This window comes from Neovison vison, chromosome 14 (genome assembly GCF_020171115.1).
Source record: "Neovison vison isolate M4711 chromosome 14, ASM_NN_V1, whole genome shotgun sequence".
NCBI classification, from domain to species: Eukaryota; Metazoa; Chordata; class Mammalia; order Carnivora; family Mustelidae; genus Neogale; species Neogale vison.
Genome location: NC_058104.1, coordinates 6,527,422 through 6,649,317, shown reverse-complemented (window position 1 = coordinate 6,649,317; position 121,896 = coordinate 6,527,422). Strand labels below are relative to the sequence as shown.

Below are 121,896 nucleotides of genomic sequence, written 5' to 3'. Positions count from 1 at the left end.
GGGCCCCGCGTCCGCCGCGCGCCTTACGGTCCGCTCCCGCCGACGGCCTGGGGAAAAGACCGCCCCGGCCCGCGCCGCGCGGCTCGGCTCAGCCAATCAGCGCGGCCTTTGCGCCGCGCCCCGGCGCTCCAGTGACGCGCGCGCCACTTTGCGCCCGCGGCGCTTTGACGACGGCCCCTCCCGCGCTCGCCTGGCCCGTTAGCTGCGTGCCGCGCCTCTTGTGCGACGGCCCCTGGGCGGCGGCGCGTGCGGGCGCTGCCCTGGCGCGCCCCCTGGCGGCCCGGCGGGGCGCTGCGGGCGCGGCGCTGACCCGGAGGCGGCGGCGGCGGTGCCCGGATGGAGGCACGTCATTGTCCCCCGCCGGGCGGCTGGGCTGTGTGCGGCGGCGGCGGCGGCGGCGGCCGAGGGGGATGGAGCGAGCGCCGAGCCGGGTCAGGTAAGCTCCCGCCTCCTTCCCGCCCGCCGCTGGCCGGCGTGGGGCCCGCGGAGCGCCCCGCTCGCCTCGACCGCAGCTGGCCGGGCCGCCCCTGAGCCGGCGCGGCCCGCGGGGGACTGGCGCGGCCCCTCGCCCGCCGCCCCCTCCGCAGCCGCGGGCCGCCCGAGACCCCGCGGCGCCGGTGGCAGCGCCGCTACCTCCGGCCGGGCCAGGCCGCTGGGGGGGGGGCGGCGGCCGGGGCGGTCGGGCGCCCCGAGAGCCAGGCTGCGCGGGGAGGCCAGACCCCCCTGGTTGCCATGGACACTGCCCTCCCACCCCCACCCGGCCCCAGCCCGCCCCCTCGGCCCGTGGGCCGGGCCGGGCGGGCGGCTCCGGGGCGGCCTGGCCCGCACGGGTCTGCCCGCGGTGGGCGTGTGCCGGCCGCCGGCCGCGGAGTCCGGCGTCCCTGGCCCGCCCGCCGCCCCCCGCGTGGCTGCCACCTCCCGCCCCCGAGCGGCCCTCGGAGCCCGGGGCTCGCCTCCCCACCCCCACCGCACCCCCCAGAGAGACAAACTTTCCCACCCCGCCGCCCCTCCGCGGCACGCCGGTCCCCCTCGCGGGGCCGTCCACCTGGCTCCTCCGCCGAGTGTCCGGGTTCCCCACGCCGGCCGCTGGGGCGGAGCGGGCACCCTCGAGGGGGGAGAGGAGGGGCCAGCCGGCCCCGGCGGCGCGTCCCCAAAAGCGTGTGCGCCTCGGTCCAGTTCTTTATCTTCGGGGCAGGAAGAGCCAACTTACCTGGAGGGGGTCGGGGGAGAGGGTGATCAGTTTCAGATGTTTGAAATGAAAATTTGACGGGACAAAGTTTTACAATCTAGGACTTTAACCTTGTTATAATGAATGCAGTTGAGATTACTTTTGTTGAATAGCGCTTTTATATTCAGGGAGGCCTCAGCGTTTACTTGTTTATGGGAAAACATGTTAGTGATTTAAAGTAAATATACTCAGATAACAGTAAAACGTGTTGAGAAACTGTTCAGTTAACACCTCTTCCTCAAGGTAGCAACAGTATTACAGGTTCTCATATGTTTTTGTGGCGTCTCACAATTTTTTAGGACTGCTAAATTTTAAAGATAATTTCACTCTTGGCTCATTCAAAGTGCATTGGGGATATGAATAATCGGTTTTACTTATTTGTTTTTATCTAAGTTTCACTTTCTTTTCCTATCATTGAATCGAGTCCTCACTGTTTGGTTTGTAAAGGTTTAAGGCTAGTCGTTTTATTTACTTAAAAATAATTGAAATCAAGGCTGTATCTTTTTAACGCTTGTGTGTTTTCCACTTAAACAAATGTTGCAAGAACTTGGATTACATTGTTTATGAAGAAGCAGAGTGTATCAGTTTATTTTCTGCAGGCACTGATAGTGTTACCTTTATGTGCAGTGCCACAATGTTTAAAACAGCTGTATGCTGATTTTTAAAATGAGAAAGAATATTGCATTCTGGTATTTGATAGAACTATAAGGGACTAAAAATCGTAAAACTTCTGAATAAACGATTGCAGTTAAAGCAAACATTTGTGAAGTCCATTAGTCTCATTCCTCCACACACCTCCAGCCTTGATACATGTACTCATTTTTTCCAAACATGTTTTTGTAACTTTTTGTGCATCATTAGAAGATGCTGAGAGAAATTTTAACTTTTCATTGAAGTAATTTATTAAAAGCCAAATATAATCATAACTGTGATGTTTGGAAGCTTTATTAACAGTAAAGAACATGTAACTTTACTAAGAATCTTAGGTCCCATATAATGTTTGGCTTGTAGAAAGTGTATCTCTGTAGCCAACGCAATTTAGTTTGATCCTCAATGGTTTTAGGATAAGTAGTCATTGGCCAAATATACAAACGAAGACGAGTGGATGGTTTTGGTTTGTTTTCCCAGAATTATAATGTTATATGGCTATTGATGATTGAGTTATATGCTTTCCTTAATTTTTTTTTTTTTCATTTAAAAGCCCCCCCCCCCGCCGGCCCCTAAAGGCAAATGGAACAAGTAAAATGGTTTTATTTGGTTGGTTGTTAATGATTGTCCTGAAGAGATGTTTATCCTAGGAAAATTGAGGTTTTTGCTGTTCAATGTTATTGTAGATGAGGCCAAATTAACTTTTTCTGGGGTCTCTGTTTTGGCTTGCTTCTTCCTTTTGCTCCTTCTTCTCTCCCTTCTTCTCTTTTGTTTCCTTATTCTTGCTTACCTCCCCTGTGTTTCATGGTGCAGACTTTATTTGGATAATACAGCTCAAGCTATCTTCTTGAATAAAGATCCTATATCTTAGATTGACTTAAAACAGTTTAACTTTTCCTATTTTATTAAGCTTTAATGTCAACTTTTTTTTATTTCTGCATAAGATCCCCCAAAATTCTTAAGGTTGTGCTTTAAGGTCAGGGGGCTATAATCATGTTGTAATTTAAAATTACAACAAAATTGTAAGAATTTTGAAAGAACCTTACTGTGAGCAGACTTTATCACAACATTTGTTGAGGTGACACGAATGTTGGTATTTATTCTCTGATAGTCTGTATTGAGTATTTTTTATTTTTATTTTTCTAAGATTTTATTTATTTATTTGACAGAGAGACAGACAGCAAAAGAGGAAATAGAAGCAGGGGCAGTGGGAGAGAGAGAAGCAGGCCTCCTGCTGAGCAGGGAGCCTGATGTGGGGCTCCATCCCAGGACCCTAGGATTATGACCTGAGCCAAAGGCAGTCGCTTAACACTGAGCCACTCAGGCGCCCCTGTATCGAATATTTTTTTAAAAGCAAGTTTTAAAGGCTGTTCCTACATCAAAGTAGGAATGAGATACTGTATACAAATGAGATACTGTATATAAATCACTCAGCACAAGCCAGTGCTAAAAGCAAACCCTGGTTACTTCCTGTCTTCGGGATTCATTCATTTGTTCAGCACATGTGTGGCCGGCTTTCTGTGTGCCAGGTCCCGGCGTAGAAATACAAGTGTGCTGGAGAGCAACAAGTGAAACCGGCCGCGGAGTAGGTGCCCCAACGCTACCATAGAAATCGGTGGCAGGGCGCTGTGGGAGCCTGCGGATGGGTTCTGACCGGGTCTTGGGGGAGGGATGTTGTCAAGGAAAGCGTCCCAGAGGAAATGAATTCTAAAATGAGAAGTGATCATTGTGACTGGCTGGAGGTGGAAGGCTGGAAGAGTGTGAGGTGAAAAAGAACAGCATGTGAAGAGCCCAGAGAGCGCAGGTAGGAACAGAAGCTGGGGAGTGTGTGAAGTGGTTCCGGGGCCAGGCCCTGCCAAGTCTGGGTGTTGAGACGTCCTGGGGGGCAGTCGGGGTATGCCTGGGAGAAAGGTTATCTATAGAGTAGTGGCACGTTCGCTTTGGTTTTCACTGGGCAGTTTACATTCCTAAAGGAACCCCAGTGACTAGGTCAGCAGCCAGAAGGAACCCTTGCTGGGAATGTTGGGCCCGGTGACTGGTTCCAGTTGCTGACTAGTTTGGGTTATAATTGCTCCATTTTATAGACCCTGTGGATTCAATGCAATTTCTCATAGGTCTATTATGAAAATGAAGTAAATTAATCTATGTTCAGTGATTAACACAGTGCCCAGCATATAGAAAATGCTTAATTTTCATAATTAAGCATTTGAGAGAGAGTGGTAGCCCCAAGATTTAAAAATAGGATTCTGAGAGAAAATTATAATTACTTTTTTAACACGTATTTATGTTCAAGTTTGGTATCGGTAATGTCTTACGGGCTTCATTTAAAAAATCATATATACCAAATAAATGAGCCTCTTCAGAAAAACTTTTCAAATGTGAGACTTCCTTTTTTTTTTTTAAATCTATTTCAAACAAGTCATTTTGGACTTTAAGCTCAAAATTAAAACTAGATTTTTCTCTTCATGTAGTTGAGACTTTTCCCTGATGAATTCTGTGTGAATTGAAAATTGAGTCAGATGTATTAGTGCATTTCACATTCTAAGTGATAGAAGAAAATATAGGGGTTCTTCGTAAATGTTATAGATTTGGAAACTGAGGTCCCTGATTATAAACTGAAATATGAGACTTTTAGGGGGCTTGGAATAGAATGACAACATCCAGTCAAAAATTTTTATAATTGAAAGTTTTATAATTAAATATTGTTGGCATGTCAGGTGAGCACAGTGCTAAATGTTCCAAGGAAATGATTTCAAAGTTAAAAAATATGGCTGTTTTTATTTTACAGCAACTTCTTTGACAGTAATTCAATATGGGTAGGATAATTTTCCAAGATCTAATGGTAGATTAAATAGAATACTTTTCTGAATTTCTAAAACAACTGCATGTGTTTTGTCTTTTGCAGAGTTGAACAATGACCATAGTTGACAAAGCTTCTGAATCTTCAGACCCATCAGCCTATCAGAATCAGCCTGGCAGCTCCGAGGCGGTCTCACCTGGAGACATGGATGCGGGTTCTGCCAGCTGGGGAGCTGTGTCTTCGCTAAATGATGTTTCAAATCACACACTTTCTTTAGGACCAGTACCTGGTGCTGTAGTTTATTCAAGTTCATCTGTACCTGATAAATCAAAACCATCACCACAAAAGGACCAAGGTACTACTTTTTAAAGACAGAATCACTCCAAGAAACTCTTGTATACATGCTGTCAGTGGTTGGCATTTTGGGAAGGCGTCGTCTTTTGCGAGATCTGTTGACACCTGAGTGACCAGCAGTGACGTTGCCCTACAGGCTTCATTTTCCTGTGCTGCTTGGTCATGATTAGCATGTGTTCTAACAGGGTGGATTACTTTTGGTTATTAAAATATTTGTAGTTTCTTTTATTCTAAATTTTTTGAGGGATGAACTTCATCTCGGTGAGATTGAGATGGGCATTTTGTTAACTTGTCAGTTAACTGTAGTTCCCTAAGTAGGGAAAATTTTGAAGATTCTTTTTAAGTATTTTATGTATTTATTTGACAGAGAGAGAGATCACAAGTAGGCAGAGAGGGAGGTAGGAAGCAGGCTCCCCGTCGAGCAGAGAGCCTGACTCGGGGCTTGATCCCAGGACCTGATCATGACCTGAGCTGAAGGCAGATGTTTTAACCCACTGAGCCACCCAGGCACCCCTTGAAGATATTTTTAAAAAACTATTGCCTACTGGGCACCTGGGTGGCTCAGTTGGTTAAGCAACTGTCTTTGGCTCAGGTCATAATCCTGGAGACCAGGGAACACAAACAAAAATGATGGTCTTTTGACAAATGGCTCTACCCAGCTGTGAGTTGTTTTTTTAGGTTTTGGGTTTTTGGCCAGTTAAAATCAATCTGTGGTAATAAAGGTCTTTGAAAGACAGCAGATAATGTAAATGTTACATTTGTTAAAGCTGTGTAAATGTGGTTACATTTTGTTAACTCATCTGGTTAAATGAAACATTGACACTTTAGTTGGTACTTCTGAGATTTTTGGTTTGAAAGCTTTGAAATGCAAAGAAGATATATTAGTTCCTACTCAGAACGTCATTTGGCTTAGAATAGTTTGGCCCTCATATTGTTTTGCATCCTCACAGTAAATGTGGTATTGTGATGTGGTGGCAGGTGGTGTGATCCGCTGAAGGTGTTTTGGGTAGGAGGAGAGTTATATCACAAAATAAACAATTCAGTTGAATGTTACACATGGAGTTTAAAGACCTTCACCACCAAGACTTTCCCACAGGACTTCTTTTCACTGACTCCAACTTCCCGTTACTTGCTGGGGTTCCTTTCTCTCTCTCAGGCCTTAACTCACATCACCCTGCCGTGCCCTTTTTGGAGCCCTTGTCCCATTCTCTGCGCACTCATTTCTTTTTTCCTAATTTTTCTTTCTGCTCCCACTGAGCCGAAGCCTACCTTTGCATACTTAAACCCATTAATTTCTCTGTTAAAATAGAGAACCATCCATTAAGGCGTTTCCATCTCCAGCAGCACCAAGGAACTGGCAAACTTTTGAAAAGGTCGTCTTCATACGGATGATTGAACTTTCCTCCCTAAGTTGTTTTTGAGCTTTACCTGAGTTCTGTTAGCATAGTTATCATTAATAATCTGTTTATAAGTCTTGAAAATAGACATCTTTTTAGGCAACATAGAAATATGCTTATGAACATGGATAGTGGTGCCCAATAGCCGTGAGTTCAGAGCCGGTTTCCTTTCTGGTACAGTGGGGATGATGTCTCTGCCCCCTCTTCGACTGAGACTGGCCGCTAATAAGGACTGTAGACGTGCAGTGCCGGTGAAGAGGATGGTGAGTGCGGTGGTACTGAGAAGCATCCACAGCAAATGTTCTAGAGAGTGAGCTCAGCCTGCATTCTCTGTAGATTGTGTTGAAAAAGTTTTAAGTAGGTATGAAAGAGTAGTTAGAATGAACTCACATGTAGTCATCAGTCAGCTTTATTGACTCAGAGCGGATTATGCCTTCACCCGGGACTCCCCTGTCCATCGTTGTAAAGTAAATCCAAGATTTTTTATTTCTTCTAGACGTATTTTAGTTTGTATACCTAAAAAACTCTTTTCTAAAAATTTAAGCATCTTTATATTAACATTCTAGTCAATGTTAAAATTTGGCCACTTGTCAAAAAAATTTTTTAACAGTTGGTTTGTTGAAGTCAACATCCAGACAAGGTCTATACTTTGCATTTGGTGGGTGTCTCTAAGTTTCTTTGAACACCCGCTTTGGTCATTGCAGTTTACTTACTGAAGAAACCAGATCTTTTCGATTTCCCACATTCTAGGATCTGTCCTTTAAATTTTCCCTGTAGTTCTTTCTTTCTTTTTTTAAAGATTTTATTTATTTGAAAGAGATCACAAGCAGGCAGAGAGAGAGAGGGGGAAGCAGGCTCCCTTCTGGGCAGAGAGCCCAATGCGGGGCTCCGTCCCAGGACCCTGAGATCATGACCTGAGCTGAAGGCAGAGGCTTTAACCCACTGAGCCACCCAGGCGCCCCTCTTCCCTGTATTTCTGGTTAGCTGCTAAAAACCCAATTTTGACCAGATTCAGTTTGATGTGTTGCTGTTTATTGAGCTTGAGAAGCATGCAAAGCTTTGTTTTTAAATATTTCTTGTTTATTTTTCTAGCCCTAGGTGATGGCATTGCTCCTCCACAAAAAGTTCTTTTCCCATCTGAGAAGATTTGTCTTAAGTGGCAGCAGACTCATAGAGTTGGAGCGGGGCTCCAGAATTTGGGCAATACGTGTTTTGCCAACGCAGCACTGCAGTGTTTGACTTACACGCCGCCTCTTGCCAATTACATGCTATCTCATGAACACTCCAAGACATGTAAGTGTTCTGCGTTACGTTAACTTCTGTAGTGTGCTCTGTGCTAACCTACTCTCATTTTCTTCCTCTGCAATGAAGGTGAAGAACGAAGCCAAGAATTCTATGATCACTAGGAAATTGCTTTATTCTTTTAGAAACGATGGAGGAAGGCTCTTAAGATTTGTATTCAGGCTGCATAAAAATCATTTTGCACCTCATTTGACCTGTGAAGTTATTGAAAAAGAGACATATTTTATCAGCATTTGGCATTTCTGAACCCCCTGCTGGCTTTCTATACACTTGCTAAAAAAAAGTGACATAAATGTCTGCCGCCAACAGCTTGGGACAAGCAGAGTTAAGAAATCCTGTCTCTCCTGCTTCCATCTCTTGATTCATTTGGAGGCTTATAAGTCTTAGTGGAGAGGAACCTCTTGTTATGGCCTCCAACCTCCTGAAAATTCATATAGGACTTTCTTTTGAGTGTGTGTGAGCTCCCTTTTCAACCTAAAGGCCAGGAAATCAGTTAAAATATGTCTTTAATAGGTGACAGCCAGCTCAGTGGTTGACTTGTGAAATTCAGAATGCATCTAATTTTTGTGGTTTGAGCTTCTAAATATATTGTAAGTATCCTTCGTCCTTATAAATGAAATTTCCCTGTTCTTTGATCTACAGTAACACTGAGGGTTTGTGTGTGTGTGTGTGTGTGTGTTGTGTGTTGTGTGTGTTCGGGTGCTTTTCATTAATTATCAGGATGAAAACTCCTTAGGCTTCTTCTTGAATAGTTCTTTACTTAATGGAGAAATTAAACTGGATCTTTTAAAACTGCCCCATACCCCCTTGCCCACCAAAGAGCAAAATAATGCTTGTGAAGAATTTGGAAAGTACAGAAAAATTTAAAGAAACCAAAGGAAAATCACCTAGAATCTGTTTGGTATGCCAATGGCTTTTACATTACAGAATGAATGTTTGTTTGCCTTCATTTCCCCGCTAAGTTCATCATTCATTCCCCACAGAAAGCCTTCCTATCACTTCTGTGCTTAATGTAGGTAGGGTGTGGGTGAAAACCCAGTACTGGCACCTGGGCCGTGAGAGAAGGGACCAACACAAAAATTCAGAAGCTCCAGGTGCCCAGAATTAGGAATCTACTATGCTGTTTGTAGCTTTTGTACTTCCTATTTTTCCTTCATTTAGCTATATCAAGGCATAATCATTTATATATAAGTTAGGTACATCTCTTTATTATATGTGCAATTTTATATATGTACATAACTCAGGTATATTTCTCTTAGCTTTATTGAGGTATAATTGACACATAATAAATTGCACATACTAAAAATGTATGTTTGGTGCATTTTGACATTTGTGTACTCCCATGAAACTACTACCGCAGTTAAGGTAACGAATATATTCATCTCCCCCAAAGTTTTCCAGTGGTCCTTTGAAACCTCTTCCTTCTACCCCTCCTGCCCTTCATCTCCTCCACCCCAGACAACAACTGGTGTGCTTTCTGTCTACTGTAGATTAGTTTGTATTTTTTAGAATGTCATATAGTGGGATTATACAGGCATATATTCTTAAATTGCCTGGCTTCTTTGACTTAGTGCATTTATTTTAACATTATTCCATGTTGCGTGTATCAGTAGTTAGTTTTTTGCTTTTTTGCTTTTGTTTTTTAAGATTTTATTTATTTATTTGTCAGAGAGAGAGAGAGAGCGTGCGCGAGCACGCTCAAACAGGCAGAGGCGGAGAGAGAAGCAGGCTCCCTGCCAAGTAAGGAGCCTAATGCGGGATTCGATCCCAGGAACCTGGGATCATGACCTGAGCTGAAGGCAGCAGCTTAACCAACTGAGCCACCCAGGTGTCCCTCAATAGTTAGTTTTTACTGTTAAGTAGTATTTCATTGTATGACTATACCACATTTTGTTTCTCCATTCACCCACCTATTGATGGACATTTGGGTTTTTCTCATTTGGGGCCATCATAGATTAAGCTACTATGAACATTTTTATATACGTGTTTATAAACAGGTTTTTGTAAGGACATGTATTCTTTTGGGTAAATATTTAAGGGTGGAATGGCTTGGTCCTGTAATACATGCGTGTAAAGTTTAAGGTAAAGTTCCAATCTGTTTCCCAGAGGGATTCTGGTATTTTACATTCCCAGCAGAAGTGACTGAAAGTTCCATTTGTTCCGTATCTCACCATAATGTTTGGTGTGGTCAGTCTTTCCAACTTAGCCATTCTAGTAAGTGTGTGGTATAGCAAGTACTACCCTACTGTGGTTTTAATTTACAGTTCCCTAATGAGTAATGATGTTGAACATTTTTCCGTGTGGTTAATTGCCATCTGTGTACGCTCTTGGCTAAAGTGCCTGTTCAAAGCTTTTGCTTGATTTAAAATTGGGTAGTGTTCTTGTTGTTTGGTTTTGAGAGTTTTTATATATTCTGGGTACAAGACCTTTATTGGATATGTAATTTGCAAATATTCTCTTCCAGTCTGGAGAAGAATATTCTTTTCACACTATTTTTTGAAGAGCACGTTTTTAGTTTTGAAGAATTCAGTGTTATTACTTTTTTTTAAAGCTTTTAATTATTTATTTGACAGAAAGAGGGGAGAGAGAGCACAAGCAGGGAGAGCAGTAGGCAGAGTAAGAGGAAGAATCAGGCTCTCCCCTGAGCAGAGAGCCTGAAAGCACGGCTCTAACCTAGGACCTGGAATCATGACCTGAGCCAAAGGCAGACCCTTAACCCACTGAGCCATCTGGGAGCTCCATTGCTTTTTCTTTTTATCAGTTATGTTTTAAGTGTATTAAGAAATCTTTGCCTTGGGGCTCCTGGGTGGCTCATTCAGTTAAGTATCTGCCTTGGGCTCAGATCGTGGTCTTGGGGTCCTGGGATTGAGTCCCATATTGGGCTCCCTGCTCAGTGGGGAGTCTGCTTCTCCTTCTCCCTCTGCCTCTCCCCCACCTCCCCACTTGAGCTCTCTGATCTCTCTCTCAACTTGAATGGGTAAAATCTCTAAAGATTTTATTTATTGATTTGACAGACAGAGATCACAAGTAGCCAAAGAGGCAGGCAGGGAGAGAGCCTGATGTGGAGCCCTGCTGAGCAGAGAGCCTGATGTGGGGCTTGATCCCAGGACCCTGAGATCATGACCTGAGCTGAAGGCAGAGGCTTAATCCACTGAGCTACCCAGGCTCCCCAAGAATGGGTAAAATCTTTCCAAAAAAGAAAAGAAAAAGAAATCTTTGCTTCACCAGACATCATGAAGATTTTCTCTATATTCTTTTACAAGATTTATAGTTGTAGCTTTTATATTGGTCCATGATCCATTTTGAGTTAATTTTTATGTGTGGTGTGAAGAGTGAATTGAAGGTCAGGTTTTTCAGTATGGATATCCAGTTGTTCCTGCTCCGTTTGTTCAAAGATAGTCCTTTCTCCACTGAATTGACTTTGTTTCTTTGTCAAAAATCAATTGACCCTATCATATGGATCTGTTTCCAGACTCTGTTCCGTTGCACTGATCCACGGTCTATCTTGACACCATAACACAGCGTCTTGATTACTATATATTTAAAAGTTTTTTAAAATCAGGAAAGTCTTCCAGTTTTTCTGTCCTTTTTCAAAGTTGTTTTGGCCATTCTTGGTCCTTCGCATTTCCAAGTGAATGTTGGACTCAGTTTGTCAACGTCTACAAAAAACTTGCTAGAATTTTGATTGGTATAGTGTTGAATCTATGAATTAATTTGGGATGATTGACATCTAGAGGGCTGTTCTGTCCCCCAAACAAGGTACACATCTCCATTTATTTAGGCTCTCTTTAGTTTTTCTTGGTGTAGTATTGCTTAATTCTCAAAGTACAAATACATTGTGCACATTTTTTTTATCAGATTTATCTCTGAGTATTTCCTATCTTTGGAAGCTATCATAATTGGTAATATTTTTGAATTTGAATTTCTAATTGTTTATTGCTGGACTATAAAAATGCAAGTGATTTTTGAATATTGATCTTGTATCCTGCAATCTTAGTAAATTTATTAATTCTGGTAGGTTGTTTTTTTTTTTTTTAAGATTTCTTAAGATTTTAAATGGAATCAGTCATGTGATCTGTGCATAAGGACAGTTTTACTTCATTTCCAGTCTGCATGCTATTTCTTGCTGTGACGCACTGGCCAGGACCTCCATTCTAGTGTCGGATGGATGTGATAGTAGATATGACATCTCCTTCTTCACCTGAGGGGGAAGGCATTTTAGTCTTTTACTTTTACGTACATTGTTAGCTGGAGAGTTTTCCTAGGTGCCTTTCACCCTGCCGAGTGTTTACTTGAATGCTAGGCCAAATTTGCATTCCAGAGATGAGCCCAGCCTGGTCATGATGTGTTATGATTTCCATGTATCATTGGATTTGCTAAGAATTTTAAAAATTTGACAAACCATAAGTGACTCTTAATCTCACAAAATAAACTGAGGGTTGCTGGGGGGAGGGGGGTTAAAAGAGGGGGGTGGGGTTATGGACATTGGGGAGGGTATGTGCTATGGTGAGTGTTGTAAAGTGTGTAAACCTGGCGATTCACAGACCTGTACCCCTGGGAATAAAAATACATTATATGTTTATTAAAAAAAATTTTATAGAAAAAAAGAATTTTAAGAATTTTACATTGATGACGAATATTAGTTTATGCCTTTTTCTGATTTTGGTGTCAGGGTTCATGGCGTCATCATGAACTATGGTGAGAACTATGTTGGGATTATTTTCTTCTATTTCCTGGAAGACTTTTTGTAGAATTAGTGTTATATCCTACTTAAGTGTTTGGTAGATTTCAGGGAAGCCATCTGGCCCTTGAAGTTTTCTCATGGGTAGGTTTTTCACTACATATTTAATTTCTTTAATAGATCTAGGGCTCTTCAGGTTATCTGTTTTTTTATCAGAGCGCTTTGGTAGTTTGTGTCTCTCAAGGAATTTGTCTTCCATGTCGAATGTACCAGCATAAAGTTGTTCATAATGTTCTGTTATCCTTTTTTATTCATCTTATCATTGATATTCTCAGAAAATCAGCTCTTGGTGTAATTGTTATTTTGTTTTCTGTTTTACTGATGTTTCTTCTTCTTTTTACCACTCTTTTTCTCCTGCCTACTTTGGATTTAACGTGCCCTATTCTAGTTTCTTAAATGGGAAGTGTAGGTCATTTAATTTGAGATCTTCTTTTCCATTTTGTTTAATGCCATAAATTTCCCTTGGAAAGCTGCTTACTTGTGTTCCAGACATTTCAGTATTTCATATGTTCATTTTTATTCAGGTCCAAGTACTTTCTAATTGCCCTTGTGATTATTTAGAGGTATGTTGTTTAGTTGCCAAATGTTTTGAGGGTTTTCCAGAAATTGTCCTGTTACTTATTTCTAATTTAATTCTCTTGTGGTCAGAGTCTATTTTTTTTTTTAAGATTTTATTTATTTATTTGACAGACAGAGATGACAAGTAGGCAGAGAGGCAGGCAGAGAGAGAGAGGAGGAAGCAGGCTCCCTGCTGAGCAGAGAGCCTGATGTGGGGCTTGATCCCAGGACTCTGAGATCATGACCTGAGCTGAAGGCAGAGGCTTAACCCACTGAGCCACCGAGGCGCTCCCAGAGTCTATTTTTTATTGTTTGAATCCTTTTAAACTTGAGACTTGTGTTATGCACCAGAACATGGACTGGTTTGGTAAATGTCCCATGTGTACTTCATAAGGATGTGTGGTCTGCTCTGTTGTTTGGAGTTTCTGTAAATGCTGATGATAGTCAGGTTCTTCATAGTTAATTCTGTAACTAACTACCCAGGTAGTTGTCGTTTTGTTGAGGCTGTCTTCTGTGTCCTTGCTGCTTTTCTGTCCACTTGTCCTATCAAATTTGGGAGTGATCTGTTGAGATATATTTGTAATTTGTTTTTTCTTTATCAGTTTTGCCTTGTGTTTTGAAGCTCTGTCACTTAAGACTATTGTGATGCCCTTATGAAATGACCTATTCATAATTGATGAGATTACCCTCTTTATCCCAAATATGCTTTGTTCTGAAATCTACTTTAATATAAATGGAGTCCCTCCAATTTTCTTATGATTGTTTTTCCAGTTTTATGATTAATGTTAACATGGTATATCTTTTTCCATCTTTTTACTTTTAACCTATTTGTGTCTGTACTTAAAGTGGATTTCTTGTATAGATGGCCCATAATGTAATTTTCTTTCTTTCTTTTTTTTTTTTTTTAACGGTCTCTGTGTTTTATTTTGGGGTGGAAGCCCATTTGTATTTAATGAGATTGATTAATTGATATGGTTGGGTTTAAACTTAACCAACTTGCTGTTTCTTTTCTCTTTGTCCCATTTATTCCTTACTTCCTTTTTCATCTTTTTCTGCCTTTTTTTTTTTTTAAGATTTTATTTATTTATTTGACAGAGATTACAGGTGAGCAGAGAGGCAGGCAGAGAGAAGAGGAAGCAGGCTCCCTGCCCAGCAGAGAACCCCATTGCAGGACTTGATCCCGGGACCCTGAGATCTTGGCCTGAGCAGAAGGCAGAGGTTTAACCTACTGAGCCACCCAGCGCCCTTCTGCCTTCTTTTGAAGTGAATAATTTTATGATAGTTAATCCTTTTGGTATATTTTCTCTAACTTTGTTTTTCTTTTTTTTTAAGATTTTGTTTATTTTTCAGAGAGAGATACGGTGAAAGAGGGAACACAAGCAGGGGGAGTGGGAGAGGGAGAAGCAGGCTTCCCACGTAGCAGAGAGCCCAATGCGGGGCTCGATCACAGGACCGTGGGATCATGACCTGAGCCGAAGGCAGATGCTTAATGACTAAGCCACCCAGGTGCCCCTGGCATACATCTTTAAATGATCAGTTTGCCTTCAAGTAATATTCCATTTGTGTACCGTATTGTAAGGACTTGGTGACAGTGTACTTTCATCTCCTCCCTCCTGGCATTTATTTGTGCCATTGTCATCATCTACCTGTGTTATAATCACACAATATATTGTGTTATTTTTGCCTTAAATTAAAAAGGTTTTGCTTTAAATAGTTAAGGTGTGGGGCACCTGGGTGGCTCAGTGGGTTAAAACCTCTGCCTTCAGCTCAGGTCATGGTTCCAGGGTCCTGGGATCGAGCCCCGCATCGGGCTCTCTGCTCAGCGGGGAGCCTGCTTCGCCCTGCCTCGCTCTCTGCCTGCCTCTCTGCCTACTTGTGATCTCTATCTGTCAAATTAAATAAATAAAATCTTAAAAAAAATAGTTAAGGTGTGTTTAAAAATCTTGGTTATTTACCTGTTGAGTTATCATTTCCACTGCTTTCAATTCCTTTAGTGGATTTAGATTTCTATGTGCTCTTTTTCATGATGGCTAAAGGACTTCCCTTAACTTGGCTTGCTAGGGATGAACTCTGCTTTTTGATTTGTTTTATTCTCAGTCTGAGATGTCCTTGTTTTGCCTTTTTAAAAAGTTAACATTTTGGGGGCGCCTGGGTGGCTAGTGGGTTAAAGCCTCTGTCTTCAGCTCCAGTCATGATCCCAGGATTCTGGGATCAAGCCCCACATCTGGCTCTCTGCTCTGCGGGGAGCCTGCTCCCCTCTCTTTCTCTGCCTGCCTCTCTGCCTACTTGTGATCTCTGTCAAATAAATAAAATCTTTTAAAAAAATAAATAAAAAATAAAAGTTAACATTTTTGTTTTGAGGTAATCGTAGATTCCTATGCAGTTGTAAAAATGACACACAGACCTCCCGTGTTCCTTACCCAGTTTCCCCAGTGGTAAGACTGGTTGTTGGCATGAATACAGTCCGCTTCAGAACTTTTCATCATTACGGAATACCTCATGTTCGCCTTTTATAGTCCTGCCTACTTTCTTTGTGCCCTGATGTCCTCCTTTAACCCCTGGCAACCACTAATCTGTTTTTCATTTCTATAATTTTGTCATTTCAGGAATGTTATTTATATATATTAAGTTGTGCAATGTGTAATGTTTTGGGATTAGCTTTTTCATTCAGCATAATTCTCTAAGCATTAATTCTCTGAAGATTCATTTAGGTTGTGTGTACTAATACTTTGTGGGCTTTTTTTTTTTTTTAAATTGTTGTGTAGTATTCCATGGTGTGGATGGGATGTGCCATGACTTTTTTTAACCAGTCATCCACAGAAGGACATCTGGGTTGTGTCCACTTTGGGGATATTCTGATTAGAGCTACTGTAAGCATTAGCGTGTACAACATATGTGTGAACATATCTTTATTGCTCTGAAGTAAATGCCCAAGATTGCCATCACTGGGTCATATGGTAGTTGCATGGGTGATTTTATAAGAAACTGTCAGTTTTCCAGTGTGCTGACATTTTACAATCTTACCAGCAAGGTATGGGAGTTCTGGTTTTTCTGCATGTTTGCCAGCATTTGGTGTTGTCACTGTTTTTCATTTTAACCATGCTGATAGGTATATAATGATACCTTGTTGTGGTTTTAATTTGCATTTCCCTAATGCCTAAAGGTCTAGAACATATTTCCCTGTGCTTATTTGCCATCTGTATATCCCGTTTGGTGAAATACCTCCTTGCTATCTTTTGCTCATTCTCTGTTGCATTTTTTGTTTTTATGCCATTGAGTTTTGAGAGTTGTTTATATAGTTAGATAAGGCCTTTGTTGGATATGTAGGCTCCGAAGAATTTCTCTCACCCTGAGGCTTGTCTTATTATTATTAATGTTGTTGTTGTTTAAGATTTTGTTAGAGTGTCTGAGAGAGAACACAAGCAGGGGAGCAGTAGAGGTAGAAGCAGACTCCCTGCTGAGCAGGGAGCCTTATATGGGGCTGATCCCAGGACCCTGGGATGATGACCTGAGCTGAAGGCAGATGCTTAAGCCACGGAGCCACCCAGGTGCCCCGGGGTTTGTCTTTACATTCCCTTAACAAGGTCTTTCACAGAACAAAGTTTTTTAATTTTGGTGAAGTCTGACTTTTCCTTTTATGAATTGTGCTTTTGGTGTCGATTTTAAGATCTTTGCCTAGCTCTTGATCTTGGAGATTCTCTCATATTGTTTTCTGAAAGTTTTATAGTTTTACAGTTTACACTTAGGTCTGTGATCCATTTTAATTTTTGTATAGTTTGAGATTTGGGTGAAGTCAGTTTTTTGTCTATAAATGCCTTTTGCTCCAGCACCATTTGTTGAAAAGGCTATCTTTCCTGGGGCGCCTGGGTGGCTCAGTGGGTTAAGCCTCTGCCTTCGGCTCAGGTCATGATCCTAGGGTCCTGGGATTGAGCCCCGCATGGGGCTCTCTACTTAGTGGGAGGCCTGCTTCGCCTCCCCCTCTGCCTGCCTCTCTGCCTATTTGTGATCTCTCTCTCTCTCTGTGTCAAACAAAACAAAAAAAAAAAAAAAAAGAAAAGAAAAAAGGCTATCTTTCCTGTATTGAATTGCTTTTACACTTTTATAAAAAAAAAAAAAATCACTTGGGGGGCACCTGGGTGGCTCCGTGGGTTAAAGCCTCTGCCTTCGGCTCAGGTCATGATCTCAGGGTCCTGGGATCGGACCCACAGCGGGCTCTCTGCTCAGCGGGAGGCCTGCTTCCTCCTCTCTCTCTGCCTGCTTCTCTGCCTACTTGTGATCTCTGTCTGTGTGTCAAGTAAATAAATAAAATCTTTAAAAAAAAAAAATCACTTGGGCATTCTTGTGTGCGTCTCTTTCTGGGTTTCCTGATCCAGTCCATTAGGTGTGCGTTCGTCCCTCCACACAGTCTTGCTGTTAGTTTTGTAGTAAGTCCTGATATCAGATAGAATGATTCCAGCCACTTACTGTCTTTCAGAATTATTTGAGCTATTCTTGTTTGTCTGTCTTTCCATATAAACTATAGAATAGTGGTATAATACCTACAAAAAGTCTTTCTGGGATTTTGTGATGTGTGAAACCTGAATTTCAGTTTGGAGAGGGAGAATCAATGCCTTTACTAAAGTTTACATTTTCAATCTGTGAACTTGGTATGTCCATTTATTTAAATCTTCGTTATTTTTATCCCTGTTGTGTAATATCATGACGTTTTGTCTTGTTAGGTTTACACGTAGTTTTGTTTTGTTGAGGTATTGTTAGTGACATTATATTTTTGATTTTGCTGTCCATGTGTTTGCTGCTGGTTGTAAAGATACATTTTATTTTCATATGTTGATCTTATATCCTGTAACCTTGCCAAACTCAGTTATTAGTTGAAGACTTTTTTTTTTTTTTTTTTTTTGGTAGACTCCTTAGATTTTTCTAGTAGACAGTCATTTATATGCAAGTATGGACGGTTTTACTTATTCCTTACTGATTGGTATGCTTATTTCCTATTCTTATTTCACTGGCTAGAACTTTAAGGAGAGTGGACATTTTTGCCTCATTTCTGGTATTAGGAAGAGGAGCATTCGTTTGATGTTAGTGGTAGGTTTTTCAGTATATGCTCTTATTAAGTTAAAAGAGTTAAAAGAGTTTTCTCTGTTTCTTAAGTTAAAAGAGTTTCCTCTATTTTTTTGCTGATTTTTGCTTTCTTTCATGAATGAGTGTTGATTTTTGTTAAATGCCTTTTCGATATCGAATTGATATGATCATGTGATATTTCTTCTTTAGTCTCTTAATATGGCAGATTATACCAATAGCTTCCAGTATCAAGTCATCTTTGTATCCCTGGAATAAATTCCATTTGGTCATAATGTGTAATTGTTATTTGAAGTTTTTATTTTAATCTCCTGGTGCTTGTCAAAACAGGTGCATTCCTTAATCCCCATCACCTGTTTCACCATTGCCCCACTCAGCTCCCCTCAGGTAACCATCAGTTTGTTGTTTGTAGCTGAACAGTATTTCTTGGTTTGTGTCTCTCTTTTCCCTTTGATTGCTCAAATTACACATGTGAGTGAAATCATATGGTGTTTGTCTTTCTGACTGACTTTTTACACTTAGCATTATGCTCTCTAGGTCCATCCATGTTATTGCAAATGGCAAGATTTCATCCTTTTTTTATGGTCGAATAATATTTCCAGTATATATGCCACATCTTGTTTATCCATTCATCAGCCAGTGGACCCTTGGATTGCTTCCATATCCTGGGTATAGTAAATAATGCTGCTACAAACATAGGGGTGCATGTATTCCTTTCTTTAAATTAGTGTTTTTGTATTCTTTGGGTGTATACTCAGTAGTGCAGTTGTGGGACTGTAGGGTAGTTCTATTTTTATCTTTTTGAAGAACCTTCATACTCTCTTACAGAGCGGCTGTGCTAGTTTGCATTCCTATGAATAGTGCAAGAGGGTTCTTTTTTCTCCACATCCTTGCTAACCCTTGTTGTTCCTTGTGTTGATTTTAGCCATTCTGTGTGAGGTGATCCCTCATCATAGTTTTGATTTGCATTTCCCTGATGATGAGCATCTTTTCATTTGTCTGTTGGCCATCTCTATGTCTTCTTTGGAGAAGTGTCTGTTCATGTCTTCTGCCCATCTTTTAATTGGATTATTTGTTTCTTGGGTATTGAGTTTTAGAAGTTTTTCTTTTCTTTTCTTTTCTTTTTTCAAGATTTTATTTATTTGTCGAGAGAGAGAGTAAGAACAAGCGGGGGGAGAGGCAGGCAGAGAGAGAAGCAGGCTCCCCTCTGAGCAAGGAGCCCGATGTGAGACCCAATCCCAGGGCCCTGGCATCATGACCTGAGCCAAAGGTAGATGCTTAACTGACTGAGCCATCCAAGCATTTCAAATTTTATAAGTTCTTTATAGATTTTGGATTCTAGCCTCTTATTTAGTCATTTGCAAATAACTCCTCTCCTTCTGTAGCTTGGCTTTTAGTTTTGTTGGTTGTTTCCTTCACTGTACAGAAGCTTTTTATTTTCACGTAATCCCAATGGCTTATTTTTTGCTTTTGTTTCCCTTGCCTCAGGGTACCTGTCTAGGAAAAACGTTGCTATAGCCAGTGTCAGAGAAATTACTACCTGTGTCCTCTTCTAGGATTTTTATAGTTTCAGGACTCATATTTAGGTCCTTTATACATTCTGAATTTATTATCACATATGGTATAAGGAAGTGGTCCAGTTTCATTCTTTTGCTCGTTGCAGTCATGTTTTCCCAACACCCATTTGTTGAAGAGACCATCTTTTTCCATTCTTTCCTGCTTTGTCAAAGATTAATTGACCATATAGTTGAGGGTCCATTTCTGGGTTCTCCTATTCCATTGATCTATATGTCTGTTTTTGTGCTGGGACCATACTGTTTTATTTATTACAGTTTTGTAATGTAACTTGCAGCCTGGAATTGTGATGCCTCCAGCTTTGCTTTTCTTTTTCAAGACGGCTTTGGCTATTCAGTGTCTTCTGTGGTTGCACACAAATTTTAGGATTGTTGATTCTAAATTTGTGAAAAATGCTGTTAAGTTTTTTTTTTTTTTTTTTTTTAGGATTTTACTTATTTATTTGACAGGATGGGAGAGATCAGATCACAAGTAATCAGAGAGGCGGGGGGGGGCAGGTGCAAGGGAAGCAGGCCCCCTGCTGAGCAGAGACCCTCCCCACCCCCCCACCCCCCCACCCCCAATGCGGAGCTCATCCCAGGACCCTGAGATCATGACCTGAGCCGAAGGCAGTGGCTCAACCCACTAAGCCACCCAGGTCCCCTTTTTTATAGGGATTGCATTAAATATGCAGATTGCTCTGGACAGTATAGACATTTGAACATATTCGTTCTTCCATTCCATGAGCATGGAATGCCTTTCCATTTCTTTGTGTCCTCTTCTGTGTCTTTCATCAGAGTTTTATGGTTTTAAGAGTACAGGTCTTTTTTTTTTTTTTTTTTAAGATTTTATTTATTAATTTGACAGAGCGCACAAGCAGGGGTAGCAGGAGAGGAAGAAGCAGGCTCCCTGCTAAGCAGAGAGCCTGATGCTGGGCTTGCTCCCAGGACCCTGAGATCATGACCTGAGCTGAAGACAGAGGCTTGACCAACTGAGCCACAGAGGCGCCCCAGAGTACAGGTCTTTCACCTCTTTGGTTAGGTCTTTTTCCTAGGCTTGTGATTTTTGGTGCAGTTGTAAATGGGTTTGTTTTCTTAATTTCTCTTCTGCTGCTTCATTATCGGTGCGTAGAAATGCAGCATGTTTCTGTAGATTGAGTTTATGTCCTGCGGCTTTACTGAATTCATGTATCAGTCCTAGCAGTTTTTTGGTGGAGTCTTTTGGGTTTCCTATATATATAGTATCATGTCGTCTGCAAATAGTGAATGTTTTACTTTTTCCTTACTGATTTGGATACCTTTTATAAATTCTTTGTGTTGTCTGGTCACTGTGGCTAGCACTTCTAGTACCGCGTTGAGAGTGGACATCCCTGGCTTATTCCTGACCGTAGAGGGAAAACTCTGTTTTTTCCCATTAAGGATGATATTAACTGTGGGTTTTTCATATGTGACCTTTATTATGTTGAGTTATGTTCCCTTTAAAGCTACTTTGACAAAGTGCTTATCATGAATGGATGTTGTATTTTGCCAAATGCTTTTTCTGCCTCTATTGAAATGATCATGTGGTTCTCATCCTTTCTCTTATTGATGTGCTGGATCACATTGATTTGCAAATACTGAGCCACTCTTAAAACCCAGGAATATATCCCACCTGACTGTGGTGAATGAGTCTTTTGATGTATTGTTGGATTTGGTTTGCTAGTATTTTTTTGAGGATTTTTGCATCTGTGTTCATTAGAGATACTGGCCTGCCATTCTCTCTTTGAGTGGTGTCTTTATCTGGTTTTGGTATCAGGGTAATGCTGGCTTCATAGAAGGAAAACTTCCGACTTCATTCTTTTCCTGTGTTTTTGGAATAATTTGAAAAGAATAGGTACTAACTCTTTAAATGTTTGGTAGAATTTGCCTGTGAAGCCATCTGGTCCTGGACTTCTGTTTGGGAGTTTTTCGATTGCAGATTCAATTTCTTTGCTAGTAATAAGTCTGTTTAGCCTTTCTGTTTCTTCTTGATTCAGTTTTGGGAGGTTGTTATTTCTAGGAACACATCCAGTTCTTCTAGGTTGTCCAATTTATTGGCAAATAGTTTTTCATAATGTTCTCTTGTGATTGTTTATATTTCTGTGTTGTTTATTGTTTTTCCTCTGTCATTTGTGATTTTATTGATTTGGGTCCTTCTTTTCTTCTTGATAAGTCTAGCTTAGAGGTTTATCAGTTTTATTGATTTTTTTTTCCAAAGAAACAGCTTCTGGTTTCATTGATCTGTTTTATTATTAGTTTTAGTTTTTATATAATATATTTCTGCTCTAATCTTTATTTTCCTTCCTTCTGCTGGTTTTAGGTTTTGATGGTGGTTCTTTTTCTAATCCCTGTAGGTGCAGGGATAGGTTATTTATTTGAGATTTTTCTTGCTTGAAGTAGGTCTTTATTGCTAGAATTTTCCCTCTTAGAACTGCTTTTGCTGTATCCCAGAGGTCTTGAGCCATCTTTTTTCATTTTCATTCATTTCTGTTATTTTTAAACTTTTTCTTTTATTTCCTTGATGACCCATTCATTTTTAGTAGCATATCATTTACCCTCCATGTATTTGTGGTCTTTTCAGATTTTTTCTTGTGGTTGACTTTAGTTTCACAGTGTTGTGGTCAGAAAAGATGCATGGTGTAACTTTGGTCTGTTTAAGTTTGCTGAGGCTTATTTTGTGGGCTAATATGTGATTTGTTCCATGTGTTCCATGTGTATTTTGTGTTCCATGTGTATTTTGTTTTAGGATAGAATGTTCTGAAGATATCTATTAAATCCATTTGTTCCCGTGTGTTATTCAAAGACATTGTTTCCTTGTTAATGATCTGTTCATTGATGTAAGTGGAGTGTCTCCTACAATTACTGCTTTATGTTTATTATTGCTTTATGTTTATTATTTACTGTTTTATATATTTGGGTGCGCCCATGTTGGGTGTGTAAATATTTACAATTACTATATCTTCTTGTTGGATTGTCCGCTTTATTATTACGTAGTTTATATATAGCTTCTTTGTCTCTTTTTACAGTCCTTGTTTTAACATCCATTTTGTCTGATATAAATATTGCTACTCTGGCTTTCTTTTGACATCCATTTGCGTGATAAATATTTCTCTATCCCCCCATTTTCAGTCTTTAGGTGTCTTTAGGTCTAAAATGAGTCTTTTGTAGACAGCATAAGATGAGTCTTTTTTACATTCCAAGTAATTATTGATAGGTGTGTGTGAATTTTATTGCTTGTTGTTTCTGAAGACTTTTCCTGATTCTTTCTTGTCTTTCTCTCTTTCATAGTTTTCTGGTTTTCTTTAGTGATATATTTGGATTTTTTTCTTTATTCTTTGCATAATTATTAGTGGTTTCTGATTTATGATTACATTTAGGTTTGTATATAATGTCTTCTACACATAGCATTCTATATTAAGTGGGTGATTAAGTTTGAACCCATTCTTACCCCTCCCTACGTTTTAGGTGTATGGTGTCATATTTTACATCCTTTTGTTTTGTTAGATCTTTGACTGATTTTTTTAATAGAAATATTCATTTTTACTGCTTTTATGTTTCCTAACTTCATATTGTCATTTTTGGTCTTTCTTTTCCACTCAAAAAGTCCCCTTTCAATATTTCTTGCAGGACTGGTTTAGTGGCCACAAACTCCTTTAGTTTTTGTTGGGGAAACTCTTTGTTTCTCCTATTCTGAATGATAACCCTGCTGGATAGAGTATTCTCCGCCGCAGGTTTTTCCCATTCAATGCTTTGAATATATTATGCCACCGTTTTCCAGCTTGAAAAATTTCTGCTGAAAAATCTGTTGATAACCTTAAGGGGGTTTCCTTTGTATGTAACTGTCTTCTTTTGTCTTGCTGCTTGTAATGTTTTTTCTTTATGACTATATTTTGCCATTTTAATTATAAAGTTTTGGTGTGTATCTGCTTTTGTGGATTTTGTTGGGGGCTCTATGTGCCTCCTAGATCTATCTGTTTACTTCCCCAGATTAGGGAAGTGTTCAGCTATTGTTTCTTCATATAAATTCTCTGCCCCCTTTTCTCTCTCTCCTTTTTCTGGGATCCCTATAAATATGAATGTTACTATGTTTGATGGAGTCACTGAGTTCTCCAAGTCTATTCTTGTTTTGGATAATTCTTTTTTCTCTCTTTAGTTCAGCTTGATTACTTTCCATTACTTTGTTTTCTAGGCCATTAATTTGTTCTACTGCTTCTTCTAGCCTGCTGTTCATTCCATTGAGTGTGTTTCTCAGTTCATTTATTGAGTCCTTTATCTCTGCTTTTATTCCTTATCTCTTTGTTAATGGTCTCACTGATGTCCTCCACTCTTTTCTCAAATCCAGTGAGTATCCTTTGATCATTGCTTTAAATTCTCCATCAGCCATGTTACTTAGAACTGTTTTGCCTAGATCTCTGGCCTGTGGCCTTCCTCTTCCTTCATATGATATAAATTCCTCTGTCTTCTCATTTTGTCTAAGTCTCTGTGCCTGTTTCTGTGTGTTAGGAAAGTCACTTATGGCTCCTGGTTCTAGAGGGTAAGCTTTATGAAGAAGAGGTCTTGTAGTGCCTGTGCCCTGCAGTGTAGTGTCTTCTGGTCCCCAAGGCCCGGTGCTTCTGGGATATATCCAGTGTGTGCTACGTGCACTCTGCTGTTGTACTTTAGTCCCTTTATTTTTCATCCAATTGTCTGCAGAGGCTCTCTTTGCCTGTGTTGGACAGTGTTTGGTCCTGGCTTGACTGTGGCAACTTTTAACTAGCTGTGCTCCGGTCTGCTAGTAAAATGAGACCTGTTACTGCTGCTGCGTGGAACCAAGGCCTCGCAGAATGTCCTGTGCAGAGACAGGTGTTGGCGGGGGTTTGGGGCCAATCTTCTTGGGGAAGGACCTGCTGTAGCGGGACTGAGGCAAGTGTGCCTGGGAATGGTGGTTCCAGAGCACAGGGGAGCTTGGCATTGTTAGTGCTGCGCTGGTTCCCGCAGGTAGGTTTGTGTTTATGCTGAGGTTGGGAGAGGGAAATGGCACCAGCCAGTTCCTTTGTTTCTTATGCGGGGGCCTTCCCGTGAATGCTGTTTTTCTGGAACACTCTTTGAGATGAGCAGCTAACCTCCCCACTGTGTGCCCTAGCTCCTCTTCAGATGGCTGTTTCCATGCTGTGTGTCTGGAGGCTGTTTGCCCTGCCGTTTTTCCAAGAGCAACACCAGTGTCTTCTGAGCTCTACCAGAGCCAAACACTCTGACCTTTAACACTTCAGGCTTTAAGTACTACTGATTGTAAGAACTCATGAAACTTGGATCCTTTCACTTTCCAAGCCAGTTGCTATGGGGATTCATCTTCCCTGTGCGCTGGCCTGTGTGCTGGTTTGTCTTGCACTCTCTTCTGTGACTACAGCTCCCTCCCCACTGCAGTTGCCACATTTTCTCTTCCAGTCTGTATCTCTGCACTTCCTGTCGCCTTCATTTGGCCCCTTCTGTACCTTCCGTTGTGGAGTTTGTTCTGCCAATCCTCAGATCGATTCTAGGATATTTAGGGTGATTTGATAGTTATCTTCTTGTATTCAAGGAACGAGATGAGCCTAGGCCCCTCCTGCTTGGCCACCATCTTTTCTTCTGTCCTCTAATGTGTAATTATTTTTGTATTTTATTGAGTTTTATTTGAATATTTATTGACGGTTTTTGCATATTGATGAGAGATGTTTGTCTATAATTTTCTGGTTTTATACCATTTTTGTTTGGTATTAGGGTAATACTAGTTTTACAAAATGAATTTGGGATATATTAATTCCTGTGTTTTTGAAGAGATTTTATAGTATTGATGAAAATCCTTATTTAAACATTTGGTAGAATTTATCAGTGAAACTGTATTGGCCTGGAGATTTCTTTTTTGTGAGTTTTTAAATTACAGATTCAATTTTTGGTATCTGCAGGGTCTGTATTGTTACCCTTGGTTTTGTTTCTGATATTGGTAATTGCTGTAAATTTCTCTTTCAGCACTTCTTTAGCTGTGTCTTCACATTTTTAATATGTTGTCTTTTCATTTTCATTCAGTTCAGTGCATCTTTTAATTTCCCTTGAGACTTATTCTTTGATCCGTGGATTATATAGAAGCATGTTACTTAGTTTCCAGGTGTTTATTGTTTTTCTTGTTATCTCTCTCTAATCTCTAGTATGATTCCAGTGTGGCAGAAAACACACCGTTTATTATTTCAATTCTCTTAAATTTTTTGACGTTTGTTTTGTGGGCCAGGATATGGTCTATCTTAGTGTATGTTCCACAAATGTTTGAAATGAATTTGTATTCCACTGTTGTGTGAAGTGTTCTATAAACTGCCCATATCCCATGGGCTGATGATATTGCTCAGTTCTGTACCCTTGTTGATTTTCTAGTTCTTCATTTATTGACAGAAGGGTGTTGAGGTTCCCAGCTGTAATTGTGGATTTCTCTATGTCTGTTTTTAGTTCTGTTAGAATTTGGTTTATGTATATTGCCGCTTTGTTGTTTGGTACAAACACATTTAGTATCGCTACACACACACACACACACACACACACACACACACGTACATCATGGATATGTAAAAACCCTTAATAAATATTACAAATAAAACTCAACAAAATACAAAAATAATTACACATCAGAGGAGAGAAGAAAAGATGGCGGCCAAGTAGGAGGGGCCTAGGCTTACCTCATTGCTTGAATACAGCAAGATAACTATCAATATCTATATATGGATTTTTGATAATGTCCCTATGTCTTGTAGCTTTCTTTCTTCTGAAGTGTGCTTTATCTGCTATTAGCGGAGCTGTTTTTACTTTCTTTGAATTAATGTTTGCATGACTTATCTTTTCTCATCCTTCTTTCAGCCTGCCTATACTGTTAACATTTGCAATGAGTTTCTTGTAGATATCATATGGTTGAGTCAGGTTTTCAATCTACATTGTTAATATGGGTTTTTAATTGGTGTATTAGAAAATTCAGCAGATCAGGATTTAAGCCTGGTTTCTTTTCTTTCTTTCTTTCTTTCTTTTTTTTTTTTTTAAGATTTTATTTACTTACTTTATAGAGTACAAGTGGGGAGAGGGAGGGGGTGAGCAGACTCCACACTAGTGTGGAGCCTGATATGGGGCTCAATCCCACGACCCCAAAATCACAACCTGAGCTAAAACTAAGAGTGATGCTCAACTGATTGAGCCACTCAGGTGCCCCTTTTCTTCCTTTTCAGTGTTCTAGGGTTTCTTTCTTTCTTTCTTTTTAAGATTTTATTTATTTATTTGAAAGAGTCAGAGAGACAGTGAGAGAGGGAACACAAGTAAGGGGAGTGGGAGAGGGAGAAGCAGGCTTCCTGGCGAGCAGGGAGCCTGATGCAGGGTTCAATCCCAGGACCCCGGGATCATGCCCTGGGCTGAAGACAGATGCCTGACTGACTGAGCCACCCAGGTGCCCCTAGGGTTTCTTTTTAAAACAAATCATTTCCTTCTTGTTGAGAGAGCTTCCCTTAGTCATTCTTTTAGGGTATGTCTACTGGTGACAAATTTTTCTAGTTTTGCTTCATCTGAGGAGGTCTTGATTTTGCCTTCATTCCTGAAGAGTATTTCCACTGTGCATAGGATTCTGGCTTGACAGTCATTTTCTTTCAGACCTTGAAAATTGTTTTGCCACTTCCTCTGGCCTCCATGGTTTTTGATCTGAAATCTTCTCTCGTTTTTTCTTTTCTTTATTTCATACACTTTGTTCATTTCTTCTAATACTTTTTTAGCCCATCTTAGTCTCTCCTTTCCTTCTGGGACTCTGCTGACAGGTGTGCTAGATGTTTTGTTAGAGTCCCCTAGGTCCCTGGTGCCCTGTTCATTTTCCCTCTGTTGTTCAGAGTACGTAATTTCTGTTGTTCTGTCTTCATGTTTACTGCGCCTTTCTTCTGTAATCTCTATTCTTCTGTCTAGCTTATGCACTGAGCTTATTTTGATTATTGTATTTTTTATTTCTAGTGTTCCCATTTGGTTTTTTTTTTTAATCTCCCGTTTCTTTGCTGAGTCTCTCTATGTTTTTCATTTGTTTCTAGTGTGTTCATAACTATCTGATGAGCCATTTTTATCACGGTTTTTAAAAATTCTTTGTTAGATAATTCTAACATCTCTGTCTGCCATCTTAGTGTTGGCCTCTCTCTATTTTTTTTTTAAAAGAGTTCATTTATTTATTTGACAGAGAGAGAGAGATCACAAGCAGGCAGAGAGCCAGGCAGAGAGAGGTGGGGGAAACGGCTCCCTGATGAGCAGACAGCCCCATGCGGGGCTCAATCCCAGGACCCTGGGATCATGACCTAAGCCGAAGGCAGAGGCTTTAACCCACTGAGCCACCCAGGCGCCCCTATTTTTTTTTTTAAGATTGTATTTATTTGACAGAGATCACAAATAGAGAGCAGAGGCTTTAACCCACTGAGCCACCCAGGCGCCCCTATTTTTTTTTTTAAGATTGTATTTATTTGACAGAGATCACAAATAGAGAGGCAGGCAGGGGGGGGGGAAGCAGGCTCCCCACTGAGCAGGAGGCCGATGTGGGGCTTGATCCTAGGACCCCGAGATCATGACCTGAGCCAACGGCAGAGGCTTAACCCACTGAACCACCCAGGTGCCCCTTTTGTTGCCCTTTATTTATTGTCTTTTTTCACCCCAGTTGAGAAATTCTTGGTGTGATGAGTGATTTTCAGTTGAAATCTGGATATTTTAGTGTTAGAAATTTTATGTGGGTATTATCTGATGATTGTTTTAGCTGGCTTTCTGTGATACCGCTCTGGCAGAGGAAATTGTATTAGATTGAGGTAGAAGTCCAGCTTCCCTCCTCAGTCTCCATTGACACGGATGACACAGGGGGTTGGGGCTCCTCATTCCTGCTCTCCATCTGGTCTCCACTGGCACCGCAGTGGCTTTGTACTACAGGGTGATGGTGAGAGTCCTGATTCTGAAATTACCCCAACGGAGAATTGGGGGGAGTCGTCCTTACTACCGGGCGGTGGGGTAGAAGTCCAGGCTCCTGATTTGATCTTGACTGTGGGATGGGGTGGGTGGTGTGTTACCACCCAGCGTGGAAGAAAGTCCCACCTCCTAATCCATCTTCTCTAACACTGCTCTAGTGGGTGGCTTGGTCTGCCTCATTACAGCCTGATAAGTGGAAGTTTAGGCTGCCCGGTTGGCCTTTGCTGACCTAGGGGGCAGTGGGGGTGAGTCATAGTTTTTCTGAAGCTTATAGCCAGTGGTATAGAGAATTACTGTCTAAAAGTTTTCTGTCTTGCCATGTTCCCTTTTCTTGGTCTTTTGGCTAGCGAGAGCAGGCTTTCACTGGGGCTTTGTCCCGTTTGGTGTCTCCAGGTTCTTGGCTTCTTTGGCTCTGGACTATATGAGGCGCAAAGAAAACCCAGGGAACTCACCACAGTGTCATCCCTTGGGTTCCAGAGTTGTTGGGTTGTCTTTTACTCTTAACCTTGCACAGCATTCTTATGTGTGCTTCATATATGGTGTCTAGGGCTTTTTTACTTAGTGGAAGGAATAAGGAAAGGAACTTCCACATCATCTTCCCAGAAGTGAAAGTCTTGTCTTTGTTTTCGAAAGTTTTTTATGGGGTATGGAACTCTGTGTTGACATTTTTATTCTAAAACCCCAAAGATGTGACTGCACTGTCTCGTGTTGTTTCTGACAAGAAGTCTGTTGTCAGTTTTACCTTTGTTTCTATGTATATGTTTTTATTACTAACTGCTTTTTTTTTTAAGATTTTATTTATTTATTTGACAGAGATCACAAGCAGGCAGAGAGGTAGGCAGGCAGAGAGAGAGAGAGAGAGAGGAGGAAGCAGGCTCCCTGCTGAACAGAGAGCCTGATGTGGGACTTGATCCCAGGACCCTGAGATCATGAACTGAGCCGAAGGCAGAGGCTTAATCCACTGAGCCACCTAGGCGCCCTTACTTACTGGTTTTATGATGCTCTCTTTATCTCTGTTCTCAGCAGTCTGACTGAGTGATTCTTTGTGGAGTTGTTGCTTGTCTTCTGTTTGGGATTTGTTGAGGTTCTTAAATCTGTCAATATACTGTTTCAAATTTGTGTGGCTTTTAGTCATTAAAAAAGCTTTTATGCTTGTAACTGGAGCACCATTATTAACCTTTTCTGGTACATAGTTCTATGAATTTTAACATAGGTCTAGATTCATGCACACCACCACCTCCTCAGGACACAAAACTGTAGAATCACTCTAAAAGTCTCCCTTGCACACTCTGTACACAGTCATTATTTCCTGAGATATTTGTTCTGTCCCTTCAGACTCCAATTACGTGTGTGTTTAGGGACTAACTTGGAGTCCCGCTGCTCACTGATAAGCATATCTGTTGTTGTTGTTGTTGTTTTGACTTTGTGTGTGTATGATTCATTGTGGAAGATTTCTGTTGCTAAGTCTTCAAGTTCACTGATCTTTTCTCCCCTCCTGTCTAATCTATTGTTAATCTTGCCTGGTGTGTTTTTCATCTCAGAGATTCTACTTTTCACTTGTAAAATACGTTTGACTCTGTTTCCATGACTGTCCCTAACATGCTCTTGTTCTCTTCTACCTCCTTAAACATGTGATTGATTATATGTACAATGTCCTTTTTTAATGTCATTGTCTTTTGATTCTGTTATTTGTACCACTTCTGGGTCTGTTTCTGTTTATTTTCTCCTTGTTGTTGGTCATTCCTACATCTTTGTATGCCTTGTGGTCTTTGATTAGAACTTTATGTTTTGGGGTGCTGGAGGGTTTTTTTAAATCCCTATAAATATTTTTGAGCTTTATACTGGGACACAGTTATAGCATTTGGAAATGGTTTGAGCCTTTCAGTGCTTTTAAAGCTTTGTTAGGCAGGTTCTGAGCGGCCTTTAGTTTAAGGCAGAGTTTCTCAATCTCAGCACTATTGATGTTCAGAGCCAGATAATGCTTTGTTGTGGGGGCTGGCCTGGGCTTCTTGTAGGATGTTTAGCGGCATTTGTGGCCTCTGCTCACAGGATACCAGTAGAACCAGTTAGTCGTGAGCTAAGAATGGTTTTCACATTTTTCTAAAGTTGTAAAAAGGAAGAAGAAGAAGACTTTGCAGCAGAGACCCCATATGTGGCCAACAAGACCAGAATATATATGGAGAGACTTTCAGACTCTTGTAGAGTGACATTTTTTTTTAACTCTTTGAGACAAATGCTAGTATAAGAGAAAACTTCTTTTTCCAGTAGAAAGAGTAGTTAAGAGTACAGGCTTTGAATATGAAGGAAATATTTGAGTCCAGGATGTGTCTTCCACTTAGTACTATTTGACATTGGGCAAAATTTTAACTCTCTGAGCCTCAGTTTATTCTCTTATAAAACCAGTATGAACCAGTACATACTTATCACTTGGGTTTGTTGGAGAATTAAATGAGAATGAATGAAAGTATGTAGCTCAAGGCGTGACCTGCAGTAGCTGTAATTACTTCACTTCAGGCGTGGGGCCCGTATTTAAAATATTCTGTGATGTCTGTATGGGGTCCTATTTTGCTAATTCGGTGGATTATGGTCTTATCTTTCAGGTCATGCAGAAGGATTTTGTATGATGTGTACAATGCAAGCACATATCACCCAGGCGCTCAGTAATCCTGGGGATGTTATTAAGCCGATGTTCGTCATTAATGAGATGCGGCGTAAGTATCATCTGTAGTAGTTTATGTTAGTATTTATTAGGTAATTGGTCTTAATGGCCTAACTGGTAAAAGATGAGCTCGTGGTATATTATGGAAAACAAACGTGTTTTATCATACATGGGTATGGGTTTAATTAGTAACAAGTCTTTAGTAAAACATTTAGTATAGAAATACACACACTTTGAAACCACAAAAGATAACTGTGTAATAAGATATTCGGTTTAATATAAGCAAATTAATTAATATTTTTTTAAGTAGGCTCCACGCCCAGCGTGGAGCCCAACATGGGGCTCAAACTCACGACTGTGAGAACAAGATCTGAGCCAAGATCAGGAGTCAGACACTCAACTGACAGAGCACCCAGGCGCCCCGCAAATTTAAAAATTTTAAAAACTCACTTTGTTAATAAAATCATTGATAAATTTTACAGTGATTTCCATGCCCCAGATATTTGGATTACTATGCTGAGTTATATTATAACTATTATATATATTATATATATATATATATGTCTCTAACTATTATAATATATTATTATAATATAATAATATATAATATATATGAATAATATAATATTGTCCCACAGGTATCTTTTTTTTTTTTTTTTAAAGATTTTATTTGACAGAGACAGAGATCACAAGTAGGCAGAGAGGCAGGCAGCGAGAAACAAAGGGAAGCAGGCTCCCTGCTGAGCAGAGAGCCCAATGTGGGGCTTGATCCCAGGACCCTGATATCATGACATGGGTCCTAAGGCAGAGGCTTAACCCACTGAGCCACCAGGCGCCCCTTGTCCCACAGGTTTCTTTAAATAGTTTTGAATTGGTTTTAATTCAGTGAATGAGTCTTATGCTATGTATAGCACCAGATATTATCAAACTGAAATTAATTATACTCTTTTTTTTTTTTTTTAAAGATTTTATTTATTTATTTGACAGAGAGAGATCACAAGTAGGCAGAGAGGCAGGCAGAGAGAGAGAGGAGGAAGCAGGCTCCCCGCTGAGCAGAGAGCCCGATGCGGGACTCGATCCCAGGACCCCGAGATCACGACCCGAGCCGAAGGCAGCGGCCTAACCCACTGAGCCACCAGGCGCCCAAATTAATTATACTCTTAAAGCAACATTTAAACTCATAACAGCAAATTTGTGGATAAATTTCACTTTTTCTATTCCATTTTTAAATGACTTGAAAATTTTCTTTTGCATTATAACGACCCCGATAGGGTATGTGAACTGCTTTAATGCACTCTTTGTGTGTTTTTGTAATAAACTTTTACATCATCTTAATTGAGTTAGAAGGAAAAAATGTGTGCAAATAAAAAAGAAACCCTAACTGTTAATCTGGAATCTAGCAGGGTAATTACAGGGCTAGATAATTATACAGCAACAATCTATAATCCTTTTGCCTAAAAAGCTGCCGAAGTTTAAGAGGTGTTCTATTGGCCCTCGGTAGTATTAACAGGTCGGAGGAGACAACACACACATTTTATTTTTTTAAGATTTTATTTATTTGTCAGAAAGAGAGAACAAGCACAAGCAGGGGGAGCAGCAGGCAGAGAGAGAAGCAGCCTCGCCGCTGAGCAGGGAGCCTGATGCAGAACTCTGTCCCAGGGCCCTGGGATCATGATCTGAGCCAAAGGCAGACTCTTCACCGACTGAGCCACCCAGGCTTCCCAACACAAACATTTTTTTAAACAGTTTTGGATCCTGGCAGAATTTCAGCCAGGGGAAATTTTGTTTGTTTAATTTTGTATATATAAAGAATGATTAATTATTTTTAAACCTAGACTTTAAGAAAAGGTCATTGCTGTTTGTGTGCATGTGTATTCATGAGCTCACATAACCCCCGCACACGTGGCGGGAGCATGAGATTGACATTTTTGTAGGCAGAACTGGCAGTTTCATATGGCTCAAGCTAATATATGTTTCTGTATATTCATGTATAGAAATTGGTCTGTTCATGTTTTAGTGTGACATTGTCTAGGCACTTGTTTTTTATTCTCATTTTGTCTTGTAGCCATTTAGTCCATTAGAAACAAGGCTGCTGGGCGCCTGGGTGGCTCAGCGGGTTAAGTGACTGCCTTGGGCTCAGGTCATGATCCTGGAGTCCCGGGATCAAGTCCTGCATCGGGCTCCCAGCTTCATGGGGAGTCTGCTTGTCCCTCTGACTTTCTCCCCTCTCGTGCTTTCTCTCTGTCTCTATCTAAAATAAATAAAATCTCTTAAAAAAAAAAAAAAAAAGGAAAGAAAGAAACAAGGCTGCAGAGATTCTGAGGACACAGTGTGTTCTGTGGGTTGTTGAGACAGAACCAAGATGCACTCAGACAGTTATGTTTGCTGTGGAGTCTCTTAGGGTAACCTGGCACTGAATTTAAGAGTGTGTGCGCTGACATCTCATCTCAAACAAACGTTAACGTTTTGAACAAAGTTTTGAGACAATGCAGCTGAAGTTGAATTTATTCAAGTATAGTTTTGTTAGCTGCAGACCTGGAGCCTCTGGGCTCTCTGCAGCTCTAGGCCACGTGTAGTAATGGTCTACGGGGTGTGGGCCTTGCTGTTCTTAGGGTAGTGTGTGTGAGTGCTGTGTTCTCATAAAATAGTCACCTGCTTCCTAGCTGACAGATGGCCATTAGGTAGAATGTCTGGGGGGTACAGCTGGGGTGTATCCTGTGTGAAGATAAAACTTTGTCTTTACTGAAACTTCACAGGTATAGCTAGGCACTTCCGCTTTGGAAACCAAGAAGATGCCCACGAATTCCTTCAGTACACTGTTGATGCTATGCAAAAAGCATGCTTGAATGGCAGCAATAAGTGAGTACAGTGAAGCATCGGTCACTTCTTCCCTTGGCATTGCTGGCTCACTGGAGTTCAGTTGTGCCTTTTACATGAATGTCCTGAGCTCTGTGTTTGCTTACCTTTGACTTTGCACTGCCTCTTCCTCAAGCGATTGCCATCATTTTAAAATGATGGAAAAATTTTAAGGATATGCTTACTATAACAGTGTGGATTTAATTACGGAAGTCAGGAATTGGGGGTCGGTTTTGCCCTTACTCCATTTCTCAGCATCAGCATCCCTTTGCAGATCTAAAACTATCCACTTTTCTTTTCTGATGTGTTTTCTGCTCCTCTCCAGCCTCTGAAATCTTTGTGTGTTCCCTGCATTTTTCTTACTCTGGTCAGTTACCAATTCTTACATTTTCTTCCTTAAAATCTAAATGTAGTCTCAAGAGGAAGATTGCAAGTACAACTAGATACCAAATCCCAACCCACTTGCATTTCCCGAACACACCTGGTAGATCTCCTGTGCTGCTCCCACCGCTGCTGTCCCGTGGCTGGGCTCTGCTCATTTGGATGACGGAGCCCAGGGCAGAGGAGAACGCCCTGCGCTCCCTGCCTTCAGCAGCTGCTCCGCACGTCCAGTGTCACAGCCTTGCTGCTCGCTTCCCGGCCGAACTCCTGCCTCAGTGACAGCTCCCTTCTCAGTACTGTCCTGTCTCTTTCTGCCTCTCCCCAAACCCTCACAGTGCTTTGGTCCAGGTGAGATGACTCTGGCTGCCAAGCATGCTGCTGTCTTTTTATTTCGTGGCTTCCTATTTGAATTCTTGTTCTTTTAGAGATGTCACAGTGTCTGTAATTATTGTAGAACTCTTGTCTCATGTCACCGTTTATTTTTCAGATTAGACAGACACACCCAGGCTACCACCCTCGTTTGTCAGATATTTGGAGGATACCTAAGATCGAGAGGTAAAGTTTTATTTAAGGTTGATAAAGAGGTACATGCACGTGGTTAAAGAAGTGCAGTAGGAAAGGATTAGCAATGGACAGTGGTCTCCCTTCCCCCCAGTTTAGAGTATAGCCTTCCAGTACTTTCCTATGCACGAGCAGACTGAAAGTGTCTTAGATGGATCTCTTCCCTTTTTCTCTTACCATGAGAAATCTTTTTACATCTCGGTACATGCAGCTAACACAGTCTCTCACTGCTGAAGTAGAATTCCATTCATTTAAGTCCCCTAACAATGGATATTGAAGCTGTTTGTAATTCTTCGGTGTTACTACCATTAGTCATTCATGGAACATCCTTCTACAATGCCTTTCTGTTCACGGAGAAGTGTCTAAGTAGGATGAGTTCTTAGTTATTAGAATTTCTGCATTGAAGGGTGGTGTGTGTATTTTAAATTCTGATGCTCCAGATCGTTCTTCCAAGAGGTTATACCCATTCGCATTCCAGCCGGCAGCACCCGTGGGCTGCACCCACGACACCTTGGCTCACACTGTGGTTCATATTAACACTCTTGTGCAGTCTGAAAAATGTACTTTAAGTTTTTTATTTGAAAATCATATTTTTGTGTTCTTTTGTGTCAGTAGTTGGTATTGCCATAAGGGTTACACTTTGCTTATTCTTTGCATTTTATTTTCATTTCAGTCAAGTGTTTAAATTGCAAAGGTGTCTCGGATACATTCGACCCATATCTCGATATAACGTTGGAGATAAAGGTACGTTTGCTAGCTGTGGTGGTGAGGTTAGAAAAAAAACAGACTTCGTGTGACTTTATCTGTGGTTCGTTTATAACTTCACTTGCTAGAGAATATGAATTGAAACTGTTCATATGCCGAGACTGTATTTAGAGGAAATAATGTAAGATTTGTAGCAGGGAGCGTAGGGACTTTTCTTGCCCTTTGACTTTTCACTTAATTGTGATAAAATCAGAATTTGTTGCCTGCATTAGTTTAATTTAGATGATTGTCACTGTTTAGAAACTCTTTTGTTTCTTGCGGTCTCTAAGCTCCTATTTTCTGTTAATCTCTTGCTTTTCCGATTACAAATGTAATACATGCTTAGGATGGAAATGAGGAACATTGCAGATGTGTAGAGGGTCCCGTCCCTCAGGATGAACCCTTAACAATCTGATACAAACTGTTCCAGAACCTCTTATTTACCGACTCGAACTACACAATTGCACCTTAGGCCTGTTCGGGCACTGGCCACCTTCATGTACTTCCGCTGAGCGGCCTCTCTGAGGGCATGTGGCTCGGGGGTGCTGCGGCCCCCTGAGCGTGGGCACCACCAGGCACAGGCCCTCTTCCTTGCTGGTGTGTGTTGGGGTTTTTTTCCCGTTTTATGCTCTTTGGAATAACACTGCAGCAAGCAGCTTCTTCACACGTTGTTCACTTTGATGTGCGCGGCGTTTAACGAAGGGAGAGTCACGGGATGGGTACACGTCTCAAAGTCCATGTCTAATAAAAGAGAAATTTCTACATGAAAATTCACATTGGCTTTTAGACCTTTGAGTCGTGTTTTCTCTTTCTTCTGTCGAGTGGCAGGGAGCGGTCCCGTGTGCTGATGCTGTTCTTCTCTTCCCAGGCCGCTCAGAGTGTGAACAAGGCGTTGGAGCAGTTTGTGAAGCCGGAGCAGCTCGACGGGGAAAACTCTTACAAGTGCAGCAAGTACGCGGGTGTGGCGGCGGGGCTCGGGCGCGGGTGGGGAGCCCTCTTAGCTTCCGTGCTGTCTAGGAGGACGTCGGGTCTCCGCGCTCCCGGGGCCGGAGTGCTCAGTGTCTGCCTGCACCCCTGCCCCCGGGAGGGTCCGTGCCCCGTGACTGGGCGGGTTTGCGGGGGGCCGTCCACGTAGCTGCTCGGCCCGGCGCGGCCCGGCTGACGCGTCTGTGGTGCTCGGCGTTTTCGTGGACTCCTTGTTAGAGGCGCCGATGGAGTGGGGCTCGCCTTCTCTGCTTCTCACCCAGGATTCAGGGTGGTAACTGCTGGAAACGTCCAGTGTTGAGGTTTCATTGCTGTGTTGCCCTGTGAAGTCAGGAGAGCCTCTATTTGAAGAAAGTCCTGTTTCACATGTTTCAGTAGATTTTCATTTTTTTAGAAGCTGGTACTATGGGTGATCGTTACCAAACACTCACGTCTTGGGGGGAAGCTCCCACAGCCGCAGGCACCTCTCCTATTCTGAGTTCCACAGATGTTCAGTTTGAGTTGAGAGAATTCTGTATTTAACCTAATTTTAAAATTATCAGTGTCTCTGGGGCTTCTCAGAATCTGTCCTAGGCTTCCTTTTTTCTTTCATGCTAATTGAACAGTCTCCCCCTGTCGTAAATTTTAGTGGTTTTTTTTTTGTTTTTGTTTTTTAAAGATTTTTTTTTTTTTTAATTTATTTGACAGAAAAGACAAGTAGGCAGAGAGGCAGGCAGAGAGAGAGGGGAGGAAGCAGGCTCCCTGCTGAGCAGAGAGCCCAATGCGGGACTCGATCCCAAGACGCTGGGATCATGACCTGAGCCGAAGACAGAGGCTTAACCCACTGAGCCACCCAGGCGCCCCAAATTTTAGTGTTTTCACTATTGGCTGAGAGGAGGGGTGGTGTTTTTCACTAGTAGCTTTCTTTTGGTTTGGTGGGAAATGTTTCAGAAAAACAAGGCAAAGACTTAAAAAATACATCTATACTTTTCCGCCATCTTGGGGCCTGTGGAGGCCTGCTGGGAACAGGACTCCTCTAAAACGCCGAATAATGTCTGGAAGGCTGTGGTCCAAAGCCATTTTTGCTGGCTATAGGCGGGGTCTCTGCAACCAGAGGGAGCACACAGCTCTTCTTAAAATCGAAGGTGTATATGCTCGAGATGAAACGGAATTCTATCTAGGCAAGAGATGTGCTTACGTGTACAAAGCAAAGAACAACACAGTGACTCCTGGTGGCAAACCAAACAAAACCAGAGTAATCTGGGGAAAAGTAACTCGTGCTCATGGAAACAGCGGCATGGTTCGTGCCAAATTCCGAAGCAACCTTCCTGCTAAAGCCATTGGCCACAGGATCCGTGTGATGCTGTACCCCTCAAGGATTTAAATTTAATGAAAAGTAAATAAAGGTGTAGATTTGTTCTCTTGTAAAAAAAAAAAAAATACATCTATACTTACACACATCTTCTTAATCCTTTGTTTCTGTTTATTTCAAGGTGTAAAAAGATGGTTCCAGCTTCAAAGAGGTTCACTATACACAGATCCTCTAATGTTCTTACACTTTCTCTGAAACGTTTTGCAAATTTTACTGGTGGAAAAATTGCTAAGGTAGGTAGATAATATTAATAACCTTTTATGTGGTCTTTCTCAAGGCTTATGTGTCAGTAGCTATCAAGGGTTATATGTGACCTAACTGAACAGTTTGTTACCTTGATTTCCTGGGTTCTAGTACTTAGTGGGGAGAAACGTGTCCGAGCATTGAGCTGGTGTAGCGTGCCGTGTGCGTTCCTGAGTGCAGTTTTTCTGTCCTTTAGCTGGTTGGACTCTACTGATGACAGAATTGGTAACTGTGGTCTGCACTTGGGCATCGTGGTCAGGGAAAGCAGGAGACACAGGGAGAGCCTGTGTCATTCGCAGTCCAAAGAGGGCGGCCCTGCGGGATCTCACACTCTTTTGTCAGAGTTGGCTTTCTTTGTTGAGGTTTTCTCAGGGTAGCACACTGAATTTTCATATTTTCTTTCCACTTCCTGAAGACTGGATGTATCAGAAATCAGAAGTATGCAAGAGATCTAAACAGTCCCTTCCCAAAGTAGTAAAGCCACGTGCGACCGACGTCCAGAATTAGTGTTCCATCCCGTGGCCAATTCAGAGGGTTTGCTTAATGCAGAGCCGTGTCTGCTTCAGGGAAATCAGGAAGGGGGGGAGCACACGAAGGACGTGCGGGCTCAAGGTGGCTCCAGGCTGACTGTGCCTTTTGACGTGTGGTTCAGCGTGTTAGGTTTCTGCTGGAACATTCGAGGGCACAGAGCCCGGTGGCGTGTGGGCCTCCGTGGGGATATGCGGAATGATCTGGGCCTTCAGAAGCAGCATTCCTGAGCCTCTCCCCGTTTCTGTGCAGGATGTGAAATACCCTGAATATCTTGATATCCGACCGTACATGTCTCAGCCGAATGGAGAACCGATCATCTATGTTCTGTACGCAGTGCTGGTGCACACGGGCTTTAACTGCCACGCTGGCCACTACTTCTGCTACATCAAAGTAAGCCGTGCAGGTTTTGCTGTCTTAATAGACTCTAAGGTAGCACTGGCTCTTGGGGGGCAAGGTGGGGCTTTGCCAGTGAAAATACGAAGGCCCATTTTTCTTACTTTCCTGTTTGGTTGGTGTTCCGTCTTCGTGCGATCGTATCTAATTCCTCCTTTGTTGCCTTTCTCTTGCAGGCGAGCAATGGCCTCTGGTACCAAATGAATGACTCCATCGTATCTACCAGTGATATTAGATCGGTACTCAGTCAGCAAGCTTACGTTCTCTTTTATATCAGGTACTGGCAGGAAAACGGATTTTCACATTTTCTGTTATGTCCTTTCTTTTCCTCTCAGCAGCATTTTTTTTTTTTCAGCAGCATATTTAAATTCCGTATTCGGTTATTGAAATATCAGCTTACTGGGGCCAGCAGAGTAAGGGAGGTAGTTTTTGGGTGTGGATTAGGAGTCGGATTTAGCTTCCAGCCCCGTGGCCAGCTGACAGGGAAGCATGCAGAGAAGGTGCCCAGTGATGGTGGAGGAGGGTGGGCTGCCGTGGGTAGCACATGGTAGGATCCTGGAGGCCATGGTAGGGCCAGGGAGGCAGGGTGTGGAGGCCTCAGGAAGGGGCCTCTGAGGGCCTGGGTGGGGTTACCTCTCAGCCACTGGGCTAGGCAGCTAGTCCTGTTCCGGGCCGGGCCTGGCTGGGCACCGGCTCACGGCTCCCTGTTGCTGCTGTGAGCTCCAACTCGCTAATTCCATTTCTGGAAGCGTGTGGTCTTAGGAAAACTCTGATGTGTGCTTTGAGGTGTTCATTTATAGTAGCTGAAAATTAAGAACAAATTAAGGAGAATGAGTGTGTACATTGTAGCATATCCGTGTGTTGGACTATTGTGCAGCTGTTAAAAATGATTTTTATGATGACCCTTTTTTTCTCAAAGTGATACAAGAGAGTGTTCTGTATATATGGAGAAAAAGCAGTTTGAAATCTTTCACAGTGGAGTTGAAAAAAACAGTACAGGCTAAAGCCTGGAGGGTATTCCAGTAAATCGGAACAGTAGAAGCCTCTCGTGGGTGCGATGAGGCATAGTGTTTGTGTGTCTCACTTCTGGATACAGACTTTCTGTAAGAGCACGTACTTACATTTAGAAAAATAAAAGTAAACAGAAAAGAATTGCTTTCAGGTAGTGGCATCTCTGGAACACACAATCAAAAATACCACTTGCACGGTTACCTTTGTGCCTCCCCGTGGGGGCACCTGCCACTAACCTTGACCCAGAGGGGATCCTGTGCGAAGCTCCATGCACTGCAGCTTCTCGTTCTGGTCCCTGGGGGACTCCAGATGAATCTCTCCTAAGGACGTGCCCTGTGAAGCCTTAACTGCTGTCCTTCTCTGTCCCCAGGTCCCACGATGTGAAAAATGGAGGTGAACTCACTCATTCCACTCACAGCCCCGGCCAGTCCTCACCCCGACCTGTGATCAGCCAGCGCGTCGTCAACAGCAAACAGGCTGCGGCGGGGTTTATCGGACCGCAGCTGCCCTCTCACATGACAAAGGTAACGTTCCAGAGGAGGGTGCGATCTTTGTGGCAACTTGGGGATTGTTCAGAGCTGCCGGTGAGCGCCGCAGGAGCCACCGTGTCCTCGTACCACCGAATGCCTTGTCAAAAAAGTTCATGCAAGCCATCAGTTATAAAATATTTCAAATATACAGAATATCTCAGGGTATGACTGTAACGAACAAAGGCCTGGGTATGGGTGTAGATGTAAATGCAAGAGCGTAAGTGAGTGAGCACAAGAGCACAGGAAGAGGGAGAAGCTGACTTGCCGCTGAGCAGGGAGTCCGACGTGGGCCTTGATCCGAGGACCCCAGGATCATGATGTGAGATGAAGGCCGCTGCTTAACTGACTGAGACACCCAGGTGCCCCAACACTAGAGATTTTAGCTCTCACTTTGGACTTTTTTATTCAGAGTGGACTTAATATTTTGGGGATTCTTTTGTTGTTGTTGTTGTTCTTTCTTAAGATTTTATTTATTTAACAGAGAGAGCGAGTGAGAGAGGGAACACAAGCAGCAGGAGTGGGAGAGGGAGAAGCAGGCTTCCCGCTGAGCAGGGAGCCTGATGCGCGGCTCAATCCCAGGACCCTGGGATCATGACCTGAGCTGAAGGAAGAGGCTTAATGACTGAGCCATCCAGGCGCCCCAATATTTGGGGATTCTTGATGAATGCTAGAAACAGGAAAGCGACTCACAAAAAGTTTACTTTCAGTGTATCCATGTAGCCCTTTCAGGAGTGTGGTGTGTCCTGTCGGCCGTCCAGCCTGTCCAGCGGCTCAGACGCGCCCCCTGGTGGTCAGCGCCTGTGTCACGTGACACACAGACCTTCAGGAGGGAAGGCCTGGCGTTCGCTGGCCTGATGCAGTGATTATGGTCACCGTCTGTGTGTGAAAGCAACCCCCCCAATACCATAGTGCTGTGACAGCCTTTCCATTGGAGTGTGATATGTTTGAGTCAGCAGATGGTCTAGTTGTGTACTGTATTTTGTGGACATCGGATAGTGTTTGATTGTAGCCGGAGTCACAAATCCAGTGCCTCTCGGAGCTGGGCGGATGCTGGGCTCTGCCTTGGCTCAGCTTAATAGTGACGCCAGCACCCCGGGCAGCTAGAAGCACGAGCGCCGGGTGGAAGGGTGGCGAATACGGGTTCTTTTCCAAGTTTTTTGTTTTCCTTCACGGGAAACCTTCAGATGTTAAGATAGCAGCTAATTCAGGTATCTGACAAAACTCTGTGAAGGCCACGCAGAGCACCTCTGTGAACTGCGGTCTCACCCACGGCCACCAGTTTGCCCTCTAGAAGAGAGCAGCATAGGTGGGGTATGGAGCAGAACAGCTCAAGAGTAGGACTCAGGGGACGTGGAGGGAGGGGACGGCGTCCCAGGCCGTGCTCTATGTCTGCCCACACCGCCCATCTCCCCGCTAGCTGGCACTTCCTCCTGCTGTACGGCAGCGGGTTTCCAGGAAGCCCGGCCAAGGGAAGCATGCGTGACTCTGTGCCCGAGGGGGCTTCTTCATTTCTGTCAGATTGGAGCAGAAAGAATCGGGGCTGGGGTTTGTTCTGGACAGAAATAGTTGTTGATTACTTACCAAAAAACAGGGACCCATGGAAGGTTTATGGTCAAAGCGGACAGGAGGAGGAGGTGATTCTAGGTGTGGGAAACTTGATATTCTAATAAAGAAGATGATGAGCAGAAAGGGAAGGGCCCCCAGCCAGACTGGATTCTTTGTGACCCTTCCTGGGGCTCTCACCACCCGGGGTCTTCTTTCTTCCAGAATCCACCTCACTTAAATGGGACCGGGCCACTGAAGGAAGCACCGAGCAGTTCCATGTCGAGTCCCGGTGCAAATTCCAGTGTCAGCCGGGCTGGTTCTGTTAATGCTTCGACTTCTGTTCAAAACTGGTCTGTTAACAGGCCATCAGTGATTCCAGAACACCCCAAGAAACAAAAAATCACGATCAGTATTCACAACAAGTTACCTGTTCGCCAAGGCCAGTCTCAGCCCAACCTTCACAGTGGTTCTTTGGAGAACCCAACCAAGCCTGTTCCCTCTTCTACCATTACCAACTCTTCTGCAATACAGCCTACCTCGAGCGCGCCCACGACGGCGGTTTCTAGTAAAGTCACAAAGCAGATGACCCCAAGCGAGTCCTGTTCTCAGCCCGTGATGAACGGCAAGTCCAAGCTGAGCTCCAGCGTCCTGGTGCCCTATGGCGCGGAGTCGTCCGAAGAGTCCGACGAGGAGGCAAAGGGCCTAGGCAAGGAGAACGGCCTCGGTACGATCGAGAGCTCGGACTCTTCTGTGCAGGATGCGGAAGACGACGAGGCCTGTCCGCTCGAGCTTCGAGAGCCCCTTGCTCTGAACGGTGCTGACAGTACAGACAGCGACCTGAAGGAAAACGGTCTGCCTTGTGATGGTGCCAGTTGCCAAGTCCCGCCTACTCTACACTCAGAAAATCCCTTTTCTAAGGCGAATGGTCTGCCGGGAAAGGTGAGCGTCGTGGGGTGGCCCGGGGGTCGGGAAGGGGGCTTGGCTTTGATTCCCACGTCCAGCCGCTCACCGGCTGCGGATCAGAGATAGGGAGGCACCCGGCAGCAGTAAGGGTTGAAAGAGCTTTGTTTTTTATCGTAGTTGATGCCTGCTCCTCTGCCGCCTCTCCCAGAAGACAAAGTCTTAGAGACCTTCAAACTCAGCAACAAGGTGAAAGGTTCGACAGAAGAAACCAGGTAAGATGATGACGGGCGAGGGGACCGTGATGGTGCCCGTGTGCCGTGTGCCGCTGTCGACTGCGCACGTCTCATTGTGGACCTCTTGAAGCCCGTGAATCTATTCATGAGCTAGAGAAGTTGTTAAGTGCCTCTTAGAAAAGGAAAGAAAAAACTTACCAGATGAATTGCCATTTTTCTGTGAAAACGATGTCCTTGAGCTAACGCTTTGTTCAGCCTAGCCCCGTCTCTCTGGCTTAGGGACGCTACGGCCTGCTTCCAGGTCTGACACGTAGCCTTCCAGCGACAAACGTGAAGACTCGATAAGGTTGTAGGACAGGGCTTCTCAGCTCCCATCAAGTTACAGATACTCTGCTCCTTCCAGAATCCTGAAATTTCATTCGTAGATAAGACAGTCTATCTCCACATTGAATGCTTTGTTTGCTTTTTTAAATGGTCCAATTCCTGAGTGTAATGTAACGGGAGTGAGAGACAGGAGGAATATACCAGCTGGTGGCGTTTTGGTTTGCCCACGAGTGCGTGACGACGCCCCAAGTGGGTTCGCTGCGAGCCTTGCCGTGTGGGACGTGGCCTCGTGTCCTGAGCACAGTCCCACGCGCACATTTCACCATCAGGGGTGTGATGTCCTCATAAGGGACAACTTTTGGTGACATTCTGGTTGTCTCTGGATTTACACAGTAGTTGTGTCCCTGGAAAATGTCACGTCCATGAAGACTGCCAATAGTCTCATAGCCGGGGTGTTCGCCCACATGGACGTCGGCTTGTGGGACGTGCGGCCCTTCCTTACTCCCTGCATGCCACTGCCTGCTTGTCCCTGGGCTCCCCCATCTCTGGGACAACCAGAATGCACCCCACATCTCAGAGTGGCCCCCGGCAGGGGGTCTGCCCTTACTGAACAGTGGTCTGGAAGGTTTAATTATTAAAATGGAGCGGAGCCAATCTGGAGGCGAAGAACTCTCCCTTCAGATTACCTTCAAGAGGGGACGGCATGACTCCCCAGTCACTTGGTAATGGCCTTCTTTTCATCCCTTCCCCAGTCTAGCTTAGTTTCTCCTCAGATGTCACATGTGTGAGGATGACCGTGGACGGTTATGTGACAGAACCACGCGTGGGCTGTGACCCAGCGGGTGTTGCTCTCACATGCGGGTATGAGACTCACGGCCGGGCCCGAGGTGCCTTGTCTGTTCTGATCTCATCTGTGCTCTCTCCCCCAGGGATTTTCCCACTAAAAAGTGGGGCCCCTGGAGGGTGGTTAATGTTGGCTGGCAGTTTTCATTAACCTCAAGCAGACCTCGGGGACCCTGTAGCAGACAAGGGCAGACAGAGTTCATGTCCTCCAGGAAGGCTTTCTAAAGCCTCACTGTCCTACTAGAGCCTCCCGGTTCCTACATTCCGAGGGGCCGTTGGCTGGGTTTGGAGGCAGTGATTCTGTTGGAGGCTTGGGAGAAACGCAGAGGAAAAGTTAGAGCCTCTGGTCGCCAATCTGACTTTTCTGATCATTCACAGTTATTAAGAATTAGAAGTATATCTGAAAACAGAAAGAGCCTACGACTGCAGGATTATTGTAGCTGAAAAATGGGATAGTAGATACTAAGCCTGATAGAGAATTTCGTGTTTTTGTTTAATGAGAGAAAGAGAATGTTAGTTTCCAAAAATGATAAATCCAGTATTCAGCTCCAGCCAGATATGTTAAGGGCACAGATTATTTAAAGTTAAGGAATGTTTTGAAGTTTTTGTCCTTGTGAGCCATAATGCGATCGAGCCACTGACTGATTTATTGATTTCTTTGTTTTGATGGGGCTGCAGTGCTCCTGGAACAGAGGAAGGTCCTGCAGACGATCTTGGCGCGGAGCTGGAGGCCGGCAGTCCCTCTCCCGAGTCCCATGAGAAACCGGAGACCCTCACGAGCCTTAGCAGCAAGTTAAAGAAGGCTTTGCCATCCTTAGACCCCAGTGTCAAATCTACCAAAGAAGAAGTCTCTGAAAACATTTTAGCAAAACCCGAGGAGTCTTTGCCCAGTGCCAACACCCTTTGCAGCAGTACTAAGAATACCGTGGGCGACGATCCACTCCCTAAACTGTGCAGCCCCGGGGACTTAACAGATGACCAGAGCAGAACACCCCAGGCCGGATCGGGGGTGTTACTAGAGAGCCCCCGGGCCTCGGCCGCAGTGGAGGCTGCGGGGAGTTCCAGCCCAAGTGCCCCCGTACACTCTGAGGGTGCCTGTGAGCACGAACTCTTAGTCTACATCAGTCGAGACACGTGCTCGGACTTGGAGGACCCTCCTCGGAGCGGAGGTGCGGCGGTCGAGGGCTTGCCCTCTCCTCAAGCAGACAAGATCACAGAAAATCATTCAGAAGGGGGCCCCGAACAAAGTAACGGGGAGAAATGTGAAGAAAACATGGTTGGACAAAAGGTTCCAGATCATTCTCCAGTTAAGGAAAAAATCAGTATCCTCAGAAAAGTTGATCGAGGACATTATCGCAACCGAAGAGATCGTTCCTCCAGCGGAGAGCGTGCGCGGGAGAGCAGGAGCAAGACCGAGGAGCGCTACCACAAAAAGCGGCGCTCGTCTGTGCGGGAGCGGGGCCCCAAGCAGGACCGTTACAGGACGGAGCGCGGCAGCGGGGGCCAGCACCACCCCTGTCACGGCGAGAGGCTCAGCCCCGGCGAGCGCCGCTCCCTGGGCAGGTACGGCCCCCACCACTCCCGCGGCAGAGGCGGCTCAGACCAGGAGTGGAGCAGGTACCACCCCCCCGAAGGCGAGCACTCCTGGGCCCGGGAGAAGTACTACCCCGACAGACTGCGGTGGGACAAGTGTAGGCATTACCACGACAGGTACGCCCCGTACGCGGCCCGGGAGGTGCGTGAGTGGAGGCCCTTCCCCGGCGCCCGTGAGTACGCCAAGGCGGGCCCGTCCGGCGGCCGGCCCTACAAGGACTACTACAGGGGGCGGAAGGGCCACGAGCTGCTCGCCAAGGGGAAGGACCGGCACCGCTTCGGCAGCCCCCGGGCAGGCCCGCCGCACGCCCTCCTCCCGTACCCCGACAAGTACCCCCACGAGAAAATTGCACTTGCAGCCGAAGACACCAATTGTAACCTCGCCGATCGCTTCCACGAACACGAGAATGCCAAGTCCCGGAAACGGAGATACGACAGCCTGGAGAACAGTGATGGTCACCTCGAGAGAAAGGCCTGGAGGGGCTTCCAGAAGGATCCCTTGGAAGAGCCTAAAGTGAAGAAGCACAAAAAATCAAAGAAGAAAAAGAAATCCAAAGACAAACACCGAGGCCGAGATTCCAGGTGAGGGTGAGGCCCAGTTCCGGTTCCGTGCCCGGGAGCCGGGCCGGGCCCCCCACCCCCGCGCGGGGCCGGCCGCGGCACTGACGGCTGGATTCCTGCGGCCCGCTCTGCGGGGCGTGAGCTGCCGCCGCGGTCGACTGCCGAACCGCAGCTCCGAGCCGCCGCCCCGGCGCGCTTCACGGTGCCGAGAGCGGCGAGTGTCGCCGCCGGACCCCGCGCTGCAGGACGGTGATGCCGCCGCGGCCCGTGCCGCGGCATGTCTGGGAGCGTGTGTGCCACGGCCCGTACTGAGACCTCGAGTTCCGGACTGTGTAACTGTGTTCCTCCTCTCCCTCGTCAGATGCGGTTGTGTTTTCGTGCCTGTTCGTGTTTTCTCGCACCTCGGGGCCCGCTGCCCCTGTGCTGCTGGCCGGCCCGCCCGTGGCGCGGGTCCGAGACGACCCCGGGTTGCCTCAGCCTTGTCTGTTCCTCGGGCTCCATTTCCTAGTTTGAGATCTCGTGGGGAAGTTTGTTTTTGTATTTCTAAAAAGCGAAATTGGGCAGAAATCGATTGTCTTAAAAATGACTTCTCCACGATGAGGTGCCTGACATCTGACCTGTCTTGAGATGGAAACCCTGGGGAACGGTTACAAAAGCCGAAGGGACACAGACACGGTTACCCGAGGGGGAGCCTCCTTCCCTCCCGTGTGCCGGAGTCTCCTGGCGAAAGCGTTCTGTCCCTCAGCCCCTCATTTTCCTTCTGGACGTGGGGCCAGCAGTCTTCGCTCCCGAGCTCTGGAGTGGGGTGGGGGGGGGTCCAAGTGGGTGACCTCACACCCTGGACCCAGGCACCTCCTCCGGCGAGCACGCGCACTGGCGCCCAGCTGGGGCCTGCCCCGGCGCGTGCGAGCGGAGTGTCTGCCGGGGGGTGGCGGAAGCCGAGGACCAGGCCGCTCGGAGGCGAGTTTGGTTTGTTGGTGGTTTGAGTTCTGGCTTCTTCTCCGCAGGCATCAGCAGGACTCCGATCTTTCAGTAGCATGCTCTGATGCTGATCTCCACAGACACAAAAAAAAGAAGAAGAAAAAGAAGAGGCACTCCAGGAAGTCCGAGGACTTTGTTAAAGACTCAGAGCTGCACCTGCCCAAGGCCGTCAGCCATGAGACTGTTGACCGTTTCCGGAGAACGGACGGCGCTTTCCCCCTCACCGACGGCCTGCCTCTGGAAGGTGCTGGGCCTTTCCGTGAGAAGAGAAAACACTTAAGGATGGGAAGCAGGGATGACAGGGGTCCTCTGTCTGAGTGTGGCCAGGGTAAGAGGAGACACTTGGAATTAAGACTATAGAAATGATTCTTGTTAACACCGGGGAAGAAACCCTCACTTGGCGTCGAAGGGGGTGCGTGTTCGCGGGAGCCCGTGCGCCCCGTCAGCTCCAGCCTCGGCCCCCGGGTGTGGCGCGGGTTTCAGCTGCCCAGTGGGGCGCTGCAGGCCGACCCCGTAGCATGTGTGTGAAGCCGCAGGGACTCGGACCTGGGCTCGGTGGAGCCTCCGTGGCAAGACCTCTGGTCTGGGGCCCTGGCTGTGTGGGAGTCTCCTGAAGGACTGGGGCTTTTATTCTTAAGCCATTTCTGATCGAAGTAGTTACACAGCGTGTGCTTTCCCTCCGGAGTCGTTAAACCTCTGGCATTCTGAGTGGAAGCTGAAGCTCCGTGGGAGGGATGTCCCCTGTCGGCCCCTGGCCGGGCCAAGGCCTTGCGGGCACCTGTGTTGTGGGGCCTTGGCTCCCGCTGAGCAAACCCCTCCAGGTTGGGAGCGTGGGGGGGCTTGGGTTCTTACCCACTTGGCACTGCTGTCTTCCGATGTCACCTTTTAGCCCTTTCTGCTCTGACCGCACTCGAAGCAGCCCCTTGGCGCAGAGTGCGGGCCTGGAGCGGGGTGGCGGGCTCGGCGGCCTCTGTGCCCGGTGGGGTCAGCCTGCTGCAGCCCGCGGGTGCCGCCCGTCTCCACGGGGCCTGCGGGTGAAGAAGGCCAAGGCCTTTGCAGGTTTGAAATGGCTGGCGGACCCCAAAGGAGACGTCGCGGCCCGTGAGACACGCCCGTGTCCGGAGCCGTGCGGGGGCGAGCCCAGCCTTCCCGCCTGCACCGCACTGCGCTGCCCTGGCAGGTCGCTGCCGAGAGCCTGTGTGGCCCCAGAGAGGGACGGGGTGCTCCTCTGGCCTTTTGTACGAGGAGCTTGCTGAGCCCTGCCCTAGACGTTCGAGGGGCTCTTTCGTGACTTTGATATGGCGTCTTGGTTGCCCACAGTCCCTTTGTGTTGTGAACTTGGAGACGCACGTGTTTTGGGGGCAGGCCCGTCTGCCCCGCGGCCCGCTGTCCGTGCGGCTGTGGACGGAGGAGGGCCACACGGCCCGGAGCGCGGGCTTTAGAGGAGCAGACGCCGTGAGGGGGGCGCTGTCCAGCGGGGGTGCTGTGCAGCGGGACATGCTGTGGGGAGCCTGGGTGGCACAGGGTAGAGGACGAGGGTGGCCGTGGCCGGCTGGAAAGTGACATTGGCTGTTGTCTGCTCTGGGTTTTTTAGATCAATCATGTGAATCTTTGGTCTGTTTCCCACGAGCATTTTGGTGATTTAGGGAAGGGCTTGGCTTGGTGCGGATTGAGTCCCTTCTACCTCTCCTTGGTGTTTGGGAGGAAGCAGTGGGCGGTGTCTGAGGGAATTCTCTGTTGCTAGAATGTTCCCCGCCCGGCTGCAGTTCCGTAAGGGGCACACTCAGAGGCTGCCAGAGCAGAGTGGAGGGCAGGTCCCCCAAAAACACGGCTCTGGAGGGAAAGCAGGCTGCTGTGAACCTCGGTGGTTGGCCTGTGGGGCTCCAGACGTGTCTCTAAGGGCCGCAGTCAGGCTTTGGGTCGAGCAGTGGCCGTTGTCTGTCTTGTCCGATTGCGCTCGATGGGCGTTGTACAGCCGGCGTTGCCAAGGGGAGCAGGTTGAGGAACCCGTGTGTCTGTACCCTCCTGTCCTCAAGGATAAGGGGCCACCTGCTTGGGCTTCCATGCTAAGCACGCCTATCTTCTGGCCAAGGATGCTAGACCCCTTTGCCTGCCTGCCACGTGTCCCCTATTTCTGATACCTTGACCACTCACCTCTGAGACTCCTGTCCTCCGGCTGCATGAAACCCTCACGTCAGTGTCTTTGGCTTGAGTTCTGTTCTGTCCTGCTGTTAAAATGCTGATCAGTTTGATGGGCTGGGAGCGAACTGTTCCCGCAGGCTATGGCTTTTCACTGGGTCGCAGGCGTCGCGTCAAGTCTTGTTTTCAGTCAGACGCTGGGAGCGATCGCCGTGCGACAGGGTACGCGTGCCCAGTCTGTGCGGGACGGGTTTCAGGCCGCGAGCATCCGGCCAAGAACGGGTCCTGAGTGTCCTCACGCGATGCCCATGCACAGCACAGGCATGAAAAATGCTGCAGAACTATCATTAAAATTTCTTTCCTGATTCTTTGCTTTCTAGGTGATTGAAAACTTGGCCTCAAAACAAAAAATTCACTAGTTATGGTAAGCAGTTTTCCTGTCTGTATGTTTCATACTTGTCCATAGAGGCACCGAGGGGACCCAGATGAAGGAGTTTGGGGCCTCGGGGAGACACGCGGTGCTGCGGGGAGCAGGTGCGGGAGGCTCCCCGGCAAGGGTAGCAGACTCCTCTGACCCCCAGGCCCGCCACTGGAGCTGTGCTTGGATCCCTCCTCCTCCGTTCTGGCTCGGGCACATGGTGGCCCTTACTTCAGGCACCGCCACCCTGCTCCCCCCTCCCCTTCTTCTAAGAAGGGGAGGGAAAGCTGCAGGCCCCAGACGGCCAGGACTAACACAGAAGGAAAAGCCCCTTTCCTCCACCCAGATTTATCCAACTGGCCTAGGAGAGGAGCCCCCGGCAGCCCCATTCCCACACACAGCCACGGGTCCCCACGCTGGGAGAACAAGGGGTTCGCGTGTCCCAGGCCTGACCAGTTCACCTGCAGGCCCGGCGGCCTGGCCGGGAGCCCCGGGTCCCTGTGCAGCCCTAGAGAACACATTGACTTCTACTTCTGACAGAAAGGACTTGGCCTTCCTGGAATGAGGTGTGGGTGCCTTAGGACAGATCCCGACTTTGACGGAGTCTGGTGACTTACTGCTCGCCTTTGCTCCCATGGCCCTGGAGCTAGCGCCTCACGTTTGGGGCCCGCGTTTGCCGAGGTAGACAGGAGAGTGTGCCGTCGTGGTCTTGAAGGGACTTGTGTCCAGCGTGTGACTTGTAGGCAGCTGGGGGGGATTTGAAATGGATTTCCCCGAATTGTCTACGGAAGATTAACGTGCAGCTAACTAACCTCTCTCGGTGTGTCTTAAGGAAAACTCCTAAGCCTAAGTAAGGACTTAGATTCTCTAGCGAAAGGGAATTAAAGGACTGAGCCGATTAGCCGCGGCCGGCTGAGCTGGCGGCCCGCGCCCAGCAGGTGGCTCCCTCCGCACTCGCGGCCTGCCTGGCGGAGCAAGCAGCCCCTTCCTCTCCTGCTCTTCCGGAAGGCAGAGTGATCTCAAAGGGACCTTTGTAAGGAAGAAGAGCTGCCCCCAGAGATCGGGTGGAACCGTGCCGAAAGGAAGTCCACGACTAAGTTGACGGTGTTAGGGACGGCCAGGCCCCGCCTGGGGCCCCCCAGCCCAGCGGCGCCCACTTGCCTGCCTCGGGAGGTACTAATGCCTGCTGCTTGCTGCCTCTTGTCTTTCAGATTCAACGTGTTCAACAGAAGCCATCCCCAACCCAGCTTAAATTATAAATATAGAAAATAACTTTGTTCAAATCTGCGTGGTGCTTCTTTAGTAAATACTGTACAGATTTTACCATGGAGAACTTTTTTTTAGTTTTTACCTTTTCTTAATTACCCTTATTCCAAATGGACGAACACTTTCTACAACTGCTGACCATTGTAAAACACCGTGTATATAAATCCCACGGACAGTGACGCCCTGGACTGGAACATCTCAAATGCTGCTTAATCAGACTCAGGTGGACCGCTCGCATTCCATGGAAGCTCCTCCACGGCAGACATCCGGTGCAAGACCCGCCGGGAAACCATGGAATTATTAAAAGTACAAACAAACTGACAGTATGTATATTTAATTTAAAGACTTATTTAAAGATTCACAAGCTCTCAACTCGACTTGAGAGCAGTCTGTTTTCTGTAATGTCTGATACTAGAAACTAATTTGCTTCATATTTTAGTTGTATTCAAGATTTGAAAATGTATTTTATAGACAAGTTCTGTTTTTGAACTTTGTGGAACTATTCCAATCAATTTACCAGTTATGATGAGTATTTACATTATGAATGTATAATCCAAACATTATTTGTAAAGCCTACAGTATGTTTTTATTACTTAACACTTTTTTATACAGTGTCTCTTGTCTTGACTATGATATTGGAGTCTGAGTTGTCAGCTTGGTCCCTTAAAGTTTCTAGTTACAGACAAAATCATACTGTGATTTTATTTTTAATATGGATATGCTATCAAACTGTGATACACTTATAATTCACTGGTCCTGCATCAGGAGATGGAGTGGGGAAAACTGTATTTAATACAGTTTGTATCTGAATAATCTGTATGGTTTATACAGTTTGTGTTGTTCAGAGATGTCTAAAGTTTGATCTTTGTTTTTTTAAAGATTAAAAAAGCACTTGCCCCACTGTAAATATACAGCATGTAAAATTTATATAGTATATAAATGGCAGCAAATTAAATGTTTTGTGTCTTATTCTTTAGTGCTGGTTTCCCCCCTTTGCTTACCAGAACCTTCTTACCAACATCGTCACGCTGCCTTCACCATCTCAGAATCTGTGGAAGCCCAAGCCACAGGCTCCCCTTCAGCCCGGAGGTTGAGCCTGGGCCCAGGTAGGGACAGGGAGCAAGTTCCTTAAAGAACCAAGTCCTAGACAATCTTCTTTGAACAATGCACTTTTTTATTTTGTGAACACAGTTATTTGCAATTTGATGGCCATACACCTTCCAATTTTGCTATTCATTTTAACAACAAAATATCAATAGATAATAGGGTATTTCTTCATGCAGCTCGTGGGAGTATATACAGTGAATAACAAACACTCCAGAAATCTCTTTGTACATTATTTACATATTAACTATATTTGCTGTAAATAGAAATGTCTAAGAAAAAAATAAGAAAATGTGAAATCACAACATGTGGTTTCGGGTCTACAACAGACCTAACTTCTCAGCAAAGCACATCTATGTAGATAATATGCATTTTAACTTTTAAAAATATGCATTGCTTTATATGAAGCATTAAATGCTGCTTCATCTATAAATAGCTCCTATCTTGATTCAGTTTGGTACCACATTAAACTGTCGAAAGTTGTTCCGTGATCCTGAAGACACTGTTGCCTGCCTGGGTCCAGGGTCGTCCAATTAAACCTCAAGTGTTAAGTGAGGCTGGCAGGGCCTGGGCCGCCCGCCCAACGCAGCCCTCCCGTTGCCTCCTGCCCTTGGCCTCCGGAGGAAAGCTTGTCTTTGGCCAGAGTTGGGACTAAATTCAAACACTGAGCGCAGATGGGGCGGCGGGGGGTCAGGGGAGGAGGAACACGGCTGTGTTGAGGTCCAGGCGGGGGGGCCAGGCCTCACAGCCCCCTGCTGGGGCTGGGCCTCCCGGACAGGCTGGCCTGAGGTGGAGCGGGGGTGACGGCGCGTGTGCCCATCAGGTTAATACTGTCACAACAAAACCTGGAATTAGAGGATCTCACGGAACATGGACAGCAGGTTACAGAGTCTAAGCACCGCGGCCTCTGCCTCGCTCCAGGGAAATAGCCAGCACGGGAGGCGCCTTCGCCCACAGAAACCACTCCTGCGGGGCCTGCCCTAAGCTCGCTTCTCCCGACCCCACTGAGGCCAAACCCCAAAGACCAAAAGCCCCATCTCCCCAGGGGCCTGCCTGGGGCAGACAAAGGAGAGAGGGAAGGTCCCCCCGTGTGCGACACGGACGTGGCGGGCGCCGCAGGGGTGCTTGGGCGCAGTGCTGGGCTGTGGGCTCCAGGCACCACCCTCTGCTCGTGGAAGACTGGAGGCCAGAGTTGCATATATACCAGCCGGGCATTTTGCGAATGCCGACTTGCCTTTCTCAAAAACTAAAAGTTTCGATTTTGAGGTATCAGTACGGTAACGAAGCCTAAAAGCTTGGAAATGAAACAAAAACTCCATTTGATGCAAGGTGGAGAGCCCTGGGCTCAGACCCCTTTGCATCTAGCGTGACTTAAAGCTACGTCAAGGTCAGCGGTGCTGAGGCCAGGGGCCCGCAGCCGGTCAGTTCCAGCACCAAGGCAACTCACAGGAACAGTCACTTGTACTTAACATCTTCACACAGGTGCCGACGCTCTGAAGCCTGCTTTCTGGGACTTTCCTCTTGCGGGGGGCAGTCCGTGACCTCCCAAGGCCGCAGAGGCAGGGCGTGCCCACGCAGTGTGGGCGAGGGGGTCCGTCCCGGCGGCCTCTGTTCCCGGGGCCCATCCTGAAGAACCAGCAGCAACGACCCAGCACACAGCACCCCAGCCTCGGCCCGCCGCAGCCCTGTGCTGCCTGAGAGCCATCCTCCCTCCGGCAGACGTCCTGAGCACCTACTATTAGATCAACAGCAACCTGACAGCCGCCGGTGGGGGATCGTCTCAAGGTCCGCCACCTGCACGTATCCGGGGCTTTACACTATTTACAGGAAACCCTAAGTGCCCGGCGCCTCCATCCCACAGCGCGCGCTCTCCCTGCTCACGGCGAGAGAGTAAGTCTCTGAAAACATGGAATGAGATTTGTTCTAGTTACTGGTCTATGCGTTACATCAAGAGATCGGGTCCAGCTACCATCAGGTCAGTAAAAGAAACACTGGTTTCCCAACAGGTTGGAAAGAGCGAGGACTGGTCGGAAGCCTGGTTCCGCTGAACCGCATGGAACTGCTGCTCGGGGTCCGCACGGGCCAACAGCAGCCGTTTCATGGGGCTCCACACCCAGACGGTGCCGGGACCACAGGTACAAGAGAAACACCCAGAAACTGTCGCTTGTATTTTAACGATCTGCCTTTTAAGAAAGTTATCTGAGCTGAAGAGGAGCCCTAGGGGACCTGGCCGCCTGGAGCCCGGCCCTGCCCAGGGAAGCGGGGGACTCTGCCGCACACCCGCACCCCCTGCCACCGGCGCCGCCCACCGCCCCCATTTGGTGCTGCGCGTGTCTTGTAGACAGAATTTTTCTTCAGTGCACAGTAGAGACTTGTGTCCGGGAGTTATTTATAGCTGCCATTCTAAAAATACTACTGTTAGAAAGTATCTTTCATTATAATTTGAGAATATAAAAAGGCATATAAAAGCTATAATCCTATATATCTGAGAAAAAACTCTGAATAAAAAAGTGGTAGCTTTTCCTTCCTCGTTCTGATAGAAAACAGCGGCTTCTAGGACGGTGAACGCAGCCCCGGGTGAGCACGTGCGGCACGGCGGGCCCGAGGTCCCCTTGGCCACGGCAGCAGGTGCGGCCGGGCCGGAGCCGGGAAGAGGGCATCGGGACACCAGCGGCGGGGCCTCGGCGACCACCCCCCAAAGGCGCCAAGCGGCCAGGGCGGGGCAGGCACTGCCTCCTCCGGGGAGGCTGCGGGAGAGCGAGGCGGGGCCCAGGGTGTCGGGGAGGCTCCCAGTCACTTTCTGCTGTGGGGTTTTGGTTTCTACTTTCACCTGTTGAGGCCGGGAGGGATCTATTTCTTATTGGCAATCCTCCTCTTCCTCGTGGCCAGCATGTCATAGAAAGGATCCCTGCTGATGCTCGCTCTGTGGAGAGAGGAGAAGGCTGAGGTCCGGCGGCACCTGCATTGCCCCCGAGCAGAGAGCTCAGGGCTGGCCTGTCTCCGCAGTCAGGGGCGGGTCCCGCACGCAGAAGTGCGCCTGCGCTCAGGTGCAGTCCGGTGCACGCAACCCACACGGGCAGGTGCCCTCCCGCAGGGGCCCGCACTCTCGCGCGCACAGGGAGGCCCTGGAGCCCTCGGGGGCTCCGAGCCGGGACCGGGGCGCACCTGATGGACTTCATCCACTCCTCCTTCTCCTCGGGGCTCGGGGCAGAGATGCGGTACACCACGTGGTTCCCCTCCACCACCCGGCCGTCCGCCTCCGTTTTGCAGGCCTTGATGACCTGGCCCTTGTGGCTGGGGTTATAAAGCTCGAAACAGTTCTGGCGGAGACAGACAGACGGCCGTCACCGGGCGCGGAGACCGCCGGAGGGCAGGGGCGGCGAGAAGGGGCCAGCTTACCGGTTTGCGCGGGTCCTCCACTTCCCTGATGCTCAGGTTCTCCAAGGGGATGATCCCCCTGGGCTCCTTGTCCTGCGAGAGAGGAGCGCACGGCCAGCCTGGCTGGGGCCCGCAGTCCCGGGCCCAGGCACCCCCCAACCCCCAGGGGCCCTGCGCCTCCCCGCAGCCCCGCCGCCCTTACTGTCGTGTACTCAAAGTAGTAGAGGCAGTTGTCGGTGAGGATGAACCAGCGGCGCTTCCAGGTCTTCACCCGCCCTCCTGGAAGCAGAAGAGCTCATGAGTCCGCGCCTGACACGCTAGGAACCCGCGGCCCGGAAGGGGGGGCCCGGGACTGACAGAAATGACTTATTTTCAGAAATGCCACTGGGAGCCAAGCTCGGTCTTAAGCTCCCTTCCTCGTGGAAACGTGGGACATTCTGCCCACACTGAGCCAAGTCCCGGCCGAGCCCTGGGGCCTGGCGCCTGGCCCCGAGCGGGCGCAGGGTGCTGCCGGGCCCCCCCATGCACCCCCACCCGGGCCGGCACCAGCGCCCCCGCCACGGCCACCTACTGAATTCCACCTTTCTGGAAATGTTAGTCGTGATGAATGGGCTTAATCCCCCCCCCCCATGGAAATGACCACAGGATGAAGTCAGTGCCGATCCCCGGCTGTCCGCCACCTAATCCTGTCACGGCAGGGCTCCGCCTGGCCCTGCAATCCGTCACCATCAATCACTCCTGGGGTCCGGGAATTACTCGATTGAATTAATCTCTTAATAAGATCAGGGACACACACGTAAACACACAAATGCACACACACAGCTCATCTGCGTCTCAGACCTTTCACTACAGAAAAGGAAATCTTTTACCCTTAGCTATTCACAAACGGGCTTCAACTTCCAGTCTTTGCTTCTGACATGAAGTTTAAACAAAACAGAATCAAGCAATCTGTGGCCACAAGCAGCAGCTGGCCCTGCTCTGTCACTCCCCGACGTGACATTCAGGGCGGACGGAGCTCACCCGCCTGGCTCTAAGACACGGAGGGACCAGGGTGTGGGAGGAAAGGTCGTGGGGGTCACGTGGGGGCAGGGGTCACGGAGAGACAGAAAGGCACACTAGCGGGCGTCCCGTGTCCCCATGGGACTGAGGCAAGAGGGCTACCCGGCAGGGAGTCTGCAGAAATCCAGGCAAGGAAGACCTCCCACTTCGGGGGGAGAGTCACGACCACTGGGATTCGGAGCCACCGGCCAGGTCCTCAGGAGACCCCGCTGGGACCCCTCCCCCCCGCCTCACTGATCAGACACCGGACCTCCCTCGGGTGGCCTTGGGCCGGCCCGAACGCGACTGGAGAGGCTGGTGTGTGGGCACGCTGGGCGCTAAGAAGGGGGCCTCAGCTGTGCGGAGAAGGAAGGTCCAGCTACGTCTCCCTCCTCCCTGACAGACACCCCCGGCTCCACGCACCTCCCTTCTGGTCCCTGTCCGAGGGGTCTGACCGTGTGCCTCCCTGATTCCTGCCGCCCTCTCCGCGGCCCTCAGACCGCACCGCATGTCCGTCCCCAGGGGTCTTTGGGCCTAGAGCCGCATCCCCCCCATCTCTCCCGACCCCCAGGCACCCCCCCCTCCCGGAACTGTCCGCTCCCTCTGGACGGGGCCTCACTGGTTCCTCCGAAGACCCGACACAGGGCGGAGCACCAGGAGCCCTGCTCATGCCCGGACCTCCGCTGCGGCGTCCTGGGGAAGCCCACGTTCACCGGGAGGGGGCCCAGGAGACCCTTGTCCCCAAGCCCTCCAGTGATGGGACAGCACAGATTCTCTCCAGGTACACCCCCACGGCCAGGTCCCTCTACCGCTCGCCCACCAGGGCTGTCTCAGGCCGCACCGGTGCTGGGCTTGGCCGCCAGCCGCCCCCACCCGTGCCAGCCTCCCTGCCCCCGACTCTCCTCCAAACAGCAGCCACAGGCAAGCCTCGAAGAGGTAAGTTCATCCCGGCTCTCCATGCCCGAAGCTCGCAAAGGCTCACACCGTCAGCCGAGGACCCCAAGCCCTCGGTGGCCTCCAGGGCCTCCCCAGGGCTCCCCTCAAGCCCCAGCCCTTCCTTCTTGCCACCACGCTGCCTGAGTGTGACCCCCCTGCCAGCAGCTTCCCTCCCCTCCGCCCCGCAGGCAGGTTCTCAGAGAATCGTCCCACGAGCCCACACGCGCTCCGGCGGCAGCCCGCACGGGGTTGCGAGGCGGCCGTCTAGGCTCTGCTCACCCGCAGCCCCATCGCCCACCCTGCCCCGCCCCACACCAGAAGCGGGTTAGCCAGGAAGGCTTCTCAGCGTTTAGCCCCTGGGGGCTCCTGAGTTCAGTGGCGCATCTTGGGGAGCCTAATCCCCGGACTGGTGGTCACGGCCAAAGGCCTCCCAGCCCAGCCCGAGGTACCCTTCCAGATTGGGGGCCAGGCCCAGCAGGGGAGAAGGGGGGAGCAGGGGTCCCACCTTTGGTGTCGGAGCCACCACAGGTCTCGCGGCAGGGGAACAGATGGGCTCTGCCTACACACGCTCCTGGCTGAGCTTCATGAGCCAGGGACGGACAGACGGACAGATACGGACGGACAACACACACACACAGCACTCACACCTGTGGAAAGCAGCCTGGCTTCTCCACTCGGAACTTGCCGCTGGTTCCACGGCTCTCCCAGGCACACCGTGCCCGCACAGCCTGCGACACCCCCTGTCCTGCAGGACAGCTCGACTCTGAGCCACGTGCCTGCCTGTTCTGAGCACAACTGACCCACTCTCAGAGCTCGGCGGCTGTAAGGCACTTCTCCTTGATGATCCCGAAGCAACACAACACTCCTGTGCTCTCCCAAAGCACCCAGGCCTTCTGGAAGCACCACCTGGCCCGAGACTAAGTTTACGATGAAACACAAGGAAGCAAGGTCACGTGGTGACCTCCGTTGTTTAACTGCGTGTGTAAAACACACGTTGTCTCCCACGCTTGTGTTGTAGGCCCCGGGTCAAGCACCTCCGTGTGCAGGCCTGTGTCTGCCCTGTGCTAGAGAAGGGCCCGGAGCTAACCCAGGCCAAGCTAACACATCTCTGGCGTTGGCTTCCAGTAGATTTACTGCCACCTTGGCCCTCGGAGCCCGACGCCAACAAGCTGTCCCTAGGGCCCAGGCCAGCGTCAAGACTCCTGGGAGGCTGCCTGTGGGCAGGACTGTGTCTAGGCCCAGCAGCTGTGGAGAGCGGACCTGCCTGCTGGAAACCCACTCTCTGGACGGCTACAGCTGTGTGCAGAGAAGGTACGGAGGCGGCCTGGGCCGTCACCGGGCTGGCTGGTGGGCCCGAGGTCTGAGTGGCACCATCACCACCAGCTTTGTGACAGCTACCGGGAACGCCGGCGCGGCAACTTGCCCTCTCACACCCGTACATGTGGCGGCGGAGCACGGAAGGCGCGGACCCCGGGCCGCCCACTGTGCTGAGGCCCGTGACTGACTGCTGGGGGCCCTCGGGCACCCACTCAGCACCCCACCAGCTCTGTAGCTCCTCGGGGTGCTCTGGGCACTGCTTACATGTGGGGGAACACAAGCCCCACTCGGCATTTGTCTCCCTCATCTCATTCCCGCTTTAGAAGCAGGTGTGTCTCCCGCCGGCGCCAAGGCCACACCAGCTGCCAGGCAGGCCTACACGGTCATTGTCATGTGAGGGACCCTCCTTGGCAATGCAAGGACGGGAGGGGCCCAGGTGCTGCTGCTGGAGCGTCAGACACGTCCACCCTCTGCGCTGACCCCGGGGCCACAGGTCTGAGGGGACCTGAGAGATGCATCTCCAAGTCCACGGCTATGGCTCTGGGTTTCTAGACAAAGATCTAGAACAGTCCCAAACCTCAGCTAAGCCAGAAAACAAAACATTGGAAGACCCCAAATCACACCTGCCTCTTACCCTCCCCCTGATTAAGAACACAGAGCCGCAGGGACTCACTCAGGCCCGGTGTCTTACAGTGTGTTCTACAGAGACCACACCTGCTTGGAACACATGGTCCCATCTCACAGGCTCTCATGTCCCAGGAATGCAGAAATCCCCCCACCCCAGATCAAAACAAGACAAAAAAGAAAAAGAAAAAGAAAACAAAAAACCACCCTATCACTTCTTGTAATTGCCCCAAATATACCAACGCTACTCCACTTGTCAGTGGTTAGGAAGCCCGCTGAACATTCCCGCGCTCCATCCGGGGGAGCAGACATGCGCTGCTGGGTTAGTATGAGAGGCAACCGGTGATGTACGGGGATGGAGCAGGCGACCAGCAGTCCCAAGGCTGCTCGGGCCCCGAGGACACGGAGGGCAGGCTCGTTCCCACACGGCATTCCCATGCGCTCTGGGCGCAGAGAGGCTGGCGTCCCGGCCACGCCTCGCCCGGCCCCGCGGGAGCGGGTGTCCCGTTCGCTGCGCCCTACGTGAAGCTGACCCAGCAAGTCCAAAGCCACATGGGTCGGATGAATGGCAGCCACAAATCAGAGCTTCACACAGACCAACAGGGGAGAGAAACCCAGAGAGGAACGAGCAGCTGGGGGAGAGGCGGGAAGCCACTGGGTACGTACCTCCTAACGCAGAACAAGCAGGGACAGCCCGTCACAGAACAGAAAGGTGGGAGCCACAGGCAGAAGGAAAACAACAAGAAGGCACATTTAAACCACTCATCAAAAATCAGCCACACCAAACCAAGAGAAAGGCACGCAGGTTCTCGCAGTAAATGCACCTGCCTCTGGTACAGAAAACTGCCTTGGGTCTATCAGGACGCTAACTGAGCAGTTTTCTGGGACGCTCGTGCAGCCCGGGCGTCATTCTCTGCCGTGGACACGGACGGGACGGCCTCGCTCGCACAGGGCAGGGCTCAAAGCAGCAGCCATCGAGTCGGGGGCGTGCGGCCGGCTACCGCGGGCAGACGCGGCCCAACGGCCTTCGCTTCTAGCGGTTCTGCCTCTGGTCGGGGGCCTTGGCTGCCGAGGGCTGGGGGCTCCGAGCGCGGGGCCCGCCCGCCGGCCGCCACTCACCCAGCTTCAGGAGCCAGCCCTCGCGGTCGGGGTTGAAGAATGTGTGCGTCAGGTCGTTGCCGTCGTCCTCGGGGATCTTGAACGGCTCGTTCTTGATGCTCTCGTACAGGTTCTGCGAGCAGCACAGGCGGCGGCGCGCTCAGGGACCCGGCCGGGGCCACGGAGCCCGTCCGCTCCACGTCCCCGAGGGCCCCCGCAGGTGCCTGGCGGGCCCCGAGGCCGGGAGGCTCACCCGCAGCAGCTCTTCCGGGAGGTCGCCCCCCTCGTTGATGCCGCGGTTCATGGTGACGAAGCGCTCGGCCGTGGGCTTGTCCCGCACGTTGTGGTTGTGGAGGCTGGTGTTGAGCATGATGATGGCGAAGGACAGCACGTAGCAGGTGTCTGCGGGAGGCCAGGGGGCGGGGCCGTCAGCCGCCCGCCCGCGCAGGCGCCCCCAGCGCCCCGCCCTCACCCACCTGTGGACTGGAAGACGCCGGGGTTGCACAGGCAGTAGCGGGACGCGAACGCCTCCATCATGCGGTCGATCTTCTGCGCCTCCCCCGGGAGCCGGAAGCTCCACAAGAACTGCCTGTGGAGAAACGAGCACCGGGGGACGAGGGCGGCCCTGGGGTCCGGGGCGGGGACGCCAGGCTTTCCGCCGACAAGGCAAGGACTCGCGGACAGACTCTGCCCGTGGGCGGTGCCCGTGTCTCCTGGCCCACGCCGGGGCACCTGCGAGGCTGGCGTCTGCGGCCAGAGGCGGGGGAGAGGGGCTCAGCCTCGGAAGCGGGAGAACAGCCCAGACCCAAGGGCCAAGTGCTGGGCGGGAAGCAACACATGCCCCACGGTCCATGAACGCCTCTCCAGGCCTGTCTGCAGCTCTGGGGGACCGCAGCCCGGGGGCCTGGGGCGGGGGGGCCTGTCTCCTGCTCCCACACTTCCCGCAGCCAGCCTGGGCTCCGACACTTACCTTAAGGCTTGCACGAGGTTCAGATCAGCAAACTCATGGAGTTCGACAAATGCTTGAAGAACTTTAATATTAAAGTCGTCCCTGGGAAAGAAAGCAAGTGCCGTCCAAGGCCACTGCGCAGAACGTCCGTCATTTCAAAAGAAAGACCTTTACTACGTAGACCAAGGGTCTGGTTTCTCGTCTTGCACAACTAGAAGTTAAGATCTACTGTGCTGCACGCTCGTTTTCAGGCTTACGACAAAGGAGACTCGGTCGGATGTTAGGAATTTACTTCATAGTTGGTGCTGATCAGGGTACAGGGGCCATCGGAAGATTTCAGATGCCGCCACGGCTGGGCACGAGCCACACAGTCCCAGAGGGTCCTGAGCGCCAGGCGCACGCTCTCCCTCTGCTCTCCCAACCAGCGCCGCCAACAGCGCTCCCCCTTCGCAGGCGGGGCTCGGGAGCCCGGTGCCAGGGCAGAAACCCAGCAGTGTGCAAGAGTTTTCAAACCAAACTACACGTGAGAAGACCATCAAAGGCCTCAACTTCTACATCACATGAAAGAGGACAACATGCTTCACTGGGGTTTCACTCCATGCTCTTTCCCCGGGTCCTGGCCACAAGGGACAGTAAGGACAGCCCGAGACAGCGAAATGCTGCTGTCACCACGGGTGCAGGCCAGGATGCAGAAGTTTCCCTTCCCCGAGGCGATGGCGGTCCCTGGGTCTTCCCCGGACCACGGAGCAGACCAGACCTTGCTGAAGACAAGGGTGCTGCTGCCCCACAGGCACATGCCTGCCACTGTCAACTGTGAGGAAAGGCCATGGCCCAGGGGCACCTACAAAAGGACGCCCGCCAGCTGCCTGTGGGGCTGAAGGATGACCACGGCCTCAGGAAGGGGCCCAGGCACAGCACATGCTGCAACGTTCCCCTCCTTTCTTTGGGGCAAGCGGCTGTCTGAGGCCTTGGGGTTGCTGGGGGGACTGGCCCTGGAGGCGGCGAGCATCCGCCCATCATAGGCAGGCCGCAGCTAAGACTGGGGAGCGGGACCCCACCGGGCTGAGCGCCCAGGCAGGGCAGCACCCACCAAGTCAGAGCCATGGGGGTCCGCGTCAAAGGTGAGTGCCCACCGTCCCAGCTCCAGCGCTGCCGAGTGCGGGGTGCAGAGCTGGGGGACAGCACGTCCCTTGAGTAGGAGCTGGCCCCCTCTTGGGCTCAGGTGCACAGGCTACAGCTGGTGGTGAAGACCCCAAGGCGGGACCAGAGAGGCCAAGTGATCCGAGGGGTGGCTGCACCCCCACTCCCGCTGTAGCCGGTCCTCCCTCAAGGTGGCCCCTGAGGCTCGGTCCTCAGTCCACAAGGTCCTTTATCGCCACACTCCCCGCGATGAGAACGGTACCTGTGAACTTCCCGCTCTGGGGTTCCTGCCTGCCGGGCCCCTCTCTGAACCTACACACCGGGATGCACCCCCCTAACTCCCCACGGCTTTGAGCTGTGAATCAGACCATGTCCTTCCTGGACTGGGAACCTCCCCCCACCCCCGAGCAAGGGGCAGAGGAGGCCGTCATCACCCTGAGAACCTCTGCCACCCTTCCACTCCCTCTGCTCTAGCCACACGGCCCCGAACGCTGACCCTCTGCCTGTCCTGCTGTCCCCCAACACCTGCCTGCAGTACACCCCCGTCCCCTTCACGGCCTGGCACAAATGTCACCTTCTCAACAGGACAAGCCTGACCAGCCGGCCTAACTGCCAACCGCAGCCCACCCGATGCCCTTCCATGCTTCTGCTCCTCCTCGGCCCCACCACCTTCTAGCAGTCGGGAGAAGTTTCCACTGCATCGTCCCAGCAGAAGATTGCTCACGAGTGGATGAGTCTGTCTTTTTTTTTTTTTTTTTCAAAACAACACAACCCATGTGCCGAAAATAGAGCCTGGCACAAACTCAGAACTTGGCATTTTCTGGAACTCAAAACCTGCAGGCACACACGACCTGCCAACAGCAGGAGCCGCCAGCCAGCGCATCCCACACCCGTCCTCGTTCGTCTCAGGCACCCCTGCACAGTGACGGCGACCTCAGACGCTGGCCCTCGTGGCACAGACGAGTGGGTGCTGCAGCCCTGGGCCACTGCTCAGGTTTCTTGTGGATTTTCTTTCTTTCTTTTTTTTTTTAGCTTTGTTCAAACATAATCCACATTCTGTACAACTGTCCTATTTCAAGCGTACCATTCAATGGCTTTTAATATATTTACAGATCTGTGCAACTGTCACCACGATCGATTTCTGAACATTTTCGCTGCCCCCAAAAGAAAGCCCATTGCCCCATCTGCCAGGCCCAGGCGACCACGAGTCTGCTGTATCCCCCCCTAAGTTCGCCTGCCCGAGCGCTCTGCATAAAGGGAATCGCACGGCCCGCCCTCTGCGGCCCTCCCAGCCGCCCAGCAGCAGCCCACCGCCCGGATGAACCGCATCTCGTCCACCCACCAGCCGAGGGACACCCGAGCTCATGGACATCGGAACCGCTTCCCGCTTCTGCCAACCGAGAGCCACGCGGCCACAAGCACTCGTGCGTGTTTGTGCAGACGGACATTTCTGCTTCTCTTGGGTGAGCACCGGGGAGGAGAATGAGCAGGTCGCACGGTGATGGAGTATTCTGAAGAACTGCCAACTGCTTCCCATGGCCCTGGCACTTCCTAGCCGACCAGCAGTGTGTGAGGGCTCGGGTTTTCCCACATCCTGGGCGGTGCGTGTCTTATTGTTACAGACATCCTCGTGGGTGGGAAGTGGTAGCTCCCTGATGGGGGCTGAGGATACCGAACATCCCGCCGTGGGCTGACTGGCCTTATCATGTAGTCACGTATCTTCTTTGGAGACACGTCCATTCAGATGCTTTGCTCATTTTATAATTAAGCTGCCGTATTATTGAGTCGTAGGAGTTCTTCATGTATTCTAGATAGAAGTCCTTATCAGGGGGTGCCTGGGTGGCTCAGCTGGTTAAGCAACTGCCTTTGGTCCAGGTCATGATCCTGAAGTCCTGGGATCGAGTCCTGCCTTGGGCTCCCTGCTCAGTGGGGAGTCTGCTTTCCCCTCTGACCTCTCCCCTCTCGTGCTCTCTCAAATAAATAAATAAATAAACAAAATCTTTTTTAAAAAAGAAGTCCTTATCAGATTTATACGTGGCTTATAAAAATCTCTCCTATTCTGTGGATTGCCTCTCCACCTTCTTGATGATGTCCTTTTCAACACAAAAATTTTCAGTTTTGATGATGTCCCATTTACCCCCATTTTTCTTTTGCTATTTATGTTTTTGGTGTCACATCTAAGAAACTCACGCCTACTCCAAGGTCACAAAGACCTACCCCTATGTTTTGTTCTAAGTGTTTTATAGTTTTCCTTCTCATATGCAGTTCTTTGATTCAGTTTAATTTTTGCGTAACCTGAGTGGTCCAATGATACTCTTTTGCATGTAGATATCCAGGCGTCCCAGACCATTCGCTGAAAGACTGTTCTTTCCACCATGGAACTGTCCTGACACCCTTGTCAAAAATCATGTGACAAAAAAAATTTAAGGGTTTATTTCTAAATTCTAAATTCTATTCCACAACCTAGAAGTCTATCCTTATACCAGTACCACACCATCTTCATTACTATAGCTTTAGTCTGTCTTATAATCAGAAAATGTAAGTTCTGCAACTTTGTTCTTCTTTTCCACGGTTGTGGCAATTTTGGGTCCCATGATGTTCTACATTAATTTTAGATGAGTAAGTCAACTTCTATAAAGAAGTTAGCTGGGATTTTAATAGGGAATGAGTAAAATCTCTAGCTCAAATTTCCAATCCATGAACATGGGATGTCTTTCCATTTATGCATGTCTTTTCATTTTTTTTCCAAAGTTTTCTAGTTAAGACTAAATATTTTGTACCTCTTTTGTCAAATTTATTCCCAAGTATTTTATTTCTTTTAATGCTATTATAAAATGGAGCTGTTTTTCTTAATATCTTTTCCAGGCTTGCTCATTGCTACCATTTAGAACTCTAACTGGATTTTACATATTGATCTTGTATCCTGCAGCCTTACCAAACCTGTTTATTAGTTCTAATGCTTTTAATGATTCCTCAGGATTTTCTGCAGACACAGTTCTGTCTTCTGTAAACAAAGTTTTATTTCTTCCTTTCCAAACCAGATGCTTTGAATTTCATTTTCTTGCTTAACTAGAACTGCCAGTACCACATTGCAGAGAAGTGGCAAGGGCAGTCAACCATATCTTGTTCTCACTCTTAGGAGAAAGCATGAAGTCAGCCTGTGGGTTTCACAGGTGCCTGCGTCATACTGAGAAAGTTCTTTTCCTGGTTTGTTGAACGCCTTTGTCTTAAAGCAGTGAATGTTGCCAAAAGCCTCTCCAGCATCTATTGCGATGGTCATGTGGGTTTGCTCTTTAGTCTACTGATCCTGTATATTACCTTGACTTGCGTATGCTGAACCAACCTTGCATTCCTGGGATAACGAAGGCATGCATGCGGTAAAAATACTGGTGTATAACCACTTGTCTGTACCACTAGATTTACTGAGAGTTAGTGGACGGTTTTTGCTTTAGTAGTTATAAGAGATACTGCTCTGTAGGGCTTTTGTTTTGTTTTGTTTGTGCTATTTCTGGTTTTGGTCCCTAGTACTACAGGCCACACAGAATGAGACAGGAAGTGTTCTGCTTTCCACTTTTGATCAACTGTTTTTAATAAAAAGCTAGAAAAAGAAACCACTCCAGGGAAGCAACTCTTGGGCTCTTGTTTAAAAGCACTTTTGTTTGGTCTTCGACTCAGGGATGCGCTGTCCTAGATGCCCGCCCCAACCTCTGCTACCCACAGCCAATGGACCCTTAATTAAAGAAGGCCAGAGCTATAAACCCAACCAGCTGCTCTCTGTTTAAAAAATTAATAGCTTCCCACCTTCACGCCTACCCCAAGCAACAGGGGGAAGAAAACCTCTGAGAGATCTGGTCTATTTCTGAGCACATCATTAAAGAAGATTAAGATGCTTTCTGAGGGGGCGTCTGGGGGGGTTCAGTTAGTTGAGCATCCAACTCGATTTCAGCTCAGGTCATGATCACTGAGTCATGGGATCGAGCCCCGCATCAGGCTCTGTGCTCAGTGGAGTCTGCTTGGGAGTCTCACTCCCTCTGCCGCCCCCCCACATGCCCACACACACATGCGCATGCGCTCTTTCAAATAATCTTTAAAAAAAAAAAAAAAAGATGCTTTCTGAGGTATGGAGAAAGGGCAGCCCAGCTTCAGTCCTGCCATGGTTCCCTGACTAAGAGCTTTCAGAGATCACAGCCCCCGCCTGGCCCCAGAGTGCCCGCAGCTGTCTCCCCACAAGGGCAGGGAGAGGCTGTGATGGCACTGGGCCAGCGCGGTAGGGGGAGCGGCCCATGCGCCCCTATGCCCACAGGTAACTGACAGACCCTGACGTGGAGGGCGGGCACTGGTTGTGCTGCTGGTTCTCCTTCAACTTACCTTTCTCCCAGATAGTCCCCAATGACGGTCTTATTTAGGCCTTCTCCTTTATACAGGAACTGGGCTACGTCTTCTGGGGAGCTCTGCAGCAGGTCATTTTCTATTAGAAACTGAATTCCCTGAAGAGGGACATAAGAAAGGACGCTCTGGTTAGGAGGGTCGCCCAGACTCATCTCTCAAAGACACAAGTACATCTAGAGTAATGATCTCACTGGTTGGGACACAGCAAAAATACCAGGACAATCTCATTCTCACACCCTGGACTACATTTCGTCCATCAGAGAAAAGCACATTCACTCCTTCCTGGCAATTAAACAGGCTAAAAGACAAATAAAGGGGTTACGGAACAAAGCATCAAAAAGGGGAGCCTGGGTGGCTCAGTTGTTAAGCGTCTGCCTTCAGTTCAGGGAATGATCCCAGGGTCCTGGGATCGAGCCCCACATTGGGCTCCCTACTTGGTGGGAAGCCTGCTTCTCCCTCTGCCCCTCCCCCTGCTTGCATTCCCTCTCTCGCTGCATCTGTCAAATAAATAAAATCTTTTAAAAAAATCACAAAGAAGATATTAGAGATTATAAAGGCAGAGGTACTCATGATACTGGATTTCCCAAGTTCGGGAGAATGATCTGCTTTGTGTGTGAGAAAAACATGTTGTATATGGTTGGCCAACCACGCCCTTCCCAAACTCCCCTTTTTCCTTGCCATTCCTTGCTAAATAATCATGTTCCTGGTCGGAAAGATGTCCGGACAGAGGACGCGGGGAAGCTATTGCTTTCTTGATCAAAAGGGACTTGTGAGCAGCTCCCTCTCCCTCCTTCCTGCCTGGAATACCCTCACGGACAGTGGATGAGGGAAAGGCCCGAATGAACACAGGGTTGGGGGGGCGCGCAGGGGAGGAGGGTCCTGTCACGTGGAGCCACTGGACACCCTGTGGCCACGTCTGCTGTGTGAGAAGACAGTCCGTTGTACAGCAACACTGACGAGATCTGTGGGCTGTGGCTGAGCACGGAAACGGGTCTGTGCCACGGAGCTGAAGCCGCACAAATCCACGCCCACGAAGGCCCTCAAGGGCTCAGGTGACAACTTCGAAACGAAAGGCTGCAAAGGCACCTCCCTGGCCCAAATCAGCTGTGCTCCTCTCCTGAGAAGCCCTAAGAAGGGCGACCGTGGACCTCTGACCCAGCCTGTGAGCTGGTTTCCGAACACAGGCTGCGAATCTGGAAGGGGATTCCGCCCTCCATCTGCCTCTGTTTCTACGAATTCCCGAGAAGACTGTCCAGCCACCACCCTCTGTGCCCAGGACCTGGGCTCCCTCACACCACAGGGTCCCTCCGAGAGTCCTTGTTATTTTTTTTCAAACACGTCAATGTCCTCAGCAGCTTTATTTAGAATTTCCCCAAATAGGAAAACAACCCAACAACATCTGACCAACAAAAGAGAGAAATCTATTCCAGCAGATTCCACACGAGGGAACACGACGCAGCAACGAGAGAGGATAAATGCACCAGAACATCGACGCGTCCGACGGACGTGACACGGCGTGAAGGACCGCACGGAACGCGCCTCAATTCCACACTGCTCTACGCGGACAGCGTGGAACCTGTTCGCCAGGCGGAGACACCAGAAAGACACTCCTGACGCCGACACCGCATCTTGCTCTGGGTTACACAAGGATTTTAATGTGTAAAAATTCGTCAGGCTGTGCATTCAAAGTTTGCGCACCATATGCTGTTCTTCAAGAAGTTTACCCAAAAAATCAGTATGTCTGATGATCCTAAATTAACTCTCTATTTCTGGTGGGAGCGCATGTGAGTCCGGGCCTCCCAGGGATCGTCTTGTTCGTGAGAGGACGTGCACACACCATAAGGAAGCACTCCGACCCCAAGGACACGCCTGTCCAGCAAGGCCCCAGAAACAAGGCGCTGTGGGCACCCAGCTGCCAGGGTGAGCGAGGCAGGGCTCTGTGCGGGAGGGGAGCTCTGGGGAGGGGGCAGACGGTTACAGTCTCACCTAACATCTCTGGCCAAGAGGTCAGAGGCCAAAGCAACCCCGGTCTGCCTTTCTCACTCTGAGTCCCAAGGACTCACAGACCAGCTGCTGGTGGAATCGGCAGACCCTGCTGTCCGCCCCTCCCCACCAAACTGCAAGGGACAGGAGACAGAACATCCAAAGCAGCCCAAGATCCTGCGGCCAAGGGCCAAGTGGAAGCAGGTGCTCCCCGGGGGATGGGTGCCTGGCTGACAATTGGGGTGATCTCCCCGGCCTGGTCCTTCACCGCCCACCTCGGCTCATACTGGCCGGCCGGGGACGGGGGGACACTGAGCAGTGGAGAACCCCAGCAGCAGGCTGTCCCGCGGTGAGGTCCCCGTGCCTCCTCCCGCCTGCTGAGGGGACTCTGCTGTGCACCATCGGGGGGGTGGGGTGAGGTGGGGGCTTTGACAGAGGCTTGCATCCATCCTGCCCTGTGCTCTTTCCAGCCTCCCAGCAGTCCCCAGAGTCCCGAGGCCCAGCAATTTCCACAGTCACAAGGTCCCAGGCACTCCAAGAGCCTAGGCCCAGCCCGGAACTGAATGAGCCTGGGGATGAGGCTCTCCCGAGCTCTGGATGCTCACGACCTGCTCTAAAATTCAAACACTCGGGAGCTCCCTGGGGAGGCTATGCAACAGCCTGAGAAACCAGGATTTGAGAAGACCAAAGTAGGCCCAGCCCAAGGTCACCTCTTCCATGCTTCAAGGTTACAGAATGCAGCCAAAGGAGCCCCAAGTCGAGCTCCAGCTCCCTTTCCGACAGGTACCAGAAAACACGGTGGGGGGAGCCCAGGCCAGGGACCGGAAGAGAACACGGAGCCAGAAGCCAGAGCCAAAGAGAGCAGTTATGAAGGAGAACGGGACTGCGTCGGGAAGGACAAAGAGGCAGAAGCAGAGGAGGACACGGGAGCCACTGATGTGCGTCCCCGTCCACGTGACGCACAGGTTGCGAGTAGAACGGTGGGTCCACAGGCCGGGGAACCCCAGGGATGGCCAGCGGCTGTGACCAGCTGGGAGGGAGGCCTGGAGCACACTGCGCCAGAGCTTCTGGCCTCTGTTGTTTCAGGCCACTGAGTGTGGTCATCTACTACAGCAGCCCAGGGACCCGAGTGCACTAGATAAATGCTAATAAAACAAAGGAAATGTTCCAGGATCATCAGACAACATTCGTGTTTTTAAAATATCACTTGGAGGGGGCGCCTGGGTGGCTCAGTGGGTTAAGCCGCTGCCTTCGGCTCAGGTCATGATCTCAGGGTCCTGGGATCGAGTCCCGCATCGGGCTCTCTGCTCAGCAGGGAGCCTGCTTCCCTCTCTCTCTGCCTGCCTCTCCATCTACTTGTGATTTCTCTCTGTCAAATAAATAAATAAAAATTCTTTAAAAAAAAAAAAATATCACTTGGAGGGGGCGCCTGGGTGGCTCAGTCGGTTAAGCATCTGCCTTGGCTCAGGTCATCATCTCGGGCTCCTGGATCGAGTCCTGCATCGGGCTCCCTGCTCGGCCGAGTCTGCTTCTCCCGCTCCCTCTGCTGCGCCCCCTGCTTGTGCTCGCTCTCTCAAATAAATAAAGTCTTTAAAAATATATCATTTAGAAAAGCAAACGCAGAATCTACTGGAGGGGGGCACCATTCAACCCATTCCTTACTCCTCATATATCTTTTCCTACTTCCTTGTTCTCAAGCTCCGTGTCTGTTCCGTGTGTGTGTCTCAGTCAGAACACAACTGCATTTCACCGCTGCTTCCTCAGCCTAACGTGAAGGTGCTTTTAAAAAAAAAAAATAATAATAATAAATAAAAAACAAAAAATAAAATAAAAAAATAGGGGCGCCTGGGTGGCTCAGTGGGTTAAGCCGCTGCCTTCGGCTCAGGTCATGATCTCAGGATCCTGGGATCGAGTCCCGCATCGGGCTCTCTGCTCAGCAGGGAGCCTGCTTCCTCCTCTCTCTCTGCCTGCCTCTCTGCCTACTTGTGATCTCTCTCTGTCAAATAAATAAATAAAATCTTTTAAAAAAATAAAAAAATAAAAGGTAACTGAGCCCAGTCAAGTTGATGGCGATTACCGGTTTGTCGCTACTCCTTTTCCGAGCCTTCACAAATACTAGGTATTTCTTATATCTTTTCAGCCTTCTGTTGAATTAAGTTTTCTTTATGCAATTTTTCCTAGTAATTTAGAAATCCTATCTTATCCCTATTTATAGTGGTTGGTCTTGTAATTTTAATACTTAAGGGCGCCTGGGCGGCTCGGTCAGTTAAGAATCTGCCTTCGGCTCAGGTCATGATCCCGGAGTCCTGGGACGGATCCCTGCATTAGGCTCCAAGTTCAGCTGGCTGCCTGCTTCTCTCTCTGCTTATTGTTCCCCCTGCTTGTGCTCACTTTCTCTCTGACAAATAAATAAGTCTTTAAAAAAATAAATAAAATTTTAATGTTTAAAGTTACACTCATCCAAGAACATCTACAAAACCTTATCCAACCTTTACCTGCTTCCCTTCTCCCTTGCTACTTACAAACAGCTGACCCTTGAACAACGCAGGGGGTATGGGGGTATGGGTCCTCATATCCGCCCCCCATCGAAAGTCTGCATTTAACTTCTGACTCCCCCAAAACCTAACTAATAGCCCACTACTGACCGGAAGCCTGACACATTACGTGAGCAGTCAATTAACACATTTCATATGTTATATACTCTATTCTTATAATAGTATCACAATATTACAGTAACATTCTTACAACAGTCAGATGGAGAAAAGAAAATGTTAGTAAGAAAATTTAAGGAAGAGAAAATACATTTCCAGTACTGTACTGTATGTACTGAAAAAAAAAAAATCCCACGGTTAAGTGGACTCTTCCAGCTCAACCCCAGCGCTGCTCCAGGGTCAACTGTACTGAGGTAATCTGGGATTTGAAATTTTTTTTAAAGATCTTATTTATTTATTTGAGAGAGAGAATGACAACACGAGAAGGGGGAGGGCCAGAGGGAGACGTTCTGCAGGGAGCAGGACTTGATCTTGGCACTTCAGGATCATGATGGGAGCCGAAGGCAGATGCTTAACTGACTGAGCCATCCAGGTGCCTCTAGGACTTTAATTTTTAAAATATTCTTTCAACAATCAAGCTCTCCTTTAGACTTGACCGACGTTCCAGTGGTTTAATCCCGCATCCTGGATTCCTGTCCTGTTTACAGACGCCCTGCTCCAAACACGATTTCTAAGCTCAGGGAACCTGTCAGCAGCTCCCTCTGTGAGTCCTTGCACATCTGTAATGTCTTCACGTGCTTCCTCACACGGGTGACAGCTGTGATTCAGAATGCTGGCTTTTTAAATTTTATTTGGTTTTTTGCACGTCTACACCAGCCTCTCCAGAACTCTGGGTTTTAAATCACGCTTCCTTAGACCTTGGAAAAAAGTTTCCCTTTGTCTTTGATCCAGTGTTCCTGTTGTGATCCTGGTTTCTTCTTAGGTGATCTGGTCTTTCTTCCCTGGAAAGTCAGAGAGTTTCTCTTTATCCATAAGTTTTCTGGTATTTTCCTGGATATTTCTATGGATCAGTGTCTGAAAATTTTATCCCAGTTGGCATTTGGTGAGCCCTTTGATTTTGAGGATTTTGTCTTCATCTAGCTCTGAAATACTCCAGGATTTCACCCTCCAATCTGTCTTCTATTCTCTCTTCCTGGGACTTTTGTTCGATGAACTCAGTGGCCAGACCTGCCTCCCGCCGTCTCACGGCTCTCCGCAGAGCAACGGAGAACAGGAGAGCCTCGATCTGCCCTGCCGTGGGCCCACGCCAGACCGGCGCGGTGGGTTTTCACAGGGAGCTGGCTCTTCGCTTCCGCGCGTCTTTTCCACAACTCCCCTTCCCTGCACCAAGGATAAGCCTCCACCCCATCATCTCTGATGAGCTTTATAATATACAAAACACCCTACTTTCAACGATTCCTCCTGTGTTAGCTCTGTGGCATTTCATGTCTCTTTCACAGGGTCAAGCAGCTCATATATTTGGTGATTCCTGGTTGGGTGATGATTACCTTTGTATTTCCGATTCTCTGGTAGCATAACTGAACCCCGTTTGCTTCTGGAGCAGGTGATGCGGCCAGCTGGGGTGCTCAGAAGCTGGTTTCTGGGAGCGGATGTTTCTCTTCCTCCTCCTCCTCCTCGGTGAGGCCAGCAGAGAAGAGACATCTGCGTCTCCCACCTGGGGGCACACACAGCTGCTCGGCACAAGCTCAGCCGAGGGTAAACAGTCTGGATGTCCCTTCTGCGGCCCCACACCGCACACGTGCTGCCCGAGGGAGCGGAGCCCCTGACGTGGCTGTCCCTTCCAGAGTAAATCTTTCCTGAGTGTCCTCTGGGCCACCACTCATCACCTCACCTTCCAGGGTTCCCTCAATTTCTAGTCGACTGGGTGAACTCCTGCTTGTTACAGATTCGTAGGTTCTATTTTTGAAGGCATTTCTAGGAAGCTGGGAATGACAGAGAGAGGCTGTAGGATGCTTCCAGCTTCCCTGAATCAACCTTTCCTCTTCCTCATTTTTAACCCCAAGTGCTGCCTGGGTATCTCATGTACCTACAGAAGCAGAAGCTCCCGTCCAGAATGTCACCACTCTGTGACTTCAAATATTTCCTGCTGGCCTGAAAGTCTCTGATGCGAGCCCGTTTCGCACCGCACGTGAGAACGCCCCGTGCTGTTTTGGACTGAATGCGTCTCCCACAGATCTCTATCTTGAAGCTCTAACCCCCAGTGTGACGGTGTTAGAAGCTGGGCCCTGGGAGGCAGTTAGGGTCAGATGGGGCCATCTGGGCGGGGCTGCGAGCTCATGGAACCAGGGCCCTTTTAAAAAGAGACACCAGGGGGCGCTCTCCTGCCTCTTCTCTGCCAGTTGGGGACTCTGTGAGGAGCGCGCTCCCCAGAACCCAGCCATGCTGGCAGCCTGAGCTCGGACTTCCAGCCTCCAGAAGGATCGAAAAGGCAATGTCTAGTGCTTAAGCCACCAGTCTATGGTATTTTGTTACAGCGGCCAAAGTGTCATCATCATCTAGAAGACGAGGGAATTCTCATTATTTTTCCCCAGCAAAAGGCCATGTGCAGGCTAAATTTGTAAATAATTACCAATAAATTCTTGGGTAGAACGAATAATCAATATCTTAAAAACCTCTCAGGTGGAGGGGTATACAGGCAGAACGAAGCCCGCGGAGCAGCCGGCCACAGCCCAGGCAAAGGCAGGTAACTCGGCTGCTGTGTGGAGAGATCCCGCAGGGCTGGACTCCTGGGGGTGCCGCCTAACCAGCCCCAGGGTCCCACAGGAGCCCCGCGAAGTGCGGTGGTCACAGGCCCGAGTCTGAGGCGGATTCCTCGCTCGGGACACTGGGCACGTCTGAGAAGCTCTGTGCCTCATTTCCGCCACCTGCGCCCCAGGCATGACCACGGAGCCCACCCAGCGAGGTCCGGTGTGCCGACTCCAGGCCTTCGTCAGCGGTTCCTGACACGCGGCAAGTTCTCAGGAAGCGTGAGCCGGCCCTCCCGACCGCACTGCTCGGTGGACACCGGTGAGCGCAGAACCAGCGGACAGGCTGGCGCTGAGCGGAGGGGTGCATCCCCGAAACACCAGTGTGTCTGCACGCTGCGTGGGGAGGCCGTGGACGTTCCCAAGGTGCTATCCCGCACTGCACCATATAACTGAAGGTCCGGCTTTCAAAACAGTATCCCCCCCCCCACTCCCACCCCCCATCCCGCGAAGCGCCTCTTGAGACGCCGCCAGTGCCTATCCGATCTGCTGATTAAGCCAACTCTGTCGACTCAGCTCCTCCAGAAAGGAAAAACAACAACAACAAAACGCTTCTCACTCCAAATCTCATCATTACCAAATTCACAGAATCCTTCTGGAGCGCGCTGCATTCCAATCTGGGGCTGCGGATGCCCCTACGCAGAGAGTCAGGAAGCGACAGGAAGCGCGCAGAGCCCGGACACCAGCTGAACAAAGCCCGGCCTCCGGCGCCATGAGGCCTAGGAGCAGCCACGCCGGCGAGCCATTTCTTTACGTACCATTTGCAACCGCGCTTGCGCCTGGAAACGCAAGTGTGCAGACCTCACACCTTGCACAGTGCAGTCCTTGCAATCGACATTTGCTGAACGAACAAATCTTAATTAGCACAGAGGCTCAATGCCAAAAATAAATAAGTAAAATGCCAAGGAAGGTGTGTGATGTGACTGCCACCTCAAGAGCATGGCGGAATGAAGTCAGCTGTGCGGGGACATGGTGCTCCTCTCCGGGACCACGAGCCCAGGTGGCTGGCCCAGCTCCACTCTTCTGTCTCAGAACCAAATGGTCCCGCGGCCGGGCCCAGCATTCCAGAAAGCGTTTACAGGCTCCGCTGCGTCTTCTGCTTCAACCTCAAAGACACGCCCCTACGTGTTGCAGGTTTCATTATTTTCGGGCATTTTGCTAGCAAATCCAACTCAAGGGAAGACCTGGTGCCGGCTTCAGTCGGAGAGCGCCCTGGCCCTTCACGTGCACATCTGCTCTCGAAGGTGAATGGAAGGAGCAAAGTCCCTGGACTTGGACCACTTAACCCCTGAGCAGACACGCAGGGTGCAGCCCTGTCCAACGGTCCCCGGGGCCGCGCTGCAGCGGGAGGACACGCGGCTCAGCCTGGCCCCACTGAGGGCCTCCCCACGCCTGCTGCTGCCGGGGCCTGGCCTCACCTGGAGCCTCACACCCAAAGAATGGTCTTCGGGTCCAGGGACAAGGGCGACGGATGCCTGTGCTTCACCCCACTCGCCGACAGCCCCTACACACCAGTTTAACTCCCACTCTCAGTATCTACGAGGGGGCATGACCGCCTCCGTCCAGAGTGGGAGCCGATCAAACCGGTGACTCCCGCAACCTCTCGCAAGCCAGAGCACTGGCAGGTCCACTTACCTTTTTGGGATCCATGTTGAATTTCTTCCTCCCCATAGCTATCTGCTTGTTCCTCTGGGTAGTTTTGCTACACATTTCAAACAGTTAAGAAATCGTTAGCGAATGAACATTTGCACTGAGCGCACGAGGGCACGCAGCCTCCCCGGCCAGCCCCTCAGTGCAGAAGACCACCCGGGCTCCCCTGCCCTCGCTACCCCCCACCCCGGCCCCTCTACCCCCCACCGCAGAGGCAGAGGCGGCATGCGTGGCTGCCAGGCTCTTCCCTATTCCCTTGACTCCTGCTTCAGAAAAAGCTGACAACGACAAAGAGCGATTTAAGGAGAGCACCGTCCCCTGCTGTACAGAGAGGCGCTTCTTCCCAGGCTAACTCGGAGGGGCCTGTGCTTCCAGGGAAGGGAGAGGAGACCCGCGGACCCCGGGGTAGCACCCGACTCCTCCGCAGAGAGCAGGAAGGGGTGAGCGGTGGAGAGCCGAGGCACCAGCCGCCCCCCAACGGCTGCCCCACTTCATGACCCCAACCGTCCTGCCCCGGCTATGGTCACCCGGCAGCGGGGGCGGGGAGAGAAGAGGTTAGTAGCTCAGCGGTGTGGCGCCGACTGTTTACCTCTCCTCCACTGAAGTCAGATTGTCAATCTCAGTCATCACTTCAGCGATTTCATATTTCAGCCTCTGCCAAAAAAGCAGACCGACATTTGTAGGGGGGGCTCTCTACCGACCCCCTCCGAGACTCAGACAAAGTTCAGTTTCCCGGATAGGAGCTTTCCCTGAAGCCTCAGGTGGATGTCCCGGGGACAGAAACACCAGTACTTTCCATCCAGTCGGAGGGACCCCAACTCAGGAGAAAGCACAATTCTCATCTGTCCACCTGTCACCAGAACAAGCTCGGACGGGTCACCGGGGCAGGTTCTAGACTGTGTGTAAAACACAACCGCAAAGGGAAGCAGGGAGCCCTCAGCTAGCTCACTGCGGCTGTTCAGTCCCTGCCCCCACCACCGGCCCCAGCCACCCCCCCCCACCCCCACCTTCTTCACAGCCATGGTCTCCCTCTCCTCTGGGGAAAGACCAGGGCCAAGGTGCTGAGACCAGGTCAGGTCCCAAGCCACCAGTCTGTGCCCGAGACTGAGCACCATGGACAGAGCCCAGGAGGCCCTCAGCAGAATGCCCCGAACTCACTGGGGGCGCTCGGACCTACCAAGGACACCAGAAGGGACAGGCTCCCGTGTTCCCCCGCGGGGCTCCACCACTCACTACCTGAGAGACCTTCGGCAACCCTCTTAACCCCTCTGGGCCTCAGTGTTCTCAACTCGAAGATGCGGTCACTAGGGCGACCTGGGCCTCCACAGGCGCTCTTCTTGCTAATGTCCAACTAGGACCACGAGCCTTAAAATACATCCTTATTCTCCGAGCAAAATGCCCATTCTGGGGAACAGTGATTTTTACATGAATGAAGGGTAACCTTACAAGAAAAAGTCCCACAAATTACCTTTCAAACACAAGGCAATGTGTACTTGGGACACTTACTTGGTTCGCCAAGGAAGTGGAGACCTCAGATGCGGGCTGAGGAGGGACGAGCCTTGCTCCAGCAGCACGTGGCTGCGGGGCCACACTCGCTCTGGCCTGGTGATGCTGAGGACGCTTCCCGACAAAGAGCCACACACCCGACTCACGCGCCCACAGAAGCCCCACGTACAAGCAGGCCTAGTCTCTTGAGTCCCTCCCGCCACGGTCGCAGACACTGCGACCCTCAGGGGTGGTGTGGCGCCGCTGCTTCTCTGGGGAGGCCCTGCCACCACGGGCTCCGAGGACACAGACACTGGCAAGCGTGGCGTTTGCCCACGTCCCATCGTCCTGCTCCCACCAGCCCGAGGGTGCGCGGGGGCCCGGCCAGACCCCGAGACAAGTCTGTAAGTTCATTCAGAGCCTATCCGCACGCCAGGCGGACTCTAGTGCCTGGGATTTTGGCACATGAATGGGGACTTATTCAACCTGAGAGAACACACGTTTGGGGACTGCAGACGTCTATACGCGCCCTTTGTGACCCTGGAGTCACGCGTCGCTTACCAGAGACTCCAGCTCCGTGGCCTCTCGACGTGTACCCGAGGCCACCCTGCCCGGCGAGGCCCATCTGCTTTACCAACGTGGGGAACCCTCTCGCTCCCTTCACGCGTTAGCGCACAGACACAGGAGATGCCTAGTCTTCTCCTTTTCATGAAGCTACCTGATTATTTTACCTAAAACCTAAAACAGGGGAGTTTTCGGTTTGTTTACCTCAATGTCATCAATAAGTTCCTTTTTTCTTCGACGAATGTCTAAGAGTTCCTCTCTCTCTTCTAAGGAGAGGTCTTCGGGCACTGGAAGGAAAAAAAAATAAAAATCAAACAGTTAGACTAGTACCGGTCTGGAGCTCAGGTTGGCAACAGCGAGTGAGGATGGAGACGGGCGTACCCCAGGCCAGCAGGTCCGGAGCCGTCGAGCCCCGCGGGAGCCCCAGCACGTAGACCCCGTGTAACACGCTCGTAGCGGCCTTGTTCGTATCCAAGTATCCGCCAACCACCCAAATATCCACAAATGGTAAATCAATTGCGGGAGACTTCTAAAACAGAATCCCACGCAGTAACAAAAAATGGATGAACTCTGTCTATCCGCACAGACGAGCCTCCCAGAACAGGGACGGGGAACGCAGAGCTGACAGCACGGCTCACACAGACAGGCCGACGCGTGCTGCGCGACATACGTCCGTTATCCTTGGGCACAAACTGAAGCCAAATCCCCGCTTATCATCACACATGCTTCCGACCAGCTTCAAGTGGAACAAAGGCTTAAATGCAAAGGCAACACCACAATTTTTTAGAATAGGGGAGAACGTGTATCCAGCTTCAGAGTAGGAAAGGATTTCTTAAATAATATAGAAAAAATGTAAATCCCAAATAAAGATATCAATAAATTCACTATTAAAACTAAAACCCTTTGGTCACCAAAATTCCACACCATGAAGTAGAGAGTTAAGCCAAACACCATCAAAGGGTTGGTATCCAGAATATAGAACTCTGACAAAAAAGGGGCAGAGAATTTAAAACCAAGAGTAGTAAATGGGCAAAAGCCTTGAACAGCCACAAAATTGAAAAGGGATCAACGGACGTGTGAAAAGATATCAGCTCTCTTAACCCTCGGGGAAATGCAAATTCAAATCTCAGGAGAGACCTTTATTAAATACTTCTTTTTTTTTTTTTTTAAGATTTTATTTATTTGTCAGAGAGAGAGAGAGCCAGAGCGAGCACAGGCAGAGTGGCAGACAGAGCCAGAGGGAGAAGCAGGCTCCCTGTGGAGCAAGGAGCCCGATGTGGGACTCGATCCCAGGACGCTGGGATCATGACCTGAGCCGAAGGCAGCTGCTTAACCCACTGAGCCACCCAGGCGTCCCGGGAGAGACTTTATTAAGAGCTCTCCTATGGCGGCAGAGCTCCCTGGAACCACAGGAAGGCGAATTCTTAAAACTCAAAAACCCTAAGGACAAAGATAATGGGAAAAACGAAACATGTTTTGAAGCTAGTGACCAGCAGTGACTTGCTTAACCCAGGTGAGCAAGAAGAATCTGAAGCCAGAGGTGGAGTCGGAGGCCACCAAGGCATCACCTGACTCCTCAAGTGTCCAAGAGCTTGGGGACTGGAGCCAGCAGGTCAGGCTGGGGGCGGGCGGGGAAGACGAGTGAGCTGCGGAGAGGACCGGACGGGGCCTTGTGAGACTGCGGGACCCCTGCATCTCCTGCAGCTCCACAGAAGACTGCTCATCTCCGAGTCAGTCAGGACGCCCAGGGTCACCCCACACACGAGAGCGCACCATGCCAACGAGCAGGGACGCGAGCAGGGATGACGCCCCCGTCCCCAACACCACCTGTCCCCTCCCCACGGGACCCCCGGATACTAGCAACCGCTCTCACCAACCTGCACCATCCTGGGCTGGAGGCAGGAGGCTGTTCTCTGCAGAATCAGACCAGCTTTAGATGCAAAGAGACTTGGTTTGGGGGGCTGGTCCACCAGCAACCAGCACCCCTAGATCACCCCACAGAGAAACCGGCCAACAAGGACTCCTGACACACTCAGAGCTCCCAGTAACCTCCAGCCCCGCACTGTCCTGGGCTCAGCCTCCAACATGCAGGACAAATACCAGAACAGACACACAGAGGTCACGGTGGTTACACCTTGGGGAGCAAGACACGTGGGAAGCCAGGGGACGCTCATCTCCCCTGATGGCGGCCCTGCGGAGCCACGGACTGATGCGTACATGACTGAGACATGTAAAAACCTGAAAAAACACACGCATGTCCCAATCACCCAACGGCGGGGGTGGGGAGAGAAAGGGGGAGGGAGAGGGAGGCAGGAGAAGTCTGCTCAGAGTGGAAACTGGCATCACCACTTTGGAAAACCATTTGGTGCTGTCTGTCCCTACCGAAGATGCCCATGCGATAGGCCGGTGCTCGTCTTACCCCTGGGTGTATATACACTACATTCTCGGTCGCTGCAACAGGAGATACTTATGGTAATGTCAAAGAAGCTCTCTCTGTAGAAGAAGAGAGAAGATGGAAAGATACACTACGTTCAGGCAAGAGACTCCTGAACCTTGGTAAAAACACATCACACACAAGCACAAACAAAGAGATCATCTCAAGAAAATAATACGGAGATGAACACTATCAATTTCAGAAACAAAAAAAAATTAAACTATGTTGTTTGGGAATACAAATATATACACAGTGATGCATTAAAGACAATCGCTGGAAAAATAAATACGGAATTCAAAGCAGTATGACTTCTTACGAGGCAAGAAAGGGATACACAGGACACTTCAAAAGGAGCAGTTTATGCTCCAAAAGAACGCTCTTTTGAGAACAAATACTCATCTTGCTCTCAAATAAAAATTTAATTTCTAAATCTTTAATGAAAACATTTTGTAAAAAGCAGCCAGGCAAAGCTCCTGGCCCTTGAGTGACCGTCCAGACTCCATCCTTCCATGGAGTAGTTAAGACAACCCTGAGAATTAAAGCAGAGAGAGATCCTTTTCTTTTTTTTTTTTTTAAGATTTTATTTATTTATTTGACAGAGAGAGACACAGCGAGAGAGGGAATATAAGCAGGGGAAGTGGGAGAGGGAGACGCAGGCTTCCCACCAGGCAGGGAGCCCGATACCTCGATCCCAGGACCCTGGGATCAGGACCTGAGCCTAAGGCAGAGGCTTAACCCGATGAGCCACCCAGGCCCCGGGGAAAGATCTTGTCTTATGCAGGATGAGACCCAGTGTATTAGTCATTAAAACCAACGGTCAAGGGCAAAGAAGCAAAACCACTGGCCAGATCCCCCTCCCTCAATAAGCCACAGAGAGTTCTTATTTTCGGTTTTCTTCTGCTCAGCTCTCCACGCAGAGAGAGGAAAATAAGACTGCAAGGCGAGGGCGGTTACGCCATCCTCAACAGACATGTTCCTTTCTTTTCAGAGTCCACCGCCGGCCCCGAGCTTGAGGAGGGCTGGCTGAGAGCACACGGGGATGACCTGACCCTAGACCTTCAAGCTTGTACCCACACCCTTCCACTCTCCACGGACGCGCACCTTCTCCTGTCCCGGAAGGCCCCACGGGGTTAAACAGATCAAGCACTGCCCATCGACTCTGACAGCACTTCCGACCAGATTTTGCTGGTCTAAAAGAAAGAAACGTTTTGTAAGGTGGGATGAGGTGTAGAATACTGTTCTTATTCTCAAGCTTCATGCGGTTCCACTTAAGGGCTGTAATGATACTATGTACTTTAAATACTTCCGCAAATAAATAAATAAATAAATAAATTGAGCGAATGACAGCAATCGTTAAGCCTGTATGACAGACTGGTGGTATCCATCGTCCGTTTCATCTTCTAAGGGTTTGAGGTCCTTCACAGCAGAGAGTAAAAAGGAAAGTTCTGGTATTCACTGGCCAGTAGCATCTCTTACGGTCCCTGGCTACTGGGGCATTCGGCTGAAGTATGAACAGGAAAGCGTGGGACGCTCCCTCGTGCATTACCAAGAATCAAGAAGTAAGAGGAACAGAAATACGTGATAAAATACTAGACCGAGGGCGCCTGGGTGGCTCAGTGGGTTAGGCCGCTGCCTTCGGCTCAGGTCATGATCTCAGGGTCCTGGGATCGAGGCCCGCATCGGGCTCTCTGCTCAGCAGGGAGCCTGCTTCCTCCTCTCTCTCTGCCTGCCTCTCTGCCTGCTTGTGACCTCTCTCTCTGTCAAATAAATAAATAAAAAACCTTTAAAAAAAAAAAATACTAGACCGATCTGTGCCCAGATCCTGTCACTTAACTACCTCACTATCCTACACGCCTTCTCCTGACACCCAAGATGTGCAGTGAAAACCGACATTCAGCTCTGGCTCCGGCTGTTGGAGGGGTGAGTTCCAGCAGCATCTCTGCATCCAAAATAACTCCGCAGCCGCAGAATCTGCTGACACGCAGGTGCTCACCCGCCCGGGGCAGTGCACAGAGCAGGCGTCTTTGGTTTCGCAGCACCCGGGGCGGCGGAAGAGTTTGCATCCGCTGCCTGACGTCACCATCATTTTGTCCTGCTGACACCGTTAGGTAGGATCAAACAGAAAAGTCTCACGGTTGATTTTTTTTTCCCCTCCTCAAAAAGCTGGTCCTATTGAACTGAAAACCTAATCCGTGGATAGACACACACACACACACACACACACACACACACACACACGATAAAATTTTCCCTTCCAGCCTCAATAAAACCCGTCTCTTAAAAAAAATAAAAATAAAAAATAAGCAAATTAGGGGTTAGGCAGAGGGTTCTGGGATTGAGTCCTGCACTGGGTTCCCTGGTCAGGGGGGAGACTGCTTCTCCCTCTCCCTCTGCCTGCTGCTCCCCCTGTTTGCTCTCTCTCTCTCTCTGACAAATAAATAATCTTAAAAAAAAAAAAAAGGCAAATTGGAGCACCTGGGTGGCTCAGTCATTAGGTGTCTACCTTCAGCTCAGGTCATGATCCCACTACCCTGGGATCGAGCCCCGCATTGGGCTCTCTGCTACTGGGAAACCTGCTTCTCCCTCTCCCACTCCCCCTGCTTGTGTTCCCTCTCTCACTGTGTCTCTCTCTGTCAAATAAATAAAATTTTTTTTAAAAAGGCAAATTAACTGGAAATTACTGGCAAAATTCAGTGAAGTCACTTTACAGTTGAACGCGCCTATCATGTGCTTCCAAATGTAATCCCGACTTCCCAGAGACAGAGCAAGGCCCTTCACCACCCGGGCCTCAGTTCCCCGCCCGCAGAATGCCAGGAAGGCTGGAAGGACTCCAGGACTGGATCATCACTGCAAGCTCCAAAGCAGAATGAGTCTTTTAGCCACGGAGGAGCAGGTGTGGTTTCAGCAAATATAAGTATTTTCACAAAGGAAAGGCTATGGGAAAAGAAGGCAAAAATTCCCCATCTTAGTACAAAAATGCTCCAGTGACGTTTCCTTGGGAGCATCAGGGGCAAATTCAGGGAATTTGGGCTAGGTTCTGGCCTTTCTCCTGCTCTAGTCGACACAGACAGAGATCAGCAAAACCACAGGTGGTGAGATGTTATGTTCTGGGTTCAGGACTGTCTGAACTTAATTGAAGTAGGAAAGTGAGATCTTCCGCTTCCAGCCAAGATGGAGTTAACAGCGACTAGATTTACCTCCTGCCTAAAATGGCTCTGCAAAGAACCCAGACCCAATTCTACACCCTGCAAAATATCTTTCAGAAGTGACGGGGAGGAGTCCCTGGGTGGCTCAGTCAGTTAAGTATCCGGCTCTCGATTTCAGCTCCGGTGATGATCTCATGGCTGTGAGATCAAGCCCGGATTGGACTCTGCTCTGGAAATGGAGCCTGCTTAAGAGTCTCTCTCTGGGACATTTGGGTGGGCCAGTTAGGCAGCGGGCTCCGCTCTCGACTTCAGCTTGGGTCATGATCTCAGGATTCTGGGATTGAGCCCGATGTCAGGCTCCACACTCAATGGGGAGTCTGCTTAGGATTCTCTCTCTCCCTCTGACCCCTTCCCCCACTCATGCTCTCTCTCTAAAAATAAGAAATTTTTTCCAAAGATTTTATTTATTTATTTGACAGACAGAGATCACAATAGGCAGAGGCAGGCAGAGAGGGAGGAAGGGAAGCAGGCTTCCTGCCAAGCAGAGAGCCTGATGCGGGGCTCGATCCCAGGACCCTGAGATCATGACCTGGGCTGAAGGCAGAGGCTTAACCCACTGAGCCACCCAGGTGCCTAAAAATAAGTAAATTTTTAAAGAAAGATTCTCTATCTCCCTCTCCCTCTGCCCTTCCTGCTTCCCTCACTATTAAAAAAAGGGGGGGGGAGAACAAACACATTTTCAGACATAAAAAACTTGAAAGAATTCAAGAAATGCGAAAGTCCTTCAGGCAGGAGGGAAAAAAAAAAAACTATAGCAGATGAAAATCTGTATCTCCATAAAAGAACAGAGTACTATTAATGGTAACTATGTGAGTAAACACTGTTCCCTCATGATGTGAGTGAGTCTCTTTAAGATTTATTGTTACTGTTAAAAGCAAAAATAATGACAAATGTGTTAGGTTAATTTCTCCCTGGGAGGGGAGAAATCAAAGTACAGTGATTTAAGGTCCTCATCATCATAGATGTAAAGTGGCATAATATCATTTCAGGGTAGACTGATAAATTAAAGCTATATGGTATCTTACAACCACCACTATTTAAAAACTATGAAAATAATCCACTGAAATAGAGTAAGCAGTATTACATCAAGAAATTCAGAATCATTACTTTACCAAATTTAATAACATCAAAGACCTCATCGAGTGTAAGACGAATCCTCCATTTCAGAGATGTTAAAATGTGGAAAATTTACAAATCAGAATCAATGAAAATTGGAAGATTATCACACTAAGATGGAAGATTATCACATTAAAATATAAGCAGATGGTATTCTAAAATTATTTTTTAATTTTCAAATTATATTAATAATTCACTTATCTAACATTCCAATCTACTAAGAAGCCGCAATTTGGTTTACTACTATAACTATCTAAGGACTCTTTTTTAAAAACATTTTATTTATTTATTTGACAGAGCAAGAGAGATCAGAGAGGCAGGCAAAGAGAGAGGGGGAAGCAGGCTCCCGGTTGAGCAGAGAGCAGGGCTCAATACCAGGACCCTAAGACCATGACCTGAGCTGACAGCAGAGGCTTAACCTACTGAGCCACCCAGATGCCCCATATCTAAGGACTCTTGCAAACTAATACATACACACACACACACACACACACTTTCTCTCTCCCTCTCTCTCTTCCTTAAAGTGCATCAGTGGCTCTCCAACTTCTTCCAGGCAACAAGAACGGTCCCCAAGTATGAACCACAGGTAGAAACCCTCATTATGTTTTAGTCACAATATGTCCAATGTGGTATCTAATAAATTACCCATTGCACCAAAGTTTGATAAAAAATTGATAAAACAGAATTCAAATAATCACAGGCAGCTAACTCACAACCCCCCATTTTTGGCTACCCAGGCCTCACTGAAAGTGATGTCACTTACCCTTAAATTTTACTGTGATTACTAATCAATACTAACTTTTTTTTTTCCTCATTTGGGTTTTTCGTTGTTTTGGTTTTGCTTTTGTGTTTTAGAGTTTTGGTCCGCTCAGAGATGGACCAGCTCCACGCGGCACACAGGACACGGGCAGAGCCTGGGCTTGGCAACTGGTCCTGCTGACTCATTCCACAGGAATTCTGTACAAGCTGTGGTTTAACCCACATAGAAATAATACCTACCTTGTCACACTAAAAGAACAGGTTAAATTAGCTTGAGTTCCTAGCTACTACTGAAGTGTTGAGATCATACAAAGAAACGAAACGAAGTCTGTGGGCTCCCAGCTGAAACGCCACCACAGGCAGGGCCGCAGACTAGAGATGCCCGTCAACCACCGGCCAACTCACAGAACAGGGGCACAAAACAGACCAATGTTCGTTTTAAGCCATTTACTTTGGAATACTTTGTTATATTATGCAGTAATAAATAACTGATATATTTACAACATACATAAATGGAAAAAAGGACCAAGTTTCAAAACACAGACTCAGAAAAACCCAACTATATGTTCTCTACAAGAGGCACACGCAGAACAGAATCTGTAATGACTGAAGGTGTGAGGGCAGCCAGACGAACCCTAACCAAAGTTGAGTTGCTTCCACTACAGTAACATACGAAATCGAAGACAGTCACTAGATACTGTGGTTCATTTAATTACATGACTAACAAGACTGAATTTGTATGCCACTAACAAAATAGGCTCAAAATACATAAAGCAGATACTGACATATATGTAAAAATTGCATTTTTCCCAAAAAATAAAAAAAGGAAATATACAGATTTGACTAACACAATTCATAGGCTTGCACTAATGGACATAATGTATTTCAACAATTTTAAGGTGCACTTTTTTTTCATATTTTAACATCTTTGAAATCAGCTATGACATATATAGGTCACTGCCTTCTTATCTGTGAATATGCTTCTTATTGCTATAAACATAATTGAACTTAACGTTTCTGTCACACACACAATTTAAGAGCCATCTGATGAAAGGTTATTGCTTGGTTATTGCTTCAAACCTTTCATTGATACCTTCTGGTAGAATCACCAAAGTCACAGCATAAAAACTTCCAGAATTTGAAAAATCCCAAAGACGACAAAGAAGCCCTCTTCTCAGAATGCTGCGTCACCCGTGCCTTCAGTGGCACAGAGAACAAGGCTTTGCAGAAAAGCACAAACACTCTCCATAGAGTAAGCCTGAAGAGTGGGACTCTGTGAAGAAGTTTTGGAAATACCCTGACCAACTTATTTTGGTCATATCTTAATTTTTATATGAATGCACAATGGAAAAGTTTATTTTAAAAAGTTGAAATAAGTTTAAAGCACTCCATCAGTATAAATGAAAAATTCTAAGTGATAAGAAATCATGAAGTCTGGTTCAATTGGCAGCTTTTTTATTCTTAGTGGTACAGAAAATTATGATGCCCCTTACAAGTGATGGAGACGGAGATCCAATCAGATCCCCGTACCTGACGGCTGGGGGACACGCACACACTTTTCGAGGGCACGTGGCACATTCAAGCCAAGTGACTGCGCACTGCGTCAGAACAAGTCAGAACACCTCCCAGCACTGGTACGGTGGATCCAACCTCTGCAGGTGCCTTTCTCTGAAAACTGGACATTACATTCCCAGACTCCTTTACATTTAGGCTGCTAAGGATGAATGGGGCTGAACCCAGATTCTCAGGAGCTCCTCCTCCCACCTTACTCCTGGCTGGCCAGCAAGGATGTGAACATGGAGGGTTTTCTGGAACAGCATTCTCATGCTCGGGCTCCAGCACCCTAGGAACTGTGAGGGCTGCAGGAGCAGCGGCTCCCTGATTCAGCCTCTGGGGGACCATCGCAGCTGGGGACATACCCAGAACCAGTGGTTCCAGGGGTCGCCAGGGAGGCATTCCTTTGGTGACTGCATTCTGGAGACCAAGGCCAGACCCAGGCCAGAGCCCAGGGCTACGGCAAGCACCCAGTTCTCTGGATTACGCGCTCCCCTCCTGCTCCAAATACTTGGCGTGCTTTAGGCTCCCTGCACGGAACTCTTACTGGAAAAAACTGGTATTGTGAAGAGCACATTCTCTGACCACAGAATAATTCTGATAGAAAGAGTAATCAGTGACCAGAAAATTTGTTTGTTTGTTTGGAGAACAAACATTCTAAAGAATGCGCCATTCTTAGAAGCACCCTTCTAAAGACTGCATTGATCCAAGAAGATACAAAGTGACAAAATTCTGAGGTGAGAATAATGAAGAAAGTATCAGTGCCTGTGTGTTAGGAAACCCCGGAGTCACAACTGAAAATGCTTATTTTAGAAAAAAAGCTGAAAATAAGCTAAGCATTCACCCCCAGAGATTGGAAAAAATCACAAGTGTTTAAACCCAAAGGAGAAAATAATACAGAGAAGAAACTCATTCAAAATATGCCTTGAAGCCACTTCAGCAACTCTTCAAAAATAACAACAACAAAACAAAAAACCATGAAGTCTGCACACAACCCTCCAGCCCCTCTCCTGGGTTTTTACCAAGAGCACCAGGACGCAGGTGCACACAGAGTGGAATGTGGATGTCACAGCAGCACTGGGCACAACAGCCACAGAGCAGCAACAACCCAGATGTCCATCTCGAGATGAATGGACCAACCCAGTGTGGACCACCGACACACGGAGTAGTATTCAGCCACAAAAAGGAACGAAGCATGGGTCGGTGCCTGAAAACATTACGCCGAGTAAAAGCAGCCAGCCACAAGAGATTCTACTTCGTAGGACTCCACTGACATGTCCAGAACAGGCCAAGAACAGACAAATCCATCTGCAGTCACAGAAATCGGGAGAACGGTTACTCTGGAAAGCAGAGGAAGGTACTGAATGGGGAAGGGCACAGAAGAGCCTTGTGTGTCACTGCAAACGTTCTAGATTTTGAACTGGGTGGCAGTTACACAAGTGTCTGCACACATGTACGTGTAAAACACCTGGACTTCTATGCACACTTAACATGGGAGCACTGTATTTACTGCCCCTGGAAATCTACTTATGGATAAGTAATCCCTTTATTTAAATTTTTTTTTAATTTTATTTATTTCAGAGAGAGTGTGTGTGGACGAGAGCAGGGGGAGGAGCAGAGGGAGAGGAGAGAACGCGTCTCAAGCAGACTCCCCACGGAGCACGGAGCTCAACGTGATGTGGGGCTCCATCCCTGGACCCTGAGATCACGACCTGATGAAATCAACAGTCAGACACTTAACCAACTGAGCCACTCAGGAGCCCCAAGTAGTCCCTTTTACTCCTCAATAAAGAGAAGGAAGAATACATTTCCTGCAAAGGACACAAAAACGACATTCTAGGAAGCTGCCACCGGCTCCTGGAACTGATGCACGTGCACCTAGGATGACCTGAGGACAATGCGGCCTGAGGGACACAGAGGCCCCAGATGGGCTCACTGCCATGCCTGCCTCCTGTCCTGCGGCTGTTCTTCCCAGGTCCCCCGCCACCTTGGATCTGCACGTCCATCACTGGACAAGGCAGGGCACAATGTCTACACAATACAAAGGTAACAGATAAAATCAGCCACATGCTGAGACCAAGGTGCTCCAGGCAAGTTCCTAAGGCAAACTGCTTTGTCTTGCATCACACAGGTCAGCCCCCGCCCCCACCGATGCCTCTGTCTTCCTACAGAAACCCCCTCTGACGACCACTAAGCCAACCACAGCTGTCACTGTTTGCTGACCCCCAAGGACGGAGGGCAGTGGTTAGGGACAGTTCATTCCCTGACCCAACCCGGTAAGACCACACAGAAGAGCGGGCGACTTGGCCAGCTCTCAGGGATCCTTATCTGAAACCGGGGACTCCAGCTCGTTCTCCAGCGCAGTTCCCCACGTGTGGTCTGCCAGCCTCGCCCGTCAGCAGCTCCTGGAGGGGTCTAAGTTAGGGTTCCGATCACACGCCTATCAGATCAGAACCTCTGGGTATGAGGCCTAGGGCTCCCCATTTTTAACAAGCTTCCCGAATGATTCTGTTGGAATTTGTTGGAATTTGAGAATCCCTGCTACAAAGATGGCTACAGACATGTCAGGCCACGAACACAACACAGTATACAGAGGCAACCTCACAGAGTCCTCAGGAGCCTGACCACCCGTCTCAAAGCTGGTCCCTGTCTCTCACCAGCTGTGACCACGACAAACAATTCACCTAGCCTCTCTGTGCCTCAGTCTCCAGCCTATAAATAGGATAATATTTATCACTATGTAAAAAAGCTAATCAAAATCAAATTCTCTTCTTGAATGTCATATGAAATTTGTAAATAAATACTGACTCTTCAACAAGTATTTAGAGATCTTAAAACATATACATTTTTACCTCGATCATGAAATATTAATAATGAACAATGAGATTTTCTCTCCTGCATAACTGAATGATAGTGCAAAATACACATTGGGACATCAAGCCTGTTTAATTGTTGTTGTTTTTTCCCCATAGTCAGAAGGTGCAGTGCAGGGTAGAAGGTCGGGGTGGGGTGGGGGGGCAGCTTCACAAAGAGGCACGAATAAAAATTGCGTGAGGACAGCTTGGTAGTTCTGCAGAGCTAAACACAGTCTCATAACACAACCCTGCCATCGCAATCCCAGGGATTCACCCAAACCCTGCACACCGTGTTCACAGCAGTTTTATTCACAGCTGCCAAAACCGAGATGCAAACAAGAGGTCCTTCAGCAGGTGACGAGGTAAGCTGTGGTACAACAGACAGGAGAATACTACTCGGCACTAAAGAGAATATCGAGCCAAGAAAAGACGCGGAGGAGTCTGAATGCATGTTAGTACGTGAAAGAAGCCAGTCTGGAAAGGCTGCATCACCTACGATTCCAACTACATGATGTTCTAGGAAAGGCAATGGAGCCCAGAAAAGGAGCAATGGTGGCTAGGGCTAGGGAGACAAGGGAAGGGACGAACAGGCGAGCACAGGGATTTCAGGGTGGTGACTGTATCATGTATAACACCGTCACGGTGCATACATGTCATTATGCAAAACCCACAGAACTACACAGGACGAAGAGTAGAGCCCTACTGTAAACTATGGGCTTTAGGTAATAAACATGTTCAATACCGGCTCATGGCTCATCAGTCATTACAAATGTTACAAATGTAACTAACATGTGATGTTAACAGTAGGGAAACCTGATATGGAGGGGAGCTTAGATGTACCGCTTTCTTCTTATCTAACCTGAAGTAAGAGAAAGGTTCATAACACTTCCCATAGTCATATCCAATTACCACTAATAAAACGGATTCGATCCCCATGTAGGCTACTGCTAACCTTTGCTTTGGGAAGCTCTGTGCTTTCTTGCCACTACAGGCAAGAGCTGCCCATTCATACCATTAGTACAGAGAAAACAGTATTTTATCTTGATTTTTAAATTTTTTTATTTTTTAAAGATTTTATTTATTTATTGACAGGCAGAGATCACAAGTAGGCAGAGAGGCAGGCAGAGAGAGAGAGGGGGAAGCAGGCTCCCTACTGAGCAGAGAGCCCGATACGGGGTTCGATCCTAGAAAAGTGAGATCATGACCTGAGCTGAAGGCAGAGGCTTAACGCACTAAGCCACCCAGGTGCCCCATCTTGATTTTTTTTAAAAGATTTTATTTATTTGTCAGAGAGCGAGCGAGTGGGCACAGGCAGGCAGAGAAAGAAAGAAAGGCAGGCAGAGCAAAGAGCCCGATGTGGGACTCTATCCCAAGACGCTGAGATCATGACCCGAGCTGAAGGCAGCCGCTTAATCGACTGAGCCACCGAGGTGTCCCTTATCTTGATTTAAAAAAAAAATTTTTTTTAGTAATCTCTACACCGAACGTGGGGCTCGAACTCACAACCCCAAGACCAAGAGTCGCATGCTCCACGGACTGAGCCAGCCAGGTGCCCCCTTTGTCTTTATCTTGATCAGCTTTGGACCAAAGAGTGAATTTCTTTCAGAAAAGTAATTTTGAAAAACCAGAAGAAAATATCTAAACAAAACCCATCCTATACAAAATGAGAGTCATTTTGCCTGTGAAGAAAGTGGGATAGGATGCCCCCTCTTCCTTTGAGGGGAATTATATCTGTTACTTCCCAAGTGTTTTGGAAAGAGTAATGACAGGGCTTTAGAGACACCACTTCCAATGTGGGGCACCTGCGTCATCAAAGAAAATCCCAGAGGGATGAACATGACCAGAAAGTTCTCCGTGATCTCTAATGAGCCAAGAGCAGAAGATGCTCCACACTCGAAGGGGCATTCAACAGTCAAGAAGTCAACAAAGAATTTCCCTGAAACAAATGAGGACAAAGAGGACATGCTGGAAAAAGTCTTTTTTTAAGTGACTGACAACATCCCCAATTGGCCGAAAAACAAAACCACAAACAAAAACCCCCAAATTCAAGAAGGTGAGCAAACTCCAAATAACATAAACCCAGAGACCTATGCCAAGTCATTATCATCCACATGCTTTTTTTAAAAAAAATATTTTATTTATTTATTTGACAGAGAGAGACAGAGCAAGACAGGGAACACAAGTAGGGGGAGTCGGGAGAGGGAGAAGCAGGCTTCCCACCGCGCAGAAGCCCTATGCGGGGATGGAACCCAGGACCCTGGGATCGTGACCTGAGCTGAAGGCAGATGCTTAACAACTGAGCCACCCTGGTGCCCCTTTCCACATGCTTTTGAAAGAGAAAAAAGTGTGAAATCAGCCAGAGAAAATGACACCTTTCCTATAGGACAAGAACTGTTGGAATGACTGGATTTCTCATCAGAAGCCATGATGGCGAGGGGAGATACTGCAACGATTTTAAAGTGAAGAAAGAAAAGAACAGTCAACTCTCAATTCTGTACCTGGTGAAGGTACATTCTGAGGGAACATTCTTTTTTTTTTTTTTTTTTAAAGATTTTATTTATTTATTTGACAGAGAGAGATTACAAGTAGGCAGAGAGGCAGGCAGAGAGAGAGAGAGGAGGAAGCAGGCTCCCTGCCGAGCAGAGAGCCTGATGCGGGACTCGATCCCAGGACCCTGAGATCATGACCTGAGCCGAAGGCAGCGGCTTAACCCACTGAGCCACCCAGGCGCCCCTGAGGGAACATTCTAAGGGAAGGAAAACCGAATCTGTCACCAGCAAACCTGTCTTACAAGAATGGCTAAAGTTCTCTACACAGAAAGGAGATGACGAAGGAAGAAATCCTGGAATACAGAAAAGAAGGGAGACCAGCAGGAAGAGCAAAAATGTGGGCAAGTACAATAAACTTTCCTTCTCAGGTTTCCTAAATTACGGTTGAGACAAAAATTAGAACTCTGATGTAGTATGTAGAAAAAATAGTTAAGCAATATAAAAGGAGGTAAGGTTTCTTTAGTTCATTTGAACTGGAAAAAATGATACCAGTACACTATAATTATATAAATATGTAATTACAGGGGTGCCTGGGTGGCTTAGTCAGTTAAGTGTCTGTCTTTGGGTCGGGTCATGATCCCAGGGTCCTTGGATCGAGTCCTGCATCAGGGCTCCCTGCTCAGTGGGGAGCCTGCTTCTCCCTCTCTTTCTGTCTCTCCCCTGGATCCCATGTGCTCACTCTGTCTCAAATAAATAAATAAACAAAATGTTTTTTTAAAAACTATAGGGGCGCCTGGGTGGCTCAGTGGGTTAAGCCGCTGCCTTCAGCTCGGGTCATGATCTCAGGGTCCTGGGATCGAGTCCCGCATCGGGCTCTCTGCTCAGCAGGAAGCTTGCTTCCCTCTCTCTCTCTCTCTGCCTGCCTCTCCATCTACTTGTGATTTCTCTCTGTCAAATAAATAAATAAAATCTTAAAAAAAATAAAATAAAAAAATAAATAAAAACTATATAATTAGGTATTTCATATATCTAGCTTATACACATACACGCATACACACACACCTTGAGCATCCACAGAAAACACTCTATGAAGAGATACACAAAAAGACACTATGTCTATGCTGAACTGGAATTCTAAAGAAAAGGTCCAAGTAACTCACAGGAAAAAATTCAGAGGAATGAAAAAAAGGAGAACATGAAAAAGACATGACAACATAAGCCCTGATACATCAGTAATCACTTTAAATATAAAAGGTCTAAATATGTCAGTTAAAAGACACGGATGGGCAGATTTTTTAAAAAATGGCCAAACTATATGCTGGCTACAAGAAACCCACTTCAAATATGACAATATATGTCGGTTGAAAGTAAAAGGATGAAAAAGGATTGTGCAAACCTTACTCAAAAGAAAACAGAAGTGGCTATATACATCTACATTGACTTACGATGTGTTTATATCCCAGTACACTGACAGTAAGCTGCAAATATCCTAAGTCGAAAACACTTTTGATACACCTAACCTACCTTCAACGTGCTCAGAACACTCACATTAGCCTACAGTTCGGCAAAATCATCTAACACGAAGCCTATCTTATAATGAAGTGTTGACTACCTCAGGTAATGTAGAGAATACTGCACCCAGACTGGAAAAACAGGATGGTTACAAGCGTACAGAAGGATTCTCACTATTCTGGTGGTTTACTCTTGGGATCGCATGGCTGCCACTGCCCAGCACCGTAACAGAATATCATACCACCTCTTACTAGCCTGGGAAAAGGTCAAATTTCAAAATTTTGAAGTATGCTCTCTCCTGAACGTGTATCACTTTCACATTATCACAAACTAAGAAAGCACGTCTGACCACTGTCTGCCTCAGCATCAGATATCATGGGCTTGAGACCAAAGACAATGTCCAGAGACAGAGACGTCATATTAATGAGAAAAGGGTCAATCCAAGGTTAGTTGGGTTTGTGGGGAAGGGGCACTAAACGACACCATGAGGGTCCTTCCCTGAGGGAACCAGGGGAGATCTGACCCAGAGAAGACGATGGGATGACAGAAGCAAGACGCCAGCCAGGCTGCTGGCTCCACAGGTGGAGAACCCGAGTTGGAAGAAAGAAAGAAAATGGATGTTTCCAAAGCACACCTTTATTCAGCTGAGTGAAACGGATTTCAGACTACGGACCGCCAGAAGCACACAAGAACAAAGGTCTGTTGCTTTAGGCCGCCAGGTCTGTTAGATCAGCTGAAATACAGATTTCAATGCCGGCAAGTAGGGCACTGTTGCACCAGAAGCCTCACAGTGTAGGAGGAACTTCTGACCCGATCATCGAAAAGGCCTGGACTGCCTGAAACAGGCTGGTAGAAATGCGGGCGTCACAGACCCAGCCATGGAGGGCTGAGGAAGAAATGAGAAGCAGAGCAGAAAGTCTGAATCGCCGGAGGATGCCTCGATCGGCGAGGAAAGAGGTACCAGTGTCTGGAATCTGTTACAGACAAGGGCAAAGCCCAGCGCAACGGCACCTGCGACTGCATGGGAGGCAGAGCCTGTGGGCAATGAACTTGGAGGTTTAACTGAGGTGATTTCCAAGCAAACTGTCAGAGGCTTGGGCCGGTTTCTTCCTGCTGCTTACAGTAAAACGCAAGGGAGGAGAGAGAAACTGAGGAAAGCACTAGGAGGCAAAAAGGAACCAGGACGTGATGGTTTGGGGATTGTGCTCTGAAAGGAAAGGCAAGGACGGAGCCAGCTCACGTCTCGCTAGGGCTCTCGGAAGAAATCAAAGGACAGAAGGAGGCTCTCTGGCGAGAGTAAGCCTGTCACTCACAGATCCTTTTGCCCAACTCAGCAGAGGCCAGGAACAGAGACGGGATCATACAGGAACGATCCACGGAGGACCCTGGTGTCTATTGGAGTCAGTCCCTGGGACACGCGACAGGAGACCTACAGGTTTCTGAGAATTTTTTTTTAAAGATTTATTTATTTATTTATGTGACAGAGAGCACAAGTAGGCAGAGAGGCAGGCAGAGAGAGAGGAAAGGAACCAGGCTCCCTGCTGAGCAGAGAGCCCGATGTGGGACCCTGGGATCATGACCTGAGCTGAAGGAAGAGGCTTTAACCCACTGAGACATCCAGGCGCCCCAGTTTCTGAGAATGTTATACCAGCAGAAAAACTGCCAACTTGGAAGGAAAAAGGAGGAAGAGAATGAGAGAAGGCTGCCAGGCTCCCCCATTTCTGCAGACAGAAGCCAGGCTGCTCCGACCGCTCCACGCTAACACACGCTGCCTTCAAGGGAAAGACGACCCGGAGCACAAAGCCTTGGGGGTTGCAGGGCGGGACCTCAAACCACGAGAGGATGACTCCTGGGCCGGGAAACCTCACGGAGCTTGCCGAGGTGGATTTTGAAACTGCTGGAAACCAGGGACTTTCCCTCCTTTCTTCCTTCTTTCCCTCCTCCTCTCCTTCTCTCCCTCTCAATCAGTCTTCTTTTTGGAATGGGTTTATGTGTAAGTGCTATCCTATGCCTGCCCAGCACTCTATTTGGGGAACAGATAAGTTGGTTTTTAACTTTACAGACCCACAGATAGAGAGGAAATTTGCCTCAGGATAGATCATACCAGAGTCTTACCTGCACCTGGTTGAGATGATGAGATTTGGGACTTTTCTTCTTTTTTTTTTGAGCAGAGTTCAGGACTCTGCTCTTTTGTCTTAAAGATTTCATTTACGGGGCACCTGGATGGCTCAGTGGGTTAAGGCCTCTGCCTTCGGCTCAGGTCATGATCCCGGGGTCCTGGGATCAAGCCCCGCATCAGGCTCTCTGCTCAGCGGGGAGCCTGCTTCCTCCTCTCTCTCTGCCTGCCTCTCTGCCTACTTATGATCTCTGTCAAATAAATAAATAAAATCTTTTTTAAAAATAATAATAAAATAAAGATTTCATTTATTTATTTGACAGAGAGAGATCACAAGTAGGCAGAAAGGAAGGCAGAGTGTTGGGGGGAAGCAGGCTCCCTGCTGAGCAGAAAGGCGGATGTGGGGCTCGAACCCAGGACCCCAAGATCATGACTTGAGCTGAAGGCAGAGGCTTTAACCCACTGAGCCACCCAGGTGCCCCGACACTTAGGACTTTTGAGTTGATGATATTTAGAAGAGACTTTGATTTGATGCTGTAATGGGCTGAGACTTCAGGCGATGTTGGGTGAGGGGTGAATGTATTTTGCATATGGGACAGATCTTTGGTAGGATGGATAACGTCCCCTCCCCCACATCCAGAACCTAATCTATTATAAATTAAACAAACACACATAGTAAGATAGACCATATGCCGGTGCATAAAACAAACCTTAAACTTAACAGAATTGAAATCACAGTATTCTCTAATGACAATGGAATCAAATCAGGAATCAGTAGCAGAAAGATAACAGGAAGGTCTCCCAATACCAGGAAACTAAATACACTTCTAATTAATCCATGGGATAAACAGGAAATCCCAAGGGAAATTAAAAAAAAAAATAATACACTGAACTAACTGAGTGAGGATGAAAATCTAACACATGAGCGGTTGGGGGCATCACTAAAGCAGCGCTAAGAGGGAAATTTATAGCAATAAAATTTTTACACTAGGAAAGGGAAAAGGGATCAAATGGATAATCTAAGTTCCCATCTCAAAAACCAAAAAAGGGAAAGCAAAACACACCAAAATCAAGCAGAAAGAGAAAAATAATAAACAACGGAAGTCAATGAACATGAAAACAGAAAATAACAGGTTAATGTAATTCCTGTCAAAATTCCAGCTAGATGGGGCGCCTGGGTGGCTCAGTCGTTAAGCATCTCCCTTTGGCTCGGGTCATGATCCGCAGGTCCTGGGATCGAGCCCCGTGTCGGGTTCCAGGCTCGGTGAGGAGCGTGCTTCTCCCTCTCCCTCTGCCGCTCCCCTTACTCGTGCTCTCTAATAATAAGTAACCTTAAAAAAAAAAAAAATCCCAGCAAGATTTTCCATAGACACATATAGTGAAGATTATTCTAAAATTTATATGCCAAGTTGAAGAAATCAGAATATGCAGAACAATTTTGAAAAAGATTAAACTGGAGTAACACGCAGTGAACCCTCCAAGGAGCCACACATGCAGCCCGCTGATTTTTGACAAAAGTACCCCAGAGTTCCACAGAACATGACAGGCTTTGCGACAAATGAAATAACTGCATCTTCACGGGCAAAACAATGAACCGCGACCTAACCTTCACACTTATATAAAAATTAACTCAAAATGGATCACAGATTTTTTTTAAAGATTTTATTTACTTATTTGACAGAGAGAGATCACAAGTAGGCAGAGAGGCAGGCAGAGAGAGACAGGAGGAAGCAGGCTCCCCGCTGAGCAGAGAGCCGGATGCGGGGCTTGATCCCAGGACCCTGAGATCATGATCTGAGCCAAAGGCAGAGGCTTTAACCCACTGAGCCACCCAAGCAACCCGGATCCCAGACTTAACTGGCAAATGTAAAAGTATAAACCTTTCTAAAGGAGATCTAAGAAAATCTTTGAGGTGCTAGAGCTCAGTGAAGAGTTCTTAGACACGACCAGGAGCTCTAATCATACAAGAGAGTCAGTAAACCAAACCTCAACAAAACTAAAAAAAAAAAAAAAACCTTCACTCTGCAGGAGACGCTGTTAAGAGGCTGACGAGGCGGGAGACAAAGTGGGAGAAGTGTCTGTAAGCCACACACCCCTTGAAGGACTCACATCTAGAACGCAGTAAGGACTCTCAAAACTCAACGGTCAAAGGCAAACAAGCCAGTTAGAAAACGAAGAGCAGAAGAAACATTTCATCAAAGATGATCTACAGGCGGCAAATAAGCACCTGAAAAGACGCTGGCATCACCAGGCAATAGGAAAATGCAAATCGGGAGCACAGTGAGCTATTACCACACAGCGGCTACATCGGCTGACCTGAAGAGCAGCAAGGGAGAACCCGGAGAACTCGGATCTCACGCAAACTGCTAATGGGGCTGCAGAATGGTGAAAACTCTCTGGAAAACTGGGGCAGTTTCTTACAAATGTAAGCACACACCTACCAATGACCCAGCAATACCACTCCCGGACATTAACCCCAGAGAAACTTAAAAAAAAAAGGTTGTCCACACGAAAACCTATATGCAAATGTTCCTCACAGTTTTGCTTAGAATATCCCCAAAGTGGAAACAACCCAGGTGTCAGGCAGCAGATGAGGGAATGAACACACTGCGGCCCAACCACACCTTGGGATAGGACTTGGCAGTAGAAGTGACACAGGCAACAACTGGATGGGTCTTAAGGGCATTATGTTGAGTGAAGGGGGGGGAAAGCCCAACCTCAAAAGATTACAGACTGTATGATTCCACTGACATGGCACTCTTGAAATGAGAGAACGGCAGAGATGGCAGACAGATTAGTCGCTGCCTGGCTTTCAGGACGGTCTGGGAGGAAGGACACCAGGGGTGACGGTAAGTGGGTTAGCAGGACAGAGATGGAGATCTTCGTGGTGACGGAACACTGCCGGGTCTTGACTGCGGTCCTGGTTACATGAGTCTACGGGAGTGGTAAGATGATACACACACACACACACACACACACACACGCACGCACGCACACACAATGTCCTGATTTTGATACTGTATTACAATGACACAAGACACAACCAACCAGAGGAGAGGGTTGACGGACAAGTAAGACCTCTCTGCACAACTTTCTTTGCAACAACCTTCTGTGAATCTGTCATTCAAAATTTACCACTTCTGAAAAGCAGTCATATTGCCTAAGGAAAAAGACACCTAAGTGTCTTCTACGCTGTGATGACCAGAAAGAATGAACTGGGACGCTCAGATCTCCAGTCACACAGGCCCTGGGAGCCACCCCGAGGAGAGGGAGCAGGGGGGGAGGGAGAAGTTGCAGTCAGGGGCAGAGAGATGCGGTCCCTCCTGCCAGGGGGGGACATCACAGCCTGGGGGCGGGAGGCGGGGGTTGGGACCAGACAGGGTGCGAATGAAACACCACCTAGACTTTCAGGGTCGAGAAATGTCAAGGTCCATCTACACCAGGTGAATAACAGGGCTGACTCATTCTAGAAACGGAGCACCAAATGGGAACAGGGAGAGCACACCCAACCACTGTCTGTGCTGAACATGGCAAGTGCCTCGCTTTCCTCAGCGACATCCCTGTCATCCACAGACCTGGAGGATTCACGTGACATTGTAACATCTAGGGAGACAGCAGCCCCGGCAACAGTACTATGAAGTGCCTACTTTTTTTTTTTTTTTTTTTTTAAGATTTTATTTGACAGAGAGAGACACCGAAAGAGGGAACACAAGCAGGGGGAGTGGGAGAGGGAGAAGCAGACTCCCCCCCCACCGGGGCAGGAAGCCAGATGCCGGGCTCAAACCCAGAACCCTGGGATCACGACCTGAGCCAAAAGCAGACGCTAAACGACCGAGCCACCCAGGCGCACCCCCTCCTTTTTTTTTTTTAAAGGAACAGCCTACCTGAGCCAATTCATTACAGGCTACACTGCTCATTATAATAACGGAATATTCCACATTTCCAGTAATGGTTCTTTTTTACTGGACAACACAGCTAATATGACAAAAGAACATTTTTTAAAAGTTCCCCAGGGTACACCTGGGTGTCTCAGTCAGTGAAGCGTCACATATGCAAAATCAGACAAGAAAGAGAAAGAGCGCAAAACACTTGTCCACTGGCGGGGGGGGGGGGTGACCGACGGTCTCTGGTGCCTCAGGCAGAGGGGGCCAGGTTGTACCAGTGCGCCTCGGTCCCATTTAGGGCCCCTTGTTTTCTTATCATTAGCAGTTCACTCTTCTCTTAACCACACAAACTAGGACTTCATAAAACACCATTCTACCCTTAAAAAAAAAAGAAAAAAGAAAACCCATACAACTCTGTAGAGATATTGTATGAATAAAAACAAAATATAAGTCTCAAATATCACAGGACCGAGACATGCTTTTATTTCAAAACTCAGTTCGGTAGGTCAAAATTTAATCTCAATCCTTCTTTGTTTTAAATCAAAACTCACTACCAGAGGGAAAAGAAGGCACTCATTAATGTAACAACAGCAAGATCTCAACAGCAAGATCGAACAGAGAAAGAATGACAAGCTTTTGTGCAACTACTTATTTTAAATGCCAGTTTCCGAGCCATGCTTGGTTTACAAAAACCAAAGTGTGTTCATGTTATTCTGCAGAACTGTAGTTTGAGCCTTAACTGGGAGTGACAGTCTGTACAGCGTCAGGTAAAGGTGGGCAACTTTCACCACATACAAGCCTGTGTCCTTACCTTTCATTCCTCTTCCAAAACCTTGCCCCTAAGCCACAGCCTCTCTCTTTGAACTTCAACTTTTCTCTTTCCCACCAGCTTCTTTCCAGTAATCTGTAAACATGTTCAAATCTGACCATTCTGAAGGAATATGGGTGCAGTCTCTTTTTTTCCCCACATAAATTACTAGAAAGAGTAGTCTGTACTTATACTCTGTTTCTTAAATATAGAGATGTTCTGGACATATTAATAAGCTTAAGTCTACACTTACTGAAGTATAGACTAAAATGTATTAAAGCGCTAAAAACAACAGTGTGGTATGTACTGGTACAAAAATAGGTTAAAAGATCAGTGGAACAGAATATAGAGCCTACTCTGCTCAGCGGGGAGCCTGCTTCCCCCTCTCTCTGCATGCCTCTCTGCCTACTTGTGATCTGTCAAATAAATAAATAAAATCTTTAAAAAAAAAGAATTAAAAAAAAGGAATATAGAGCCTAAAAACAGAGTCACATACAAAGAAATAATTAAAAGAACAGCCTCTTCAACAAAAAGTGCTAGAACAACAGGATATCCTCACACAGAAGAATGAAGTTGAACTCCTACCTCACACCATATAGAAAAATTAATCCTGGGGTGCCTGGGTGGCACAGTCACTTGGGCATCCAACTCTTGGTTCCAGCTTAGGTCATGGTCTCAAGGTCATGAGATTGAGCCCTGCATTGGGCTCTGAGCTCAGCATGGAGTCTGCTTAGGATTCTCTCTTCCTCTCCCTCTGCCTCCCTGCTCATGCATGAGTTCCTGCACATGCTCTAATAAGTAAATAAATTTTTTAAAAAAATTAACTCCAAATGGATCAACGAGCTAAATGTAGGAGCTAAAGCCATAAAAGTCGAAAAGAAAACACAGGGGTTCATCTCTCTGACCTTGGATTTGGGAATGCACTCTGAAATAGGACACCCAAAGCACAAACAACAAAAGAAAAAAGTAAGTAAACTGGACTTCATCAAAATTAAGAACTTTGCAAAAAAGAACATTATCAAGAAAGTGAAAAAATGACAGAAGGAGAGAAAATGGTTGCAAATCATATATCTGATAAGGGTCTAGTATCCAGAATACAGAAAGAACTCCTACAACTCAACAGGAGACAACCCGATTAAAAAATTTAAAGCACCTCAACATTTTCCCAAAGATATGCAAACACTCAACAACACATGAAAAGATTCTCAACATCATTAGTCATTAGGAAATGCCAATCAAAACCACAATGAGATTGTACTTCACACCAACCAGGCTGGCTACGGTAATTTTTAAACGAAAGATATTGATTGACAAGACTTGGCGAGGGTGTGGAGAAACTAGAACCTTCATTCACTGCGGGTAGGAAAGTGAAATATTTCCGCTGGCCTGGAAAATGGTTTAGCAATCTCAAAGAGTTAAACACAGAATTACCAAAGGACCCAGGAAGTCTCATAGGTATGTAGCCCAAAGAACTGAAAACAGGTATTCAAACAAATATTTGTCCACAAATGTTCGCAGGAGCACTGATTTACACCAGATAAGAGGCGGACACAGATGTCCATCAGTGGATGAGCAGGGTGTGGTGTGTGCACAAAATTGAGTATTATTTAGGAAAAAAAAAGAACTACTAATACATAGTACCACATAGGCAAACCTTGAAAATATGATGCTAAGTCAAAGAAGCCAGATGGAAAAGACCACGTATTCCATGTTCCCACGGATGCTAAATGTCCGGAAAAGGCGAATGTCTAGGCAGAAAGCAGAGCAGTGTTGGTTGGGGCTGGTGCAAGCACGGACTGTCACCAGCGACAGGGGGTCTCCCCGATGTGATGGAAAGATTCTAAAATTGGGTGATGATTGCACAACTCTGTAAATTTAACCGAAGTCACTGAACTATACACTTTATTCTTCTTTTGAACTATACTTTCTTTATAAAGATTTTATTTATTTATTTGACAGACAGAGATCACAAGCAGGCAGAGAGGCAGGCAGAGAGAGAGGAGGAAGCAGGCTCCCCGCGGAGCAGAGAGCCCGATGCGGGGCTCGATCCCAGGACCCTGAGATCATGACCTGAGCTGAAGGCAGAGGCTTTAACCCACTGAGCCGCCCAGGCGCCCCTGAGCTATACATTTTAAATGGGCGAGCTTTGGGGCGCCTGGCTGGCTCAGGTGGAGGAACATGCGATTCTTGATCTCCAGGTTATGAGTTGGAGCCCCATATGGAGGGTAGAGATTACTTAAAAATTTAAAAACTTACAAATCCATGAATTTTATGGGGCTATAAACTATGTCTCAATAAAGCTATTAGGGAAAACACAAGGTTTTTGGTGAGTCTCCCTGTGGTAGGATCCTGTCGAGATCTGGGCTCCTTGGTTCCCTACTCTGCCTGTTCGCCATCTGCACTTTTGACGCAGCCCAACGGAAGGAGAAAGTCTGGAACACGCAGCCCACAATGGTGGGCCTCAAAACAAATTCTAAACCAATGGTTAACCTGTTGTATGTTGAATTAAATGCCTAATGTCAGTAAAGCCTGAATTATAAGCTAAATCCAGACAATACGGTATTACTTAGGTCATATTGTCCAGCGGGACGCGTATATATTCTCTGGCACATATCCAGTGAGGTGTTCACAGAGATTGCTCTGGGTACAAAGGTCAAGCTATGGGATAAACATTGTCCAAACACGGCCTGTGTTACTATGAAGCTTGCAAAAATTAAAAGTGAAGAAAGTTTATGCTGAAAAAAAAAAAAAAAAAGCATCTGCCTTCAGTTCAGGTCATGTCCCCAAGGTCCGGGGACTGAGCCCCGCATTGGGCTCCCAGCTCAGCGGGAAGCCTGCTTCTCCCTCTCCCACTCCTCCTGCTTGTGTTCCCTCTCTTGCTGTGTCTTTCTGTCAAATAAATGAAAATCTTTTAAAAAAAGAAAAAAGGCGATGCATCTGTGCTTGGCTTCTGCTTCAAGCTGGAAGAATGGGAGAGGTCTCCATCTGAAGACCCAGAGCTCCCCCAACACCTACCATACACCCACACCCACAGACAACATGCCCCAGTGACCTCGCTTGGAAAGCAACGCAGAAACGTCCTGACTCATTGCCGGGAAGTGTGAACCACAGCTCGGTCTTAAGACTGGATACAGCGGTACAACAGCTGGCATTCGGCTTCCCATTCTCAAACATCTGGAAGGTGGAATGCTTGAGGAATTTCACGGTGAATGGCGGGGGGGAGTGGGGAATGCTATTTTAGGGCAAAGCAGGGTGGAATCCATGTGGTTTCTATCTCACAGTCCAGGAAGGACGGTGCGGTCAGCGGTTGGGGCTGGACACCCCACTGGGGAGGCCTGCAGTTACTCCATGGCTGAGGTCCTAGGAAACTTACTTCCAGGTTTCTCCTGAAATTTCAGGCGGAGTGGTTAGGCTCTATAATGCAACTCCAAGCTCAGAGTCACAGTCAGGATCTCCAGGTAAAGCAACAGGACACCTAGAAGGTCACAAGACCACATCAGTTCCTGGGCAGAAGCTGCACAAGGAAGGCTGGGGGTTGCAGCGTCCCTGAGCCTGGCCGACCCGCAGGCGGGCGTGCTCTCACTCACCCCAAAACGCTGGGACTGGCAGGAGAGGCTTTCACCTCCATCAATAAATCATTAACTGCCTAGAAAAGTGGAAATTGTTACCAAAAAGAGAGCAGATAGGAACAGAGTGAAGGAGAAATCAAGTCCAGGAATACATGCAGTATTCCTACTGCGAAGTTGGTGACTCGAAAGGGTCCTAAAGCCTGGAGTAGGTGGGCATGCTGTGTGCAAACAGTTTAAAAATAAAAAGTCAAATGGGACAGAAAAGCTCATAATGAAAACCATATGACCATCTCAAGAGATGGGAAGATAGCATTTGATAAAATTCAACAGCCTTTCCTGATTAAAAAAAAAAAAAAAAAACAGTAAACTAAGAATGGAAGCTTTCTTAACCTAAGTGAAGGATCTCTTGCAGAAACCGCCAGCAAGCATCAGACTTGGAAGCATTCCCACTCAAGACAGGACCAAAAGGCAGATGCCCCTATCCCGGGCGCTGTTCTGTGCAGGCGGCTTGGCACGTGCTCCAAATCTGGGTCGGGGCTCTGGTTAGGAAACCAAAGGGAAGCATTTACATCAGCTAGGCTGGTAATAATTTGCATATCTGCATTTCTCAGCCCAAATGGGCTGTCAAATTCTTCGTCTATCTTCCAAATCAGTAAGACCTCAGGAAACTTCATTGAAAACACCCAGAAAATGTCCTGAAGACTTCTCTCTCAAGTAGAATATTCTTACTGTGAATGAAAACAAACAGCCGTACCGGACCTCAGACAAAGCACAAGCCCCAGCTTTCTGGAGAATGCATTAACGGCCCCTGATCTTCGGTCTGGGTCTGTTTCTTTCATCACGAGCATGTGGTAGGCAGACGAGATTTCCACCACCAGCAGGCAACAACCGCTCAGGTGCGTTCTGAGTCAGGTTCTCCTACAGGAAAACTTTGTGAATAAGGAACGTGAGAGCGTGAAGCTTTCCCTCATTTGATATCCCAGTATAAGTGCTTCACTCTGCTAACCCGAGGCTCACAAGAAGAACGATCTAAGAAACCAGATTTTCTCCATTGTCTAGTCCTTCTCGGGACCGCAGCCACGGCTGATCACCTTCTCTCCAGCGGCAGACAGGCTTGTCCAAGAGGACAGACCCCACGGTGCAGCGCGTTCATGAGGGGAAAGAGCATGTCCCCGGCGTAGAGGGACATTTCCTGTTTTATATACATTTGCTTTACGTCATACTTTGCCATATCCATGGGGCAGAAGAACGTTCTTAACAAGCCCTGAAGCCAGGCTCTGCTCAAAATACTTAGCTCCAAATATGGAGTATTTTGGAGGGAGGGCTGGGGTTGGAAAGAAGTCTTTGTAAGAAAAGAATCAAGATCTCCAGTTCGTGTGGGAGGGTAAGATTCAGGGGTCAGGCCACACTCAAAGAGCAAAGCTGGTAGCAAAGAGGCTCCCCCCAGATGACCTTAAAAAAAAGTTTTAAAGCCAGTAGAGGAGGCGGGAGAACTTCTTATCTGCATCCAAACATGCTGAACTTCAACATTTCGCTTCTGGAAATCCGGGCTGCTCCCCTCTGACAAGTGCCCTCCCGCCATCCAGATCACAACAGGGTTCCCTCACACTGGAGAACACACTTTCTGAGAACGTCAAACCCGCCCGTTTCTCTATAGATGTCCTCCTTGTGCTCTGTCTTCTCTTCTTTTCCTTCGTTCCTGTGGGGGGCAAAGTACCTGATCCTGTTAGACGTCTTCGCTGGTAGCGGGTGACTTGCAGGGGACACGGCGTCGGGAGAACACAGGGCAGTGCCGAGGGAGCCCCTCGGTTCTGAAGGCTCCTGAGCACACACGAGCAGGATACGGAGGGCCGCTGTCCGCGCCCACAGCAACCGCACGTCCTCAGAGCGGACAGGAACGGATGCTGCCCGGCAACAGGGCAGGACAGAGGAACAGAAGGTGAAGCCGGGACGCGCCAGGGCACGGGGAGGGAAACCCAGGGAGAGAACACGCAGTCACGCCAGTGAGCCCGGGCCCCAGCCTACCCTGCCGGGCTGGCTTCTTCCAGGCACTGCCGCCGACAGCCAAATAAATAAAATCAGTTACATCTTCATTTTAAACACATTCTAAAAAAGGATAAAACATTTCTGCTTCTCCTTTTAAAATATAATGTTGCCAAGGGAACTCCACCCTTGCAAATCTCCAGCAAGTTATTTTATCTCGTTCAGCCTCAGTTTCTCATCTGTGCGGTGGGGCTGGGGACAGCCACCTCAAGGTTTCCTGCAAGAATGACGAGTGAGCTAACGCTCCAGACGCGAAGTGCCCAGCGCGGCCCCGGCACCTGGCAGAGGCTGAGTCAGGGTGACCACGGGTACTGGACTGCGTTGCCGTCAGGGTAAGTAATCACTGACATCCTCACCCAGAAGCTTAAAAGCAGTTTCTCCTTGAAGTGGAGCTTCAGGCCCTGAAGAAAGCTAAAAATACCCATTCTCCTCACTGAGGGGCGGGGGGGGGGGCAGAAGAAGGAACTTTTTTGGGGTCTTTTTGGCTCCGTGGAGAACATCCAACAACTAACGCAAACCCCCAGAGAGACAGAACTGGTCACAAAAGCTTGGAACCACAATTCCCAGCCTCCTCTAGGAGGCTCCAGACTGAAGGAAAGCCCCGTGTCTTGGAAGACAGACGTTAGGACAGAAGTCGGTCCCTCACCCCACCACCCGCTCCGCACAAAGCGGGGCCGAGCCCAAGTGTTCCCGGGACACGGGGCGCGAGCTCGGGCCACGCAGCACCGCACAGCCACTCAGCGCCCACGGACACAAGCGAAGAGGGCCGGGGACCAGGTCATAAGCACACAGGATCCTGTCTGTGTTTCGAAAAATAGACTCATTCACTCACAGGAAAGAGGAGTTTCACGACCCAAAATGTGAAAACAGTAGAATTACAGGTGATTTTTACCTATTTGCCATTTTCTGAAAAATTTTAGAAGCCTGAACTCTTAACAATCAGAAAAAAAAATCAATAATGCTATTTCCATCCTGAACTAAGCACTGTGTGGCCAGGGAAGTGAGCACATGGCCAACAGCTTCTCTTGCAAGCTTCCTGCAAGGGTGTCCACGTTTCCCTTCAGGTGCCCAGGGTCGCCCTGGGGTCCTCTAGGCCTTTCCCCCACCCAACTGGGCCAACCACACCCTGGACTTTCTTTCATTTACCAAACACTGCTGAACCCCTGCTTGGTGAAAGGCTCTGTGCCCTGCGATGCAGGGAGAGAAAAACCAGGCTTTTTGTCCAGTAAAATGGAAAGGCTACATTCCCACATACATGCATGCATACATTTTTACAAAACGCCCAGAAGTTCTAGAAGGGGAAAGAGAGGATAACAGAAAACTCTGATTGGGGGTCTGGGAAGGCTAAGGAGACCGCATTCACACAGAGGCCCGAGGCTGAGAGGGAGTCAGCAGACCAAGAGCAGGACAGGGCGAACGAAGGGGATCCCGGGCAAGGGGAACCACTTGAGTGCAAAGACACGGGGGTCTGCAGGAGGTCAGAAACCCACTGGCACCCCGTGTGCCATCGTGACCACGGTTCTTGGGAAGAACAGTCTCCCGAGGAGCCTTGCTGCCTGCGGGCCTCTGCAAGCCCAGAAGCTGGACTTAGATGTTCACGTGCCCGGAGAAGATCCATCTCTCAGGCCCTCACACACATTAATCACACGCGAGAACTTTCTGTTGCAGATCAGCATGCTCGTTTATCAATTTACAGTAAGAAACACAACCGCGAAGCAAACGGGAGCCCCGGAGCATCCGCTCACCGCATTCTCTCAGTGCTAACAGACCAGTTCACAGAGATAAATATAAACCTGTCACGGGTAACAGAAGACTAGAAATTCACATGACCCTCTCACTAGCTCCCTAGCGGGAAGCCCATTTATAACTGGAAAATTGCCATGGAATTAAACCCAGAGGGAAGAGCTCAAACAACAGTTTAAGGGCATCAGGATCCTGGCCTGATCCCCCATCTGCACAGACGGCAGCTAAGCAGCAGCCGTGGGCAACCTAGACCACACCGTTCACGTGGCCCGGCTGTGCCTGTGGTTCCCACTGGCCAGCTTCCTTTGGCTGCGGTCAGTTTCCTGGCTCCCCAGACTTCCCGTAGGTTCTGTAACTTCCCTTGTATACTTCCCATGATTTCCTTATATACTGAAATAAGCAAGTCACTTTCTGTGATTTGCAATCAAAACCCACAGGTGCTACGTCCACTTTCGGGCGGCATGCATCTACGGTCATGCCCAGCGTCCCCTATGCTCTGCGCACCTCCCTGTGGCACTCCACTTCTCTGGTTCCGTGAAACTGCTGCCCCGTGTCTCTCACTTCCCTAACCCATTCTGTCTCAGTCCCCTGGTACCCAGGAGTTCGCCTGCTTCCCAATTCCTGTAAATACTGCTGCTCCCTGAAACCCACCGCTCGGCCGTCCCCCCGCTGCCTCCCACACTGCGCAGGGTTACCTCCATGCTGTGACCGCCTCACCACCGAGCCACTGATCCCTCCAGCGTATTCTGCCTGCCGGACACCTACCCCAGGCGACCCCACGCATGCATCAACGTGCCCCAAACTAACCCATCAGCTTATCCCCCCACACATTCTGTTTGTTCTACTGCACGCCTTGACCCAAGCCTTTACTAGAAACCACACTGGACAAGCTTCAGGTCTGCTCGGTCCTACATCCAAGAGGTCACCCAATCCCCCCAATTCTGCCTCAATAAGAAGTCTGTTTGTCTGACACCGTGTATCTGTGTCTTCATCTCTAGTCCCCGCCTCTATCCTCGGTCAAGACCTTACCCCTAATCTAGCCGTTAATATACAGCTACCTTCCTCCGCACAGGGCTGACAGAGCCACCTCCTGGCGCACAGAGCCCCAGGCAGCAGCCTCTGCCGGCCGGAGCAGGAGCCCGGTGAGACAGGGCTGCCCCGTTCTAGAAGTCGCCAGAGATCCCTGTTAACAAGGAGGCCCTGCAAGCTGGCCTTCTACTACCCAGCAATTATGGGGCCAGTAGGAACCCACAGCTCTGGAAGAAGAGCTCAAGGACATGCCAGGCTCTGGCCAAGGGCTGCCCTCCCAATAACTGAAAACCTACCTGTCAAATGTGCTTCCGGGCCGAGGAATCTCTAGAACAAAAAGGAGAGAGACCCTCATTCTTTTCTCGTACAAGTTCAAAGGAAACCTGACTGTGTGTCCCCAACTGAGGTCTGCTGGCAAGCAAGGACACCAGAACCCTCAAGAGGATGTCACCCCAGGGAACGTGGGCTCAGTGTCGAGGCCTCGATGCTCACACCAAGGGCCGGGTTTCAGTACAACTCGTGCCCACCACCAGAAGCCCCTGGGGAACCCAGGGAGCCTGCCAGGCAGATGTGCTTAGGGAAGAGGGCGGAGAACGTGAGCACCGACTACGGAGCTGTAACCGAGGGTCCTCAGTTCTCACCGCAAGTGGCTGAACTGACCCTTGTGATTTAAGGGATCCGTGGAGCTCTACAGGACAATTCCTAGGTCGAGAAGAGTCATCCCGAAACAAGCAGTGGACTTCCTAATTATCAGCAATGAGAGGGCTTATGTGATTTGCTGAAAAAAATAAATAAAAATAAATAAATAAATAAGGAACGTGGCCCAAGCTGATGAGGAAGGTCACCCCATCATCAGCGGCTCCTCCCCACTGACTCAGCGAAAGACAGAGAGCCTCGGGTGCATTCCAGCATCTCTCATCCGGGCCTAGAGGTTTCCAGTCTCTGCTCCCACCAAACGGCAGCCACACCGAGTGCTCACTCCCTGAGTATGTCTTGCTTCTCTGCCATGCGTGTCCCTGCCCTGTGGACAACCTCTCCCCCTTTGGGGCTCCACGTCCAGTGTCGCCTGCACATCCGCTTACCGTCCGCTCGGCACCTGCTACCCTGCGCTCCCGTCTGCCGCTAGTCGCCTCCGCGCACAGCCCCCCCGCCCTGCACTGGGCCACCGAGAGCCCCGCGTCAGTGTCATCCGTGGTTCTCTGACACCTACCACAGGAGCTTTCTCATCCGTGGTAGCCGCCGCGGAGGTACTCCCAGACGCAAAACAAAATGCCCCCGTCAGTCAAGTAGCCCCACAGCTGAGAGCTAACTTCCGTCGCTCCTGCTTCTCTGGAAATCCGGCAGAGCAGTCTGGGAAAACAGCCCCACTCAGGCACAAAGTTTCCTGTGTGTTCTCTCTACCACTCTATACCACCAAATGATAAAGCCTCGCATTATGGAAAGCCAGTCGAGGTCGGGATTTACAAATATACCACTGTTTAAAGGAACTCTCAAGCGTGTATATAGATGGGATTAGCTTTTGCTTAAAAATCAAACCTGCCCAGCCAGCTGAGGACCTCACAAGCGAATAACCCTCCAGCGACTAAGAGCTTCAGCAAACCTGACTTCCTGGTACTTTGTGGGGTGGCGGGGGTGGGGGGTGGGGAGGTATAGACCAGCAGGCCACTTTAACGGTCTTTTTTCAACTTACTACTCTAGGATTACATCCCAAGCATGAATCCTAAGCTTTGAAATCTTAACCAACCATGCCATGCAGACACAGACAGGGATTTAGAAATTCTGGAGATTATATGAATCGCAAATAACCATTTCGTATGATTAACTTGGCAGCCCCCATTCTTCTGAGAGCTTACTTACATCCACCTGCCGCTGGGCACGATTTCAAAGAGATTATTGAAACTTCTGAATTTCCCAACTACTGTCCTAAAAAAGAAGTCTTTCTTCTCTTTAACACAAACAGATAAAGCTTCCTATGAAAGCCAACTTCTCAGAACAATCGCCTCAAGGTCAGCCGTCAATAAGCCTGGCTGCACCAGCTTCTATCCGGGTGGGGACGGGGGGGAACGGCATGTTCACTCAACAGCTCCGAGAAGGCTTGTGTCCAACCAGAGGAAGGCCGGGTGAGAAGCGGCTCAGCTACGTCCTGATCCCAGGAGCCACGTGTGGTGCAGGAGCTGAACGGCCTGCACCCTTGGGCGCCTCTATGGCCCACGGGAGAGGAGGCTGGAGCCGTGCGGCCCACCAGGGACTGGAGACACAGGCGCAGCCAGATTCTGCAGGGCACGGCTGCCTGGTGCCGTCTGAGCTCTAGCCCGCGCTCAGACAGCTCGTGGCCCCACTCACGAGGCTCTGCAAACCAGTGGCCTCGTTGATGCAGTTCCTTACTGAGAAGTAGCACCCACCTCTCGCCCATCTTGCTCTCTGGTTTCCACCGAAAACACAGATTTTATTCTCACAAGAGCTCCTGCTGATTAGAAAGGTCCACTTACATGCTGATGCAGTAACTGGACTACTTACTTTCTTCCTATAGTCTCCTAACTCTGCCAGCTGCCAGGGATGGCAAGAACGGCGAACCCGAGAGAGAAGCAGAGACTGACCTCCACTCTGGAGCGCGTGTGTTGTGTTGCTAGAACACGAGCCTGCAAATCAGTTTGCCTGCGCTGCTAGGCCACAAGTACAGGGTCCTGTGGGAGGCAAAGACACCAGTGTTCAGTCATTCCAACACTCTAATGGAGTAAGAATGAGCTATTCCTATTTTAAGACTTGGTTGTATCCTTTTAAAATGAATTGCTTTCAAGTCCATGAAGACCCGGAAAAACACTGTGAATCTTCCCATCTGTTTCACTGGCTTCATTTGTAACCAGAAGAAGCACCCTAAGGCTCCCGTTCAAACGTGTCTCCTCCCGGCAGGTGACTGATCCAACAATTTCCACTGAAGAAATCCTTCTTGCAAAAAGAATCAAGGACTGAGGAGGGGACCGTGGAAAGAGTAAAGAAATGACTGCTGATCAACAAGATGAGGTTCAGGAAAGACTAAGCAAAGTGGCGCACTCAGCAAGGAAACAGGAGCGAGGAGACGGGAACACTGACCGCGGTAAGCAGGCTGAGCCGGCAGGAGGGCTTCAAGAAGAAAGGCTCCCGGAGAAACTATCCTGTCGGACACTCTAAGGATGGACACGCGTCACCTTACATCCGTCCAAAGCCACTGAATGTACAACACCAAGAGCGAAGCCTAAATGTAGCCTGTGGGCTTTGGTCATCGGGACGCATCACTGGAAGTTCATGGAAGGAACCTTTCCAAGGGTACCCCTCCCGTGAGGGAGGTCCGCAGCGCGGGGACAAGAGGAGGCAGTGGTAGACGGGAAGATCTGTGCCCTTTCTGCGCAATCTTGCTGTGAAGCTAAAATAGAAGGTCTGTTTTAAAGGCGGGGAGGGGCAGCCCTTCTTCCATTCTCCTCTGGGGCTTCTGCCTGTCGTCAATCACACATCACCATGGTGCCCTCTTCAGCTCCGTCCCCTTTCCCTGCTGCCCCTTCTCCTTTAATAAACATATATGCTCCCAGTTTAAGCACCATCTTTCTAGTCAATGGCTTCCAAACCTAATTTTGCCCTATTATCTCTCTCCCAAGAGCCAAGCCTACATCTCCATATGAAGGGCTCACTAAAATCGCAAAAGGAACGTTTTCCAAACAGAACTCACCAGCCAGCGCAATTGAGACAAGAGACTAAAATCGTGAAAACAAAACCTGGAAAGGAGGAGATTAAAGTTATCACTTGCCAAGGAAATGACCGTAACGGTGGAAAATCCAAGAGAACCAACTGAAAATCTATGTTCCTACAAACAACAAAACAATTCGATAAGCTAGTGAGATATAAAATTAATGTACAAAAACCAAAACCTTTCATAAATTCAAATAACCAGTTAGATAATCAACAGGAAAGAGTACCTTTATGACAACAGCAATAAGACATCAGATATCCAGAAAGATTTTTTTTTAAGCTTTTATTTATTTATTTGACAGAGAGAGAGGGAGAGAGCACGTACACAAGCAGAAGGAACAGCAAGGGGAGAAGTAGGCCCCCTGATGCAGAGCTTGATCCCAGGACATGACCAGAGCTGAAGGAAGATGCTTAACTGACTGAGCCCCCAGGTGCCCCCAGAAACAGATTTAAAGTAAATGCACAAAACATATGGAAGTGGAAAGAAAATGCAAACATGCTCCTGAAGGACAGAACAGGTTTGAACAAATGAAAAGGCATACCATGTTCTTGGATAAAAAGACGCACTAACAGAAAGAGGTCCTTCTCCCCAAGGTCATCTGTAAATTTAATGGGACTCTGTGCAGCACCTGTTTTAAATTCTGTTGGTAGACTAGCAGACTCTAAGGGTCATAAATTAAAACAAGCACACAAGAATAGCCAGGAAAATTCTGAAAAGGAAGAAAAATGAGGGGTAAAACACTAATCCTAAGGGTTATCAAAATACCATCTGCCGGGGCACCTGGGTGGCTCAGTCAGTTAAGTGTCCAACTCTGGGTTTCAGCTCAGGTCATGATCTCAGGGTCCTGAGATCGAGCCCCATGTCAGGCCCCCTGCCGGGCATGGGGCCTGCTTAAGATTCTCTCTCCCCTGCTCCCTCTGCCCCTTCCCCTGCCCACCAAGAAGTTTTTAAATATTTTTTAAAAATAAAAATATCATCTCCCGCATAAGGAAAAGAGACAGTCACTGGTCTAACAAAAGACAGATGAAGGGAGCAGAAGAATAAGTCCAGAAAGGCTCAAAGCGGCTGGAAATTCAGTATATGATAAAGGCAGTGAAGCAAAGACAGACTTTTTAATAAATGGTGTTGAGAAAAAAAGATGAAGTTGTATCTATACTTTACACCACACGCCAGGATAAACTCCACATCCCCAGAGGTTAACTGTAAAATAAAACGGACAACATGGGCAAACTCCTTTATCATCTTGGAACGGGGCAGACCTTCCTAAGTATGACTCCAGATGTAGACGCCACCAAAGGAAAAAAAGAGTTTATTTGACTAAATAGAAAAGCAAGGTGGTCTTCATGGCAAAACAAAATAAAAACAATGAAGCCAATGAAAAGGCATTAAGCAAAGTCACAAGAGAAATGGCACATCAGGAAATAACATTTGCAAACCATGGGAACTAATTACTCTAACACAGACCTTCTAGAAGCTGGAAAGACCAGTAGCCTGCTAGATAAATGGCCAGATGATGAGAAAAGCCAACGAGAGCCTGAGAGGCTAGTTCTGACCCATCGAGTTGTAAATCCAGAAGCTGGACCGCATCCCCCGGCCACGAGGCTGTGGGCGACCAGCAGTCTCCCGGATTGGTGGTGGGAAGTAAAAATAGTAATAAAGGGATGTGGAACCAAGGCTGGTAGTGTCTACCAACACTGCAAATGCACTTTCCTTTTGGCTTAGGAATACCACCGCTGGAAACTCCTCTCTCAGATAAATTTACCAAAAAAGTGGCATATCCACAAGGCTATTCACTAAAATTTTTAATATCAAAAGATCAGAACAAACCAAATGTCCATCCACTAACAAGGTGCTGGTTAAACAAACTGGCCCATCCACATAATAGAATATTCTGTAGCTGTTTTTTTTTCCAAAATGAGAGGAAAAAGGAAAAAAAAGTTGGGATTAAGGCCATGATTACAAGGGACAGGGAAAAAGGAAAAAAAAAAATTTAAGAAGTGAGAGAGATCTCCAGGTACCAATAATGAAGGACTTCCAGGAAATTAAATGAAAAAGGCAAGGTGAAGAGAAAGCATCAGTAAGAATTTACATATATTTTAAGCAACGTGGGCTTGAACTCATGACCCTGTGGCCCAGACTCACGCTCTATCAACAGAGCATGCCAGGAGCCCCTGTGATTTTTATTAAATTGCATCAATAAAGGTTGTATGGACAAATGAACGAACCTCTAAGAAGCAGGATGGGGGAGAAAACAGGTTCGTGTTTGTTCACTCAAGTGCAATAAACAAGCTTTCTTCAAAGGAAGGAAGGGAAAGCAACACGACAATTTTCCTACACACGAATAAAGCACCCAGAGCCCAGGCTTGTTTGCATCCAATAAACATAGCTCTACGGGGGTGAGCTCAAGAACAGGGCAAGGAGCTCTGATTAACAGAAACTCTCGGTGATGCTACATCGCCCCCGTGCCCACTGCCTCCCAGCTCCTTTACGACCCTACTGCTCCAAGAGGCTCTGACTCTGGCTACCACGCTGTGGTTCCGGACGGGACCCCGGTCACCAATCCAGCCTCCACGCTGCCAAGACAACTGGGTTCCGGTGAGGGAGACCTGCGCTCGCGCAGGCTCCACTCCTCCCATCCCCGAGCCCTCCCAAGGCAGATGCGCTGCAGAGATGCAAGCCTCGCCCACCGCTAACTCTAGGGGCTCCAAACAGCTTCTCCACCCTCCTCAAAAGCGCCAGGCCAGCTGCTCTCTGCCACCGACCTGGACGGAGAAGCTAATGGAACTAGAGCAGAGAGTAGGGTTAACACCTACGGACGGGAGAAAGCAAGCTGGTCTTGAGGTGGGACTGGACCCGCGTCACTGCAAGGAGCCAGCTCTGAAAGGACAGCACCTGGCCGAGCCTGGGCTGGCTCTGCAGTCAGGCCACCCGCAGCCATCAGTGACCACGGAGCTGAGGGAGGAACAGGCTCCAGCATCCCGCGCACTGGCCAGGCCCCAGAGGCGCGTCCCCTCCTCACCGGTCTGCGCACTTGAACCTCCAGCAAGCTGGACTGGTTAGGACCACTCTTCCCACGCTGCCTTCTCCTCTCCCCCTGGCAGGGGAGGGCATTCTCAAGATCCATGGGGAGGCCGATCTGGGAATAGTTTGGGATTTAGTTTGGGATCCTTGGGATATATTTATGTGTTTTCCAGCCACTTTAGTTTGGGATCCTTGGGATATATTTATGTGTTTTCCAGCCACTTCTGAGTACAATTACAGGCAGCCAACCCACAGAGACGGGTGACCTCCGGGAAATCTCCCTCTGCCCTCAGTACCTACTAAACTGACAACGTGAGGCAGGAGGAGGCAGTCAGGGGCCGTGGTCCCATATGACCAGGTCTTCCAGTGCCCAGCACCAGAAAGGAAGGTGGTGGAGGACAAATCAGGTTTGAACCAGACAGAGTCACAAGGTCATGGCAAATTTTTCCCATCATCGCGTAAATTTTCAAACAGAACATGGGATTCTTACCCAAATCTTCTCAAAATGCAAATTCTGTCAGGAACCTACTACCTGATGATGTAACATGTAACGAACACACCGCATTTTCTTCTCCTTCAGCGTTAACTGTGACAGATTTAGGAGAAGTCCCGTGCTTGTAGGTTTTAAAGCCGCAGTCCCAAGCCAGCAAGCCTGTCTGCAGCTGCACACTCGATCAGCCCAATAAATCAGAGCATCTCATCCTGACGACATCTGGCGGTCCCAGACTTTACAGATGAACAAAACTGCCATGAGAGCAACAGGACAGCCTGGAAAAAACCCATTTCAGGTGGCAGAATTCCCAAACTGACTCACCTACAATTCATGACTGAAAATGTGTAACCCGGGGGTATCTGGGGTGGCTCGGTCACTTGAGCATCTGCCTCTGGCCCGGGCCATGATCCCCGGGTCCTGGGTCAAGCCCCGAGTCAGGCTCCCTGCTTGGTGGGGAGTCTGCTTCTGCCTCTCCCTCAGGTCGTGCTTTCTCAAATAAATAAAATCTTTAAAGGTTTTAAAATGTGTAACCCAAATGCAACATAGAGGCAATTTTAAAATACATTCCAAAAACATTTTTTAATCTGTATAATTTCCGGATAATTCTATTTTTCAGAATGTTTTATCGTTCAAAAATTCAAACATGGGGGCACCTGGGTGGCTCAGTGGGTTAAGCCACTACCTTTGGCTTGGATCATGATCTCAGGGTCCTGGGATCGAGCCTTGCATTGGGCTCTCTGCTCAGTCTCCCCTACCCCATCTCTGCCTGCCTCTCTGCTTACCTGTGATCTATCAAATAAATAAAATCTTTTTAAAAATTTTTTTTAAAAAATTTCAAACACGATGGGAAGGAAGAATCCAAGCTAAAATACCGTGATTTATAAGAAATGTATTATTTGGTCATTTAGTTGACTAAAATCTTGCTCTCTGATAGTCCTAGTCTTCATCCATGGTCCCTAAAAATGCATCAGAGCCGTAAGGTGAAATGAGTGTCTTGTTATTAATGAAAGTGACTCTTAGACCTCACCAAGGCCAGGAGACCGTGTGATCAGAGGGTTGGAAGTTTCCAGTCCCCACTCCTTATTACCTCCAGGGAGAGGGATGAAGATTGACACAGCCAATGGCCAATGACTTAGTCAATGATGATCATGTAATGGAGCCTCCATAAAAACCAAGAGCTCCATAAAAACCAACAGCTTCTTGGTCCTCTTCGGAGAGCTTCCATGCTTGGGGATTCAGAATGCTTCCATGCGTGACCAAGCCACACCCAACCTCCACAAGCACAGAAGCTCCTTGGCTGGGGACACCACCCTTTATCTGGCTGTTGAGTCCTTTGCATGTCCTTTAACAAGCTGGTGAACCTAAAGTGAGTGTCTCCTGAGTTCTGTGAGCCTCTAGCAAATCAGTGGGACCTAAGGAGGGGGTGGGTGAGAAGCACAGGTGACAGCCTGGTGCCTTCCAATGGCCTCTGAAGGGGAGAGGTGAGGAGCAGTCCTGTAGGACCAAACCCTTAACCTGTGGGATGCCATGCTGTCTCCTGGTGGACAGTGTCAGAACTGAGCTGAATTCCCAAACACCCCACTGGTGTCTGAAAATTACCTGGAGTGTGAGGGATGCCCATCCCACGTTATAATTGGGTCCAGGAACTCAAAAAACTGGTAAAATCCAAAACGAAAAAAGAAAACAGGGGAAATCTTCAAAATGTTAAAAAAAAAAAAGAAAAAGTTTTTATTCCAATGGAAACTTAAAACTGATGACAAATTTTTTGTAAAGATTTATTCATTTGAGAGAGAGAGCACCCGTGTGACGGAGCAGGGGAGGGGAAGGCAGGGAGAGACAGAATCCTGAACCAGGCTCCTCAGCTGAGCGTAGATCCCTACTCGGGCTCAATGCCAGGACCCTGAGGTCAAGACCTGAGCCAAAACCAAGAGCCAGCCTTAACCCACTGAGCCACCCAGGTGCCCTTGATGACTGAAATCTTAAAGAAACTTTCCTAAATTACCAATAATTTTTAAAAAAATTTTTCATTCAACCATCCTAGAGGAAAGACTGGATGATCTTTCTATCCCCTTTACAACAAAGTATGTTCCAAGAGTACTGTTATGGGAAGAGACATCAATTAGCCAGAGTGGACAACCCTAAACATAGGGGGGAAGGACTATAAAGTTGTGCCAAGAATAGAAAGGGATTGTAGGGGGCGCCTGGGTGGCTCAGTGGGTTAAAGCCTCTGCCTTTGGCTCAGGTCATGATCCCTGGGTCCTGGGATCGAGCCCCACACTGGGCTCTCTGCTCCACAGGGAACCTGCTTCCTCCTCTCTCTCTGCCTGCCTCTCTGCCTGCTTGTCATCTCTCTCTGTCAAATAAATAAATAAATAAATCTTTAAAAAAAAGGGGGGGGGATTACAGGATTTTTCTGGGTTTTGACTTCTTTGTGGTTTTATGAGGTTTTTAAAACTTATAAGCTATTATGACTTTTCCTTCCTAAGTAAATTTTCACTTCAATAGCCAATTTTGTATTATTTTTCTTAAAGAGGACACTCCAATTTGTAAGAGTTTCAGGGCCCAGGAAGCCGGCTCCTCCCAGCTGACCAGTGCTCCACTGGGCAATCCAGGGCTTTCTCCACCTCCTTCTCTTCAGCCTGCCTTGGCCTTGGAAGGTTCACCTTTGAGGAAAGGGACAGGGGAAGTGGCCACCAAGCCAGATTCCCCCTTACATTATCTCCTGACACACTGCCACCCAACCCAAGGCTTTCCACCTCAAAGGCCTTCATGAAGGTCTCCCCAAAAAATACTTCAAAACAGTATGGGGATGAGTCACAGAGAACCCAAATTTTTGAACAAATATACTTTGCAAAATGGACCATTTCCCACCAGCCCAACCCTCCAAAAGGCATTTGTTTCTGAAAGATTTTCCAAAATGTGGATCCAAGATTTTAAGCAGGTAACTGTACTCTGAACAAAGTTTAAAACCCAATGAAGAGGGGCGCCTGGGTGGCTAAGTCGGTTAAGCAACTGCCTTTTGGCTCAGGTCATGATCCCAGGGTCCTGGGATCAAGCCCACATGAGGCTCCCTGTTCAGCAGGAAGCCTGCTTCTCCTTCTCTGCCTTCCTCTCTGCCTACTTGTGCTCCCCCCGCCTCTCTCTCTCTCTCTCTCAAATAAATAAAGATTTTTTTAAAATGAAGAACACATAAATAGGCTGAGGTACTTTTATCTGACATGACCTTATCCCATGATCAAATTTATAGGTTTTTCTCCTTCTCATGATGTGGAATGTGAACATTCTACTTCTAAGTTTTTTAGCAGTCACCTTTATTTTTATTTATTTTAAAATTTTATTGAGAGAGACAGAGAGAGTGAGTGTGCACAAAGAGGGGGAGGGAGAAGCAGACTCCTGCCAAGCGGGGAGCCTGACACGGGGCTCGATCCCAGGACCCCCGGGATCATGACCTGAGCTGAAGGTAGACGCATAACTGACTGAGCCACCCAGGCACCCACTCCCCGCCTTTTTCCCCCCCAAAATACACTGCTACCTGCATTATTCTTATTGTCAATGTCAACAATAAAACAGGATATGACTGCCCTGCATTGTAAGAAGGAAAGGTACGGCTTCTACTCCCCCCCCGACCCCGCCACTCCCATCACCCACTTCTCAGCTTCATCTGCAGAACCTGAGCCCAGACTTATTATTCGTAGCAGTGTTTACTGAATAACTGGGTGTTTTTTTTTACATTTTCACTACATATGTTCCCTTTTGAGAATTACTGGAGTTTTTATCTGCAACCAAATTTATAACTATTTAGACTTATTTACATTTGAGTGGTTTCAGGGCAGCATCGGTTATTTTGTATCACAGCCTTTCCCTTCCTGAGTTATTCCCAGTAATCTTTTAGCGGATCAGAATATACCTTTGAAAGTTTTATTCAAGAAAAACTCACTGATGTTCTATCAGGAAAATTTCAACTAACAGGTTGCGGGGGGGCGGGGGGGGGAAGGGGGCAGGCGGGCCGGGAGGTGCAGGGCAGGTTCGAATGGCCTCCAGCGGTAAAGAAACGTCAGGGCCCAATGAAGTCCAAAGGCAGAGCGCGCTCGCATCGAAGGCAACATGCAGATCCGACTCTGTACCGTCAGAGAACCGCTTTCTGCTACCTTCACACAGTAACACCACGAAGCGTGATGATTTCATTTCTGGTTACAACCATTTACCCCTGAACTCTATATCTTCACTCCACTGTCCTCCAGCAATGTTACAGGAGAGCCTGAAACCATCCAGAAGTTTCCTTCTTTGCAATATGCTTCCCCCCACCCCCTTCTGTTTGTAGGTCACTATATACTTGACGTTAAAAATGGCGCCAGCAAACCCTTGCCCTTTTCCCCTCTTTTCACGCAATACAAAATGATGAGCCTTTCTGCCCCGTGGTTGCAGCTGGTGTCCTTCCCCAGCTCAGAGAGACGTTTTCCCGAGAGAAGTTTTCTGTGGCTTCTTCAAGAGCAATGCTTCCTGAGATCACAGCACTCACTGAACCTTCTATGTTGTAAACGTTCGTCTTTGTGGACCCTAACGAGAGTCTTACAATTTCTCCAGATGAGGGAGCCTGCGTGGCTCAGTCGGTTAAGCATCTGACTCCTGATCTCAGCTCACGTCCTGATCTTAGGATCATGAGATCGAGCCCCGCATCAGGTTCCACACAGAGTGTGGAGTCTGGTTGAGATTCTGTCTCTCCCTTGCCCAACAGTCTATCCTTATATAAAGTTAGTTTGAAAAATTAAAATAAAGCCCTTTCCCTACATTTAAAATACAGTAAAATAAAAGAAAGGGAACCTCCTGTGGGTGCAGCATTTAGTACCATTACAGTTTCTTTCTCTCCGCTCAGGTATCTTGCTTCATCTGCCTCCCAACCAGCT

At 48.1% G+C, this 121,896-nt stretch overlaps 3 protein-coding genes across 4 annotated transcripts; 2 read left to right on the top strand and 1 right to left on the bottom strand.

The window, feature by feature from the left end:
- The first annotated feature begins 367 nt into the window (after positions 1-367).
- On the top strand, positions 368-52,644 carry USP42 (ubiquitin specific peptidase 42). 2 transcript variants are annotated; one of them, XM_044233800.1, is made up of 18 exons: positions 368-436; positions 4,782-5,031; positions 7,520-7,720; positions 31,240-31,350; positions 34,055-34,157; positions 35,023-35,090; positions 35,770-35,840; positions 36,709-36,791; positions 38,297-38,408; positions 39,199-39,339; positions 39,519-39,619; positions 40,724-40,877; positions 42,651-43,367; positions 43,509-43,603; positions 45,410-46,906; positions 47,893-48,194; positions 50,386-50,429; positions 51,635-52,644. In XM_044233800.1, exons 2-17 carry the CDS (start codon positions 4,791-4,793, stop codon positions 50,391-50,393), a joined length of 4,005 nt encoding a protein of 1,334 aa, XP_044089735.1. In that variant the 5' UTR covers positions 368-436; positions 4,782-4,790; the 3' UTR covers positions 50,394-50,429; positions 51,635-52,644. The 2 variants fall into 2 exon arrangements, with proteins under 2 accessions (XP_044089735.1, XP_044089736.1); XM_044233801.1 differs by lacking the exon at positions 368-436 and adding an exon at positions 3,551-3,680.
- On the top strand, positions 37,784-38,236 carry LOC122895962 (60S ribosomal protein L35a-like). Its single transcript, XM_044233841.1, has one exon. The coding sequence runs from the start codon at positions 37,855-37,857 to the stop codon at positions 38,185-38,187; it is 333 nt and encodes a 110-aa protein (XP_044089776.1). The 5' UTR covers positions 37,784-37,854; the 3' UTR covers positions 38,188-38,236.
- Positions 52,645-52,842: 198 nt separating the features above from the next.
- Positions 52,843-113,017, bottom strand: CYTH3 (cytohesin 3). The gene is made up of 14 exons (XM_044233986.1): positions 112,948-113,017; positions 112,355-112,396; positions 78,845-78,927; positions 77,181-77,245; positions 76,577-76,643; positions 67,642-67,760; positions 62,155-62,235; positions 61,661-61,773; positions 61,438-61,586; positions 61,206-61,317; positions 56,374-56,450; positions 56,193-56,264; positions 55,959-56,113; positions 52,843-55,716 (listed from the first exon to the last, which is right to left on the bottom strand). Exons 1-14 carry the CDS (start codon positions 113,015-113,017, stop codon positions 55,644-55,646), a joined length of 1,278 nt encoding a protein of 425 aa, XP_044089921.1. The 3' UTR covers positions 52,843-55,643.
- Between the last annotated feature and the right edge of the window lie 8,879 nt (positions 113,018-121,896).

Excerpts from the sequence above, each read along its gene's own strand:
- LOC122895962 (XM_044233841.1), top strand. The coding sequence starts at position 37,855 with ATGTCTGGAAGGCTGTGGTCCAAAGCCATTTTTGCTGGCTATAGGCGG.
- USP42 (XM_044233800.1), top strand. The coding sequence starts at position 4,791 with ATGACCATAGTTGACAAAGCTTCTGAATCTTCAGACCCATCAGCCTAT. Across the intron at positions 35,841-36,708 it reads ATATAACGTTGGAGATAAAG|GCCGCTCAGAGTGTGAACAA; the intron begins GTACGTTTGCTA and ends TTCTCTTCCCAG. Across the intron at positions 43,368-43,508 it reads CGAATGGTCTGCCGGGAAAG|TTGATGCCTGCTCCTCTGCC; the intron begins GTGAGCGTCGTG and ends TTTTTATCGTAG.
- CYTH3 (XM_044233986.1), bottom strand. The coding sequence starts at position 113,017 with ATGACCAAAGCCCACAGGCTACATTTAGGCTTCGCTCTTGGTGTTGTA. Across the intron at positions 112,397-112,947 it reads TTCAGTGGCTTTGGACGGAT|GCTCGTGTTCTAGCAACACA; the intron begins GTAAGGTGACGC and ends ACTGATTTGCAG. Across the intron at positions 55,717-55,958 it reads GAGTGGATGAAGTCCATCAG|AGCGAGCATCAGCAGGGATC; the intron begins GTGCGCCCCGGT and ends CTCTCTCCACAG.